The sequence below is a fragment of the Oreochromis aureus genome, linkage group 7 (assembly GCF_013358895.1).
Source record: "Oreochromis aureus strain Israel breed Guangdong linkage group 7, ZZ_aureus, whole genome shotgun sequence".
In the NCBI taxonomy this organism is placed as follows: domain Eukaryota; kingdom Metazoa; phylum Chordata; class Actinopteri; order Cichliformes; family Cichlidae; genus Oreochromis; species Oreochromis aureus.
This window is the reverse complement of record NC_052948.1, coordinates 50,012,454-50,116,102: the sequence shown is the minus strand read 5'-3', so window position 1 is coordinate 50,116,102 and position 103,649 is coordinate 50,012,454. Positions and strand designations below refer to the sequence as shown.

Genomic DNA, 103,649 nt, shown 5'->3' with positions numbered 1-103,649 from the left:
ACAAATAACCACTAATTATCTAAATGGTCTAAATGCAGATTGATTCTTTTCAGTTCAGCTGCTGATCATATGTTACAAGAACTGTTCTAACTGCTAATGGGGGATTTTTTTCTGATTATGGTGACATTTGTGTTATACCTTGAAATAAAATTAGCATACTAATATTACAACTTTTATGCAAATTTGTCAGCATTTGATAGACAGTAATTGCACCATAATCGCTCGCAATAATTAATTGTATCTAGTTGTCTAGTTTCAGTCATTGCAATGACAGGCAGCGGTCGGTTTTAAATAAATAGTACTGACAGGCCAACAGAAACAGAAATAGAGCACACGAGCATCGAAAATGTGCTGCAGAGCAAGTGATTTATATAGCTCTCCATATACTCTGTTATACTCTCTCTGCCATCAAGCATGCATCAGTGGCTTGATATCATAAATAATGTTCAGTGGGAATACATAAATGCATGAATAGCACCGAAACAAACAAATAATAACGCTATGTCATATATCTACAGTGTTTCTAGCAACCCAAAGCTGACCAAAAGAAAAAGGGGGAAAAAAAGAAAAACATAAAAAATAATGAACCTGTAACCTGAACTACCCTGAACTGAAGCTCAAGAGCACCTGAGTTATGTGATACAATACACAGCAGCAAGTCCACCTCTGAATGACTCAAAAATAATATTAAAATAAAATAAAATAAAAGTGTTGGAGTGGCTTAGTTAACATCTAGACTTCAATCAGGTTGAGATTCTTTGGCATGACCTTAAAATTCCTCCACACTGATGCTGTACATCATGTACTTTCATATATAACGTTAAGTTGTGTTTTGTATTATGTGTTAAATTTTAGCACATTTGGTGCCTGAATAACATGGTGTGTCAGATCTAACACAACACGTGTTGTTTTGAAAGAAATTTTTTGCTTTTTTGTTTTTTTACACGTGTTAAAATTCACACAAAATTCGTTACACGTGGAACAAAAACACAGCGTCGTTTTATAACACATCCTGCCTAAGAGTGTAAAGCCTCATCTGATGAAAGGACGGCGAGTCAGATTAAATCAGGGGAGTAAGTGAACATTTTACTGGATGTGCTAAAATCCAGTTTTGCGGAATAATATGTTAATGTAATTTTTTATTTACTATAGAGCGATTGTTTCAAAAAGATGTTTGTATAGATATCTTACCTCAAATGTATTTCTGCACACTTATTTCACCTTTTAATTCATCCCAGTCAGCTTGTTTGCTCAGGTATGGATATTTACCCTTCATTGCCCGTGTATTGTCTTGGTCACGGACTTATTGTGAGCAGATTCCTCAGAGGCCACGTGATGGCGAAGGCGTTCCAGTTTACTCAGCGCATCACTCACTGACGAGAGGAGCGTTTCTGCGTCGTGATACCGGAATGTGGATATTTCACCTTTCAAAATAAGAGCAGATTGTTAATAAAGCAGAAGAAATGTGGCTGTGCCATATAATGTGCGTGGTGTTTTAAATAGACTCGTAACATTGATGCAGATTGTGCCTATAATATCTCAGTGGGAAGCTTTTGCGTTTGGCAAAATAATACAAAGTAAGGTATTTCACGACCTCACATTGGGCTTTGGAAAACTGGAAGTCATTGATTGATATCTGTTTCATTATTTTAACAACCGATTAAGTAATCAAAATCCGAACATCAACATACCGCACGCTAGAACTCTGAAACAACACAGAAGAGCTAATTCCTTGGGCCAGGACTCTGCAGTCACACCTACAGGCCAGTGGCCACCCTTTCAGTGATGGAGATGTACACATCCTGGGCAGGGAGGAATGCTGGTTTGTGCAGGGAGTCAAGGAGGCCATTTAGGTGAAAAGGGAAAAGACCATCTCTGAATCGCTGAATCGCCATCTTACAATGCTGCGATTGCAGTCATGGCAATTTGATCATGAAACTGACCTCACGGCTCATTGTTAGTCACTGGTGCTAGTTTCAGTCATTATGCAAATGTGCTGTTTATAAAGTCAGCTGAGACTGAAGAAGTCACTCTCCAGTTCAGTGCGTGACGTTTCTCCCACTGAAAACACTACTTCCAGAAGAGCAGAATAAACTTTCTGGGATTTCAACGTCTTGTTTTGAAAGGACTGATCGGATGTTCCGTTGATAATAGTGTCTGTTTTGACACCGGTGCAGTGAGTGGCCTATTGAGCCCATTCTCTAAATAGGAGTATCTCCCAGGCGGACAGTTGCGGCAGCCTTCTGGCTCGGAATTTTTTTTTCATTTTCTGGATTTTTACATAACAGATAAATTCCGGGATGCCTTCAAGTAAAAATCTCCAAGGTAATAAATAAAATGGTTACGGACTGCCGTGCCCCCCTTTAGCGGGCATCTGCTTATGTCTGTGGCTAGCTACAGCTTAACGTCAGTCTTTACAATAGAGCATCTCAGGCCGACCGGCTACAGTCCAGGCTAAGCCTGTGTTAGTATTAACCAGCTATTTAATAAAAATAACCTCACTTTCTTTTGTTTTGCAGGTGGAAAAGCCTTCGGGCTGTTAAAGGACCAGCAAAGGCAAAAATTGGAAGAAATAAACCAGGTACGCGTGTTCTCTTCATTTGCCACGAGCTTCTCTAACGGCACTTCACGGTAATTTGAATTTTAATGAGCTCGCGCACACTTGACTTGGCCTTGGCCTCGTTTTTGAGGATTCGGTGCATTCCCGGTTAACTGTCTCAGGAGTGCGGTGAATAAGAAATCAAAACGCCACTGTCTCGTGTTTTGAAGCTGGCCGTGACCATGCTGTTGATGATGCATTTTTATTGATTCCCCCGCCACCAACTGCAGGGTCTGGGGGGCACTTGTTGAATGCTGTCACACAGCTCTGTGCTAAAGGACCGTGAACGTCTCCCTCTGACCTGATTATATCAATGGGGAAAACGTTTAAAACGCGTTTCGTGGCGATCTTATTGCCGCTCTGCTCCGTGTGCCGACGGGAAACAGGTGTTACAATGAGCTCTTTGTTTACCACGCTTCGTCAGCCGTAGTAGTCCGCACAGATTGACGAGATGTCTGTATAATCTCTGTTTTCCTCCTCTACTTTGGCAAAATGTACACACATGTATATACATTTATTTTTATTTTTTTTAAAAAGCAGGTCACTTGGGAAGAGGGAGCCTGTGACATTAATGTGCACAGCAGTCCCAGTTTCCACTACTGTGCTTGTATTTATTTGTTCATTAGAGAGATGACCCCTGGTTCCTAAGCGGCTCTGTCTAAAAATATCAGTTATTCTGTGATTAAATCCAGGATTTTCTTTTGTACAGTGACATCCATTTCATTCCGTTGTATTATCATGAGTGCATCTTGTAGTTCCTGATCTCAAATCTCAGCAGTGTTCTGTATTCTATTGATTTTTTTAAAGGATCGAAAAGTGAGGAACTAATAACATGTGCAAGACATGTAAAGTGACAAGTAAATTTTGTCACAATTCTTCTTGTTTTTCATGACTGAAAACAATATAAAATGAGTATAATTTACTCATAAATGTAAAGTGTAATCCACATATCTGTATTTCGGTTTAACTGTTCCTTGTAGATTTTCACGACTCATAAAACTGGCACTCCCTTTGTTCACATAACGAAGATGACTAGCAGGACACTTCTGTGTGGGAGATTGCAGTGTGATTCAGCACAGCTGAGTCAGGGATCCCTGATAAAGGTCCAGTCGTGGTGTTTATCCTCTTTACACTTAATTGCAAGCTCGATAGACACACAGAGGTCAGCGCGAAGAACAACGGCACGCTCTGTCATTCTGGCTCTCGCTCTGTTCTGCAAGGATTGTGGATGACTCCCACACGCCATGTTGCATCATTATAATTTCATTACATTAGCTCCCTTCGGGCAGCTTTATACCCTTGCGAGGTGTTCCACTTAATGAACGCAGTGGTAAGTAACAACAGTAAAGGGAGTCATTGCTCTCCAGTTCAAAATTTGGACAGGACGCAGTCAGATTTGGTGTGCTGAAAGTTTTCTGTTTGTGTGTGGGGAATGCGTTGGAATCTGACAAGGAAGATATAAAAGTAGTCTCAGTTTCATCCAAACTTGAGAAACCTGTATTTGATGACCAGCTTTACTTTTGTTTTACCCCCTTCCTTTTTCTCAGGAGTACCTGGAAGACCAGAAATACAGTGATGAAGAAGACCTGGCTGAAAAGTTGGAAGGTTTCAAAAGTAAGCAAATCCAGCCCTTCCTTCAGCTGATGGCTATCTGCAGTGGTGTGGCTGGGGCTTTTCCTGGCTTTTGTCTTAGCCTAAATATTTGTTTGTTTGGCAGGCTACACACACACACTTTCCTTTAGTCTTCAGCATTTTGTTTTTCTCTGTGGGAAAGACAGATTGCAGTGATTTCTAAAACATTTGTAAGGCCAAGTCCTCAGTGGCCTGGTAGGAATGTGCCGGGGCGTGACTCTGCTTGTTGTTGCAATATTCAGAGCTTTCCTGGGTAAACTCCTGGCTCCTGGGAACGGGAATAAAAACATTGATACTTGCTGAATACGGGAGTAAGGGTTGCACAATTTAGAAAAGGAATCCTTCCCCATTCCACAGATATTGCATTTACATTTAAGGCATGTAGATTTTTTTTTTTTTTCTTTTTTTACAGTTGGTTTGAGTTTTTTATCGGTTTCACCCCAGACCAAAACACCAGTTTATTGCAAAAAGCAGCATAAGTATTGAAATGAAGAAAAAAAAAATGCTCCAGTGTCCTACTTACATTGCATGCTTGCTGGAGGAAATGGAGCAGTAATATATAAACAGAAATGGGACCAAGCACCCGGGTCCTGGGAGGTTTGCTGGATTTTTTTTTCCTCCCCCCTCCTGTCTTTTCCACATTGTCCCAGAGGCTTAAAGGTCACACTGCTTTTAACTACCAGTCAGATCGACTCACTGCAGCCCAGCACATGGAACAAAAACAAGATAAAATGTCATATTTTATTTCAACATTTACATAAAACCAACAGAAAGTTGTTGGTTTTTTTTAATTAATTTTGGATATTCAGATGACTCTGATGTTTTCATTGATTTGTTTGGTTTTTGGACACTTGTTACTACTTTCATGTTTGAATGTAGTTATTCCTGTCAATTAGTCACTAGATTAATTTAATCAGCCACAGGGTACTCATGTTACTGGCCTTATTAGCATAAATTAAATATAAAAAAAACATGGAAATATAGTGTGTGAAACATATTAAATCACATTAACAAAGTTACTTTACAGAAATAAGTTTTGGAGCTGACCAATGTGTGCTTTCCTATATTAATATGATTTCTTAAAATAGAGCTGTTTCAACTGGTGATTTCAGCACTCTAACTAATTAGGAGTAACACTAATAAGCCTCATGCTCTGAGCAATTACCACTGTGAAAACTTTTTTTTTCTGTTTTAATGAAAAATTAAGTTTTAGACCCAGAGTTTGGATGGGGACAATTTTTAGACCAAATATATTAAAAAGTGTTGATTCTATTATGCTCACACTCTCAAGCATTGTACATACATACATTGTACTCATCGGTACAGGTCTTTTATCCTTCTAACAGCAGCGGTTATCCAACAAATGAGTATTTGGTCAAATAAGACCGTATCAACAAACCAGTCCACTAATCAACCTGGAGAATACAGCCCTAGCTACTTCAGCCCTAGGGATTCACCGATGCAACTCCTGCCATGTCCAATACATACCAGTATCAGTGGTGAATCATCAGTACACACATTCATACCTAAGAACCCTGTCTAACATTTGTGAACACACTGCTGTGGAGAAGTGTCCAGGGAAACTTGGAGTTTAGTATCTTGAAGACTGGAGTAGCTAGGGAATCAATCCATCAGTCAGACCCTCTCTACCTCCTGAACCACTGCTGCCCATAATGAAGCCCAAAGAGGACAGAACGCATCAACCTGTGTCTGAGTTTTTCACTCCCATTAACTCACTTGATTACATTTAAAGAGTTTAAATAAAACAAACTTTTGCAACCACAAATTCTGTTTGCTTGCCTGGTAATTGCGGCCACTTGGCAAAGTAAACACAGATTAATCTGGGACTAAAATGAAAAGATGGGCCTGATAATCAACTACAGATTGAGCTAAAGTATATAGCCTGTATTTGCTTAGAATTAGCCATTAGCAGTTCCCCTTTCTAAACTAATTGTGAAAATATAGAAAAACGAGCATTGTACCTCTGCTTAGAGTTCCACAGGTGATTGTTGTTTTGTTTTGTTTTTTTCAACACTCTCAGACAAATCAAAAAGAAAACTGAGGTCATGTTTTTTTTGTTTTCTAAACAGAAGCTAATTGACGGTGCCATCTGCCCTGGGGGTTAGGGTCTTTTAAAGTGATGGGAAATCTTTGTGTTTATATGTTGGCCAAAGTGGCAGAGGAAGTCAGTGAGGTCACTGTCCATTGCAGCTATTTTATCAGCAAGCCACCCTCCTTTTTTAAAAATGGAAAATCCCTTTGGATGAGCTGACTAAGTGGGTGGTAGACAAACAAACAACTTTGACTGAATCAAACTTACACTTCAGACCTCCTTATGAATGTCAGAGAAAAGTAGAAAATAAAGTATATTTAAGGCTTTGTTGAGAATTTGATGCCATTTATTTTCTAGAATCACTTTCTTAAAAGAATTTAGGTCAGGAGGAGCAACTGAAGACTTGAGTTTTGTGCAGTTGAGCCGTTTTCTGTGGCTGCAGATGATCAACAGGCTGCACTACGACAAGTGGTCCACTCAAAAACTGCTGTGTGTGTGTGCGCGCATGTGTGTGCGGAGGCCCACTCCTCAGAGTTTACGAACAGGGTCAGCATTGTCCCGTCCCACTCCCCACGGGTTCACACAGTTAACAGTACCCTCTCTCTGTCCCTCCCAATACACACACACAGACCTCCCATTGTGGTACAGAAATAGCAAGTGTAATCTGACTAAAGTGCTCTTCCAGCAAAAAGGGAACAGAAATTCAGGCATAAGCGGAAAAACGTCCGCTTCCGAAGAAGCAGTCACTTCATTGATGTTGTGCTTTTATCAGTGAATGCAAATCCAGTTGCTAATAATTACTGTTTATTCTTAAGCCTGTCTGTAGTTAAAACCACTTAGATTCAATGATATACCAAAAGTAATCTTTAGGCCAATTCATTCCATCCCAGTTTAGAAATGAAAGCTTGAAAACATGCAACAATCTTTTTCAGTTCCATGTTTTAAAATGTGTGAATTGTTTTCTTTTGGTATGACACAGCAAAGTGTTTTTTTTCCAATAGGAAAAAAAGAAGAAAAGAAGTGTCTGAATTATCAGTGATGAAAGTCATGACTTGTTTTAGTCCTAGATGAGATTTTCATGCCCCTGTAAGAGCTGCGGCTGGAGGTGTTATGTTTTCATGCTGTCCCTCCATCTGTCCCATTCTCACAATTGTGATATCTCCTGAGGGATTTCTCGCAGAATTGACCCAATAGTTCACTTAGACTCAAGAAAAACCAATTAAATTTCAATTCAGATTTCAATTTTATATTCAGAGGTCATAGGTCAGCTACCTCATGATGTCACAATGTTGCCAAAACTGTCAACTTTTCAGATCTTTATTCACCATCATAGCTGCAGAGATTGTGTCCCTAATTGATATTTTGAAGGATGCTAAATTGATGATACTAGATTATTCCCCCTAAAGTTTTCACTGCATATAAGATTTTGCCTCCAAGAATTGATGGTAAATGTTGCTCTATGCTCATTTTAAAAAACAAATTTGTAACATGTGGTCTCTCATAAATACCAAGTTGTTTTTTTTCTTTAGCTGAAACCACTAATTAATGAGGAGTTATTAAGGAGGTGTTTTCAATAATGACAAAGTGTTAGTGTCTTGAATGTTCAGTAATTACATCTTTTGTTTTGTTACAGTGAAATGAGTATAGAGTCTGTTTGTTTGCAGCCCATGAACTGTCTGCATGCTGCTATGCTTGGTGATTTAGGGTCCAAACATCTTTCTTTTCACTCTGTTTAAAACTTAAAGTACTATTTTAACTTCCTGACCTTCTGACTCTTAATCTGCCTGCCACGGCTCCCTGCAGCTGCCAGATTGCCTGCTTCCTGCTCAGAGATGTGGGAAAACACACATACAAAAACCCACCTGTCATCATCAGCTGTTTATGTCTTTGCTAGGTCAGCTGTCAGCACAGTGTAAGATGTTGAGATCACTGGGCAGAGTGTGTTAACTGTTTTGCTGACATGTAATATGCTCTCTGGAGGTTGGTGCTTGTTAGTGTGTTGTACTGTGAGGTGTGGATGTGTGGGGGGGATGGGGAATGAACTACCACTGTTGGTAATAATCTCCTGTGCTCGTTTTGCAGATAAATATGCTGAGTTTGACCTGAACGACCAAGGAGAGATTGGTGAGTAATAAAAAAACAACCCAGATAACAACTGTCGCTCAAACCCATGTTGACATTAGGGAACAGTAATTAATACTGTGTGTGTGTTGTCTGCCCCCAGTGAGCGCAGGATTTGAACAGGCTCATGTTTCTTTGTTGTGTGCAGCATGTAAAGTGAGACTGTACTGTCCATTGTTGTGGAAGTTTTTGAACAGGTGTGGGGCCAACTGTAGTATTTGGATTTGTTAGCGGCTCCTAAAACAAGCTCCTGTATGTCCTATAAAACTTGCCCAGTCAGCGTAATATCTCTGAATATTAGCCCCTATTCAGTTTTCTGGTCTCTGCACAATTAATATTAGATTTCCATAATAGTTTTTTCCTTCATATTATTGTGGAACAGAAAGACTTGCACTTAAATAAATAGGTAAGCGATTTACCTTTTCCTGCTAATCATGGATCCATTTGTCAACTCAGATCTGATGGGTCTCAAGCGGATGATGGAGAAGCTAGGAGTGCCCAAGACCCACTTGGAGTTGAAAAAAATGATTGTGGAGGTGACGGGTGGTAGTAGCAACACCATCAACTACAGGGACTTTGTCAAGATGATGCTCGGCAAGCGCTCAGCTGTGCTCAAATTGTAAGTAAACCCTTTTAGTGTGTGTGCATGTGTGTTTGTTTGTTTTTTTGTTTTGTTTTTTAACATTGATATTTTGTTTAATGTACGACTGTGTGCTGGTTAATTGCTTGTGTTCACATGTCTAATAGGGAGGATATGTGTTGTGTGCTGTGTCAGCCAGTCGCTTCCTTAAACAGCAGGGGGTTCAGGGATGACAAGGGATGATGTCACAGCCCACATGCTGCACTGGCTGTTAATCAGCTTGATAACAAAACCCATCTCTGTAGACTATCCATAGTCAGCTCCTCTGTAGTGGGGATCCTAATCTTAGGGTACTGAGCATAGGCTGATTAACCACTTATGGTTGCATAGGCCTGACAAAGCCACCAAAATTTATCATACTGTGTCAGTAAAATGTACCTTTTACAATAGAAATGGTGTCTATAGAATATGTAATTATAACTTTTTCATGTTTCCCAATGGATAAAATGATATTTGCACCTGTTTTTAAATGGGTTAATGTAGCCAGTGTAAGCCTTTTAAAGCAGCCTTGCACTAGGTCAACCTACAGGAGCCAGAGCCTGTAATGGCTGCTGCGTGTCAGCTCTGCTAGGCTAAGCTGGCTGGACCCTTTAGCAGACAAATCTTATAATCCTGAAAAACAGCAAGCAGAGAAAATGCATAGCATTTCCTCCTTGGCACTCAAATGTTGTTCAAAAGTGTATCCCATAATCCCACAGCTGCTATTTATAAAGGTTTAAATCCCTTCCTGTTTCTCTTGTCTGCTTGCTGATATTCTAGTAAGACTGTTGTTGCATCCAGAAATAAAGTTGATCATTATCAGTATTTGGCTACATTTTCTAATATATGTAATACATGCATATTTCTTGTTCTGCAGAAAAATGAAATTATCATCTGTATGGTTAACTACCTTTAGTTTGGTTCTTTGTAGTATGTGTGTTTGGTTTTGTTTGGTTTTCTTTTTTCCAACTTCAAATGGCAACCTACTGGACCTGCTGATAACAGCAAAGGTCTACAAGGCCTCTCATGTGTTTTTGGTCTCAAAGGATATAAGAGGGAGAAGCAGAGGCCACAGAACGGCTTTAGAATGGTGTTATTCAAAGCATTTGGCAGGACAATAATTGATTTTAGTTGTAATTAGAGGGCAATGAATGAGACCAAGCTCCGCGACTGGGCTCAGTTAGTGTTAGTGCAGTGCACAAGTACAAAAGAAAACAGTCATAATTTGTTAGACCAAGATTTTGATTGACAAATGAGCCGTGTGGTGATTTGTTAAAGGTCTTGCAGGAGAGCAGCAAAGGAGACATTGCTCTTTGAAGAGATAAGTGTAATGGTGTCTTTATCAGATAATAAAGTCACACTGATTAAACAACACACATAGATGCCATAACATTAAACAGAGTCTGTTCAATGTTATTGCAGCCGGTCTGGCTGCACAGGCATCAAAGTCCACGTGAGTCGCTCCCTTTGAAACTATTGACCATCTGCTATTAAGATTTCCCACCTCAACCCCTTTTAAAATATGCTTTATGCTTTCCTTACTTTTCCACATCTGTGCGCTAAAACAAAAATACAGATGTGTGCTCATCTCTGTAAAAATCACACATCCTTATGGTGACAGAACATGATGCCCACAATGGTCATAAAAACCCCTTAGTTCAATCTGTACTTTGATGAATATTAGTGGTGACGGGTAGAATAGCAGACAAGTCATAAGTGTGAAGAAAAATGAGTGAGAGTAGTGGTCAGAGGGATGTGCCAGAGTTTGAGTTGCTGAGTGCCTGTTTCATCACTGGGATCATTACTCCTTATGAGCTTACTGGAGCTTTGCAGAGTTTTCCAAAAAAGGAAGTTAAAGGCAGGCATTTGCTCTGAATAGCTCTTGTCAGATCACTCACTCTGCTGTGTCCAGTCTAAACCACTGTTGCCCTCTGTCCTTTTGTGGTTTCCTTTCATTCCATTCCTTTCACTTATTGCTCAGCTGCTTCTTGCCTGACTGCTACATCCTGTGTCTACTGTCAGTCTTTTTAATTTACGTCTAAATTAATATTTTACAGTCTTTATGCCTCTCTCCGTGGTGCTGAAGGAAACATGCCAAGGCACTATATTAGGGTCTTGCTAGTACTGTTTTGCCTTGAGAATTGTCCTAATTCTTCATTTCACAGATTCAGCAAGGTGCAGAATAATTCCTCAGATTTAGCTCCATATTGACATGATAGCATCACATAGTTGTGGTAGATTTGCCAGTTGCACATCTTTGGTGTGACTCTTTCATTTTACCACATCCCAGTGCTCTATTGGATTGAGATCTGGTGATTTTGGTGGTCACACTGAACTTGCTGTCATGTTCAAAAACCCAGTTTGATATGATTTGAGCTTTGACATGAAAGATTATCTTGTCTTCAGAAGATGTGTGGTTATAAAGGGATGGAGTTGGTCAGCAACAATACTGTGAGGTTTTAAAAGATGCTCAGGTGGTGCTAATGGGTCCAAAGGTTGTGATGAACATGTTTCCCACACCTTTGCATCACCACCAGCCTAAACTGTTGATACAGGGTGGAGTTATGCTTTTATGGGCAAATGTCGAAGAAACCAACAGACCGGGCAGCATTTATCCAAACATCTGTCTGGTTTTGGTTAGTCTGTGTCAATTGTTGCCTCAGTTTCCAGTTCTTAGCTGATAGGAGTGGTCTTCTAATGCTGTAGCACATATGGTTCAAGGTTTGCCTTGTTGTGCATTCAGGGATGTTCTTCTGTATTATTCTTTGTTTGTTAAAGTGGTTATTGGTGTTGCTGTGGGCTTCCTATCAGCTTAAAGCAATCTGGCTATATTCCTCTTATATTAACAACAGATTTTCATCAACATTTATTGGATATTTTCTTTCAGACCATTCTTTGTAAATCCTACAGATAGTTGTGTGGGAAAATCCCAGTAGATCAGCCTTTAAAAGTGAGCTACTCAGACCAGCCCACTGGGAGCAACAACCTGTCATGTTCACACTCTCTTAAATCACCTTTGTTTCCCATTCTGAGGCTGGGTTTGAACTTCAGATAGCCGTCTTGGTCATATTTACATGTGTAATTGCATTGAGTTGCAATTACGCATGGTGACAATGATGTAAATACTGCTCTGCTGGCCCTGTGATGGACATATAGAGGGTGCAACTTGCCTGCTGGAATACGCTCAAATTAACATTAAATGGAGATATTGTGTTAACCGCCCATGACTCATCTCTCTCCACAGAGTTTTGGTTTTTGAAGACAAAGCCAATGGCTCTCCCTGCAAGCCGGCCGGACCACCTCCAAAGCGGGACATCGCCAGCCTTCCTTAAGTGTTAGGCCTCCATGCTGCTAAAGGAGCAGAGGGACCATCAATAGCTATGTGGAATAATGTGGAGTGTCGTATTCATGTGGGACCAGTGATCAAGAACGTCATTTTGTGAATATATGTGTGTGAGGTTTCTGTTTGAAAGACTGAGCCCAAAACTCACTAAAATTGTTTGACTGTGAATATTTTTATTCCTCTTTTTTCCCTCCTATAATTAAAATGTAGCAGTGATATTGGTAACTTGTAATCAGCTTGATAAATTACATTTTGTAGTGTGTGTTTCATGGTTGCATTTTAAGGGAAGACTCAAAATTCTCCAGAGGTCCCTTTTGCTTCCACGGTTTTTCCTTTTTTTGTTTTTTTTGACACATTGATTTTAATTATTTAGAGCAGTATGCTTTTGGAAAATCACAAGGAAAATGAACAGTTTATTCCAACACATTTTTGCACTCTTCTTAGCCGTCTTTCATGCATTCCTGCCAGGCTTATCTTGGTCAACATCTTTGCTTCAGATCAGATGCCAGAGATTTCAAGCCCTGCCCACTTCCTCTGGGTCTAAAGCCCCTTTTGAGTCAAAGTACTGATCTGGAATGAGTAACCACGTTATCATTCCCACTTTATGATATCAAAGAAAACACTGGCGTACATGTGTGTACTTGCTGTACTTTGTGAGTCACAATGTTAGTAAAAGGATAAGGCATGTTGTTGACTTTCAGTGTCCTTATGTGGCTTGAAAAGCAGTAAATATGACTCGATTTAGAACCGCTAGTCCAAGTTTGATTTACAGGCACGCAAGCAGAACAGATGTACATATTATACTACACATAGTACAATCATATTATTTCCAAGTGCCTCAACATGCAGATACTGTAGAGCTTACACAGTTTGGAGGAGGGAGTGCACACTAGTGTTCAGTTCAAGCAGTCCTTTTAGCGTACGAATTCAAGAAAACCGTGAGATGCTATCATTTAGTGTTTGGTGAGAGTTTTAATGATGTTTGTTGAAGTGTCTGATGTATTTTTTGTTACTGGTTTCCACAATATTCCGAGTGAGTGAGGTTCACATATGGATTTTTTTTTTCTGTTCTTTTTTTTTTTCCTTTTCTAACCTTTATTTTGTATGCCACTGAAAAAATGTAACCTGATATTGGGTTATTTGTCTTTGTCGAGTTGTCTTGTTCCATAAGCCAGCCATTTATCTCTAACATGGTTTCTTCTCCTACATGTTAAGTAATTTATGACTGTGTTTGTCTCCCCAGTATAAATGTTCTTTTAACAAACACTATTTACTGTGGAATTGGTACTTTGACACATAACATGTTTTAACACCATTATTATACTGTCTTTCGTCTGGTGGTTATTTTACATATTTAGTGTTGTTAAGATACACATTGTTTTGCTGACACCAAAGCAATTAAAAGTCTTCTTACACTGGGTACAAGTGTTGAGTTGTTCACTGTGGCAAAACTTGTCTTTAAGTGGTAAGATTTTAGGGCTAGCAAGTTTCAGATGGTTAGTTTTGTAAGTATTTGAACAGTGATATAGTTTTTGTAACTTGGCCTTTGTACAGGAGCCCAGTGGATTTTTAAATCAAACATTGAAGTGATTTAAGTGCTGACTTCTAGCTTAAATTAAAATGGTTCAAAAGTATTGCATTAACCACTTTTACATCTGAATCATAGCACATCATTTGTCAAAAAGTGGAGACAATGACATGCATGTATGGCTGCCAGTGTAACTACAGTTTACTGATGATGTGAATGCTGATAAAACCACCAAGATGAAACCTGAAGTGTATCGGGCTATAACATCTGCTCAGATTCAGCTAAATGTTGCGAAGCAGATCAGAAAGCAATGCTTGTTTCTCATCACAAAGAAATGAGATATTCAGGGGTCAAGTCAGCCCAACATATGCTTGCTTTTCATTTACTGAAATAAAACCGAAGGCAGAGAGACCCCCAAAGGAGCAGAAACTGAAGGTGTAACATATGAAGAGAGGAAACCATTTAAGTATGTCAGTGGTTTCAAGGCTATAAGCAATAATTGACTGCAAAAGTGAGTCAGGCGGAGGCCCTGGTGGTACTTTCTCCAGCTATCAAGGTTTGGCTTTTGGGACATGTCTTCTGAATCTGAGCTAGTGGATGAGGTTGAGAGACACCGGCTAGTCGCCTCACCTCATTGCATGGCTTGGATTCTCATGGAGAGAGGCTGGACTCCAATCTGGATTTGCCCTCAGTGAGAGGTGGCGGGCAGGGGAAGGTGTCCTTGTATCCTTTCAGTTTGCTGCCTGTAAGTTGAAACCTGGCTGTGCGCTGGGAAGGCATAGCAAAGGCCCCCATCCCCATAACTCCCACCTCAACAGCATTCAGAGGGAGGTTGGGGACATTATTATAATATTAAACATTATTTTAGATTGTCCAACTACTTTTGAGTCTCTGGAAATTGAATGCTATGTAGAAACACGGCTGTAATTCCTAAACAATTTTGTGAAACTGCTTGAATTACAGATGAAAGTCTGCACTTTGGATTGGAGTCTAGCAACAGAGATTTCACTTGATAAATAGTAATTTATATTCAAAGGTGAGTGTCCTTGAATGGCACCACAGTCATAAAGATTGGCAGACCATTGAAGTGGGAATCCTTATGCTAGATTACAGCACATCCTTTGTCTTAGTGCTGACAAATGCAGAAAAAGGTGATATATTGTCTAATTTGGAGGTATCCATGTCCATATTGCATGGACACACACACACACACACACAAAGTTAAGTGTGTTACTGTGAGAGAATCTGGGCGTACACACTATGTTGGGTCATTGTCTCGGTGCATTAGGCTACTTGTTTTTCCTCACAAGCTTTTTGTGTTGCTTGTTTTCACGAACAGGTAAAATAATGTGAGCATTAACAGTCCCTTAAACTGGTCTGAATGTGTTGTGCTCTCTGTATGAAATGCGAGGCCCATTCACTTTCCTTGTTAGGTGGGAGAGCTTCCTGCGTGCGGAACAGAGTAGAGGATAATGAGCAATACTTTAACAAGCATGCAAACAGGCGGGCCCAGTAGGATTATAATAAGCCTGTCTGTAATTAAAATGATAACCACTGTTGCATGTAATAAACTGTCAGGAGCTTATGGTAGCATAGTGGAGGAAGATGAATTTGCTGGCACTGCTTGGTTTCTCTTTAAAGACACCGATCCGCAGGCCCATATTCGGTCTTCAACAACAAAACTATTTTTTGCCACTTTTTGTTGCACGCCATAATTCATTCTGCCTTAGCCGTGCGTTTATGAGATTTAGGGGACTGCAGGGCAGCATATAGCAGCGTATTCGTCATCTGTCTCCTTACCAGATCCTGCACAGACATCGCCATCTATTGGACAGTCGAAGTTACGGCATGGTTTCTCTCCTTTATTGGTAAAAACGAAATGTAAAAGTGAAACGTGAAAAATAAAAAGGGGATAACTGGTGGTATAAAAGCAAAGTCACATAAAGGCTGTAATGAACCAATAGACTGTCACTAATTAAACATTCATAGAAATACACTTATGAAAATAGAAACATTCAGCTTTTGGGAAACTTGGTTAGCTGCTCTGCTTTCTTAGTACTTTTCCCGCTGGAACCACATTATAAATCTGACATGTTGTTCAAGTATTGTTATTAATTCAATAACAACTTTTTTTTTTTTTTTTTTTTTTTTTGCATTTAGCATCTGCGGTTCCTTGCCGTCTCTGGTTGATCCCTTTAATTGTCACGTGGACACGTAAGCCATATGACATAACTAACTACACAACTAAATGTGTTTATTGTATATATGTCTTTTTCATTAAGCTGCCACAATCATCTGGATGACATTTAAGTTTGCTATGGTGTGAACTGTGACTAGAGCCCCAACGATTTATCATCAGACTGATATTTTCAGTCGATATTATCTATTATCATCTAGCATTTATAATGACTTATAATGAAATATTAAAAAGTGAAGAAGAAACAGTCTTCAACCATGTTATGGATGTTGGTGTTTTACACTTTATGTCCAGCAGAGGGCACTCTGCAACTTCTCTGTTGACAACTCACCTTTGGATCGTTACAAATACAACCAGCTGATCAGAACAGAGTGGGGCCTAGATTAAAGAAGTAAAGAAATCCCTAGACATAACAAATATTTGGGCTATTTATGTATGTGCCAGAAAGAAAAACAAATATGGACTGATATATCAGGATATTGGATTTTTTTTAATTCTCAAATAGTGATGTCTTAAAAATGTTATATGAGCCAGGCTCTAACTGTAACCCATGACTTGCTTAGTGGATGCAAACAAACAAAAATACTACAATAAGATATGAAGCAATACTTATACAATACTGACAACAATATTATAATACAATATTGTACTAACAATACAATACTGTTCCTGCAGTTGGTGTCTTCAGGAACATACTTTCATATGATGACACACACATGCAAAGATTTGTACGGTTAAAAAAAACAAAACAAACATGGCCAGTTTACCCTTCTTAGTGCCCCTCAGATACAGTGCTGTTTGTGTCCGACAACCAGTAGTATATAGCTGTCATGATTAAATACTTCTGTACTTTTGGTGAGCTTCAAGTAATAATATATCATATTTATCATATTATTACTTGTTTTCAGAACTGCAAACCCTTAGCCTTCTCTCAATGAGCTTCATGATGCAGTCACCTGAACTGGATTTCACTTCACAGGTGTGCCTTGTCAGGGTTCATTTGTGGGATTTCTTGCCTTCTTAATGGGGTTGGGACCATCAGTTGTGTTGTGTTGGTTCATAGCCCTATTTGACAACTGTTAAAATTCATATTATGGCAAGAACCAATCAAAAAGATATAATATAATCCTTTTAATATAATGTTTTACTTTGTAATTATGTAACAAAATTACATGAATTTTTTTTTTTTTACATGTAATCAAATTACTTTAAATCATCATTTTGGGTATAAATATTATCTTGAGTGCAGTACTTCTGGGATGTATACTGAGTTCTCTGTGTGCTAAGAAGCTCAATCAAATACCTGTTGTGTGTACTGTAGTGAACCAGATCCCTACGTAATGAGACTCAGACTGCATACAAAGTACAACATTCACACTTGCAAAAATACACTAAGTGTCACTGACAGGACTTTTGGTACTCACTGTTAATTCCTACCAGAATTCTCAAGGGAGTCATGGTAACTGTTCACCATGCCTTTCTTTTTTTGAAATAATCACTGACTGAACAAAACCTGTATTTTTCAGTCTGTACTTAAGAAAAATAATAATTAAAAAAAGGCAGTGAAAGATTTTTAAGATCTTTGAGGTTCATTGTTCCATGCTTTAAACATGAGCCTTGACACTCCTTAGAACCATAATCTGTGTGGTCATGCATTAGTGTCAGTGAGGAGTTTTTCTCCTCCTGACTAGTTCATTGATATTCCCTGCATGTCTGTAAGGATTTTTCATGCTTCAGGTCTTGACATACAGTAGGAGTGGTTCTTTACAAAGTTCACGGAGTTTTGTAGACAGACTACACAGCAAGGTCAAACTGTCTTTTTTTCTCTCTTGCTGGATACGTTTGCATATTAAATGTACCATATTTTAACAAGTATTTCAAAGACTTTTTACTCCATAAAATTAATAATTACAATTGCTGTGAAATCTGGTTCCCATGAATATTGTGCACATCTTTCTGTTTCTAGACAGTTGAGTGTCCTTTCTTCTTGTAACCTACCATATTTACCTTTGAAACTTTTCAATATTTTTAACAGTTAACAATAAGTGCAACAAATACAGAAGGGTGGGATGATGGAAAAATATATATCCACCTCATAAACAAGAGCCTAAAACCACAACTATGAACTGGATTTGCCATGTTGCAGAACTGAATAGTATAGGGGAAAGAATGGTGCATTATATACTTACTCCAACACAATCGAGCCATATTTACTGATCTTCAGGCTATGACTCATTTCAACGTGATTTTCAGCATAAATTATGGACCAGGAGTCATATTTCAGCAGAGTTTGCTGATTCATTCGCCACATTGAGCTTTCTGCTTCCAAACAGTGCTGTGCACTATCTACATTAAAATGCTCCTTCACTTGTACACTGTGCCTTAAGTATAAACCTACAAAACCTGATTTTGTCACCAGGCAACAGAAATCTGCGCATACAATAAGCCTGTCTAATTTGCCCTTGCTGAAGCGGCATTTAATGTAATTTGGATAGTTTGGACTGGAGTGCAGCTTTTGTTTATATACTTTTTATGAAGTTAACAATGCATTGGAAATATATTTGAGACGATTATGAGAATGGATTCTTATGAAACATAGTTCACTGTATTAATGTATTTCATGCTGTATGAACTATGTAACTCCCTTTATATAATCCTGATGGTATTTTGTCAGTTCTTAAAATCTTTTTATGTTGTATTTAGACAGATAAAAAATAGGGCCCCAATAAGGGAGCAGCCAAAAATCCTTTTTTATATTGGCAGAAAACTGCTGACTTTATCCAGAGTTTCCATAGTATTTGATTGGGCACATCATAATTTATCTATCTCATATATGTCTAACGCACATTTTCTCTCCTTTCACTTCCTGACCCTGATTTAGCCTATACGATAGATTTTCCGGCCAAAACAAGTTTACAACATGAACTTCACCCAGATTAACAATTTCGGAGTTTATTGAGAGCATTTAAATGCAACATGTTACGTCGTTGACGATTTTGACGAATCGCACAGGAGCCGGGACGCCTCCCACCCTCAGTGTTGAGCGGAGCCGCTAGAGTGGAGAAACACATAGCGGAGTCCGGTCCATCTCTACCGCAGCTAGCTAACCCCGCAGCAAGGCCATTGCGGGAAGATGGCGACGGAAAAAGCGAAGCATGAAGGAAGAGTGAAAATTGGACATTACATTCTTGGAGACACTCTCGGAGTGGGGACGTTTGGGAAGGTTAAAGGTATGTGTAACTGTCTCAGGCGTTTGTGCATCCTGCCAGCTGCGAGACGGTGGGAGAGGGAGCTTTTAGCTTAGCTGCTAAGCTAGCATAGTAGGAAAGCTAACTTGTCGCAGTGCTGGGGAGGCAACACACTTGTTGTCGCGCTATTATCAGAACTTTTTTTGTGTGTGACAAAACGCAGGTTTTAGAGCGTGTCGTTGTCGTTTCTAAGATAAACAAGACACTGGAAGTTTTATGAAATTGGCCTGTAGCTGGTCACATAGTTTGCCATTTAGCGTCGGTTGCGTTGCGTTGCGTGCTAGCGAGCGAAGCGCTTGTTGAGACATACACCGGGAAGTCAGCCCTCTTCATTGATGTTGCCGCTAGCAAGAGTACATTTTAATCGGTAAAGTACGGTTTCCTCTCTCTTGCCTTTAAACCCAACTCTGCACTACATTTATTCACAACTTCTTTTCCCATGAGTCGTATTTGTCGCCTGTTTCAAGCATTCAATGTTAATTCTGAAGTTTAGATGGAGAGAGTTGGACAAACTCTGCTGAATCTACGCCCACTTTGTCAGTGCAGAGGGCTGAACGCTTAGAAGCTTAAGTCAATATACAACTATCAACACGCAATAGACTAAAAAAACCTGTTTTTCTTCTGAAAAGTAATCGTGTCTGCGCGTTGCTTGTTTTGTTTACCTTACAGGCTGTTCTGTTCAGTAGAAACACTGAAACCACAATATATATCGAAATGGAGTGGAACCACCACAAGCTGTGTGATCGGTTAATTCCCAATGAGTCATCTCCCAGCTCTCAGCTATTTGTTGATGTTGAGGGAAAAGAGCTGGAGTTGGTGCTGTGTGATTATGGTCTTGATTACTACCGACACAGCTGGTAAATCAAAACCAGCTGTTTGCTAACTCCCATGGGCAAATGCGCTGTCTTCCCACCGTCCATTCAGATGTTATCTTTTTGTTTCTGGTGCGGCTTCTTACCGCTTTCAGTTATGAGGACTCTGTATTTGACCTATTTGCTCATGTATTGACTGTGTATCCCCACTCACCTTTACAGATCATTTAGCATGTGCTAGGATTTCTTTCTTTTTTTTTTGTGGGTGACTTAATGTATTTACATTAGGTCACCCACATTAAGTCACTTTCAGCTAGAGACTTTATAAAGTAGAGATGTGGCGTTCAAAGACTCTTGAATTTAAATATTTGAGAGAATGCTGAAATGCTGAAACAGCAGATGAAGTAAGGCTTTGGTTAGCTTTGACTGATGTTTCGTAAGTATGTGCCCAATAGGTGCTGGAAGGTGTTTCAACATTGTGCATGGCAAGATTTGCTTCAAGGACTTTCGTTTCAGCATTAGATTTATCACACTCAGTAGGCAGCCAGTTTCAGCAAAAAACAAAAACAAGAGAGCTGTTTTACAGTCTTTCCATAATACCAAATGACAAAGCTATGCTGTGATATGCCTGAGTGATTGAATATGGTTGACTGAATACAAAATACTTTTTTTTCCATCCTTCCATTTTTTTTCTTTAATTTGAATGCTTTTATTTTTTATATTGTTAAAATTGTGATAGGAAGTGGTGATTTAGATCTGCCATTCCTCACACTGACTTCACGATATTGGTCCTATTGCTGCTGTCCTTCATCCACCATGCTGCCTTCTGTTTCCAAAATAGGTTTCACCTCTAAGATTCGTAGCATGTCCGGTAACCTTTATCCTAATAGTGTAAACAACAAATTACACCTTTCCTTAAGTTGCGTGAAGATGACTTGTTTTGCATAATACGTCATCCTTCCCTATTTTATATGGCCTTGGTTGTAATAGAATTGCTCCATCCACTCTCTTTTTTTCCTTCAGTGGGCCAACATGAGCTGACCAAGCATCAAGTGGCAGTGAAGATCTTGAACAGACAGAAGATCCGCAGTTTGGACGTGGTGGGAAAGATTCGCCGGGAGATCCAGAACCTCAAGCTTTTCAGGCACCCTCACATAATTAAACTGTAAGTCCTAGATTACACTCTGCTCACTGCTCCATAATCCCCTTGCCACTACATTAATGCCACCCACTGAGCTATTTCAGGCTTTTATAGTGTTGTTTTAGAATACATCCATCTAGGACAGTATCTGTCTGACTCAGTCCACTCTCTCTTCTGACCTCTCCCTGTTGTGCAGTATTGACTGTTTAGTTATTCCCTCAGTTGGTCTTTCATTTTAATGTACAAAAGTGCACTGGCTTTGTCTTTGTTGTGGCTAGCTGTGTAGCTTGCTCTGCTGGTATTACAGTCAACATCTGTCAGGCTAGAGCAGATAAGTGTGTCATTTCAAATGAGTAATTTTTTAACATCATAGTCTGAGCTGACTGTCCCATAATGTTCTGGTGCTCTAAGCTAAACTTGCTATCTGACAGTTGTCAGGGGATTTCCTGTTTGGTAAGGGAATGTTCACAGACTCAAGGCCACAGTTACAGGGTCATTAAACTGACCGGGGGTGTGTATAATTGCCTGAAATACCCGTTCCATGTTAAGCATGCACAAAAATGTAAGCTATGTCTGTGTGTGTCTACGCATGAGAGAGTGATTCCATCTTTGCCAGGGTACACAGACCACTGGGGCAAAGTACATAACATTGTCTGTCTAGCGGGGATAATAACAACTCGAGTAATATAACATAATACTGCTTCATTTTTATTGATGGGATGTTTTCTGCAGTTGCAACACATCAGATTCACAGTTAGTGAACATCTCTAACATCTGCTGAGCTACAGACTGCATGGCAGACATTACTGCCTTTGTGTTTTATCCACCATGGTAGGGCACGCTTAGAAAAGCGCTGGATGTTTTCTTAAAATATCTTCACACTGTCACGTTGTCAATGCATTTTTTTTTGGTTGTCTGTATTTAAAACCTGTGAAATCTGAGCTGTAGAGGCTGCATACAATGTGGTTTCTGGGACTTGCTATCAATAATTTCTCCTGGTTTGATTCTACAGCTTGATAATGGTTATGTAAAACAGCAACAGATGTGGCTTATGTGCAAAGAGAGCTGCACAGCATTTTAGTGCAAATAGATGTAGGTATGATGAATGCCACTAATGGACTGCAAGTATGCAGTGGAGTCTAACTCATAGCTCAGTCCGTTGCCTGTCTGGCAGCAGAAACATAAAAATGCTCAATTGTTTTCGATTTGTTTTTGTATGACATTATAATATTCAACATTTGCACAAAGTGCTGCTGTCATACACTTTTTTCAACACTGAGGACACCAATCTTCTTCCATGGCAACTAAGTTTCTTTCTGTTTGTGAGGAATTGTTTTTCTTCGTTACAGGAAACCAAAAATTAGACGTGTTAACAATCTCCTGTGGGTTGAACTGAGCTGATGGTTGATTAAATTACTTTGTTAAAAATCATTGTAAATGGGCTAAAATAGACCACTGGCAAAGTAACATTAAAGCTACAAATAAGAGTCAGCTGTCTATTCGAGTCAACTGTCCAAAACTAAGCACATATTCCAATTATTCTTTGTAATAATTATTAAATGGCAACAGACATGTCTAAATGTTTTCTTGTATAATACCTTCCAACTCCTAATAACCCACATGATTTGTGTTTTGACTGTAGGTATCAGGTTATCAGCACCCCTACAGATATCTTCATGGTGATGGAGTATGTCTCAGGGGGAGAGCTCTTTGACTACATCTGCAAAAATGGAAAGGTACTTTAGGACTGGAAACTTGTATATTGATTTCCAAACTTCTTTAACCCTTTCCATCATTTCACATTGCACAGATGTTGTATAGTTTATCATTAGTGAGATAAAGATAACACAGATAAGTATCATATACTTGTCATCATCAGACTACAGTGGAGATAAAGTAATCTTTGAACTTTGTGAACTGTGAAGGCTGAAAAAGATATTCAAAACACAACATGAGGTGCTGCTTAGTCATCAGTGATGTTCTGACTGAGGAAGGGAAGATCACACCTAATGAATAATTTCTGCTTTGACAGTTGGATGAAAAGGAGAGTCGACGACTGTTCCAGCAGATCATTTCAGCAGTAGACTACTGCCACAGACACATGGTGGTACATCGAGACCTTAAGCCAGAAAATGTGCTGCTTGATGCGCAAATGAATGCTAAGATTGCAGACTTTGGTAAGTAGTTCTTGGAATCACTGTTTTTAATTTGTTAATTATACACACAGTAGTAATAGTAATAATAATATTTATTTGTAGAGCACTTTCATAGAAAGTCCTTTCCAAAGCAAAGAATAAACAAAGCTAAAAGTGAACATAGCAACAAACAATTAAAACGCCATAATCCATAACTGAAGCATAAATAAACAAAAAGACAATAATACCCCAAGAACTACATACAATAGAAAACAGGTGGGTAAAACCTCAGTTGAACTTGACAGTCTAATGTCAGACAGAAGGCTTTTCCATAATGTTAGGGCATGATATAAAAATATGTTGTTTTCTTAACCTTTGGGACCTTCAGAAGACCCTGAGAGTGTAGGGGCCCTATAGGTACCTATGGTCTCACAAAATCACTCGAGTAGCTTGGTGCTCTGCTAGTTAATGTTTTATAAGACAGCAGCAGTACTTTAAAATCTACTCTTGTCTGAACAGGAAGCCACTCAAGAGAGCTGAGCACTGGAGTAATATCATAATTAGATAAACTAGTGAAAATCCATGGTGCTGCAATATGAACCAACTGTAGACCTCTAAAGATTTTCTTGGGCATACCTGACAGTAAAGCAATGCTATGATGCAAGATGTCACAAAGACATGAACTAGAACCTTGGTGTCCCTGAGTGCCATCATATGTCTGATTTTAGCAATTTTTCTCACATTGTTAATGAGTGTCAAAGGGTCTGATCAAAAAACACCAAGATGCTTACCAAATCCTCTGAGTGGATCACACAGTCATCAAGACACAAAGAAAACTGGTCATACTTATGACTCATTCTTGCCATTCCAGTCACTGACATCTCAGTTTTAGCTGAGTTAACCCACTGGTGCTACATATTATTGAAAATAGAAGTGGGCCAGGGACTGACCCTTGTAGACTCCATACTTAATAGTGCATGGCTCAGAAAATAATTTAAAGCATGCATTGAGATCTTTCTGGAAAGTATGGTCTCAACCGTTGACACACCTGAGATGGCAAAGTGTTTCATAAGCCTGTTCTTAAGTATTTTGTGGTCCACTGTTTCAACCACAGCGCTAAGGTCTAATAGCAAGAGAACAGAGGTTGAGTCAGAGTCCAACACAAGTAACAGATCATTTACCACCGTTAAAAGTGCCGTTTCTGTAGAGTCGTTAACTTGGAAGGCAGACAAATCAATCATATATTAACAAGTATTTCACAACTTGATTATAAGTTACTTTCGCAAAAGATTTTTACAAGACCTCCAGATTTGAAACAGAATTTCAAAAAATTGCCCTCCAAGTTTGACTACTTTTGGTATTTTGATGGGCTTTTAGTGTGAGCTTTTACCACATAGTTTTATAATCCATGAGTAGATTTCAGGGTTGTTTAGTGTGAGCATGAAAACACTTGTAAACAAAAAAAAATTCTGATAACAGTTTATCATTTCAGTGATCAATCATTTCTGGCAGTAGTGTGCCAGAAACATAAAATATCTTTCAGAGAAACCTTAATACTTTCCTTAATTTGGCTAAGCACATATACAGAACTACATTCAAGACTTTCATAATAGTAGGCTATTCTAGTGTGCATTGGTTGTTATTTAACCAGCATTTATTCAAAATTATTTTGAATCTTTAGTAAATTATTTTTGTCACTCTCCTCTGTTAATTCATGACTCATGTTTACCATTGCTACCAGTGAAAAAAACATTGTCTCCTTGCTGAGAGGATGAACTGCAGTAAGTGGAGAATCTTAAATAAATAGTACAGCTAATTATAAATCAACTTTTTTGGGGGGGGCCGACAGAAAATGAAACAGTACTGCTTTAGTATTTTTCATGTTAGTTATATAGTTAATAAAGCACTTTAAGCTAAAACCAAACTAGAATGGTTTGAAACTGCATTAAAAACAGTTAAATGTTTATGTGAGGTAAATAATTGAAGTTGTTGCGTTTTGAAAAATGTGTATATTATATAATATTTAAAACGTTTTGCAGGTTTGTCAAACATGATGTCAGATGGAGAGTTCCTTAGAACAAGCTGTGGTTCTCCAAACTATGCTGCTCCTGAGGTCATCTCAGGAAGGTAATGGCTTATTTTAAATTCTGTTTTGCTTTTGTTTTTTCTTTTCTTCTAATGATACTTTACTTTTCAAAGTGAGACAGAAACACAACTCGAAAACACAGCCTAGTTAAAAATGGTTTTTGTGATTCTTTCTTTTTACGCCTCCTCAGGTTATATGCTGGACCAGAGGTGGATATTTGGAGTAGTGGGGTGATTCTCTACGCCTTGTTGTGTGGAACACTTCCCTTTGATGATGATCATGTGCCAACACTTTTTAAGAAGATCTGTGATGGGATCTTCTTCACCCCACAGTATCTGAACCCTGCAGTAATAAGCTTACTGAAACACATGTTGCAGGTGGACCCGATGAAAAGAGCCACAATCAAAGAGATCCGGTAAGCCTGGCGGAGTATTTACAAAGTCTAAAATCCTATAGTCTGGGAGGGGGCGGGGGTCTAGATTGTAGATCTAATTATTTCAGGATGACAAGGGGCTGTCTGCATAGAAAATTAGTTCTGTTGGTGCTGTTTGCATTCATGATCTTTTAACTACCAAAATGATTCTTCGCCACAGAGAGGACGAGTGGTTCAAAAAAGATCTGCCGAAGTACTTGTTCCCTGAGGACCCCTCCTACAGCAACAACATGATCGACGACGAGGCCCTGAAGGAGGTTTGTGAGAAGTTTGAGTGCACAGAGGAGGAGGTCCTTGCCTGTATATACAGTCGCAACCATCAGGATCCATTGGCTGTCGCCTACCATCTCATCATTGACAATCGTCGCATCATGAGCGAAGCCAAGGATTTCTACTTGGCATCTAGCCCTCCTGACTCTTTTCTAGATGACCAACACCTGACTTCATCAGGTGCAGCGATAGTCAAGCCTCACCCTGAGCGTGTACCTTTTCTCGTGGCGGAGACTCCTCCCAGGAGTATCCGTCACACACTGGATGAACTGAACCCTCAGAAGTCCAAGCACCAGGGTGTTAGGAGAGCCAAGTGGCACCTGGGTATACGCAGTCAAAGTAGACCAAATGATATCATGACGGAGGTGTGCCGTGCAATGAAACAGCTGGATTATGAGTGGAAGGTAAGGAAGAAGGGGGACACGATATAAGAGGAAATGCTTAATATATTATGATTAAAAAAAAAAAAAAATGAGTAAAAAAATAATCTCACAGGCTAGTTATTGAAGTTGGATTGCATTAAAAGTTTAATAAGCTCCAGGTGTACTTTTAAAGCATCACAGAGACACATGTTATTTCCTTTCAATAATTTTCTAGGTTGTGAATCCATATTATCTGCGTGTGAGAAGGAAGAATCCTGTTACTGGGATGCTTGCCAAGATGAGCCTTCAACTGTACACAGTGGACAGCAGAACCTACCTCCTTGACTTCCGTAGCATAGACGGTAAGTTTCATCTTCACTAGTCTGTAGCAGTAGGTGAGGAAACAGTCTGCATTTAGGTCACCACTCATTTGCATAAGCACCCGGCAGGATACACTGATAAGGTTACATAGCTAACCTGTGTATGGTTTAAATATTAGAGAATAAAACAACATGAAAGATCATACATGAGGCCGTTATTTGTTATGATTCAAAGTGCTCCATTAAATCTGTGTCATAGCCTGACCTGCACATTCCCAGAAATGTAACTACATATGATGCAGATGTCAATATCTGTTTATTGATTAGCACATGGATTATACCACAGGGAAACAAGATGTAATAGAATGTAATTACATGTTGTGCAGAAGCTAATATTCTGCCAGTGTAGATGCCTTTGCCTCTCATTTTATTAGCTCTGGTGATACGTGCATAAACTCAAGGTCAATTCTGAATTCCCCTTATCTTCCTGTGTTTCAATAAAAGTAACTGTTGTTTGAGATTTATTAGTTCCATGAACTGCTCGGTTTCAATTATGATGGCAGACACACCAGCATACAAAAACAAATGCAAACAAGGACAGGTGGGGATTCAACACAGTACTGTGCAAAATGAGGAAATTGTGTTAAAGGGCAGTCATAACGTGTCAGTGTTTGGAAATGATTTGACTCATGAAGCTCAATGGCAGCAGTACAGCATGTGTTGTAATTTACAGATGGATCAAGTTTTGATTGCCCTTTGCTTGCATTGCATTGTATTATATTTAATTTTTAAAACTAGTCTCAGACAACTTACACTCAGTTTTGTAACATTTGACCAGTTAACCTAGATCTTCAGGTAAGCCCTAAATTCAGTTCTCTGTATCTTCGGTGTTTATCTGGATTTTGTCCTCTAGTATGCTGCCTCAGTGTGGAATTTATAAATTATTAACTCATGGATGATTGTTTGGGAAGTCTGTGTAGGTGTTTAGCATTACCTCAAAGGAAAACATGAGATTCAAGTGCTGTTGTGGGCTTCTGATACATCACAGGCTTTCCATTTAAAGTATGTTAAGCTTTGGCTTTGGGCTACAGCAAAGTCAGTCATTAAGCTTATGTTTATCTGAACTTATACCTGATGACTCAGAAATATAGAAAATATTATGCTGATTGTTAATATATGTCTATAACTACACATAATTAATCGCATGAATTTATAGTTTAGGTTAATTTAGGTTTTAAGGTCTTTGCTTGATAGTGTAGCAGCATATCTTAAATTAATCATTTACCTGTTTGCAGTAATATTTGTTGCAGGTCTTAACAAAATTATCTGGGAGCTAAGTTTGAGAGACTGCAGTTATATTAAATCCATAATAAATGGTTAGATCGAGCAAGCTTGGGCATTGTTAAATATCCGTCTGGTGGACAACATGGAGGACTATGAGAGAAGTTGCAAAAAGTATAAGCCATCAGCAGCTGTATCAGTGCAACAGTCCTGCCTCCTGTAGGGAACCTGGGTGCTAATGCTGTTAGCCCAAGTTCATAATAGGACTGCTGACTGCTGTAGCAGCAGCAGTTCAGGCACTACCAAATTGGGCACAAATCGGGCACCAGATCAGGAAAGTTGGATGCATCCTCTGACACTGCATGGGAAGGAAAGGGATGTGTGAATGTGGATTACCATCATATAAAGTCCTGTGCTGCTATGTATACAGCACTTACCTCATTTCTTTATATTTTGCTTCCAAGCAGCAAGAGCATTTTTTGTAAGTGGTCTTGAGCAATAGTTCTCCAGGATTTCTCAGGGTTTTTCTTTGGACATTGGCTACTTTTTCACTAATTTGAAGTCCAATCCCTCTGTCTTAACATTTTGCTTGTTAAGCCATTTAACACTAACCTGTGACTCATTCAATCACAGAAAAGGGACTGAGCTCAAGAGATTAACAAATAGCTCCAGCTATTTTTCCTGGCAAATTATAAAGAAATGAGGGCCGGCTCAAGACCTTGACTGTTTGACACCTGTCGCTGCAAGTGTGTGTCTAAGGCCCCAGATTATAATAATTTGACCAAGCAAGGTGGAAATTGGGACTGCAGTAATCTCATAAAATTATCACGGTCAGCGGTATTTTGATCAAGAAAATTAAAATACAGTTGTATGCAGTCTGTGTCCAGCATTAAAACTGGTATTAACACAATGCATAACCACATTCATAGGAGGCAGGTCATGCACCGGCAAATATAGCTACATTTAGAAAATGTTCATTTTAGAAAGCCGAATAGCTTATATTAAAATTTGTTTACTGGTCAACCCCTCATGAACCAAAGGCTTTTTATCTCAGTAAATGGTGGCTAAGAAGAAGTTAGTGAACAGAGATATAAGTGAGTGTTAGAGCCATGGACTGTGTAGCCACAGCCGCTTTAAGAGGAAATGGTAAACACTGCTTTGGCTTGTGCATATTTCATGAACTGAACCCAAAATTGTTCAAACTCGGGGTGTCGGGATGATCTGGGTGTCCGCAGTGCAGTATCTATATTACAGTTTATTAGGTTAATGGGAAGAAAAGAATCTTTAATTTTGACTACAAAAATCTTACACTTTATACCTAGCCTAAACAATTGACTAAGTATAAACTAGTGATTAATTTCACTGTTTACAGCAGTGTTTCTGTGGCAGGAATTGGGTATTTTCCAAGACTTGTTGATACCCTGGCGATACCCATTGAACTTCTTGTGTTTGAAAATCAGTTTGTCTTATTGTTCAGATGATATGTTGGAGACAAAATCTGGAAGTGCTACCCCTCTGCGCTCTGGCTCTGTGGGCAACTACCGGACCGCTATTAAGAACGATGTAGATGGAGCAGAGCTTCCAAGTACACCTAGTACTGTGCACCCCACCAAGACTGGAGAAGGCTCTTTGACGTCATCGTTGACCTCATCCATCGATTCCACAGGAGGCGGGGACAATGCAACTGTCCCTCGACCAGGAAGCCACACCATCGAGTTCTTTGAGATGTGTGCAAATCTTATTAAACTACTTGCACGATAGCTCACAAAACAATCGCTAGCCTTTTTCTCCCTCTGAGTGTCTTTATAGCAATAAGCATGCAACCGAATCGTGGCTCAGTTCATCCCAGCTGAGGATGAAGTGATTGTTCCATGGCACTGATGCAGGTTGGTGTTCCCTAAGCTGAAGGGATGTATACTGAGCTGACTGGGGATGCAAAGGGTTACTGGGGGAAAGACAAATGACTAGCTGATTAATTAGCTAGGACAGAACATTTAGGAACGAGGGTTTTACAATTTCCTGAACAACTTAATAGCAAGCGTCTACATCCCAACTACACATATATGCGCAAGTGATTACACTGAATTTTCTGTACTGTAGTCAGGTGAGCACTGCTTTTCAGTACAGAGAGCAAAATCACATTCTTACCTGCACAATAGGAAGCCACACATGGAGGTTGGGGGTTTGGGTGGCAGTCACGTGATGCAGGAAGCACTTTTGCACAAGTTTCTTTTATTTCCTGCTGCTGTTGTTGTTTTTTTTTTTTTGTTTTTTTTTGGTTCTTTTCAGTAGGGATCTGAGAATTGGTGCACATGTTCTGAAGCGTTATATATAACTAGGGTGGGCATACCCATCACATTCATTGGAGTCTGAAGAAGTTCAGTGACTCCTGTATTTCTGTCTTGCGTCAGGGACTAAAGAATGAGTTCATCAAATTTATGTTGGGTTATTTTTTTTTTATTTTTTTATTTTTTTAAGAAATTGTCAGACTAAATTTCATGGTTTTGTCCTGTTGTAAAAATTTGTTTTTGAATTTGTCTGTCCCCCACATTTTTATATATAAAGACATAAACATATTTATCAGTGCATTAAGTAGGTGGAGTGTTGGTTGTAAAGGAAATTGATTTTTTTTTTTTTTCTTTCTTGCATTAAGATCTATTGCTGGATGGTATATATATATTTTTTTTACAGTCTGGCTTGTAATCATTATGAATTTTATTTCATTCAATCACAGTTATTCTGATACACGATTGTCTTTGTATTTAACTTTAGACAGCTTTTTGCCACGACAGTCAAAATCTAGAACTATAACTTTCCATGTCGCATTAGAATGACAAGTTGATTTTTACTTATTTTCTCTTATTTCTTTATTGTTTTTGGTTTTTGTTTTAGATTAATGAATAGGATTTCAGTATGATTACTAAGTGAAATGCCTTTTGCCTACATTTGTTTTGTAATCACACATGAATAGGCCTCGGGGCTCAGTGAGTAGTAGCAATTACATGCAGCGCGTGGACAATGTCTGTTGGCAAGCGAATACATCCACAATGTCATTTTTGGACATGTTTTAATTTCCCATACATTCCCTTGAAGTTTGACCTTGTTAAAGGTTTTATGTTTTTAAACCTGAAACAGACTTATGAGCTTTGAATGACATAGATCGGGGAGGTAAATCGCACTTCTGGTGACTTGCAAGCTCACAAAGTAGAGTTAGATATGTCTTTGATTATAAGTATGATGTATCTCATTATCCATTGCCTCTCCATGGTCTTAAAGTTTTAAGTTATGTCTGTTTGGCTGCCTTATCATTATCAGTACTGTTTATCAGTTTTATGTCAGTAAAAGTTGGAAATTGTGCCGGTCAGAATTCTTGGTGCTGTTTTTGCGGTTTTGAGGATTAAAGTAATCTAATTACACTATCTTTATGGTTGATTTATTCATTTTTCTAGGTGTTTTACATTACCAAAAAGGGAAAAAATTCTAACTGCAAAAATCTAAAAGATCTGATTGTCATCTGCTTTATAGACATCAGTAACTACTGCCATCTTTAAAACGATGTCAACAGGATCAAGTTAAAGGAAACTTTTAAGATAATTTGGGGGGTTTTCTTATTTAAATTAAAGTATTTGTATGCCCTTACTGTAAAGTCAGAATCTTATAATCTGACATGTTTATTAGCAAATGTCAGCAATCTGAAATATCTGTTGTATGAGCATTTTACTTTTCAGAGATAATTCAGGAGTGACGATAATTGTGACCAACTTGTATCTGTTGTTCATATTCACATTTGACCTTCATGTCTCAAAGACAAAATATATGGATCATGGTAAAGGCATACACACTATGGTTTTTTTTTTTTGGGAGAGTTGCAACTTCTGGTTATAAACTACTTTTCATGGCTTGCTTGATACGTTTTGAAAGAATGTGTGCAAAAAAAAACAAAAAAAAAAAAAAAAATTTTATTTTTATTTTTATTTTTGCCTCTGATGGAGTATTGTCCTAGTGGTCTGTTGAGTTCAGCATCTGTTTCATCCGCTTCAAAGAATAATTGTTCTGATTTTGTTTGGTGTGTAAGGGGACCCAACCAGACTGACCAGTGTAAATCTGAATGGACAGTATTGAATCATTTATATACACAACTGCATAATAAACTGCTAAAATGCACATTTATGTTTGACGTTGCTTTTTTTTTTGTTTTGTTTTCTTTTTACCTGAAACATACTGTGAAGAATATATATAGAATATTAAATCTACCACTACCATATTAAGCTTTTCTGTTTAAATCAACAGCATTGGACTTGTATTCTGGAATGTGATGGCAGGCATTGGTAATTTTATAAAAATTTATTATATTTGTCCTTTAAATTAAATTTACATCAACCAATTTTGATTTCACGTTGATTTTCGTGCCCTTTAATAGATTTAAAATACGGTTCGTGTTTCTTTAAAAGCCTGTAAACATTCTCACAGCTTCCGGGTCATGCTGCATTCACGCGCATTCCACAGAAGGGGGAGGGGGTGGTTCGAGGCAAGGTAAAAAAAGTGGCGTTCCCGTTTCATTCCGAAATAGTTCACCAGTGTTAACGCAAAGTTTACACTTTTGTTCCCTCACGTATGTAGTTTCAATTGGAGATATTTACTTACCAAAAGAAACTGCATGAATTGTGCAAAAATGGGCTGATTTTTTCCCCCCGCTGTCAAATTTTCCAGTATTTAAGATGTGATGTTGGCTTTAAACCGATAAGACATGAACGCAACGCGAAGGTCAACAAATGTGGCTAACGATTAGCTAACTGCAGCTTATCCACTGTTGCTCGTGGAAAGCCGTGGATGAATGTGCGTATGTCCCCACTTTGTTCTAAAATAACGAAATATAAAAACATACCTTCAAAATTAAAAGAAGTTAATTTTATGTATTTTTTATGTATTCAAGTTTTAATTGCAAGTCTTAGCTGAGTTGCCCGAATTGACATTAGCTAGCGCCAGTGTGACGAAGTTTAATTTTTTTTTCTAGCGAGTTTTGATGATGTTGTTGCCATAATACTACGTAAAATATCCAAAAATAAAATATAAATCTTTCTGCTACGGTATTTTGGAAACTCATTCAGCGGCCACGTATACGAATCTAGATAGCAAAAGCAGGCCGGTATTGTTGACTTGTGCTGATAATAATATTAATAACAATGTATAATTTTTTGAACTACTTTCAGTAGTGATTGAAGCTGAAATCGAGCATATGTATGATAAGTGACCACTGCCACCACGCATCGTATTCCGTTTTTTTCATATAGGATGGCGTCATTTGGCTGGAAGAGGAAAGTTGGGGAGAAGGTGTCCAAGTCAGCGGTGCAGCAGTTTGAGGCAGAAGCAGAGAAAGCTGTGGATGATGGGCCAAGTCAGGACCCCGAGGTGGATTGGCTGCACGCTATCAAACGACGGCGGGAGATCCTGCTGGAGGACTGTGCTGCCAAGAGCAAGAGACTGAAGGAGGAGGGTGCCCTGTTGGCTGAGCATGGCAGGTGAGAGTGCTTGGCGCAAACACATTCTGACAGGCACACAGAAACATTCATTACAGTACACATACAGTAGGGTGACCACCGTTTTTTGCACTTGTTGACATTTTTTATTCCACCATTCATTAACTGCACCGAGAAGGCGTCGTTTAAATATGTTAAAGTTTTCTTTAAGCAAACAGTATTATTAAAGTTCTTCATGACTGGGCCAAGTGTCCTCTTTTTTGGGAATCAAAATATGGTCACCCTAACATACAGTACTGTGCAAATGTTTTAAACCACCTCTAATTATTTGTCATTTATTATTTCTTTATGCTTTGCTTAGAAAATTAGAAATGGTTGTGGCGATTTATTGAAATGTGCTAACATAAATGGAAATGCATTATATAGGACAGAAACAGTTTGTATCGTTAGTGTAAATATATGGTATGATCTCCTTTATTTTTCAACACAGCCTGAACTCTTTTAGTCAAGGATTCTTGTCATTTCTTTAAGTGGCCTTCAGGAACAGTTCTCCAGGCTTCTTGCAGGACAAAGAAGGCTCTTCTTTGGATGTTAGCTGCCTTGTTCTGTTCTTTTTCAAGGTGACCCCACACTGCTTCAGTAATGTTAAGGTATATACTATGGCATGGGTGTCAAACATAAGGTCTGGGGGGGGGGGGGATTGGCCCAGCAAAGACTCCAGTCCAGCCCCCTTGATTGCTTTGGAAAATGTGTAGGAGGGCATAAATTTTTGGACTTAACTGTATTTTTATACCGTTTAGGTTTTATAAATATGGAACAGTCTGGGCAGTGAGTTACCAGAACCTTTTCTGCAATTCTACACATTTATCATGTAGAAAAACTTAATTGTGCTCCTGAAATTGCACTTCTTTTATATATTAAGATATCTCAGAGATTAAATGTGTAGTTAACCGTCTTTACACTGACAGAAAGTGGCGTTTCACTCGTCCGGCCCACTGAAGATCAAAGTGGACTGCATGTGGCCCCAATGTAAATTTAGTTTGACATCTCTGGGCTATGGTGAGGCCAGTCCCTAACTGATAGTGCCCATTGTCACTGACTATCAGTCCAGTTTTTGTGTAATCTGGGATACCTCAGTGTGTTGTCTTCATTTTCCTTCCTTAATAATGGCTACTTGAAAGACAGCCTTCTACTGAGACCATTTTTGATGAGACTTCAGTGAACAGTACATTGATAAACATAAGGGCCAGATGTCCTGTGTCTGGTTTCTGGTGGAATCTTTTCCAGTTTCTTAAGGAAATTACTTTCAGATACTATTCATCTGCTGTAAATATTTTTTAAGGCCTGTCTCTTCTTATTTGTCCTCCACTTTTCTCAAATTCTTTTAAGAACGCACTGCAGACCATACCAAGATATAGAAGGTTAATAGCTCTTTAGAAATCAACCTTGTTGGAACAAAAATATTATTTTATACGTGTCAGTCTGTGTTATCTTTGGCACTTTTCATAGATTCAGACAAAGAAACGGAAACAAATTGTGTTTTTTGTTACAAGCTGCCAGTAACAAAGTTTCTAAAAATACAATTTAAAATTGGTTCTTGGCTAAGTTGTCTGTTATATGTAGACAAAACACACTGGTTAATCCCTTTAGTTAGGTAACTTTTGAGTGTGTGAATGATTTGTAGTTCAGTGTTAAAAGGTTTAAGAAACAAAAAAATCATTCCTCTGAAAATAATCAGGTACAGGGACTGGACTGAAAATTAGTGAAAAAGCTGCCAATGTCCAGAGAAAAACTTTGAAAGACCCTCAGAAAGACAGGACAACTATTTTTACTATTTTAGACCACTTTAAAAAATTACAAGAAAGCCTGATTCGTTGGAAGCAAATAATAAAGAAATGAGGGGTGGCTCAAGTATTTTGCACAGCACTGCAATTCAATAAAGCTGTAGTTGTTAATAAAATCAGACAATAGAAATCCAATATTTGTGCAGCTGTTGCCTTGACACAAACAGCCAGTGGTGAAAAAAAAGGCTGTATACATAAGCCGCGTTCTTTCAAAGTAATTTTCCACACTGTGTGCCAAGTAGGATTACAGCATGAATCATATTTGTATTCTGTGGTAATAAGGGCATCCTGTCAGTGTGCTGCTAGATTCCCTTGTGAAAAGTTCCAGGAGAACTGTCAGTTTCAACATTTTTCCCTCCTCAGCTTTGCTGTTAGTAAGAGTCATGTTACTTCAGATCCTCTCCAGAGGAGGGCGGCATTGTACAGAGAATAAAGACATATCGAACACAGTTTATATATTTCTGTTGGCTTTCTAGTAAAGATTTACATTAAAACATATTAAATCCAAGGGCACGTGTAACTTAGAAAGGCATCTAAGTTTGAAGTTTTCTTTGTATTTAATTTAATGGCTTTTCTGTGAAAGGTCCAGCACATGTTTCAGAAGTCAAAGAGCATTTGTTCTTCTCAGATCATCTGGTCAGATTATCTCTATTTAATATTGGAGGGGAAAATAAAAACACAGCAGCATTATTTAAGCTTTTCAAACAGAGCAGGGATTTAAAGGTTTAAATCTTCTCAAAGCTCTACTGTCAGAGTTCCCGAAGTAAACTTTAGAACTAATGTTAGACTGAGTAATAGCAAGCAATGTGGTTAGTTTAAGAGAGCTTTTTATTTTATTTTAAATGCATACTAAGTATTTCGACTCATTATTTTTTTTCTTTTTAAATAGATACAGATATTACAAAAAAATAAGGCTCTTTCAGAAGCTGTTTTTATGTTTGTTTTGCGATAATTGACCTTTTTAACCAAATAACAGTCACATCGTGAAAGCTTCCTAGTCCAGAAGACGTAATGCTGTTGTCCACAGTGACTGCCTGTAATTATATTTGTGAGGAGAAAGTGGATTTTACTGAGGAAATTATGTCTTACTGCTCCATAATTGCAGTTCAGTGGTTTGAAATGGTGTCTGGTCGAGGATGTCAGCCACAAGTTTTGTTCTTTTCTTTTTTTCTTTTCCCTCTAATAACATTGACCTGTGATGTCAGCCTGATATTACAAAGGTTTAGATGTTTGTGATGTAATTGGACAGCTCCCATAGTACCCGCTTGTTCTGTGAGCAGAATAGTAGGGGGGTTATGTCTTGCCTGTTTTTCTACAGTTGTCTTTATGTTAACATCTATTTGCTACATAAAGGTTTTACCGTACACAGTTAATATTTATGTTTGCCATAAATGTATTTTGTATTGATATTTATCTAATTTTATTTCCTGTTGCCAAATATCCATATACAATGCAGGTGCTTTAAGTGGATTCCCTGCCATAGCTGCCTTAAAACACTCCTTTACCATCATCATTGCCATCACTACATCAGAGCTTATTAACTGAACTGATATAATATTAACAGCTTTGCAGTGTTTTAAATATCAAAATTGCTCTATTGTGATACTATTGTGCATAATGTGTTGCCATACTTCAGCGATGGCTCAGTCACACACACAGAGTAAAAATATGACAGCAGCCTACTTAGTAGTTGTTTTTTTCTTTAAATTTTATTATTAGTAGTTTTTATTAATTTGGCAACCAGTTGCAAGTAGATGTGGTGACCAACTGGTCACCCAGAGTCTCAGGGTTTAAAACTCTCAACTTGCGGGTGACCGCTTTCAGCCTAAAGGCGTCTGGTGGGAGGCAGTCTATCTCCAAACAGTTGGGGTCTGACTCAGACTGACTGTAGTTACTCTGAAACAAATAGAGTGGCAGACAAATAATTACCATCTGCTGTATAAATGCAGTCAGATTGCCATCATGTTGGAATTAATTAGAGTCCGTGTGCGCCGATGAGCGCAACACCATGTCTGGAGTACAACTCTTTGCAGTAGGGGAGTCGATTCAACTGGTTCCATTTTGGCTATATTCTTATATAAAAGCAAGGTTGCCATTCTGCAGCAACTATATTACTATTTGTGGAGCAATTTCTAAATATTTGTTAACTCCATAAATAGTTAATATGAATTTCTTTTTAATATGAATTGTAAAAATTGATGGTAACAGATTTGCAGTTTTTCCTGGTTTATATCAGTTAATTGCTGCTTTATGACAAACCGGTTGCATATTATTGCCAACTTGATCTCATTCTGTGACAAACTGACCGCAGTTTCCATCTTATTGCTTTTTTATCATCATGTTGATGCACCAAAGTTTCTTTGAAGGCAGCAAATGACTGCCAGTGATTGAAGACCTGATTCCTGCTTTTGAAAGAACCATTTCAAATCCAACTCAGCTGCAAGTTCTTTGCACACGCTCAGATTAATTTTGGGAAAAACTAGGGATTTCCCTAGTGTTACTGAAACATTAGTTAATTTAAGAGTAATATAAACTTCCCACTAACACAGTAAATGTCATGCTTACCAAAGAGTTTTCTGTAGTTTGGGCTGTTGTTGCCATCTTTAGAAGATTAGCTGCCTTGTCATTGTTGCACATGTATGACTGGGCTCACTGACACATTTATTCACACACTGCATATGTGTTTAAAAAAAACTAAATGTCTGCCTCATAGTGAAACAATCATCATTTCAAGGAGGTTGCATAACAAACAAAACATGACGTTTAAGATATATAAGGTAAAATATGTGGTGATAGCTCATCTTAGGTATGTCTATTATTTTTTTATTTTTAAATTTTGTCCAGCAAGTCGTGTTTTCTCAAAAGCAGACAATGCAAGATATGATATTTGAAATCTCTTTGAAATGGTCAACATGTTATTGTGTAGTAAGGATACGAGGGTTTCTTATGATAGGAGCATGCTGGGATTTTTTGCTTTCTTTGGACAGTAGCGTGTTAAATGATCTCAATGTTCCGTCCTCTACTGTATTTTATAATTTTCCACTCTTTCTTTAAACTAATAACGAGTAAGCACTTACATCATTCATATGGTATTAGGCTATGAGCAGAGGCATTATAAGAGAGACATATACCACTAAAGGAAACACTTGTTATAATCTGTGGAAGAAAAGATAGATTTCAATGATTCTGTGTATGCAGTTTTTATGTTAATTTATATTATGTTCCAAAATAGCTGCCCAAATAATTGACTTTCTTAAAATTAATACTAGTTACTGTGCCATCTCTCTGACCCGTCTTTGACTGATGAACAGTTATGATGCCACTAGAAGAGCCATTTTTAGCTTGCAGGCTTCACATGGTTTATAGCTCATTGCTTAATTTCCTCATATGATTTTGCAGTATTTTTTACTTCGTGTGATGGAAAGATTTTCACACTCCTTTAGTTCCGTTTCCTCACTGTTCTCTCTGCCTTTTGAATGGCAGCGGCATGTTTTCTGACTGCAGTCTGAACTTTGTAGGTGACCTCTACTTGTCTCATTGTGTGATTTTAATTGCTTTTGATTTTCTCAGGATATCCATCTCCATAAAGCTATAAAAGGTGTCAATTTGACACATATATTGTAAAACCCAGAACGTCACCTCTTGTCTTTATCTTGATCAGGAAACTAGTGTTGAGTCAATATTGACCAGAGGAAGAGAGTTCCTAGAATCGGCTGGAGCGTATGCATATGTGGTGAAATACCTGAAGACTGGTGAATCCTGGTATACAAATCTATGCAAAGCAGTAAACTATGGTGGTGACAGCTGCTTGGAGTGAGGTTCTAGAGAAGCTTAATGTGACTTCATGCAAATTCTGCTATTGTTCTGCTTTAATGTCTGGGAAGGAACTAGTAGACAACGTAATTAGCTCATGCTAAGAAACCACTAAGGGAGATTTTGGTTTACCGTTTGTCTGTTCACTTCAGCTGACCTTTTTCTGTTCATGTAACTTGCTGCAGCCTGTGTGCACTCTCTGCTGCTGGAAGTGGGCAGATGTTGTGGTGTACACATGCAGCTTTATAGTTTTAAGAAATTCTTTGTTCTAGAAACCCCCCCCCCCACTTTTTCTATTATAAAGATGATAAATGTATTTTAGGTTTCTTTGTTTTTTTAAAAGGCAAGACAAAAAAGCACAAAACCAACCATGTGGTTATGGTTGTAGTAAACAAGTGAAACATGATACAGCCATGTTAGTAATAGTCTGGTTTTCTAATCTTTTAGGGAGTTGCCTGAAAGAATAGAAAAGTAGGGCAGAGGCAGCTTTCAAATTAGGTGGCATTTCTACAGCACGCAACAATAGAAATAATTAGGGTAAAGTGCTTTATGATGTCCACAAGCATGTGGACCCATGTTAGTTTGCATAACATATCAAATCTCAGGGTGGAGATGGTGAAACTGGGTGTCTCATTTCACTGCTTTATGTTATTTACTGTTTGAATTGATTGCGCTTCAGTGCTGCATTACCTGCAGAATTTAACTTCAGCAAAGTTCAATATGAACCTGTGTTTAACTTGGTGCTGTGAGCCACGTCTGGATCTTTGGTTTTGTGTAGGTTGGCAATATTTAGATTGGCTTTGTGTAAATTCAAAGTGAACACAGCAAGCATTCATGGTTCATAAATGCATGACTATTAAGAAGTGCATGTGCTTTACCTATACGACTCTGATTATAGATACCTGAATCCCACTTTTCTCAGTTGGATTTGAACCACAGTGTGTGTTTTCTTCAGGCACTGGGAGGCCATCAAGAAGTGGGATGAGGCCATTCAGTTGACTCCCGACAACCCACTACTGTATGAAATGAAGTCCCAGGTATATCATTAATTATATTCTCTAACAGACATATTTTCTCCACAAACAGTGGTGGAAATAATTAGTTGATCCCCCACTGAAGTTTGTTCACATCTTTGTAAGTGAGCAATCTCAAATTTTATGATAGTTTTATGTTAATGGAGAGCGACACAATATCAACCACAAATCCAGAAAAAACCCATTACATAAAAGCTACACAATGATTTGCATGTCATTCAGTGAAATTTGTTCCCATACAACTCAGCCAGAATTCTGGATCCAACAGCAATCAATTATAGATCATGGGATATGATTATAGGCCTGCACGAGACTGGAATGGGCTACAAGACCATCGGCAAGAAGCTTGGTGAGAAGATGACAGCTGTTGGTCGTTCTTCTTGGTTTGGAGCTCAATGATATTTTCTTGCCTCATGAGCTGAGGATGATCATGAGAAAAGTTTTGGATCACCCTAAAACTCCATGAAAGGAGCTTGTTAATGATCTGAAGATAGTTGGGACCACAGTCTCCAAGAACGCCACTGGTAACATACTAGCAGACCAACAGACCCGCCATGTTTGGAGGAAGAAAAATGCTGATTATGACCCAAAGAGCAACATCCCAACAGGCAAGCACAGAGGTAGAAACATTATGCTTTGGGACTGTTTTTCTGCAAAGGGCAACTACAGGGCGACTTCATGTGAGGGGACAGGGCAATGCACCGTCAAATCTTGGATGAAAACCTCCTTCCCTCAGCCAGAACACTGAAGATAGGTCTCAGATGCATCTTCCAGCATGACGATAAGCTAAAACAAACCACCAAGGCAACAAAGGAGTGGCTAAAGAAGAAGCATATTAGGCCGTGGAGTGGCCTAGCCAGTCTCCAAACCTCAGTCTGATAGAAAATATGTGGAGGGAGCCAAAGCTTTAAGTTGCCAAACTGCAGACAAGAAACCTAAAGGATTTAGAGAGTTTCTGTAAAGAGCAGTGGGCCAGAACCCTTCCTGAGATGTGTGAAACTTGGTGACTAGCTAAAAGAAATGTCTTACTGCTGTGCTTGCCAACAAGGGTTTTTCCACCAAGTGCTTACTCAAGTTTTCCTTAGCGATCAAATAATAGATTTTTTTAAATTCATTCTTATCAGTAACAGCCCTAAAGAAATGTGATCTTAGTGCAATTTAAATATAATTTATTTTCACTTGCGTTGAAATTGCATTTGAAAGAGATCACGGTTCCAGTATGTATGGCTTGAATCTGACATGAGTGCAAAACCGTATTTCATTTGTGAGAAAATGTACTTTAAAAGGCATATGTGGTTAACATTGTCTTTAACCACATGGTTGAAACAGCTGCCGCATTTTGTTCTGCTGTTTCCTGATACACTGTAGAATTGTTGTGAGATGCGAAACCTCAAAACTTTAAAGATGCTGTTTTACACTTGGAGTTTTGTATTCAGTTATGCCAGTAAACCAGGTTGCAATGTCAGAGCTGAAAACAAAACTAGTGCAGAATTACCAAAAACGGCAGTGACTGTGTGAGGCTAGCTCCACAAGTGGGTCAGTTCTTGTAGAACTTTACATTATAATGCCCAGCTCAGCAGTAGAAGTAAATATGCACAGTTAACATTAGCTTTCATAATATAATCCATAGCCAATATTTTTCAAGCAACTGATTCAGTGAAATTGCATATCACGATGGGCATGCTAGGCATTACCTAGGTTAATCTGACTCATTAAACTAGCTCCTTCAGTGTTGCCAGTGTAGCATTTAAATTCTATTATTAACACCTAACTTAACACTGCACCTTCTGGTCCAGTTCTGCCTTTTAAAAAATGCACCAAATGCTAATCTTGAGACTTAAAGCAATAGTCCACAAACATCAGTCTTTTATATTCAGTCCATGGAACCCATAGTTAAAATTTTCTTGTTTAGTCGCATAAAATTTCAAAAATATATTTTTTGTGATATCATGGTGTTTATCAGCAATGATAAATTACTGAGAGCTGCCAGTGGCCATGGCTACATAGACCATTTTTTTACTTTTACTTTTCTCAACTTTCTTTTCCTCTTTGTTTTTATAATTACTCTTTCTTTAGGTATTTTGGCTGCGCCTCAGTTCTCCTTTTCTTGTTACACAAGAAAAGTAAAGAAGTTGTGGGTGTAGTCTCACAAACTCCATTATTTCCTCCATTATTTCCATAGTCATTCACATCTCACAGAGTACTCCATGCCTAATATAATATCATCCATTATAAGAAATTTGAGAAGGAAATCATTAGAGAAGCATTTATTAGGGTATTGGGAAAACACCGCAGCATGATTTTTTTTTTTCCCTCTTTCCAGGAATGACATGAGCTATGGCATAAATTCAAACTGTCCTCGTACCATTTCTACTTGGATTGGGCTTCAATGTGTTTGGACACATGTACACCCCACTTCACCTATTAGTATCCATTAGCACTGCTGATGTTGTTCACAGTCGTCAGACTGAAAATGCGCTGGTTCTCATCAAATGCCTATTACTGGCCCAGATGACGAGTTTGGTTACAGTGACTCTGGCCTTTTACTTCCTCTCATCACGTTCTTCCTGTTTAATTTAATCTGTGCCACTTGTGTCCTGCCACTTGTATATGTGTGTGGCTGAAATCAGTCCAGTTTGTAAACTTTTTACTGCGTCTTACTGGCTATAAATTAATGATTCCAACCTTGATTCCAATGTGATGGCTTTGAAGCCATTTTGGTTTGCGGCGTTCTGACAGAGACATTGTAGGTATTCCTGGCGTATCAGTGGGTATCAAGCTATGGTATTAAAGCAGTCTTTGTGTTGGTGCATCCTGCTGTACACTTGTGCTATTCTCACGTCTAAGTCTCATGTTGAAATGTGATTGAAAAAGGAGGAAGTAAAAGTAAACCTGTGTCTAGCAACAGCAAGAGCATAAATGTACTAACAACTACTCAGTTTAGTTTTATTTTTGTCAGCATAGCTTTGCTTTGCATATATACAAAAATCATAAAAAACAATAAGGCTATTTTTAACGAATGGGCATTACCAGCGAATGCAGAAACACCACCGCTAAAAGTCAGAGAACCTCTTCAAAAATAGTTTTCGTTTATTATGCAAATACATGCACAAAGTTGTCAGGTCTTGACTTCAGGCATGACAAAAGCAAAATCGAAAAGGGCCAGCGTCTGAATAATTGATGACTTTATAATACAATGTTAAAGACGTTAACAACTTCAGTTTGACACTGTTAAATGTGATCGCCGAAAATGTCAGTGAATTGGAGAGAGAAATCTTGTGACCATGAAGGTGCTCTGCACTGTACTGTACTGCAGGACTAGTGGTTCAGTGAGTCACCACAGAACAGTCTGCAGGGAAGGAGATATCAATTATTTACTTTTAATATGGTGACTGACCAGATCAAGCTGAAAATAAAATGGTGTGATATATGAAAAGATATAAAGCAACAAAAAATAAATAAATAAATGAATAAATAGACTACAAAACGTAAGCAAAGACAGTTTAAAGCCTGTGTACTTTCTGACCTTAATGATCTTTTTTTCTCTCTGTGATTTTGTTGCTGTTTTGTTTATGGCATACATGCACTGCGACATCATCTTTAACCTTCTTTGTTGTCAGGTGCTGACCATTCTGCAGGAAGTCTTTCCAGCTGTGAAGGCAGCAGAGATGGCAGTGAAGTTCCGGCCATTGTGGTGGGAGGGCTGGCGGACCTTGGGTCGGGCACAGCTCAACTTGGGAGAGGTGGACCTAGTGAGTGTATCTGGCAATGCGTTAAAAACGTCCTGTGAAGGCAGGGCTGCAAGAAAATGCAAATAATGAATGGTATTTTTAAGTCATAACTACTGCAGACTGACCTCCTTAACCACTAATCCAATTCAGGGTCACGGTGGGGCTGGAGTCTGTCCCAGCTTTGATTGGACGAGAGCCAGAGCACACCCTCAACAGTTCACTAGTCTATCACAGGGCTAACACAGAAAGACAGAAAATCATTCAGGCTGATATTTGCAGTTTTATTAGGTTAGTTTTACCTAACCGATTAACCTTATCTTCTCAGTGTGAGAGGAAGCCAGAGTACCTGGAAAGAACAGGTGCAAAGAGACGACTAGCATGCAAATTCGCATGGAAAGGCCTCAGGCTTTTGGCAGATCCTGCTGCCACTCTAGGCGTTCTACTCTGGTGTTTCTAGGGTATTTAAAAGTAGAATGAGAGTCCCAGCCTTCAGCTTTCAGGCCCCTGCTTCTGAGGAACCAGCTCCCAGTTTGGATTCAGGAGACAGACAAGACACCCTCTCTACTTCTAAGATTAGGATTAAAACTTTCCGTTTTGATTAAGTTTATAGTTAGGGCTGGATTAGGTGACCCTGAATCCACATTTAGTTATGCTGTAGTTATGCTGTATCAGTAGTGTTGCATAACAGTTGATGGCTTTTTTTTTCTTAGGCAGTCACTAATGGTCTTTACTGGAAGGATTAATTTTTGCATTTGATTTTGCAATAAACTACGCCTGTTTATGTAGGTGCTTGTAAGTCAGTTGTCTCGAATTTGGAGGGCTGTTAAGATGGATGACTTATTGTGTTTACGATTACTTTTTTGTGAACTTTGTGAGACAAAGCGACTCTATGAAAGCACACCCAGGTGCCTGGGGCTTGGACGATTGCTTAAATTGCCCCAGAACACGCCGGGACCTGTGGGTGTTCGAAACTTGCAGATCACAGTTCTGCTGCTCGGCCCTTTTCAAGCCAAACAAACAGGGGTGAACTCAGAACGCCTTCAGCTAATGTTGCTCCTACACGCCCCAGAGCGGGAGACCTGTCCTGTGGTACCAACAACAACAATAGGAAGTGTTGAAAGTTACAGCTAAAACTAAACCAAATATAGACACACCTCCCTCTGTAATGAAGCTTTTGGGAAGGAAAAGAAAAATACGGCACATCTATTTTTAGCTTGACTTGTTCAGTCGAGTTTCAAAGCTTTGTATGCACCGACATGTTGGAGTAGCACATGTTTGTGCAAATGCGAACACAGTGATTTCCATGTTTCCTCTCCATGGCTCTGCTCTAGCCCTTCCCTTCTTTAATTATTATCCCCTGCAATGCAATTCAAGAAAAATGCATAGTCTCCATGCTTGATTTGCGTTTTAGCATAAAGTTTGTTTGGCCACGAGTTTTATAGAGAAGACTGATGATTTTTTTTTCCTGCAGTAGCATTTCTTCAGTTGAAGGATTACTTTCATTTTAAAAGGTCGATTTGGCTCTAGTTGATTCAAGATTATACTTGATGTGTTGTTTTAGGCACAGACAGTTGCACTTTTTTCAGAAATCTTATTATGATTAACCTGTCATCATCCTTGACAGCACATGTTATTTATGTTACAGGTGGGGAATGTTAACATCAAGTAGTTATGATAGATTCCCATCAGGAGATTAATGCAGGCTAGCACTTCAAGCATGAAAAGCAATCTTCAGACCATTTATCTTATCCTGTAAAGAATGGTGTTTTAATGAACAAGTAGCAATTTTCTTTTTTCTAATTTTTACTTTTATGGGAAAATGGGAGGTCAGACAGGAGTCTCTGTGGACTATCACATTCCCAGGCAATAATGTGAGAGTAGTGAGCAGGTGGTAGAGAGCCTGGAGAGGTGGAGTTATGCACTGGTGAGAAGAGGAATGCAAGGTGAGATAGATGTGGCAGTTAAGCTTCAAGGAGCAGAGATAATAAAGGTAAAAACATTTAAGTACCTGGGGTCAACCGTCCAAAGCAACTGACAGTGCACAAGAGAGGTGAAGAAGAGTAGAGGCAAGGTGGTGTGGGTGGAGACGCGTGTCAGGGGTGATTTGTGACAGAAGCTAGAGTTAAAGGAAAAGTTTACAAGATGATTGTAAACCTTCCCATACATCACAGCAATCTCTTAAAAGAGATTGCTGTGATGTATGGTGTGGGGGCAGTGGCACTGACAGAGGTCAGGATTGGTACAGATCAGGATGGACAAGATTAGAAATGAGTATAGGGACTGCTCATATAGAGCTGTTTGGAGACAAAGTTAGAGAGCCAAGGGTGAGATGGTTTGGACATGTGCAGAGAACAGATATTGGGTATATAGGACAAAGGATGTTGAAAAGAGGAAGACCACGGAGAAGAATCATAGAATTAGTGAAGGAGGACATGCAGAAGGTTGGTGTGACAGAAGAAGATGCTAGAGATTGATTGGAGGCAGATTATCTGCTGTGGCAAGCAACAAGAAGAAGAGGAAACCAGGCAGCACATTTCAGGAGTGATGTGTGGTCACATAGATAATTATAGACCATGAATCTTTCTGTTCAGTATAACTATTAACGTTCAAACTAATGTGCGAACCCATCCCACAGTCATATAAAAGTTATTGAGCTCCTTTTAATGGAACGATCAATCTGTCCACAATGAAGCTTGTGGTTGTGCTCATTACAACGCTGATGCTGCAATCACCTGCGGCACTTAGGACAGTAGTCCTGTTTTCTGAAATCTTGTATATGTGCCCTAAACTCATGTCATTACTGTCCCTGCAGGCTGTGAGGTCATTCCAGATTGCCATCCACCAGTGCCCATCAGAGCGCACCCTGTGGCAGGAAGACCTTACCTGGGCTTGGAGGTTACAGAAGCAGCAAACGGCAACCAAGGAGAAGATTCGGCAAGAGGAGGAGACTCAAAAAGAGATCCTTAATGCCCCTGAGCTCAATCAGGACTATGATTTTGAGTCTGACGAAGTGCTAGCTGCTTGTGTGGCCGTCGCTGAGCGACAGACACGGTATGAGGAGCTAAAGAGGACCGCTGTAATCATAGATGCTGAGGGGAATGTAAAAAATGTACTCACAGGGGAGGAGGGATCAGCGGACTCAGCCACACCATCAAAGGAAGAGTTTGTCAAAGCAAGAGGACTTTGAAGTAGAATATAAATGACTTTCAAGGTTCCGCTTTTGTTTTTTTGTTTGTTTGTTTGTTTTTAGGAATAAATGGCTTTAAATATAAGCATTTAAAGCTGTGGCAAAATATTCCTGTTATCAGAGGTAAAGATGAAAACTAATTCTTGTGAATGTTAATATGTAAAAATTAAGAGAGTTGAGTTTTATTCATGTATGTCTGAATCCCATTCATGTAAATAGTAGTGAATGTGCATGTGATAATTACGCTGTACCTTAATGTGGTTTCAGACGGCAGTAAAAACAGCCTGAGGGTCAGATTTCAATCTGTGCAGGTCCGTTCATTAATTACTGAGGATTCATCCTGATATTTGTGGAGATATAAACTTTTTTGCTTCTAGTTGTGTTTCAAAATAATGTGGATACTTGAATTGAGAGATTTTAAAGTAAAGTACAGAGAAAATTCCCAAGACTTGTGGTTACCTTTTACTCTTGAGGTGTCTGTGAATATGATTGTTTGTGAAATAGGATGTGTGTTAAAACATGATTTATGCTCAGCAAATTGTCAGTGAGTAAATAAACAATGAAAAATTTGTTATAGTTGTGTTTCCTGCAGTTTACTTTAACTGGAGAAGACATTTATTATGTACACTACCAGTGAAAAGTTTGGACACACCTTCTCATTTAATGGTTCTTCTTTAATTTTTACTGCTTTCTACATTGTAGATGCATACTGAAGACCTCAAATATATGAAGCAAGATATATGGAATTATGTAACAAAGAAAATTGATAAATAACTGAATAAAAACTGTTTCATATTTTACATTCCTCAAAGTAGCCACCCTTTGCTTTGTTGACAGCGCTGCAAACCCTTGGCTTTCTCTTAATGAGCTTCGTGATGTAGTCCCCTGAAATAGTTTTCCCCAAGTGCAGTCACATAAACCATCAAGCGCTATGACGACACTGGCTCACATGAGAAGGCGAGGACCGAGAGTCACCTCTGCACCTGAGGATAAATTTATCCAGGTCACCAGCCTCAGAAATCGCAAGTTAACAGCACCTCAGATTAGAGCCCAGATAAATGCCACACAGAGTTCCAGTAGCAGACACATCTCTAAATCAACTGTTCACAGGAGAATCAAGCCTTTATAGTCAAATAGCTGCTAAGAAGGGAAAGGGCTGTCCAGCCAGGTACCAACAAGGTGTACCTGATAAAGTGCATGGTCAGTGTATTTTATGATCAAGGCACAGCTCTAAAACTCCAAAAAAGAGCAGATTTTGTCAGTACAGAATTTGTATGCCTCCAAGGGAGGGGCACATCTGTGAAGTCTCACCTGATTAGCTGGAATATCTGATTCCAAGAAACTGTTGGAGAAGTTATTTGCAAAGAACAGTCACTTCCCTTTTCTTGTCTGGATTGTAGAAAGGGAAGGGAAAAATATTCATTAGGAAAGTGAACATACTTGTAGCGTTGTATTTGAAGGTAAACTGCATGTTATTACCTGATCAGACAGCACCACAGATGGGTAACGTAAACACGAGGTGGTATATATAAATTGATTCTCAGTGGTGATAAATGTCAGCGCTTCAGATGGCTGACAGGAACACTGTGTAATAATAATAACAGGAAAGATAAAGTGCTAACACTTTTTGAAATAAAGAAATATGGCAAAGAGAAAAAGAAGACATTTCTACAAACTTCTGAAATATGTACATATACTGTATAAAAAAAGATTACATAAGTTGTGACACGCTTGTCTGAGACACACCCAAAAACATTGCTGGTGCAGCTGTTGTTTTTAGAAGTTGCATAATAAGATGAATGGAGGTCACCCGTGTATAATCAGGGTGCGCCAAGTGATTTTAAACACACATGTATTTGGATGGTTCAAATGCTGGTCAAGCCGCGTGTTCAAATTCAATGTAAATCCAAACTTTCCAAAAGAAATAAAAGAGAATGAAAAAAAAGTAACTGTACCTCCTACTTCACAGATGCCTCAGCATTTCTGGGACAAGTCAAAACTTTTGTTTTTCTAAGAGTACGGCTGCTTTGAAGTTGTTCTGACGCCGTCAGGTATGTACTGGCTACTGGCTTTTTCCTACTCTTCAGCAGAGTTTTGGGAACTTTCCCCCCCCATTCTTACAGTGTAGCTCAAGGGATAAAGTCAATCTCCCACTTCATGTTGCGATCAACAGTCTCAACAGTTATTGCGTGGTTTTATGTGAAGCTGTCTGCAAGGCAAGTCATCCCTGGAGGAAAACCTGTAATGATTTTGTTCATCTTCTGACTTTTCCTGAGGACCAAATGCCATGCACATTGGCACATAAAGCATGATGAATTTTATTTATTTGCTGAATACACTTGGGTACCAGACAAAAAGTCCTACAGATTAAGATAACTCTTTTTACTTTTTCTCTAGAACAAGTTATGTGGGTTCAAACAAAGGAGGCTACAATGGTTATAAAGAAGTGATTGTTGCTGCCAGGGCCGTTGCTAGCCATTTGGGTGCCCTAAGCACAAATGCTTTATGGTGCCCCATACCAAAAAAAAAAAAAAACATTAATACTAATTTCTCAGTGGAATTTGTTTAATTAAATAACAACAAACATGACAGTTAAACAAATAAATAAGGTTAAAGGAGGTTAAAAATACTGTTACAAATAAATACTCAGGCCCCTTTGGAAAATTAAAATCAGAGCTGACATTAAAAGGACCTCTCCGCACAATTTCAACACGATCAGCATCTACAATGTGAGCTGGCCAAAGAGCAGGATCGGTTGAAGGGGCACACATGTCTCCACAGTGTCACTTTCTGATAGTCTCTCAGTGACAGGACTCTCAGTGGTACTTGTGTATGGAACTGTACCTGAACTGGTGGTTGATGGTTCTTGTTCTTCTTGGCTAGGGATTGTTGCAGGGTCTACAATGGCTGGTGGTTGATGTCCAGGGATGGCACTACTACTGGATGGTTCATCCTGTCCTTGAGATCCTCCTTGAACATATTTAAGCATTGACCCTGCATACAAGAGAAAATATTCAGGGATTTTACAGAAATACAATTTTGAATTTGAATCTACAGTGAGGCCTACGAAAAATTGCATTATAAGACTAATAAATTAAGTAAGTCACTGGTACATTTAAAAATTACTAACTATATTTTACATGTATAGATTTTCATAATGGCAAATGGCAATATAAACATGCTGTACATAATTTGATATAAATGCGCAAGTAGGAAATCTATATTACTGGAAGATATAGGTTTCATATTACACTGTAATATGAAACCTATATCTTATTTATGCCGCATAAATAAGATATGCGTCTTTATAGATATCCTGAAATGCAGCAACATACAAAGTAATCTTGTCTAATCTGATAATAATACTTGACTGCATCACTGACCTATCCCAAAGTTAAGGTTAATCAGTAGCATGCATGACGTTAGCCAGCTAGCAACCTGAGGAGGGAAATGCTAGTCTCACGATTGCTAACGTTATCTGAAAACCGTCAATTGAGTGACCATGATGAGTTGCTTTTAGTAGTCCATTCTATATTCATATCCACAACGTAAACAAACTACCCAACATCAATCATTTGCAACATTTGTTAACACAGTATGAACACTGCTAACAGGAGCTATCACAGAGTTGACGGACATGAGCGTGCAAGCAAGGGCTACAATAATGAACTTTTTATTGTTATTATTTAAACATTGCCTTACCGGCAAGCGACGCCTGAGTTTCATCACGCTTCCTCTTCTTCTTTCTTTTCTCCGCTCCCGACTCCTGTTGCCGTTTCGAGGCCATGTTCAAACAGGTGTTTACCAATACCGAATTGAGGCATTATAGAACAGACCACTGGGAGTGGGGTGGGGGGCACCAGGAGGAGACTGGAGACAGGGCACAAAGCAGATTCACCCCTTTTCTCGGGAAAATTGTTTTATGTTGCTTTTAGTATTGTTTAACCATATTAATGCATATGATATTTATAGTATTAATATGGTTTACTTTTTTTACGACCCTGATTTTTTTGGTGCCCTACCGGCCATTTGGTGCCCTACGCAGTGTGCGTTATGTGCGTTTGCGGAGCTACGGCGCTGGTTGCTGCCATGGGAAGGCTTAAAAGGACATTTTAAATCAAAGTGAAGTCCATCATTCCACAGTGAGAATTATTCACAGTTACCCATCTTCTCAGGAGCAGATATCCCCAGGGGTGCCAGAAGAAACTCTCTTATATCTAAAAAGAACATGCCAGCACAGCTTAAATTTGTAAAGTTGCATCTGAACAAACCAAAATGGAGATATTTGGCCATAACACACATATCAGCACAAACACCTCAGACCAATTGTCAAGCACGGTGGCGGAGACATAATAATTTAGACTGATTTTACAGTCACTGAGTCGACCATGAACTCCTCTGTATACCAAAGTATTCTAGAGTCAAACGTGGGGCTATTTGTCCAGCAACTAAAGCTTCGCCCAAACTGGGTCATGTAACAGGACAATGATGTCAAACACAGCACCAAATTGACAACAGAATGTCTAAAAACGAAAAGAATCAAGGTGTCGCAATGGCCCAGTCAAGCCTTGACCTCTACCTTACGGAAATGGACCTTAAAAGAGCTGTGCATAACTGCAAACGTCATTGAATTGAGGTGACACTGTAGAGACGAATGGGACAAAATTCCTCTTCAAAAATGTGGGAGACTAAATCAGATCAAATGGGAAAATGTTTACTTCCAGTTATTACTAAAAGTACTTCTACATGCTATTGAATCATGGGGTGTGCTTAGTTTTTTTTTACACAATACTTCTTCATTTTGGTTTCTGTGAAATAAATATTGAGATGGCGTAATGTGTCATGTGTTGCTCTTTATCTCCAGTTGTATAAATAAAGTTAGAAACTGCCAAGAAGCAGCCAGCACCACTATTCAGTGGCTGATCGATACTGTAATATGTCCTGAAGGCACGGCAACAGAATACACATGACAGCATGCTGTCATGGGATGGGATTACACAAGCTGTCACTTGGTTGTCACTCTTTTCTGCATTACTGCACGAGCACTAAGTGGCCATGTTTCGGACCACACCTTTCTTGGCTTTTATTTCAATATAAGCTACACGCCTTAAAGTTTCATGATTGCAGCCTCCACAGTTTTGCAGAGAGGCTATTGTTTTGACAAAATCTGCCTTCAGATACATCTGCCAAAATACTCAGAATGACCTTTGTGATAGTTCCTGCTATGGTTGTGTTGCCATAAAGATACACACTCACAAGATAAAAACAAGATCAGCCATTCTATTCCAGCTCATGAAAACGATTAGTGCACAGTATAGTTTAGTAAGCCATCAGCTAGAATGTAATTACAACCTTTTTAAATTGTTTGCAGTGCTAATAAGTGCCATTATTCATCAGCTACTCTCCGATAAACATCATCTAAATCAATTTGATTCTGTTTTTTTATCCTCAAATATCCTGATTGGGTAAAAACAGCTCAAGTTAAAATAGTGCAATAGTTATTCTAAAAGCCCAAAATGTCACAACTGGCCTCTTTTTCAATGGCATCTTCAAATAACCCTTTGCTTTCACAGGCTCATCATGGCAAGAGTTTAAATGTCTAAAACAGGCTGTCATATATGTCACGTGTTAGCGGCGCGAGCTGATGAGATGGGGGAGAGAAGGGACAAGTTTCCAAGGAGAATCGTTTTTCCTTCCGAGTCTCTGCTAAAATCCTGTCACAATTGTTTGTCAGTCAATATTTCCTGTCTTCCGAGAGGCTCTACAGCTTTAACAGATTTCAAAGTCTGAGGTCAGAGCTGTCTTTAAAGGGTTATTGTTCTCAGAGGGGCATTTCATTGCTCTCGGAAGGCTCTGGACGGAGGCCACAGTGGAACTGGAAATCATCAGGGGTAAAAAACCAGCTGTCTGCAAGTGAACGATGTCCTGCCATCTGAACCGGCTATTGATTTTAAAATTGATCAAAGCAATCGGTGCTGACCAAGAAGATGGCAGGTGCTACATCTTTTATAAACATCCATAGCATAGAAATTTTTAAATTTCACTTGGGCTGTGTTTAAGTCGTCTACTCTCCCTTTTGTTTTGCTTTTTGCTTTTTTCTTGTTGCAAAGAATCACTTCCAAACTGGGGCCAGGCATTTGTTACCTGTAGGCTGGACTGTTGTAATTCCTTAATCTCCGGATATCCTAAAAACTCCCTTTTACTTCCTCTGCATTTACACGCCACTATTTAATTTTGGTCTTCTCTCTCTCTGTAGTTTATGCTTTGTTCTGTAACTTGTCTTTTTCTATCCTTTTCTTTTCGCTTTTTGTTTATTTCCTAAACACACGCAGTCATGTTATTTGTCCCCGTTGTCCTTACGTACTTGCTCATTGACACCCAACAATCCATGATCCCGTATCTATAATACTGTAGGATCCTTACCTTAGAATAGAAAGTGCTAAATGAGTATTGTAAATTGGTGCTGCATAAACTGAACAGAATTGAACCAGTTTCATTGTTTTAACTGACAAAGTGGTGAACGCCATTAACCCTGAAGTGATAACTAATGATTTTAACTCAGTCTTTGCTGGACTGATCAGTATTGTTTTCAGTAGACTCGGAGAAGCACTTGCTTGTAATGTTAGTGGGTTCATAAGTATTTGGACATTAACACATATTTTTGTGTTTTGCCTCTGTATACCACTGCAGTAGCTTTTAAATCACACAGTCAAGATGTGACTGAAGTGCAGACACAGTCCCACATTTTCAGATGCTCAGAAGTAATCGGACAATTGACTGACAAGCTGTCTCATGACCAGGCGATGTCCGTCCCCTCATATTCCATCCCAAATTCAGCAGACAAAACATCTGGGTTCATTTCAAGTGCTGATCTTGTATTTGGTAACCGTTCACTGGAACTCTCATTCAGAGGTCCAAAGAGATGTCAACAAGAGCTCTAAAGTCTATAATTAGGAGAAACCTTTGTGGATGGAAATCAAGAGGGTTTACAACAAGGTGCAAAGCACTGGTCAGACTAAAAAACAGGAAAAGCAGCGAAAGAGTTACCAGAAAACATATAAAAGAGCATGTAGAGTTTTGAAAAAATGCAAAAAAGAAAAAAATCTTTGGACAGAAGAAACCAAGATTATTTTGCACCAGAATGAAGGGAAACATGTGGAGAAGGAAAGGAACAGCAAGTCATCTGTCAAACATGGTGTTGTTATGTTATGGCATATGCGTCTATGCCTGCCAGTGGAACCGGGTCACTGCTGGTTATTGATGATGTGACTGCTGCTAGAAGCAGAGGATGAATACTCTCTGCTGAGGTTCAGCAAATGCTGCAAAACTGATCAGACACTGCTTCACAGTGAAAATGTACCCAAAGCGTACTAAAAAGATAACCTGAGAGTTTCTCAAGGTAAAGAAATGGGAAACGGTTCCGTGGCCAAGTCGCCAAGACACCTGATCGCAACTCAATACTTTTTTAGTTAGCAAAGGCAAAGTTGAAGGCAGAGAGACCCACAAATAGAGACGCAATTAAAGGCAACTGAAGCAAAGACCTGGTAGATCATCTCAAGGGGCGAAACACAACATTGGGTTCGAGACTTCAAGCAGTCACTGACTTCATTAACGCATTAAAACAATCCTTTGTTAATGTGGATCTGTGTATAAAAATAGCTGTAATTTCTAAACACTTAATGAAACAAATTAAAGCTGAACACCTGCGTTTCAGTCTCATTTTGACTGTTTAAAATCCTCTGTGGTGCTGCACAGAAGTCAAGCTTCAAAAAAATGTGTCCTTCTTCCAAAACTTACTGACGTACAGTAACTGTACATCATCAAGCATTTATTTGCTGTTAATACTTGTTTGCAAGTTTTAAGCACATCATTGAAGGTCATATTCACTCTTCCTGTTGATGCCAAAAGAAAACAACACGCTGACGTTTATTAGCTTATATGAATATTTAGACACTTTTATTTTGTTTATAAATTTGGTACATAAGTTGTTGCTGTTTTTTTCATTAGACACATTTACACAACATTTTGTGATAAATCTGACACTGAACATGAACGTGTGTTTATATTTATATAAGTCTTTATAGCAGCAGTATATCGAGGTCATGGCTTCAGCTTTCATTTCCTGCCTTATCTTCCTTATAAACTCTGATTAGCTGGGATTATTACGCATTGCATTACAAATTAAGTCAATAAAATGATGGGATTAGAAGGATTTTTAGGAGTCACTTTGAAGTCTAACGTCCTCCAGTGTCTGCACTGTGGAACTCTAGTGTATAGCTGCCTTTGTTATGGGATTCAGGGGATGCATGATCATAGTTTTGATGAAAGAGCTGCTCTGACAACCAATAAAAGTTTAATGTTTGAAACAAACAAACAAAATAAAACACGAACACATATTCACCCTGCACCTATCTTCAAACTAACTGAACCTTCTCACAGAGAAGACAGAAACGTACACTTTAACACTAGAAATAAATTAACATCCTGGCACACTGTTCACATTTTAACACAACAAATTCTTTACAGACATTGTGCAGGTTGTTGAATCACAGCGAAACAAAGACAACCTGGCAATGAGCTGAAATTCAAAAAGTGCAACAGGAGAGCTTTATGACACTCCCCCGGTGGGGTTTTACTAATAAAAGTTATGTGATTGTATTCATGTGTTTAGCAATATGGCAAAGAATGAATGGGGAGTGACACACTGATAACGGGTACTTACAGAAGGTCTGTAATTCATCTGTCAAATGTTTGTAGCAGTCCACAAGATATCTACAGACTGACAGATTTTTCAGTCTCCAAATTTTGTTTGCAGTCCTTTCACTGGTTCCCATCTTTGAGGGGAAAGTCTTATTTTAGTGATTATGCTTATGGTTATATACATTTTTCTTGTATATCTGCTGTCTCATCTGTAAAGGTGACATGTAGAGGCGGGTCTTTGGGACACACTGGAGGCTCTTTCAGTGGTGTTTCCGACACTTTGTCCTCTAATACGCCGTGTCCCCTCTTAGACCCGTGGACCTCCTGGGGTACCTGCAATGTCTGTACAGCAGGGATGCTAGAGTCACCCTGCACCCCCGCCTGAACTGACCCATGTGGGTGCGTGTTTCTCTCTGATGGGTACAGCATGGTGTGCGATGTGTTCACCATTTCCCGCAATTCACGGGCCATCAGTGAGGGTGAGTCCCGAGAGACGATGGATGAGGAGAGATAACCGTCAGCACAGAGGAAGTGCCTGCCGCTGCTTCGTCCCCGTCCACCCATTTTACAGAACAGACACTTGATTTTCTCCAATAGCTTGAGAACAACTGTCTTTCTGAGCAAGATGTAGATCCAGGGGTCTAGGATGGGGTTGACGGAAGCCATGCGGATGGCCTGCAGGTCGTTAAGTATCGAGTTCTTGTCTCCATCGTTTCTGAACAGCTGATTTATTAAGATCCTCAGCTGAGAGGGAAGCAGAGAAAACAGAAAGGTAGAAAAGTTTAATAAGCATCAACATTTTTATTTATTTATTGCTGAGCTGTAAAAGAACACAGAATAACATTTTACAAAAGTAAACAATTATTTGTTTTTGTTTTTGTCGACGCTTGATTGGCTACACTTGATTCCATCAATTTATTTAATATTCCTACACAGTTGAAATAGAATGGTCAAGCATAAACAGACACTATCTGACTTCTGCTAACTGAGGTAAAGTACAAAGGGCAAGAAGTCAATAAAAGAAATTCCCACATTTCTTGCTCTCATATACCAAATGAGATTTTGGCACTTGGGCTTCCCTCGAGTCTAATCATCAGTTGTCTTTTCAAGACGCCACAGGCCCGGAAGTTTAAATCTTAAGATTTAAAACAGCAGTCAGTTATCACTACTAACATTACAATGAATTGCTTCTTATCATTTCTAATCATTACATCATAATTTTGACCGATATTAAAAAAAAAAAAAATCTCATCCTAAAACGTTTCTAACAGGCACAGTGAGAATATAAAGCTTTTGCAAATGTATTGTTGAGTTGATCTAAAAAATAAACGTGGCACTTGTCTGGGTTGTACAAATTGAAGCTACAGTTCTCTTAGTGCACAGTTCACTTCTGCAAAAGTAACACAAAGAGGAGGATGTTTTAACAAAAACACTCAAAACTTTGCTCCTTGACATTATCTCAGGTTGGACAATGACGTCTGCTGATAAAGCTGAGAATAAACTGAGAATGGAGACTTTTGAAGTTAGCAAATTTAACGACACTTGTTACTGTAAATACTCTCATTAGTCCCCCACACAAACACACGTATTCCCTTGTGTACGTGTGTATGTGTGTATGCTGAAGTGAAAGCACAAAGGGTGTTAAACGCGAAACGTGTGACGGCTCACAAAGTGTGTCAGCAGACCACAAAGCTCTAAACCAAGGACAACATTCAGAAAACACATGCGTAAAACCCATGTTGGTATTTGTGTTTGCGTGCGCACGGTCTATTTTGTCATTACTCTGATCAAGTTTACCACAATTTCTTTGCTGTTTTTTCTTTCTCGAAAAAAATAGCTTGTTAAAACTCTGTGATCGTCTAGTGCGCGCATATACTAGTGGCATGCTTGTTCGTTACCATTTCGCCATACTCACCACTAAAGGTATGGAGCAGATGAGGACGACAGCGGATGTAGCTATAAGCACGATCACCATCTGGATCTCTGCTCCAGCTAATCGTCCAAAATTCCGTCTGCGCCGGAGCTCTGCGACCCGCCGCGGATCTGTTCCCAGAGACGTGCGGCGGATAAACCGCTTGTGCATCAGGATTAGAGCTCCACACACGACCACGTTGCATATGACAGTGGCCAGCACGATGCACGAGTTCACCCCAGCGTACATCAAATTAAAAGTCTTGACAGTTGTGTCGTTGCTTTTCCAGTCGATGAAACACCAGGTCTTAGAGTTCTGGAGCGTCACACTACCGAACCCCAAGCTGGGCAGTGCGCAAAACACAACGTTGGAAATGTATATGGCTAAAAGAGCCAGCGCTGCGAGTCTCTGGTTGACATACTCGTTGTAGAAATATGCGTGGTTTATTGCCAGGTATCTTTCCACTGACATTGCAAATACAATGCCTAGCTGCACCACGAAGAAGAAGAGCAGGATGAAGCCGGAGTACTGGCACAGTGGATCAGCTCCAGGCCAGGTGCCTTTGATGTAGGTGGCGATGGTGACGGGGCTGGCCAGCAAGGTGCCCAGCAGGTCTGTCACCGCCAGGCCACACACAAGTGTGTAAAAAGTCGTCTCTTTTCGTTCCTTTCGTGATATTCGCAGAACAACTATGGCGATGACATTCCCCACCACCCCGAAGATGAACATAATCACCGGGATGGTGATCGATCGAAATCCGGATTGTTCTTTCGTGGAGTTCATAACTGCAATGAATTCTTTCACTTGTTCACGCTGAGCAAAGCAGTGACACTTCCCATTAATGCTCGTTCCTCCAGTTCTCCGGTAACCAAACCCATATCTCCAAAACGTCTCTTTTTACGCACAGAATTTATACTCCATATCTTTGGGTAAAGTACGAATCCGCAGGAGACAAACGTTCACTCAGGTGGTTTTGCTTTGCAAGAGATGTTCCGACCGAGGTTGCGAGCTGCGCTTCACGCTGTAATTACACCATCATCTGACAGAGTAGTTTCCTCTTGGCTCACTGACGGCAGCTCCTCCTCTGTATTTCCTTTAACCAGAGAACTTTTCGCGCAGCACCACAACCAAACACCATCTGCAGCAGAGAAGGCGCCAGAAAGAAGGCGCAGGTTAGAAATGAGTGTCTGAGCTCTTCTTTATGATTGGATTTCCACGTGTGCACCTCCGAGGACGTGAGTTTATCAACGTCTTCATCACCGCAAAAGTCATACCAGTCAGCTGGTTTGAACCAGAATAGTTAATTAAACTGGGAATAACCATGCATAAAAATATCTAATGAAATAGAGTATATAAGTGTGGTTTATAAAAAAAAAAAGCGACTTTATTTATCAAGCAAATTAAAAGATAGCAGGAGATGACTCAGTGGTTTTCCAGAATCAGAGGAAACTCAAGTGATGTGAAGCAGTCTAAAGTCTAGAAGCCTGCTTCATCTTTGTCTTTACGCAGAGGGAAAAGTCGCACTTTTTATTGCGCCACAGTTGCAAAACAGCTCTGCACACCAGTTTCTCGACTTATTTTCACACAACACAAATACAGTGTTGATGCACTGTTATCTTGATCATGATGCACGGTACTCTTCAGGTTATGCAGTCACAGGCTCACATTATAACAACACGTTTTTCACTTGCTTCAAGAAAGCCAAGTGGTTTCGAAATTTTACAAGATTTATGTCCCTCTGAATAAAGCCGGTCATATTGATGCATTAGTGATATAAACTATAGGTACCACACTACAACATAAACCACTTTGCTGGAAAAATTAAGCTGAAAAACGAACTTAATGTACTTAACCTTTTTTTTTTTTTTTTACATGGTTCTATTGCTACTTGTGCGTATACCTCCATCAAAGTAAAATGATCAAAGTCGAAGCATGACACACGCTGTGATTGGCACTTTAAGTATAAGTTTGAGAAAGAATTGACTTACCATCTGTCTGAATGAGGAAACAGAAGGCTGCAGATTGTTGGATCCCTTTTCAAAAATGTCACCAGTCAGCACAAACTCAGAGGCTATGAGTCACTGTGAACTGGGAATAATCTTTGAGTTCCTAATGAATGGAAAAAAACAAAAACAAAGCACCAAAAAAAAAAAAAAAAAAAAATCTTTTTATCCCATTACAGGGACCTGTCTATCGGGACCTGTGGGTTTAATTTGCATACCTTTGCAATATTTAATAGTGTGTTGAAAATTAACATAGGGAATTTATCCAGGTTTTTAAGTACTTTAACATAATTTAGACTGGTATAATTTTGAAAAACTAATTTTAGTTACTTCCAGAGTTTTAATGTATGCAAATGATAAAGCAGATTAGTCACAGGGGAGAAGGTAAGTCCACCTCCACATTTAACATTGTTAAAAAATCAGATAAATCAGATAATAAGATAAAATTCAGGGATTGTGGAATACGTGGACGCAAAACTCCAAAGAAAGTGGGAGACCAAAGATAGACATTGTCTTTTTTAGACCTTGGAAAACTATGTCGTGCTCTTGTCCTCATGCCATGGCCTAAAGTCCTCATCAGCTGCTTACTTTTTTCCATCATGTACAATCGGCATTTAAAATCACCAGACCTGATGTCCCCAAGTGAAGCCCAAGAGAAGACTCATCTGTCTACATTGGCAGGTTTAAATTATTTTCATTTTCATTTTCACATGCTGTCAAACTCAGTTCAGCCATCATCATTCTTACCCACCTTCTTCAGCCTCTGTTTCATATGTTTTAAATGTCAGTGCTCTCATTCTGCCTTTGATGCTCTCATTTGTGCAAACCACCTCCTCGCCATTTCCACTTCACCCTGGTCGATCAGAGACCGTTTCCAAGCTTCAGTCTGCTTCATCTAAACTAGCACCAGCACCTAGACTTTGACGGGCCCTGACCTACTTCGTGTCATTCTTGACACTCTGTTCTGTTGCTTCATCAGACTCCAATCACCAAATAGCTTTTTACTTTTTAACTATTTAAATTCTGTAACTCAATGAATTCATCTTTAGCGATGTCTGGGTTTACTCTTCTATAGGGAGCATTTGATTTAGGCCAGGTTAAGATTGTTGTCTCTTTTAAATGAGACAATTTGAAAGATCAAACCAAATTCTTTATCTCAGTTGATCACGTTCACTTCTTTCAAATTATCTCTCAGTCATAAAAGTCACAATGTCTGCAAGTAACTCTGCTGGTGAACAAAATGTATGAATCTGTACTCTGAAACCCATGCAGGTACACGGAGAACATGCAAGCTTGACACAGGAAGGCTTTAGCCAACAAGGAACCAGGAACAATTCTCACTTGTCCAAACAGAACATTTGACAAAACTACAGTTACGGTAAACATTTAGCCAAAGATCAGGGTTTCTGGAATAACAGGTAAATCAGAAACCGTTGTTTGGCCGTCACACTGGTAAACATGTTTGCTTCAAAATACATTCAAAACCAGTGATAATACTGCGGATGACTGCGTTTACACCTCTATAGGCAGTATTTCGTTTAGCTTAGATTAAGATCTTTTAAAACAGATGAATTCCCCAGTGACATGCAGACACATCTGCTTCATCAAGATTAAACCAAAACCACAATCTTTAAGACAACTTAACCAAAGCAGTTTTTAAATGAAAAAATAAAACACAGATGGAAGTATTCTAATTTCTGACCTTTGCTATCATGAGTCAGCTGTATACTGTAGCTGTATACTAATTCTACTATGCTCTATGCTAAGAGTGATTAGAAAAGTGCTAATGAGCATGGCGAAAAAAAGCCGTGCTCCCTCTCTGACATGGAAATGAAAATAATCCAATGACTTATTTTTAAGAAAAAGCAAGTTTGTTTTGTACGGTATTTAACACCAACACCATTTAAAATGATTCCTATGACATAAAAGGTTATCACAAAAAGAAAAAAATAACCCACAAGGCCATATGGCAAGACATCTATAAATAGCGTTTTGTCTTTCTTATCAGATTTCCACGCAAAGACTGTGACACATGCTATTTTACAGGAATCCACTCTACAGCTGCAAATGTGCACAAGCCTCCAAGCTGCTGTCAATGAATGCAAACATCGCTGTATAAAGTTCTTAATTTTACTTTTCACACTTCGCTCGAAGATCAAAACGTGTCGAACACACATTTGCGTCAGCCAGTGGTATGTTTTAACCTTGTGGTAAAGACAAACCACCATTTCCCATCTTGTAAACATTCTACTGTGTCACCTCAGAACTTTTCAAGACTATCTCAATTATATAAATTGACATGAATATTTAAGAAAGTAGCCATTAATCCAAATAATATAAAGTGCTATAAAAATGCAACTTCAAACACAATGTTATGTTTGTTAAATGTGTGACATTTTAATATGGACATTTGCACTGTGCAATGCAATGACAGCTGCAGCAGGTAAATAACTCAATGTTTGTTAGGGCACGTGTCGGGAAGTTGATAGTTGTTGTGATAGTTGTGATTCAAACAAGTGATGACTAACAAATCAATTCTGTTTTTTGTGACTTGTAAACAAGATGATTTAGAGCAGGATGTTAGTGTTTGTGTGCTAGTGTGGTCTGCAAATATGTCACATACGCCACCACAACACTTGTGAAACTTTCAAAGAGGTAACACTTCTTCTGACCACAGGGTGAGGCTTTCTTTCCAACAAAGAAAAAGGTCACTCATATCAGAAAAAAAAAACATTTTAATGGGTAACTTTGCTCTAGTAACAACTAGGTACAAGGTGAAAGGTTTAATTAATGCTATGGCAAGTCTCATATTCTGAGAGGTTTCATGGCGTTGCTGTGTCTCTAAGCTGGTAGTTTGTCAGAAAGCAAACAAATTCATATTGTAGGCAAATGTCAGAGAAAAGTTCATGTTTAGTGCCGTGAAGTTGTGGAACACTTTCTAAAGCGGCCAGCAAGTCTAATTCTTAAAAGGCACACTCTGTTGCAGATGAATCCAATTATGGGAGTGGCTTACGGTCTGACAGCCTTTCTTTGCTGGTGTCTTTTCTGATGGGATGTTGCAGCTATCCTCTCTTTATTTTGTTTAAGAGGTCACTCAACTACTGCCTTCCTATGGTCCAAGGCAGTTTCCTCCCAAAGGCCAGTGGCCATGCCACTCCTCTTCATGTCTATTTTTCACACATCCAATTTGGTGCTTGCCTTCTTTCAAGGTCTTTTGGGATGCGTTCATTGTTCATTTTTCTGACATGTTCAAGTCCAAATGTCGTGTTTGTTTGAGGATAGTGTACATAGTTGGTAGTTGGTAGCCCTGTTCCGGCAAGCATGAGAATGTTAGTGACCTTGTCTGTCCATGTAATGCCCAAAATGGAGTTGGAAATTCCTCATGTAGAAAGTGTTCAGCCTGTGTTCTTGCCTAGCGTAGGTTATTCAGGAATCACTTCCTTGGAGAAACATGCTGAACGTGTTGGTGGCAGCCAGGCCAGTCCTTTTGCAAATTCCTATTTTCATGGACTTGTTTGGGGTAATTGTGCAGCAAAGGGAAGCAAAATGTGGAACAGCATCCAGTGCATAGCTGTTGATTAGAAGCTTTGAGACAGCAGATGTTCTTTGGCACATGATTTGGGTTTTCTTTAATCGGATGGTCAGCTTGAAGTCATCACAAGCAGCTGCGAACTTGTCAAGACGGCTGTGTAGTGCTTTCTCCGGGCGGGAAATGAGTGTTGTTGTCATCAGCAAATACTAGATCTTGGATCAGGACTTCTCATGCTTTGGTCTTTTTCTTCAAATGTTCAGGGTTGAAAAGTTTCCCATTGTTTTTTGTGTGATGCTCTCTTTGAATGTGTCATGTAGAAGTAGGCAAAAGAATATAAGCTGAAAAGTGTTGTAGCCAGCAAACATCCTTGTTTGACCCCACTTTATATGGCAAAAGGTTTGGACAAGGATCTGTCAAATTTCACTGCTCTTGTCCTAATTGCAAGAGAGAAGTTTCTCTTTATTGAGATTATTTTATGTTTTATTTCAACACTCATGTTATTGTAGAAAGGTTTACATGGCTCTACATTGCCAGCAAACCAAGTATACATAACTCCTAAATACAGTTAGGTCCATAACTATTTGGACAAGGACAAAGTTTTTATAATTTTGCCTCTGTACACAGACGCAGGGAGTTCCAAGTGTAGATTAATTTACCACTTGAAAGTGTTGTATTAACTGTTCAAGAATTACAGACATTTTTATATATAGTAGCATATTTTTCAGATCTCATTTTAAACTATATGCAGATAAATCTAAATCAGTTAAAGACCATATATAGATTTAAGGTTTTTTCTTCTGTTTTACACTTGTAGTATGTTGGCTTGCACTTGTTTTTCCCTTAAGGGCAGCAGCTACTAGTCTCTCTAAACAAAATGGGCAACTGGGTACCGCTTTCTGGCTTACACTTCATGTGGCTTTGGCTCAGTAATAAAGAGGCAAACAAGCATTTACTGTAACTGTTGAGGCATGACTGCTGGCAGCAGAGATAAAATTGCAAATACCCAAGGGTGCAAAGCACAAGTACAAAACAAAAACAATGATGTAAGCGCAAGGACGTGTATGCTGTGGCTCTTCAGCAAATTAGTCAGATATTTGAAGTCTGATCAAATCTTTATGGATCTTTATGGTTTCACATTGCTAACCATTTTTGATGATAGTCTTTGCAAATATGACTCAGAACCGAGAGTTAATATGATATGCCATTAATACTCTTCCAGGATGGGCATTTGCAATGTTTATACAGCAACTGTGGTAAACATGTTAGATTCATCACCAGGCTAAATAATAAAACAGTTTGGGGTTATTTGTCTTGATCGAAAATCAGGTCAACTAACCACTGGCTTTCCAAAAACGTCATGTCATTCACAACATTACTGTGTACAGTCTAGTGAAAAAGAAAGTTTTCACAGGACTCTATGCAGTTCTGTGAAAAATTAAGTAGACCCTTAGTGCTTCCATGGGAATTAGGAGGGTAAGCAGCAGCCAAGTGTGGCTAATCAAAAGCAGTTGATTTACTGATCATCGGCAAGTGTGAGCATCTCCGTGAAACCACAGGTATTGAAAATCTGCTAGTCTGAAGCATTGGGTATGTGTTAATGCAATGCTGCAATTTTCCAAGGAGTGGATGTTCAAGCAAATTCACCCCAAGGTCAGACTAAGAGAAACTGCAAAAAACTACATCTAAGACTCTACAGGTTTCAATTAGCCTGTTTATTGGTAAAGTAAATAACAGGAAAATTTGGAAAACACTGTATAAGTATGGTTTGTCTGGAAAGGTTGCCACAGGAAAGCTTCTTTTCCTTTCTAAAGAAAACATAGAAACACAGCTTAGATTTGCAAAGTTTCTTCTGAATAGGCTACAAGGCTTATGGAACAACCAACCAAAGAGGTGCAAACAAGGCATATTTGCACATGCACCTCATATCTGTCAAGCACGGTGTTGGAGGGGGTGATGATTTTGGTTTGTTTTGCAGCCCCAGAATCTGGACACTTTGATATCATTGAGTCGACCATGAACCACATACCAAAGTATTCTAGGGTCAAATGTGAGGCAATCTGTCCAATGGCTAAAGCTTGGCTGAAATTTGGTCATGTTATAGAACAATAATCCAAAACACAACAGCGAATCTCCAATAGAATGGCTGAAAAAGTAAACGGCAACAGCCCAGAGCAGAGTCCAAAGTAAAATGCAAAAATTACAAATGATTAACTATTTGAGAGAAGGAATTTGGGACAACTGCAACTAGCCACTAAACTCGGCAGTTATTCATTGTTTTAGTAAATGTAAAAGTATTTAAAAAGTTAGCTTAGTTTAGCAAATACATTTTCCTTCCTTTTCATTGGAGTGTTATTATTTAATAGGATTTTGTAAATCGTTACTTTACGTTTAGGCATTTTCTTTGGGATCTTTGACATGTCAGCTCTCACCTGCAGCTGAACTGGAGCAAAACTGAATTTATAAGACTGATGTGGACAGAGTGACAACGAGCTCATAGGCTGAAATCTCTCAACTTGAATAAACTACCCTGGGTGTGTGTAGATGTAGCACAGGAATGCTGATCCTAGAAAAAGAAAATACTGAAAAGGAGCTTTGTCCCTGCCTGGGAAAAACATACAGATTTTTGAGTTCCTCAGGGAGGCATAAGCACCGAGATCACCACCCGCCACAGCCCCCATGCTCCCATCCTTTTTTCTCTTCCTCATCATGAACTCAGGTCCACTTTGGGGAGTTGAGCCAAGTGTAAGTGAGGTCATGTGACAAAACCTCAGATTCCTTTTTAGTGTGGACTTCCCCGGAGGCCTAATGAACACAGAATTTATCATAAGAACAGATTGGCTGCAGAAATGCATTTGCACCATAACCCTCTGAGAGCATAGGATAGATTTTCATGAGTACAGCAGAGAAAATTAATTATCATTTTATGTGTCAGTGAGGATCGCGTACTCTGTTTCTCTTTTACAAGTGCAGATCTGTCTTATGTTGTTTATTTTACTGTTGCGGTGTATGACTATGCATGCTATGCTCTAACATTTCGGAGTTTGCCAAGAGTTGGAGATGCCCAATACAGCTTGAAGATCCCCTCAGTTCTAAATAAGGGGATGAATGTCTGAGTGGCAAGTCCTGATTTGTCTTTACTCCATGCCAGTTCTTATTTAAATGAATAAAAAAAAATAAGACAGTGGAATCATGAGACTGCCAATAAATAGAGGAAAGCCAAGCACCAAAAATGGCTTTAACTTCTTGGGTGTTTGCTCCAGAGAAAGTCCAGCTATTATCACGCCACCCCACATAACCTTCCCACGTCATTAGAAAGGAGTAAACCCCCTGGAGACTCAGGTTACTGCCCCTAGTCCTGTGAAGCAGCTCGGGTTAAAGGTGGATCTCTGAGGATGTGGATGTATTCTGAGTTTACCCCAATAAACAATCCAGAAATTGTATTAGCAGTGGGATATTTAGAAAAGATTAAAAGATAAACACTGAGGGAGACGTGACAGCAAAAAGCTGCAGCTTGGGCTTTTGACAGAGTGCTGACAAGAGGTTAATTTCAAGTCAAAAAATCTGTGATGGCTTTATAGCAGTGACATCTTTTACCTTTTAACTGAATACCCAAATAAATATTTACATGTGATAAATGCTTGTTCTTTTACAGTTTTTCTCAGTCGCTTTGGTGCGTTTCTCAGAACACCATCAACATTTGCACAGCAGTTAGTGCATTTCCCAAAACAATTAGTGCAAACTGCAAAACCTAGTGGATAGCCTGCAAAAGCACGTCACATGCACAGAATTGATTATCCATACCGCAAAAGCAAGTATCCATGTCAATGAAACTGCCAGTGCCATCAAAATGAAAAGTCTTGACACCATCTGTATGAACAAGATAGTCAAATGGCATTGTCATGTTTCCACTATGACAGTTTATAATTTCAGTGTTTCCCATTGCAAAAACAATTGGTGACACCTGAAAATGCTGACGACAGCACTATGGCCTACCTGTACAGCCATCTGAAATGTGCAGTGAAGTCACTGTAGATGTTATGGGAGTCTTGGGAGTAACTGAGACACTGAATAAGTACGTTTCACATTTCCATTGTGTAGAAGTGTTTGTAATCCTACAGAATTGTGCAAAAGAAAAATATGCTACAGTCACTTGTTCACTGTAGAATACATGTAAACATAAAATCACCCATTTGGTAGAGCTGTGCACTAATGTGAACAATAAACAGCACATGTAACAGTACAGTAAATCATTCTGGCACATCCAGACGTTCCTGTCTGTCTGGCCACATATTTTCATCTACATCACAACAGATGTTATCCCTCGCAATGCAGCGAGGAAAGTATCTCCTGGAGTGGCGAATCCATCCTCTGCAGGACCCTGCTGTGATGTCGTCACATGCTGCATCCATGGCTGCTAGCAGGGCCATTTGCTCATGTGGATGCCGGTCATAAACTTTCCACCTCCAGGCAGAGAAAAACTCCTCTATTGGATTAAGGAATGGGGAATATGGAGGGAGATATTCAACCAGAATTCTGTCATGTGCTGCAAACCACTCTCTGACCTGATGGGAGTGGTGAAAACGGACATTATCCCAGACAACAACATACTTGCTGAGTTGGCCTCCACCTCTCTCATTCTCAGGGACTAGGTCCCTGTAAAGCACAGGTGTCAAACTCCAGGCCTCGAGGGCCGGTGTCCTGCAGGTTTTGGATGTGACCTTGATCCAACACAGCTGATTTAAATGGCTAAATTACCTCCTCAACATGTCTTGTAGTTCTCCAGAGGCCTGGTAATGAACTACTCATTTGATTCAGGTGTGTTCACCCAGGGTGTTATCTAAAACCTGCAGGACACCGGCCCTCGAGGCCTGGACTTCGACACCCCTGCTGTAAAGAGTGTCTAAAAATGTCAGGAGATGTTGGGTATTGTATGGACCAAGAAGGGGGATATGGGTGAGGACGCCGTTGTCTGATCATATTGAACACATGTAGAGTTCATGTTCCTGACTTCTCACTGAAACATTCAACAAAGTTTCAAATCCGACACTGATGTAAAGATGGCTGCACACATGGTAATATTCCTCCGCGCTGACCAGGGACTTCAGTGGTTGCCCTCTGTCCAATGTAATTTCTTCCACGCCTTCTGCCTTTGGCCAGATTGAAACCTGCCTCATCAACATATATGAATGTGTGCAGTGTTTCCCTGGCTTCCAGCTCCAGTACACGCTTTAGAGAGAGACAGAAATGCAATGTTACAATATGCCTGTGTACAGTAACAAACAGTAATGCATGCATTTGGTAAAACACATTGTAGAGTATGTGCTGTGGAATTGCAAGTGTACTGCATGAAACTACTGATACTGTAAAACAGTTTGCAGTGCAGAACATAGAAGACCAGCTTTACCTGCACATACTGGTGACGGATCTCCTTCACCCTGTCACTGTTTCGTTCAAATGGCACTTTATACAATTGCTTCATGTGGATTTCATTCTTCTTGAGTACTCTGTCAATTGTTGAAATTGAAACAGATTCAATATTGCCAAATACCGTGTCGTTCTCTATGACAGCGCTTTGTATTTCTCTCAGCTTTATTGCATTGTTTGCAATGACCATTGCACAAATGGCTTCTTCTTGCTGTGGGGTAAAAGGGGCCCTCTTCGCCTCTCCGAGGTTGTCTGACAATCCTATGTGGTGCAGAGTGGACTTTTGTGAATTTGCAAATACAGCACAGTAACATGTGATGTGTCTGAGATGGCACAGTACAGTACAGTGAAGTACTGTTTGCATACCTGTTTTCCCTACGGAATGTTTGAATGATTGAACTGACAGTAGTTCTTCCAATATTGGGTTGCACCCTTCGACCAGCCTCCTCCATGGTGAGGCCGTGATTGACAACATGGTCCACAATTGTAGCCCTTATTTCATTAGGAATCCGCCTATATCTGCCTCTTCTCCTCTTCCTCTTCCCTTCCTCCCCGCATCCTCACCCCTCTTCCACGGTGCTGACCTTCCATTTTGTGTCACAGAAGTGTAGAAATGGTACACAGTAGCTCCTGCGCAGTTTATATATGCTTGCCAATTGGGGATTCACAGGATTCATCCATAATTGACAGTGAACAAGTTGTTTGTCATTGGTTACAACTGAACTTTCACACGCCTCCTCATGAGTGACAGCTGTAATTCACCTGAGATCAATTGTTCAATTTCGGAGCCATTTCAGGAAAATGATACAGAAAGGTATAGGATTTGCTTGACAGATGGCCAATATTTGGCATGTGATAACTAGTTCAACAATTTTGTGTGTGATGACTCAAGCAATGGATGTATGACTATTAGTTTTATTGGGAATGACTATTCAGCATCCATAGGTATGATTACTTTTGACTGACATGACATAAGCAAATGGAAATGTCAGGAAGCAGCAGGAAATGTATGGAAGCAACTGATTCATGTCCAAGATCATTTGCAGTTTGTTCAGAGAGGGAGAAATTGCTACTATGATGTGCACAAATGACTGAGTGTTGTGGAGGTTGAACTAATAGTTATGAGAATTTCAATTCTGATCTGAGAAACGCACCAAAGCGACTGAGAAAAACTGTAAGTTATCATCTATCTATCTATCTATCTATCTATCTATCTATCTATCTATCTATCTATCTATCTATCTATCTATCTATCTATCTATCTATCTATCTATCTATCTATCTATCTATCTATCTATCTATCTATCTATCTATCTATCTATCTATCTATCTATCTTATATATATATGGGAGACAGAGAGAGAGAGTGAGTTGGTAAGTTATTAGTAAATTAACAGGTTTTAGAAGAACAAACTTCTGTTCCACAAAGGTTAAACATTAAACATCACAGCGATTACGCTCAGACCACAGGCACTCAGCCAGTGTATAAATTACATATTATGTCTCATGTATTACTGCACAGGTAGAAAGATGTGAAGAAAGTTGTTTTTTACAGTAAACTACCTTTATTTTTTTCCTTTGCACTTTATTTACAAACAAAACACGACAGCAACTTAGAAGAGACACATCCAGGACAAGGACATCCATGATACAATAATTGAAAACTCAAGTAAACCAAACACAAATTATGCATTTGCACTAAATGTCATAATTACTCACTAGGTGACAAGGTATGACAGTTTGTGTGGGAGGTGATGAAGAGAGACTACGCTGTGTTGTGTGTCTCAAAATATTTGATCTAGACTTTATGAAAGCAAACATACTCTTTGTTATTGTGTCACACACTTAAGTCATGTATGTGTGTATTGATTATAGTCAGTGTTTGAAAGCAGGGCTTTTGAATCGAATGGTGAGGTGGTAGAGGAAGAATGCTTGAAAATACTAGCTACAAAAGGAGGGCAGTTTGGGAGATAAACCTTGGGAATGCAGCATACAGTACGCACTCACTTGCACAAGTCATATATGTAGCGTTACTCCCACGCCTGAGCAGATGTAACATTTCTGTGCCATGAATCACCGCACAGTAACACTGACTGTCTAGATAGAACATACAGCCTGTTCTCTACTTACTTGATAGCTCATGCTTAAAAGGAAAAAAAAAAACAGTGTTTTATCTTTGCTGGCACCAGTATAGAGAGTTGGAGTCCGTGTGACCGTGTGTTGAAAGATGAGGCCCAGCAGTTGTGTCACATATCTGACCCATCACTTCTCTTCTTGGACGTCCTGCACATGTGGGTGGAGAGGACATGTGACAAGTGCCATCTGTATACGCGTGTGTCTATTTTTTGACTTCTTCTTGCTTTTAGATCTTGTTTTTAACCTGCCCCCGTTTTTCCCTCTAAATCAGTGCATTCATAAAGAACCTCAGACACTTATACGGCTATAATTATGCTCATCAGTTCGCACTGGTGCGGTTTTAACATAAGCTTTAGAAGAACAAGTCTTGACAGTTGCAAACTATTTCCCTGCAGCGGCTTGGAAAGCAAACATCAGGTACTTCACGTCCCAGAGTTTTTGTGTACGTGTGAGACTGAGTGACAGACATAGATGGGGAGATGCATTAGACAATTACCAAATTAAAACAATTGTCAAAACCTCTCATGCACATTTCATCCAGTGTACACAAAAAAAAGGTACATTTTTACTTCCAGTTTGACCTGACGTGAAACAAGCCTCAGCAGACCCCAGCTGTGTGAAAAGATGACCTTGTCTGACCTGTTTACCGAAACATACGCATCATTTCATTTTGCACAGTGCACTGCATGTTTTGTGAGCAATGAAGCGTATCGCTTCGGGCAAATATTTAAGGGGAAATCCACCCTGTTATTTTGTTTTATACTATGGTCTCTTACTTCAGCTTAAAAAAACAAGACAAGCTGTGGTGAAGATCATCGCTGGTAGGCGTAAAAGTGATCCAAATGATCTTAGATGATTTGTCAAAAAATCTAAAACATAATTTCACCACTTCTCCGAAAGTTGAATCTGTTCATCTGGACGTAGCGTTTTGTGGGAGAAACGTTTCTCCCACAAAACGCTACGTCCAGATGAACAGATTCAACTTTTGGAGATTTACTTTCCTGGATGATTGAGAATGCATCAAGACGATAATTTCACCACCATCCGTCCGTCCTTTGTCCTTGTCATCACTATCGTACATGTAGGTAGATGTCAATAAAGTTGGCGTTGTGATACTTCAGCATTTAGGTAGCACTACAGGAGAGGAACAAGCATTAACTAAGCTACTTTTTAAAGTGGAAGATATTTTCATGATTTCAGATCATCAGAAATACACACACACACACACACACACACACACACACACACACACACACACACACACACACACACACACACACACACACACACACACACACACACACACACACACACACACACACACACACACACACACACACACACACACACACACACACACACACACACACACACACACACACACACACACACACACACACACACACACACACACACACACACACACACACACACACACACACACACACACACACACACACACACACACACACACACACACACACACACACACACACACACACACACACACCTACACACACATACACACAGTCATAAGTAAAACCTGCTATGACTCTTGTTGATGAGTGAATAGGTTTTCTATGGTATTTTTCTTTGAGAGCCTACATTTCTGTAGAAATGTTTCTATCTATATGCACCTGTGCTGGTTAAGTGTGCTGTGATTGTCTGTCTAGCTCTTTCTCCAACTGACATATGGATACATCATTGCTAGTCTAGTAGGTTGGAACACTCATTATTTCTTTTCATATACCTACTTGCGTCTTTTCTGACCAGCTACACTCTCAGAGAAGCAGCTGTCCTTTATAATATACTTGTATAATTTTATGAGAGGGTTGGGTTGAATAAGGAGCCAGCAACATGGAAATAACTTGTCGATGCGTGCTCAATCATCCAGGTAAGGAAAACCCAAAATGTTGATTCCATTCATCACTCACCCCAGTGACTTCTCCAGTCTCAACTGACAGCAGGTTTCTTTAAACACCACATCTCTGTGGCTTTCAAACCCCAAAACACGCTGATCTACCCCAAGGATCCAGTCCCCTGGCACAAACAGAGTAATGTAGTGTATGCTGTAGAGTGCCAGGAGGATTGCCATGATTTATACATCGGGGGAAACCAAACAACCTCTGGCTAAATGGACGGCCCAACACAGAGGAGCTAACTCGTCAGGCCAGAACTCTGCAGTCTATTCACACCTACAGGCCAGTGGACACTCTTTAAATGATGAGGATGTACACATCCTGGACAGGGAGGAACGCTGGTTTGAGCGCTGAGTCAAGGAGGCCAAGGAGGCCGTGAAAAGGGAAAGACCATCTTTCATCTTTCACCATCTTACAGTGCTGTGATTGCAGCCATTCCCCAACTCTCTGTGAATGGACCACTGATCTAAGAGTACTGATCGATCAATGATCTTTGATCAGTGGTTGTTGATCAATGGTCATGACAATTTCCATATTAATGATCAAGAAACTGACCTCACAGCCCATTGTTCGCCAGTTGTACTTAAACTACAGTGCAGAGGTATTGTTTATAAGTTTGGGGAAACCTGCAGTCACCTGAGACTGAAGAAGTCACTTAAATGAGTGACAAAACGTTTCTCTCACCGAAAATGCTACATCCAGATGAACAGAATCAACTTTTCGGGATAAGGAAAAACATATGCATATGCATATCAGCAACAAGGTCACTCGAGTCTGTTCTGAAGCTGAATGAGTTGAAGGACCTCACAGAAGCCACACATCAGGAGTGACTCTGTCATCCTCTCATAAAGGATGTAGCACAACACTCTGGGTCATATACATAAGCCGTCTCTGTGGCTCCCCTTCCTTCTCTCACATATCTTTTAAAATAAAATAATTTTTAACAAATAATTATGCCAATAACTGTATATAACAATCTGTAGTGGCTGCTGCGGTAGCCAGTAATGAGCTGTTCGTATGCAACATTTAATAAAAATACATAAGTCTGCACAGCTGGAAATCTCACATTTCATCCTTCCTACTAGAGATACTAGTGTACAATTAATTTATAGTTAAATTAGTTTTACTTGGAGCATCAAAATTAAGAGTGAATTATTTTCTTCATTTTTTCTTCAGTACTTACTATTCTCAGGACACAAAAAGCTTAAAAAATGCAGTCTTAGTTTTGTATTCTAACATCAGTTATCCTCTATCACATCTTCTTATTCACAGCCTGCTACACAGACACACCCTCTACAAAGATGAAGCATGCAGGACGGATCTTCTTCTTTCAGCTGTTCCCTTGCCACCACATCATAGCAACTCTCAGTACCGTCTCGCAAATTTCACTTTCACACTTGCTGTTATCCTTGGTTCACAAATCAACCCTAAGTCGTGACACTTACTCCACCCTGCCTGCACTCTGTTCTTCACCTCTCTTGACCTCGGGTATTAAACTCATCTCGACTCATCTAAACATCCAGGTTCTCGTCTACCAGCTCCCTACTCTCACTACAGATCACAATGTCATTTCTGAACACCATTGTTCACAGAGACTCTTGCCTGACCTCTGTCAAGTAGTCAATCACCACTGCAAATAAGGAAAGGCTCAGAGCAGAGCTTCCATGTTTCACTCTGACCACACAATTCAACCCTATTTCCCTTCCTTTGCTTCTCTCTCACTGCCTCCTAACTACCTTCCCCCTTTCTTCATTCTTTGTCTTTAGTCAACAATTGCTCAGTTTCCACTAGCACCCTGTTGGCCAGTGGTGGTCGTTGTTAACCTGGCCTCAGACCACATTTTTCCATATGTTTGATTTGGCTAGATACCCTTCCTGATGCCACCCTCTTCATTTATCCAGGCTTGGGACTGACACTACGAGTGCACTGACTTGTGGCCCCCTGTGACTGAGCTGAAGCACAGGACTGTTAAACCTGTTCACAACCTCATAGTCTTTTCAGTCTGTTTTGTGATAATTCACATCAAACCAGATCACGAGTGCACATCATAGCATTCTAATTAATGTAATTATCTCCATAACTGTGCAAGTTTTATGAAGCACAACAATTACAGCACCTTGGATGAGTAGGAATAATGGTAGTGCGTTAAAATGCATTTGCTTAAATTAGGGTATTTGTACACGCTATGATATGATATATTACTGTTCCTCTGATTTTATTCAACTCAAAGTTGTTAAATAAGGGTGTATAATAGTCTTGCAGATATAGTGGATGATTTAGTAACACACAAAACATTTGTGAGAGTGTACACAGGTATGTTGTTGTGCTGCTCATGTTTCATTAGAACTAGCAAAATCTAAAATAAATGCATGTATAGAAGTAACCACCTATAAACAGTTCTTTCTTTGTTTTTAAATTAAAAAGCAGGAATTTTAAAATGCCTGAAGACAAAATGCCGTGCTCATCATCCTCGTGGCACACCAGTTAAGAAACAATGATGCTGCTGCACTCATTCTGTCCAGGGTGTTACGCTTTGCTAGTACATTTTGATAGATATAGCTTCACATCTGACATTGGCTCAACATCTTTAACAGCTGCTCAAAGCTAAACCGGCTGCTTTTTCTGTTGATAGAAGGTAACAGCTGACCTCCTTCACTTTGCTTTCTCTCCCTCTCCTTTTTCTGTCTTTTGCTTTCTGGGAAAAATACATGACTCACACTGTGCATTAGCAGTCACGCAGATAGAATAAATTAGCTGTGCTATAAAGGTGAGCCTGAGTGCAGGGTGGACTAGGTTACTTTGTATGATTTGTAAAGCGTGAAAATGGCATCGGAGAGCCTCCACTACTTATTGGTGATTGAACATTTCGAAAAATTCCACCAGCCCACTGAGTAGTTCAGGCAATTTAATTATTGGGACATTGAGGCCCTAGATTGTTTGTCCCACTTTTTACCCCACTATGTGGCCTCTAGCTCACTATAATAGCCATATTAATATTTGGCTTTTCTTATAGAGAGTAAATGTTCAGACGTTGATTCTTTATTGTGGATATATCTGTTAGAGCTCATCTCCATAAACAGCCCTCTCAGAGATGTCTGCAGGGGCTGCTCTAACTGCCAATCTTTGTTTAACCCAAGTGTCCCACCCATAATTTTTAGCTAGATTGGACCCTGAGTTTGGCACACGATCAGTAACATTAACCTGTCACTATCAGAGAAATGGAGAGAAGTAAAAATGACAAGCAAGGACCGCTCAGCAGGCCTGTGGTGTCCGTGGTCACGGTTAGGTTACTAGGACATGTACTGAAACAACAGTCAAATGAGATAAAGCCACTTTGGCAACTTTGCCTTGATTTTTTTTTCTTGCAGGTTAAAAATCTTCAACTTTCTCATCTTTCAGTCTCGAGTGCAGACACGATTAACTTGTGTAGCTCATCCCACCAGAGTACTGAACAAAGACCATGCTAATTCATGCTATGAATTAACATCATTGGTGGACATTTCAGATTTTTTTTTTCAAAATGAATTTTGAAGAAAAGATCGACGTGAATAAAATTTATCTGTAATATGACAGTCATGGTTCACTTCCTGTCTCTCAGATGACTTTCATGGCGTTACTCCAGTTTTTCACTTATCGATCATTCAAAGAGTAGACGTCGTTGTTCCCAATCCTTGCATTTAAATTTAAATTCCGTAGAAATTACAAGGATATTCCCCGAGTGCCTTCAGGTTTTAATTTAGTGCAAAATAACCACCCTAAAAATTGTCACTTGATGCCCAACACCTTAATTCTCAGCTTAGGATTGTCCATATGGAAAAATTACTTGACACAATAAACTGCAAAATATTACGTTAACAAAATATGTTTCTTGTAGAAGATGTGGCAGATTTCCATATTTGTTTTGTGTAAATATTTTAATGAGACAGTATCTCAAGAGCTGTGCTGGCAGCTCTTGAGATACCACAACAGCCACACCTGTCCTCTTCTGCATTCCTTCACAATAAGCATGTTCCAGGGATGACAGTTTAACTACAACAGTCTGTGCTGAACATGCCAGGTCTACTATTGTGAGGTGTGCGTTTCTGAGTGCATGTAAGCACTTTTTTTTTGTTTAATACTCTTTGGCAATTTAGCTCCCTTTGAAAAGATAAACAGTAAGACCGAGTACAGTAAGTTCTACCAGTGAACGCACTGCCTCTCTCTGTTTTACTCATAAAAACGTTTGTAATTTTTTTCTTAGTGGTGTTTGCCACCACTTTAGCTCGAGGGCATCCTATGGGTTTCAAAACAACATAAGTGCTACTGCTCACAGGAACACAAGGGAATCATTGTCTAAATAATCTGAATGGCATCTATGCTTTAAAAAAATTAATGCCTTTAATTTCACATTGCTTGGGTTACTTCAGGAGAACAATCTTTTCGTACTTTTGAGAACCGTCAGAGAAAAATAAAGACTAAACATGGCCACCTTGACTAGTTTGCTGATATTTTGGTTTCTCTAAAACTAATGCGAACTTTATAAATATTCAGTCAAATTTAAAGAGAGACTAGTTAAACCAGAACACCAGCTAGATTTCCTTGCTTGTACACAACAGGGGGCATGTTTAACATGCACCGATACTTGATGGTTTCATATTTAAGGAGAAATAGGTACGTTTTTGGACAATCAGCCTTTTTTTTTTTTTTTTTTTTGCTTTGTTTTGTTTTTTCAACATTTTATCCTTAAATCTGATGGCTGTGACTCAAAGTGACCCAAAAAACACTAAAATCAAAATATTTTCTAAAAATTATGGTGTTGTACTGGTGTTATCATTTTTAGGCTGTTACAGGCCAAATGTAACTTTTGAGAATGATTTTAGATCCACAGTGTCGCCTAAATAAAGGTGTATGGTGCAAAGGTATAAGGAACAGAGGTCATACAGAGGTGAGAGTTCGCTTTGAGAGCTGATGCCATCAGACAAGATATCTGAAATAGAGTGGTTAGTGGTGGTTAGTGTTGTTGCCTCACAGCATGAAGGTTGCTGGTTTAATTCTGGCTGGGGCCTTTTTTGTCTAATGTTTGCATGTTTGACCTACTCTGGATTACTTGGTGCAGCTTTCCACTGCTTCCTCCCAATCATTTCAGAATGTTCTTGCCATTTTCAGTGCAAATGAATAAAGACCCAAAGCATACTCCAAAGTCAACCAAAGAGTTTCTGAAGGCATAGGCATGGGATATTGTTAAATCAGTCACTATCTCCATCTGATATGACGTGCTTTTCAGTTAATGAAGACAAAACTGGAGGCAGAGAAAGCTACAAACACACCAACTGAAGCATCTGAAGTGCTACTAAGAGGCCTGGAAGAGCATCTCAAGGGAGAAGCATAAAGGGCAGCACGGCAACACCGTGGTTAGCACTGTTGCCTTACAGTAAGATGGTATTCTGGCTTCCTTCCACAGGCCAGAGACATGCAATTAGTGGGGTTGGGTTAACCAGTGATTCTAAATTGCCCATAGGCATGAATGTGAGTGTGAATGGTTTTTTGTGTCTGTGGTGGCCCCTTTGGTGGTGACCTGTCCAAGGTGTACCCTCTCACGCTATGGCATCTGGGATAAGCTCCAGTCCCTCCTTCAACCCTGATAAGGAAGAAGATGGATGGATGACAAGCATAAATAGGAAAAAGTTCCATGTCTTATACCCATAAAATGCTCACTCTTACCTGATTTAAGTTTGGCCGCTTTCCCCATCAAGGTCATCTCCTTCTGCGACTCTGTACCACTTCAAGTGTTTCTGCTGTTTTTAGATCATGCCTTGCAAGTCTGGCCACTTCCACAGGGGATCGTCTCCAATGTGTCAAAATGACAACCCTTCAAAATAAATTTCAATATTGTCCATGTAGCCAAGTGTATGTCTGCGTAGTCCACTTATGCAGTATTGCTAACCAAACTAGCTAGTGTTGACTTAGAACTTTGCAGTTTACATACTCATCCAAATTAATTCACTTCTCTAATAAAGAAGATGCTAAATGTGAGACTTCAATATGGGTCCATGACCCATCCATAGCAGCTGTCTTTTACATTCAGTCTCTGCTATATATACAACACTTACATATCCTGTATGTAATGCTGGCGGTTTCTTACCAAATACTTGATTTCCTTTTAGTAGGATGTGGCCACTATTAATTACTTTATTGAAAAAAGGAGATGGATTGAGAAGTTGGAATGAAAATGCAGGCAAAAGAAAAAAGAAATTGATTAGTTATATTCCTTTGAATTTAACTGAGCTTTTCAAGAAAAGACAGCCTCTACTAACTACTGGAGAAACACCTGGGTCTTTAGCTGTGTTTACCAGCTAATCACTAACTTTGTCTTGGCAGTGAAGCTGAACCAAGATATCAGTTGAAAAGTTCAGTTGAAAATAAATTATATATTTTTTAGACTTCTCGTTTTTTAAAATTAAAGACACTGATGTCCTTTCTGAGGCCAACACCAAAGGAATTTGCTAATTAATTCAAAATTCAATCTATAAATTTAGCCAAATCTCTCTTTTAGCAACATATCTAAAGTGTGTGTGTGTGTGTGTGTGTGTGTGTGTGTGTGTGTGTGTGTGTGTGTGTGTGTGTGTGTGTGTGTGTGTGTGTGTGTGTGTGTGTGAGAACAGGATGTGTCTGTAGAGTGATTTTTGGCCTGGCTGGTCATAAAAGGCTTATTGGAACAAGGAGCAGGGTTTCTACCTGACCTCCCATCCTGACACAAAGTTATGATTCTTGGCCATCTGTCTAAAAAGCTTGTCCTCTGGACAGACATTTCCCCTTGACGCCCCATCGAACAAAAGGAAAAGGATATGGGCAATAAAATCAATAAAAGTCAATAAAAATTATTTAGATCAGGTGAGTATTTTCTGTGATTTTTATGACCAGTGCATCATTTATGATTAGGTGCTTTGAAGACCGACCTGGTATTTTATGTATACTGCCTTTTGCAGCACAATCACGCTTTCTTTCTTTCACAAATTAAGCAAGCGATTTCAGTTAAACTAAATTCTTAGTAATCTGCTCATTCATAACTGTTAAAAATACCCATGATATGTTAGCAATGATATGTGCCAGTATTACACAGCTTACACAATCATCACTTACTACTAAATCACTTGAAGTTCCTTATCTCAACTCTGTAAAAAAAGATATTTCTCACTACAGAGCTGCTGACAGGACTAAAGATTTCAACTGTAGGATTTGAAAATGTAGAAATGGGTGAAAAAACAACGAGCAAAAAAATGGATATTTGATTTATGGGAGATTTTTATCATACGTAAACTGGTGGTTGAGGGTGAGAAGAAGAAGATAATATAAGAAGAAGACAGGACAAAAGACAGTGTAGAAGAGAGCCACAGTTTAATAATAACTAATGATTAAATGTAAAGTGATTTATAAACACAAGGAAAGTGAAAAGAGGTGCGTGAAAAAGAAATGTGCAGTGCATTATGGGAAGCCCCGTGCAGCCTAGGCCAATTACAACATAGACTTTGCAAGCTTTATTAAAAAGGAAAGTTTTAAGTATAATCTTAAAAGGAAAGAGGTTATCTGTCTTCCAAATCCAAACTGGGAGCTGGTTCCACAGAATAGGGATCTGAAAGCTGAAGGCTCTGCCTCCTATTTTAAATACCTTAGGAACTACAAGTAAACCTGCAGTCTGAGAGTCGAGTCCACTATTGGGGTCTTTACAATCAGGCCAAGACCTTGTCTTCCTGGTCAAACACCAGAATTCCTCACAGTGTTACTGGAGGCTATTGTAATAGCAATCAGAATAAATATCTCATTAGATACCAGATGTCTAAGATTTCTAGGGCTGTGTTCAATGATCTCTGTTTTATCTGAATTCAGAAGCAGAGGCCATCCAGGTCTTAATGTTTATAATGTTTATAAGATTTTCCAAAACTAATTGTTTCATGGATAGATAAAACTGAGTAGCAATGAAAATGTATGCTATACTTTCTAATAATACTGCCTAAGAGAAGCATGTATTTAAACAGTATTAGTCCTAGCACAGAACCCTGTGGAACTCCATAATTAACCTTATTGTATGAAGAGGACTCCCCATTTGCATGAACAAATTGGAGTCATAGTGAACGCTCCAGTGAGGAAGAAGACCATTTGTAACCTTCCCTAAATGCTGTTTCAGTACTGTAATTACTTCTGAATCCTGACTGAACTCTTCAAATTCATCATTCCTCTGCAGATGATCAGTTAGCCGTGTTAGAACTACTATTTCAAAATGTTTGTAATACTGGCAAGGGATTGGGCTATAATTAACAAAGACAGCTGGATCAAGTGATTGCCTTTTAAGCTTAAGTATCACCACCTTTAAGGCCTGTGATACGTAACCTCTTAATAGACATAGCTTGATCATATTTAAGATCAAAGTGTTAAATAATACTTGGATTTCTCTGAGCAGCTTTGTAGCAATGGGGTTTAATCAATATGTTGATGAAGGAAGTAATTACAGTACTCTGAAACATCATGATGAATCACTGTTTACAGCTAAAAAGATCTTTGTTTGATGACCTGAAAGGCTTGATTGGGTAATAAGCAGTGAGTAAATCAGAGATGTACCAAGGTGCCAAACTCCAAAGTAATTTATAAAACAACCAACATGTTCATATCTTATTTTGATTGGGGTAGAATAGAGTTGTGAGTGAAGATGGATTACTGAACCCACAATATGTGAAAGATATACATCATGTAAAGCAGGTGGGTGTGTATATTTTTCAACAGGCCAAAGGGCCCGTTGGGGCCCTCGGGCAGTGTGATGAAATATTTCCAGAGAAATATTTCATCACACTTCCTGTTTCACTTGGGCTGCTCTGCACAGACTGCTTCCTGAGTGCTTGCAAGGTTGAAAACTGACAGGAAAATAAGAAAAACAGTAAGTTCTAGTAGAATGTCATCCATCTTTATCACAGCATTGTTGCTAGGAAAGCACGCACTGGATTCACAAAAACAAACGGAGCATCTGGCTTTGCCAGTCTGGCATCCATATGTGTCCAGACTGCGGGCTGAGCCATGCGCCTTCATGGTCCATCAAGCGCTGATGTTCTTTAAAGATGCATTTTCACCTTCTCCTGGTTGTTTTTGCAAAATGATGATGAAGCTTATTTTTTGGATCTTTAAACATAGAGTATGCAAATCTACCAACTGAGCTCTGACACTTGGCTGAACTGCGCAACTCTCATGTTAGAGTGAACATCAACACGGCCACCTGCTCATTCTCACACCCTATCAAGTGCTCAGTTAAATTCAACAGACTGAAACTGTGAGACAACTTTGTTTGAAGTTACAACACAGCTGGCGATTTTACACGGAAGTAATATTCTGTCTGAGGGAAGGGAGAAAAAAGTTTACTTAACCCCATTTTTTTCTCATAAGGCTGCAATATTTATACCATCACATTAAATTTTGTCAATCCCAGATACCCAGAACTAATCAGACTGAGCCAGGGGAAAATCTTCCTCAAGATTGATTTGTCCTTTAAACTTTATCATTTTATTTTACAGTTTATTGAAAGAGTGATCAATAACCATTTGGATTCCTGGCATGTGATAAACTTAAATTTAATTATTTATATTAATTCAAGAGCGTGAGTTATCAGATGTTCCTTTGAAATTGAAATTGTCACCTAGCTCTCCTTTTAAGGGTGGAATTATACAATACAGCACAGTTTTTTTTTGTTTTTTACTCTGTCTTGCAGGCTGGTAAATTTCCTGCATTTAGAAATACAGGTGCGGGTTCAGGCAGATTATATAGTGTAAGTTTGTCTAAGTCACGGATCAGTATCAAGCTCTTGTTAAAATCTAAAGAGGAGCAATAACAAGAAATTGCATACCAGCATGAGACGTGTTAAATCCAACACTGAAAGGCTCTGCAGCAGTTTATTAGTGCTGCAGAATACCATCATGTAATCATAATGGTGCAGTAGGTGTCTGTTTACCCACGCCTACTTTCAACTAATACAGAGGCCGCTGCTGCCACCAGACCAGACCACCGGGTTTCAGTTCAGGTTCTTTCCTCAGGCTGTGAGGTTACCGAATTCATCAGCTGCCCTTTAACACGAAACCTTTGTGCAACCTCATGTTGCGTAATGATAACAAATGATGTTGGCTCGAAACAGTGTGATCTGAGCTTATTCTGTTTAATGTTACTTTACAATGGCATACATTATAAAATACCACAAGGATTAAAGGCATACAAGGCTGCAACTAAGAAAAGGTCAGAAATAATTAAGGTTTTCATGAAGTTCATGTCGTGTTTCTACAGGTAGAATTCAAAGGCTTCAAGAAAATGTGTATTTGTAAGATCTTAAAATAATCCAGTGCGAGTGAAGTTTGGTGCGGAGATATTTAAAAAAGGCATGACACCCTAGTTTGTTGTATGATTATAGAAATTATATCTATTCAATCCCCGAAACTTAGCAAGGCTATGGCCACAGTCAGAAACAGTGAAGAAAATTTCCTCCTTTTTCTTTTTCCCATTATTTTTTCTTGACTTTGATGGAAAACCTCGTGCAGGATGTGCAGGAAAAGACTGACCGTTTGACGTCAACCTCGATCATTTTTGGCGTATTGAGCACTCAAAAGGTTTATCTAAGGCATTTTTAAACACTCACAGAAGGATAACTGACATTAAAAGTACTACGGACATGATTAACGCTGTTTTATTAAGTGCAGGAATACAAAGTTTGAAATTTGTCTTGGGGCTGTGATAAGGCTGGTAAAAGATTGACTGAATAACACAAGTGGAAGAAATTACAGGAACGTCAAGGCTTGACTGGAATGTTTGGTTCCACTAATGACACCATATCAGCTGTTGTCCATCAGTCCTGTCAGATGTTTTTAATCTTTAGGATTTACCATCCAAGTCAGTAAGGACATTATTATTTGATCCAAAAGGCCAGCAGACCTCAAATGAGATTGCCAGTCCACCGTGTGTTTAGACTAACCCTACATCTTTTGCTTTTTTTAATATGAAGTGTGGTTCTGGTGTGTTTGGATTTTGATGACTAACTGCCTCCTGGCCCTTTGTCTATTGTCTTATTTTTTAAATTTCATGTTGTTCTAATGTGTGGGAATGAACTGCATGTTTGTAAATTTGCTTGCCTCAAATTGCCCCCGAAGAGACAAAGTATTTCGACTTGATATGAGCAGCTTCTTGTGTGATGATTTTACGTTCAGTTGTAGGTAATCCAACAGGTCGTGTGAATACGACTGAAGAGTGATGACTGCTTACGGGAATTATCAGTTGTCAAGGTTGCTTTGGTTCATTTACTTGGTTGCAATTTTTCATCCTGTTTGCTGGCGGGATCCATGCAGCTTTGTTTGCACAAAGACTGACTTGTCTGTTTGCACAATCTTCGAGGTCATAACTTACCATCGTCTTTCCTCTTGGCTGCTCTTATACTTCTATCACAGGGTAAGTCAACATTGAACATACTGCTAAATAGTTCAGTATACGTCATTTAACCTTTGAGATCTGAAGTTATTGTGCCAAGGGAAATCATTATTATTATTATCATATTTTGCATGAGTTTTCATTGACTTTACATGGAAAAGAAATGGATCATCCTTGGTTTTATTTTATCTCTCCCACCCTCCATATTGATCCCCCAAGGAAAGCAACAGAAAATAAGAATCACAGCTGGCTTGAAAAGTCTTTCTAAAGTTGACAGCTGACACTGCAGTAACCTTAAACTCCCTCATTCCGTGTTAACTTACGCCACTTTCTCTCATTACTGGATTTGTGAATTGAGTAACCAAAGTTCAAGTGAAAAGCTCCTTACAGTAAAGATCAGTATCCACAACTAATTTCCCCTTTATTATGCTCAAGCATAACTGTGCATAGTCCTAGAATTTAGGTCATATTGCCCAGATGCATCTGATTGCCAAAGCTTAAATATCACTTTGCAGTTTTCCCAAGCTCTGCTTCTGCAAGAATATCAAGTAGGCCCTACTGCATTTTGTTGTTTCCTGGCAGTTTGGAGATGTGGTACATTCCAGGATGGAGAGACATATTTGTGTGGCCTGGGAATTGTTTTTGACTTGACTTTTTCAGACTGATTCATATTGATTCGACAGAACGGTGACATCATTTATACAAAGGCTTACCAAATAGCCATTTCTCGAAATTTATGCAGTTTATTCTTTTTTTTTTTAATTCCCAGAAACAGTATGCAAGCACAAATTCCTTTCAAAATTGTTTAAATAGTTGACCTTAAATCCCAAACCTAAAACCACTGCTGCATTATCCACTACAAAGTCTAAACTTAGCAAAAACAGAGGAACAAAAGAAGAATCCTTGCTAAAGGAGCCTGAGCCATAAATCTGTAATTTAACCTTTGTAAATTGGCTCTCTGTAAATTGGAATTTTTATAGTTTTGTAAACAGGAAGTCAATATTCAAGCTAGAAGAGTGTCAATTTAACAGTTTACTTAAGCAAAGCATTGGCAAATTCCACTCACTGACTTCATTAGGTATATCACCCTAGCCCTTTAAAGCCAAGTCTATAGTTTTTGTTATATGAGTTTCCTGAGTTTGTGAGATGCAACATCATCAGTGTGATTTTTTTCCCCTGAAAACCTAAAATAAATTCCACAATGCATTTGTAAGTAATAATTTGCAAAGCAAAAAGCCTGATATAGATAATATGATAAAAAATGTAAATTCATATATCCACATTTGTTTGTTTGTTTTTTTTGTCAGAAGGTTCAATAAACACAAGAATTTTCAGGTGATTATTTCATGCTTCAGGCTTGAAAGGGCTATTATTGGGTTGTACTCCTTTTGCCTTCAGAACAAGGTGCTGGAAACATGACAGCATCACACACTTGTTGCAGATATTTCAGCTGCACATCCATGATCTACTGACTTGAGATTATAAAGGAGTGAACATGGTGAGCAGCAATACTCAGGTAGACTCTAGTGCATAGGTGTCAAACTCTGGCCCGCGGGCCAAATTTGGCCCGCAGCCTAATTACATTTGGCCCGCGAAGCCATACCAAATTACTATTAATGCTGGCCTACTGGTATTATACAGCTAATATATATATTGTTTAGTATTAAGCTTTGCTTGTTCCATATTCAGTTTTTCAGCAAAACTTGTTTGAGTCCATAAGAAAAGATTCATTCTTATATCTGGAGGAAGATTTTTTTTCAATAAATATTAATGTTGGCCCGCGACTTTGTTCCAGTTTTGAATTTTGGCCCACTGTGTATTTGAGTTTGACACCCCTGCTCTAGTGTTTAAACTACAAGGAGTGCAGAATTATTAGGCAAATGAGTATTTTGTCCACATCATCCGCTTCATGCATGTTGTCTTACTCCAAGCTGTATAGGCTCGAAAGCCTACTACCAATTAAGCATATTAGGTGATGTGCATCTCTGTAATGAGAAGGGGTATGGTCTAATGACATCAACACCCTATATCAGGTGTGCATAATTATTAGGCAACTTCCTTTCCTTTGGCAAAATGGGTCAAAAGAAGGACTTGACAGGCTCAGAAAAGTCAAAAATAGTGAGATATCTTGCAGAGGGATGCAGCAGTCTTAAAATTGCAAAGCTTCTGAAGCGTGATCATCGAACAATCAAGCGTTTCATTCAAAATAGTCAACAGGGTCGCAAGAAGCGTGTGGTGGAAAAACCAAGGCGCAAAATAACTGCCCATGAACTGAGAAAAGTCAAGCGTGCAGCTGCCAAGATGCCACTTGCCACCAGTTTGGCCATATTTCAGAGCTGCAACATCACTGGAGTGCCCAAAAGCACCAGGTGTGCAATACTGGAGACATGGCCAAGGTAAGAAAGGCTGAAAGACGACCACCACTGAACAAGACACACAAGCTGAAATGTCAAGACTGGGCCAAGAAATATCTCAAGACTGATTTTTCTAAGGTTTTATGGACTGATGAAATGAGAGTGAGTCTTGATGGGCCAGATGGATGGGCCCGTGGCTGGATTGGTAAAGGGCAGAGAGCTCCAGTCCGACTCAGACGCCAGCAAGGGTGGAGGTGGAGTACTGGTTTGGGCTGGTATCATCAAAGATGAGCTTGTGGGGCCTTTTTCGGGTTGAGGATGGAGTCAAGCTCAACTCCCAGTCCTACTGCCAGTTTCTGGAAGACACCTTCAAGCAGTGGTACAGGAAGAAGTCTGCATCCTTCAAGAAAACATGATTTTCATGCAGGACAATGCTCCATCACACGCAGCGTCCAAGTACTCCACAGCGTGGCTGGCAAGAAAGGGTATAAAAGAAGAAAAACTAATGACATGGCCTCCTTGTTCACCTGATCTGAACCCCATTGAGAACCTGTGGTCCATCATCAAATGTGAGATTTACAAGGAGGGAAAACGGTACACCTCTCTGAACAGTGTCTGGGAGGCTGTGGTTGCTGCTGCACGCAATGTTGATGGTGAACAGATCAAAACACTGACAGAATCCATGGATGGCAGGCTTTTGAGTGTCCTTGCAAAGAAAGGTGGCTATATTGGTCGCTGATTTGTTTTTGTTTTGTTTTGAATGTCAGAAATGTATATTTGTGAATGTGGAGATGTTATATTGGTTTCACTGGTAAAATAAATAATTGAAATGGGTATATATTTGTTTTTGTTAAGTTGCCTAATAATTATGCACAGTAATAGTCACCTGCACACACAGATATCCCCCTAAAATAGCTAAAACTAAAACAAACTAAAACTACTTCCAAAAACATTCAGCTTTGATATTAATGAGTTTTTGGGTTCATTGAGAACATGGTTGTTGTTCAATAATAAAATTATTCCTCAAAAATACAACTTGCCTAATAATTCTGCACTCCCTGTATGCTCCATTAGTACACCATTATACTAACACAAGCCTGAATCGTTGGTACAAGACAGTATCCTACCCTAACAATTGAATGTCACATCAGAAACTGAGACCAATCAATGTTTTTGCAATCTTCTGTTGTTGAGTTTTTGAGAAACTGTAAGAACTGCAGCCTCAGTTCCCTGTTCTTGACAGGAGTGGCTGCAGCTGTGGTCTTCTGCTGCCCATCTGCTTCAAGGTTTGATTTGTTGTGCATTCAGAGATGCTCTTCTGCAAACTTTGGTCGTAAATGCATGGGTATTTGCTTTCTTATGAGCTCAGAGCAATGTGACATTTGTCTATGACAACAACAAGGTGTTTTCATCCAGAAGACTCTGACTCACTTTCCTCTGTAAATCCTAGTCATGGTTGCGTGGGAAAATCCCAGCAGATCAGCAGATAAAGATCTAAATGTTCAAAGTCACGTAAATTGCATTTCTTCTTCATTCCAGTGCTTGGTTTAAATTCCAGCAGGTTGTGTTGAGGAAGTATACATGCCTAAATATATTGCATTGCTTGCGTGTGATGTGATGAATGAGTTAACAACCGGTTAAACACCCGTATCTAATAAAGTGACCTATGAGTGTATTTTGTAGGCTGATTTACCTTGTGAATTTTTCAAAAATATGTTTTCAAGATTTAGATAATTATTAAATCCCAATATCAAGATTTAATAAGGTTTATCAGCTAAGATGTGAACAAGTCCATGTTACCTGTTTAACCTTTTTATTATAACCAGGCCATAAACACAAGCAAGCAAACAGCTGTTTCATGTAGCTTTTCAACAGTTCACCTTGATCATTTTTGTAGTGCGTCACTTCTTCCCATGGCTAACCACCTGCTGGCCCTATAAAGTTTGTCCTTCTTCTGAAAAAACAATCTTATGATATGTTTGTGTAAGCTTTTATAAAACAGTTACATTTAAGTTATGTCACCTGCAGTGGTCGCATGAATGCAATAAAGCAAAAGTAAATTGTCTGCTTATGTGATGTGGAACTCGGCATCCTGTTAACCAACAAGATGGAGTGTTCTGACATCTGTTTAATGTTGTGAAAGAGCCTTTTTCTAAACCAACTCGCCATCTTTTCCCAACCCTGACCAAGAAGTTGCAGCGCCCGAAGTTAAGACAAAAAGTAAACAGTGAATAAAGACAAAAGTTAAAAGCGTTTCCAGACACAATCTTCAGTCTCACAGTCAGAACTAAAGTTTGTTTGCGCCACCGCTGCTCTTTTACACCTACTTGCTAATGCAGACTTACTGTCAGAAGGGAAACACTTCAATATGTTGTTACAGAAATGCTTAGAAATGCCGAATTGTTTCAGGAACTAGAAACAAACATCCAAAATGACTGTTTAGTTGAGTTTAGTTATGTTGCAAACAGACAGAAGTGTGCTTTCAATCTTACCATCCCCACTCTCGCCACATGTTGCTACGGAGACAGATAACCACAGGTTTTGTCCTTGGACTGAATCATTTGAAGGAATGTGCTTGTTTATTAGCAAGACTAGAATGGAAAGAATTTCTCCCCAGCAGGGAATTATTCAGATTAATTGATAAGCCAGTCTTCATAAAAAGCTACAAACATGTTAACTTAATTGTTTATTTGCATATTATTTCTCTACAAATAATTATGAGATCAATGTCCTGGGTGATAATAAATACTGCAGTGAATATTTTTGATTAAAAAGTGCGTTAAAATCATAGCAGAAACATGGCAGTGTTAGGTTCCCCTAAGAAGGTCCAGGGGATGAGGGAAAGTAACAAAAAGTGTCCGGGCCAAAAAAAGGAGACAGGGAGACAAAATGGTTAAATTAAAGAGTTTTATTAATGCTTCTATTAGTAACTGGAATAAAAGAGACAGTCAAACCGCTATCACCATTTAAAGAAACAAACCAAAACTCAGGCATCAGTCAGTAAACTGAAAAGTAAGTACAAAGGGATTAATCACCCAACACACTCCTCTCCACTGAGCAGGAGCCAAGAATCAAGCAAACACAGCTCACTAGCTGCAACCACCAACATGGATCTCTGCACCCTAGAGCTCACCTTTCTCTGGCCTTAAATACTTCTAATTGCTGATGGGAGTTAGCTGTACAAACAAAGGTGGCACCTAAGGCAGGAGAGATGGGACACATCCATATGGGCAAGTTCAGGAGGAGATCCTGCTAGGGCTGTAACAGGCAGAAATATATATAAAAATACAAGTTTTTCCACTTTTCCATTCTCTGTCCAGTATGTGATGTAAAGGATGGTCAGGGTTATCTATAATGGTGACTTCCTCTTCAGCACAGCTCCAAAAGTGTTGAGTTTGTAGCCAATTACAGAACTGGCCTTCCTGATTAGTTTATCAAGTCTGTCAATGTCACCAGCTCCAGTGATGGTGACATGCTGATGGAAAATCCATCATTTTCCTGCACGCACTGAAGGATCTCAGCTTCCTAAGGAAATGGATCCCCATTCCTCATCTCCTTTTTTGTATACAAAAGGCGGGGATGAGGGGAAGATCATCTTCTGAGTTGATCTTCCAGTTCAGCCAGTTCAAGTCCTCCAACACATCACCTTCCAGTCCCAGGTTAGACAAGCCCAACATTTTCTTTCTCAGTCAAACAATCATCATGCCTGTAGTCTTTTTCACATTCAGGTTATTCATTGCATGTTTTTTTTATTTATTTCAAGTATATTGGCAGTCATATTCCTATGAAATCATTCTTTGTTTCTTTTCTTTTCTAACTGGTAAAATGCACCATATTATCCACATAACTGCCTTTCTATGACGTTATTACGTCTGCTGATTGTTAGGGGGATAACACTTTGACTGTCTGGAAGGCTGGCAATGGGGCAAACAAATCTGCTGCTCCTATGAAATACGGCCCAAAAAAATACGACACTGTGGCCTGTTCAGACGGGAAATGTACACTCAGGTCCCGAAATATTTGCATAGCGGCACATGTTCATAAATCTGGTTCTGAATAGCACCACAATTGATGTGAATTTTATCAATCAATTAATCAAGGCTCATGGGTATAATTCAAGGCTTTCTTTCAAAATATCATATAAAACACTGAAAAATTGCTGTAATTTTTTTACTACACAGTCTGCTATTTTCAGAGGCTCAAGATTTTAACTCTAAATTCATTAAATATGAGGGAAAAGTACAAAAAGCTTTGGTTATAAGCAACAGACCTAACGAAAAAATCTTTATCTTGTAACAGCAAGATATGCAAATGGATAAATCAATGTTGCTATTTCTAAACTGATGGTAGAAACAAAAGACAAACGTAAAGAAAATGTTGAATGAAGCAAAGAGTGTCATCTCCGATAAAATCACAATTTGATGTAGTTACACAAAGGAATTTTTGTTCTAGCTCGTTTTAAAATGCTACTCAGGAAATGTGAGTTATGATATGGTATATGAGCCGAGTCCTCATTCTATCTTAAGGTCAGTGTTTGAAAATCATGCGGCAGATTGCATCTGCTGCCTTCTGAGCTACTGTTCCTTGTTTCTGTGGGAAAACAGACAGAGCTGTGCGGCACTTTGAATGACCTCAGCTGGACTACGTCTGTGATCAGGAGGCTTGTTCTGGTGTCCCCTTGTGAACAAGAACTCCAAGCCAAATAACTGCGTGTGATCTGTGGAAGATAAATCCTTTCCCAGACAACACAGGGACATTTAATGCTTCACTAATGCCACTGTGTGTTTGTGCTTAATTCGCACCATAAATCTGACCGTGTGTCAAGGGAGTGAAAGGTCTGTGTGCATGCTGAGTGACAGTTTTGCTCCATTTCCGCTTGTCAAACTGTTAAAGATTTTTTCCTCATGTCTTATGCCACGGGGATGATGGAGATAACTGTATTTTTTCACCAGAATGTAATTTAAAAAATAATTAAATTGTGAAATCTTGACATATTACTAGTAATTCTCACTGTGGCTTCTTTCAGTTTCATTTAAAATTGAGTAGATGAGAAGTGAGGCAGAGCAATTTAATAGCTCTTTTTGAGTATCAGTGTGTGGGTGCTTTTTGTTTTGTTTTGTTTTTTGAGGGTTGGGTGGGTGGGGTGGCGTTGTACTGGCTATGAAATTTTTTTTTAAAAATATTCCCAAGCATGCCGGCTTCCTGGCCTTTTAAAAGATGGCCTTTGTTGGTTTTGTAAACACTGAGTACAGTAATTAGCTGGTGATCCCTGCTGGCAAAGGACACTGGCCAGGCCTGACCGCTGATGCCAAACAGATCAAGATATGCTAAACAGACACAGCAAGTCTGCTTCAGCTAGGAAAAAAAAAAAGTGTGGCAGAACACAAAGAAGCAAATTGCAAATATCAGCAAGGCCAAGCTGTGGCACTGTTTAAAGTAATGCTAAATATACTTATTGTAATAACCCAGATCAGGGCTGCAAATATGAACACGTAAGAAAGACAGAAAACCCCCACAAAAACCCCATCTGTTTACTTACTTAGACCTGCATTTAAAAATTAAATACACTGCCAACTGTGAGTGACAGCAAATGTAAAAAGTTCATTTGTCGTAGTTCTTTTTCCAGCATTTAAGCAAGTATAGGTTAAAAACCTTTTAAAAAACCTCCTGTTGATAAAAAAAAAATTACTTGTATAGATCGTTACCTGGCCTGCAATAAATAGCAGATCCAGATTGGCTGTACACGTCTTGCATTTGTTCTAATGAGCCTCCTTGGAGCTGCTCATTTGGTTGTAAAAACAAGAACAATAGTAAAAATAAAAAACAGCTCTACTACTCCACAGTGGAGTGTGTGGAAATGAGTGTCTGGGGTGATTTGTGACACAGTGAAAGCTGCAAGGGTGAAAGGGAAGATTTACAAGACCTGCTATGATGGTGGCAGTGACAAAATGAGTATATCAGAGAGACAGCTCAGGATGAGCAGTTTGGAGACGTAGGTGTAGAGGGCCTGCATGGCGATAGAGTGACAAGGAGGCAGATTTTCCACTTTTCTCCAGATGGAGAGAAAGAAGAAAAAGGAAGGAAGGAAAAGATGAAAGGAAGAAGAAAAGAAAAAGGAAAAAGAAGTAAGAGAGAAGTGTAAAGGTCATACGCAGCAACCGTGCTTCCATTTCTTTCAGAGTTTTGAAAAAATGTTTTATTAAATGTATTTTTAATGTTTGCTAATAAACATGAACATGATCAGACTGTACACATTTTTAAAAAATGAATGTCAGTGCCAAGGACCCTACTGGCTCCATGTTCCTGGGCACGTAGCCACTCTTAAGCAGTCCCTGTAAATGCCTTTTGGATTGTCTAAATAAGGAAATATGGAGTCCATACTGTCTTTGGTTAAAAAATAGATACTGCGAGCCCTCTGTTAATTCTCACCTCACGTTTTAACTCCCAGCTGCTTCAAGCATTGTGAAATCTCTTAAATGTTTCAACATGAAAGCAGTCAGTCTCTCTGCAGTTCATTTTTTTCCTTTCAAATTAGCCATTTCAAATGTTTCTTGATGAAAGAAAGGTATTTTAAAGCAAATGCTGAAGCCGATGAAAAAGATACAAGCGAACAGCCACACGGGGACCGGAAACAGAGTTCAGCAGTTCAAATCCTGACTGTATTTTCTCTCCATCTCTGCACTGCGTGCCAATCAAGATATGAAGCAGGTGTGATGGTGGAAAAAAAGCTCCCACATAATTAACTCAAGAAAAGTGCAGGAGCTTTGTGAACACCCAGTAACATCTAAACACAGTGATGTTATTGTTTCAGTTTGTTTGTTTGTCTGTCTGTCAGCTGTCTAGTATCCACAGTTTTCAACATATCAAGATCAAATTATGTGTGGTGCCAGATACCAACAACAGCTGGAGCTGATTTAATTTTGGGGAAAATCGAGTCAAGGTCACACCAAATGTGAAAACAACTTTATTTACCCATATTTTTTATGGATCGTCATCAAACTTGTGGCTACGTTGGCTAAGCATTTGATCTTGACCTTCATTGTTAGTGTCCAAGCTTAAAATCGACCTTGGAAAAAATATTGTGAGTGATATGAAAATGCATTGGTGACAGCTGCACAACACACTTTTTAGTTTTTCACTGTGACGCCGTATGATGTCACAATAATGTTTAAAGTTTCGCAAAATCACACACTGCATAAATATCTCTTGAAATCTCACGTTTTTACAGTTTACAGGAGCCAGACTTCTGCACCAATCAGATGTGTAAAGATAATAAAATATGGCATTTTAGTATGTAATGCTTCAAGGTCATAGGTCAAAGATCAGGGTCACACGAATTATGAAAAATCTTTCTGTTTCCTTTGGATCGTCTCCAAACTTTAAAGCAAAATATTAGCGATTGGGGGACAAAAGTGCTTTCTTTGTTTGAGATCTTTAAAGCATTATTCTTTCAATTTGACATTATATGACAGAATGACACAAAAAGATTAATATACTACATTAGATGTAAACAATGCTGACATCAGCAAAAATGATCTATTAAAAACTGCTGATATCATCATGTTTTAATAAAAACAGTAAAAAGCATTAAAGTTTTAGTATAGCCCTTGCCCTTCGGGGGGAGTTGCATTCTCTGAGTGCTCCTGTTTTATGCGAGTTGGGAACCAAAAAGAAACACAGACTCACAGACATTAATCTTAATGCTATTCCCCCAGATTGAGCCATTTAATTCCACTGACAAGCACTTGATCAAATCTGATAGCTGGTTTTCTGATGTAGTTGTTTTATAAAAGTGCTTTGAGACAACTTTGAGGTGATGTAGTATTATAGGAATATAGACGACTATACTTTTTTAAAAAAATATTTGGCCTTTGTAAACTACCACAGTGGATTTTAAATCAAACAATATTTAAAATAAATATGATTTTAATTACACGGAATCCTTTTAATACTTTGTTGAAGTCTAAGACCTATGGACAACTCCAAATGCTGTGTTTCCTCCTTTTTTAGGTGCCAAGCCTCTACTGCAGCTACATTCAGTTGCTGCTTGTTTCATTCAGTTTTGCATTTAGTAACCAAAAAGCATGCTCAGATGATTGATTTAGCCATTGAAGAATTTGCTGCCTTGAGGCACTCTGGGTCAATATCCATTTACATTGTGACGTTCTCCCTGTTCAGTTTTGCAGCATGTGGCTGAATTCTAAATGTGAACAGGCTGTTCCATTTACAGAGCATCAAAAGTAATTGGACAGTTGACTGGCTTTCATTGCCAGGTGAGACCAGCTGCCTTGTTGTTTCATGACAAATTAAGCAGATAAGAGACCTGGGCCCGTATCCCTAAAGATTCTGAGAATCCTCTCAGAGAGCTCCTAACTTAACCTAAAAATTCCTTGCCAGGAGTTTTAGCTTAGAAGTGATTCCAGAACATTTTCAGTGAACTCTGAGCAAGGAATGGATGGAAAATCCTATCTTAGTGAGGAGGTGTGGTTGACCCCGTTGCTAGGTATGAGTCATCATTTCAAAAGCCGTGATTGGTTGATCCTACAAGTTTGATGGAAATGAGCTTTTGGTGAGAATGAGCAAAGGATCTACCCTCAAATCAATAAACATAATTATACACTCTAATCTTATGCTGACTGTAATTGTAAATATTTCACATTCAAGAAAATATCTGGAAAATGAATAGTAAGCTGTAGGGGTTATAGCCTAACATTAGAATCTAAAATATGTGAAAACTTAAACTCATTACACCCTGTTCAAATAATGATTCGTGTCTTATTTGCTCATATCAATATCCTAGCTGGCATATTTTGTACTTTCACTCCCATATGGACCCCATTGAAAACAACATGGCCTATCTCAAGGGCTGTCCCTAATGAAGTAGAAATCACAACGTTACAAGTCCAGTGTGGTCTTAACGAGGTAACAACACGGCTCAGCTTTTATCAATGTCTGTGATTGCTGGCTGGTCTATTTGTAAAGGCTTGTTAACAAATATCCTACAAACACAGAAAATGGAGAAAAAAGGACTATAAAGCCGAACTGCACTGAGGAGCAAGGTTTGTTGCTGGCCCAGTTGGTGAACGAACATAAAGATATCTCTCCTGCCTCTTCTGTTGGCCATTTTGTGCAGCAGCTTAGGGGAACTCCTAAGCCACTAAAAGTCCTCTTCCCTGCTCTTAGCAGATCTCGCCTTAGGAGCCCTTTTAAGCGCTAGGAATCTTGAGGAATAGCTTTTATATTAACTGGGATTATCGTGTCACTTTTAGGGGAAATTCTAAGAAAACGTCATGACTCTGAGAATTTTCTTAGAATTTGGCCACTAGGAGCCACTTTTTGCACAAAGATTCTTTAGGGATACGGGCCCTGGAGTTGAATCAAAGAGTAGAAGTTGTGGGTAGCTTTACAGTGGAAGTCCATATATGAGGTCCAAAGAGTGAAGGAGATTTTCATCAATTCATTTTAATAAATTTAGTTATACTTGCATAACATGAAATCACAACAGCAGACACCTTTATGAAACATAGCATCTACTTAAACTGCAGGAACCATATTATCTTATGCCAGTGGCCTTATTCATTGTGCCACAATGCAAACATTTCTCATAAATAGTTTCAGAGTTTCAGTTGTTGACTTGGCCCCCAAATTTCCCAGATCTCAGACCAACCAAGGATCTGTGTGGTGTCCTGTGAGCTACTGTCTGATACTTTGAGACGGGGGTGGGGAACTCCAGGTTTCAAGGCCTGGTGTCTTACAGGTTTTAGATATCACCCTGGGTCAATACAACTGAATCCAATGATTAGTTCGTTACCAGGCTTCTGGAAAACTTGTTGAGGAGGTAATTTAGCCATTGAAATCAGCTGTGTTGGATCAAGGACACATCTAAAGGAGCGGGGTATTAGGGAATTTAATCTGAAGAATGTGTTGGAGGGTAGCAGGGCACAGGTGAGGGAACTGGTGGGGTTTCTGAAGGTTATAGGTGTTTATGAAAGAGTGTAAGGTTTTTTTGAATACAGATTGTAAGCTCACTGTCTGACCCATACTCCGGAACAGTAGGAGGCGGTAATGCTCCTTTATGTTGGTTGCCAACTGCCGTTAAACACGAAGAAGAAGAAGAAGGACACATCTAAGCAACAGCCAAAGGGCCTTAAACACACACACAGAAGACCTAATCACCAAATCAAGTCAAGAACAACCATTAGCGGTTAGGCATATTATTGTCAGAGTGTACTGTCAAGAGATGCTTTGATAAATAGAAAATACAAAGGGTTTAGAGCAATATGTCACGTCTTAAGCAAGTGAGCAGGAATCAGAAACAGAAGTCACATCTACAGATCCGAAAGGTTTATTCACAGGCAACGTTAATCACACAAGATTCATCAGGGCAATCCGGAAGGAGGGAAGGCGAGGTAGTGAGGAGGTGAACACTCTCACCACCCACCAGGGACTGAACACCAGGGAAGACCTGTACAGAGGGAAACGGACAATTATCAGCTAGAAGTCGCAGGGAACGTGATCAGATAATGCTGTGGGAGGCCAACAATCCAGCAAAGAATGACTGTCAGCCACCGCATTAAGAAGGAGATGGTGACTGATCATCAGGCACAGGTGGGTAATGATATACAGGTGAGCAGGGTGGGGACCCGTAATGAGTCCTGCCCATGACCGCAGACAGCGTGCGGGTAGGGCTGGGACCAGGACAAACAAGGTACAAACCACTGATTATACTTATGAACAGTCAGGTCAGATTATCTGACAGATACCTAAAAAAAAAACAGATCTTTGAAACTAAGATTAACTTGCACCAGAACCATAGAAAGTGAAAAAACACGGAAAATGAAAGAAATAACTCATGATCTAACATGATGGAGGCAATGTTATAGCATGGGCATGTATGGCTGCCAGTGGAACTGAGTCACTGGTGTTTAATGATCATGTGACTGTTGTTAGAACCAGCAGGATGAACTGTGAAGTGTACAGGGCTGTTCAGATTCAGCCAAACAGCACTCCAGAAATGACCCCAGAGTTTCTCAAGGCAAAGAATTCTTCATTGGGTAAATCGGGCATCTGATCTCAGCCCAACACAAGATGATTTTTAGTTATTAAATACAAAAATGAATGAACAAAGACTCCAAAACAAGCAGCAACTCAAGGAGCTTCAGTAAAGCCCCAGAGCATCTCAAGAGAGGATGATGGATGTTCACGGGTTCTAGACTTAAGGCAGTCATCACCAACAAAGGATTTTCAACCAACTATGAAAAACAATCCTTTTGTTTAAAATAATATTAATTTGTAGGATAAATGTTAAGCCCTTAAAAATGATGGACTATGTATCAAAACCCCTTAAATCAAAGCTTAAAGTTTGCATTCAATCACATGTTGATTGGTTAAATTAAAAATTGATTGTCCTGTACAAGGTAAAACAAGCAAAAAAGAAAAAAATGCATCATTATCCAAATACATATGGACCTAACTGTGGTTATATAATAGTAATCCATCCATCCATATCCCAGCTATCATAGGGCGAGATGCGGAGTACACCCTGGACAGGTCACCAGTCTGACACAGTATAACAATAATGTAACACTGAATTAATGTTAAATTAATGCTAAAAGAAAGATTAGTATTTCTACACAAGATTGGGAAGGATTTCTATTTTTCAACCAAGAAATATAGAAAGTCTTAGTAAGTAGGCTTGTATATAAATGGGTGGAAACAGCATTTTTTTTTTTTTTAAATCACTCAATATAACAAAGCACCACAAAAGTAGCCCATAAAATAACCACGAAATTAAACCAACAACAATTTAAAAACAGTATTCAACAGCATTAACAAAGCTTACTTAATAAATGCTCCATTTACAGCTTCCTCACAACACTACAGCATATCAGGCAGAGTCGGATAAGCAGAGAGTAAAATAAAAAGGTGTGTTTTGATGGCCTTTAGCATTTGATGGCCTTCCAAAAGCTGTGCAGTGTGGAAAGAAAACAACCAACAGGTCCATTAAAACGAGCACTTTATTACAGGCAGTTCGAAAGGCGAAAGGAATGGAGTGTGAGTGTGCAGGGTAAGTGCCAAAGCTTTGGATCAACATCAGTCAGTCCCCTGGTGGATAACATACAGCTGAGGAGTCAGATAAGATTTGGCCGGGCTTTCAAACTGACAAGAAGCAGGGAAAAGACCATCGGAGCACAGAACAGCACAGTATGGACATGCAGCAGTTTCCTGCTGTCCTGATCAGCACAGAACGACATGTTACAACATTAAAGAAGTGAGGCTCAGAATGCACAAAGCTGTTGAAATGAAGGACTGTGCTGTGAGAAGAAAAGCCTTGTGTACGTTTTTATTCCTACATTTTGAAAAATTTCATTTATCAGTTCCCTTTATCTACACTAAAACAGGAAGTGGCTATTTTTCTGCATGTATGGGCTTCAAAGTTCTGCATATTTTCTATAATTTGATGTATTGTTTCTTCAGAAAACTGTGACATTGATTACAGTCATCGCTAAGTCGAGTTTCGGGAAGGGTGATCCCATGTGCAATATTGTGCAGCGGGTGCCAAGTATTTCCACTAAATGGTGTTGGCGGATTTGATGTTACCCAGTGTTGCCTTTAATGGGTTTTGTTCAAATGGAAACACTCAGAATTCAAAGCAAAACATACAATTGTATTTAATCGTACAACATGGCTTAATCAGCCACAGAATTAGCTTAAAGGAGAAACGTCACATTTTTCCTTATTTTCCGCTTACATATTAAATATCATATTAAATGTAATGCAATAATATGTGGATGAGTTTGAGAAGCTGTAATTTCCAATAGTGAACATCAGCCTTCCCAAAGCTTACAAATCAGAAATGCCCTAAAACCTAAAACTTTTTAATTTACTTTAGATTATTCGAACATAATAGTGCAGTCTTACAGTATAAAACTGAAAACAGGCATAATGTTTCCTTTGGATAGACGGTGTGAACTTAGTTATATGCATAGCATTTGGTGTAGGGTGTAATGCGTACTTTTATATGGTTTCTTTAATAAAAAAAAAAAAATTAAATTCATCCATCCACTTCCATTTATCCTTGTCAGGGTCGCGATAGCTGTCCCAGCTATCTTACGGCTAGAGGCAGGGTACACTGTGGACAGGTCACCAGTTTGCCGCAGGGGTAACACACAGACAACCATTCACGCCTATGGGCAATTTAGAATCACCAATCAACCTAACCCCACTAACTGCATGTCTTTGTACTGTGGGAGGAAGCTGGAGTGCCTGAAGAGAACCCACACAAACATGGGGAGAACATGCAAACTCCACACAGAAAGACCCCGGCCTGATGGTGGAATTAAACTGAGGACTTTCTTGCTGTGAGGAAACAGTGCTAACTACCATGCCACCATGCTGCCCTAAATTATTATATATAATTTTAAAAAAACATTTTAAAAAATATATTTATGTAAGTGTATATATATTCATTTTTATTATATTAAATTATATTAAAATTATTAAATATAATTAAAAATTATATTCAGTAATAAACATCTGCTGTAGATAGTTTTTCAACCTTTACTTCTTCTTTTGTTCCCCACTTGTTCAGTTTCCTGAGATATTTTTAAGGACACCCTGACATATCCGGCAACTGAAAAATATGCCTAATTTTTCTTGGTAATCACCTTCTTGGTGCAAAATTACTCCTGCATAGTAATTACATGTTTGTCAAACATGGGGGAAGTTGTCCGTTTTGTGTAGCCACAATGCTGATTCGTCTCATGAGTTAGGTGCCCCTTTATGCTCGAATGATTCACAGGTCAGTGTTAAGTGGCTAAACAAACAAAAACAAGAAGATTCCTCTGAAAATGGTCAGGTGCAAAGACTGGACTGAAAATGAGCGAAAAAGCAGCCAATGTCGAAACAAATACTTGAGACATTTCCAGGAACTATTGCTCAAGTCTGGCTCCTTGGAAGACAAATATAAAGAAATGAGGGGTGGCTTCAGACTTTGGTTTCCCCGGGACAAAAGAGAGCATAAATAACAAAAGATTTTGGTGCATCCAAAATCTGCAAAGCACCAAAGGAATTTGAGTGATTTCTTGTAATAATCCCCCGTTGACTAATTGGTCAGCCCTTGCATCAGTCTGCAACCTTTTGAAATTTCCTTCCTGTCATGCTCAGACCTCATTGGAGAAACTTATATTTGTCTAAGCTTGTGGAGATTGGATTCTCCAATGCAAAGGGGGAACCCGAGTTTGAACTTAAAGCATTATTGGATGCTTGGAACTCTATTGCACTTGATCCAAGTTGATCATTAAAACCTGCTGCATACCACTAATTTTTTGAGGCGTAACAAAAGGATTCAATTGTTATCTACAAAAGTCATGAGGGAATCTCCAGAGACGCTTATCATGCAGTCCTATAATCCATTTTTCTCAGCTGATGAGATGAATATGGACAAAAGCACTTAATGGCGTTTGTTTGGTGAATGTTTCTGAATGTGCTTACATTTGATTGTATAACACTGCATAATCCTTAGTGTTTCCTCCATGAAATGACACAATGTCCTTATTAATAAAACATGTCTTCCACGCACTTGTAGTTGCGGTAAGCACTTGGGCACTGTAAGCATTTAACAGGAAAAACAGGATTTCTTACAGATACCGGAAGTGTGTGGTTTGGAAATGACACACACATGCACAAACACATGCACATAAACATAAACATCCCCATGCAGTACACAGTAGTTTCCTTTGCTTCTGCAGGTGTTTATGTGTTGTGACTCCACAGCTCCACTCTCTGGTTGTACTTTAATGACACAGCGCAGAACGCCAGAGAAGTTCAGACTCGTTTTGCACTTTAGCCTCCCCTGAGTTGTCCCTGCAGGAAAAGAGCTGACACACATTTGGCTCGTGATAAAAGTCTGCAAAGACCTCACAGACTGTGCTCCAGTGCCTTCTGTAACTCACGGTCACTGCCAAAACCTCCACTTTGTTTGTTGATATCAGGTAATGACAAGTTTGCATGGTTTAAGAAGGAATCAGAGAGGAAGCGCGTTTCATAATGACTGAGGTTTTGCAAGGTCAACTCAGTAACGGAATGTTGACTCACAGAGATAAAGCTTCGAGATAGCAAGCTGTGCTTTCGTAAGCCACCGTGAAATGTTTTCCTGTGACAGGACACCAGGAAGCTCTTTTACCTGTGAAGGGTTAGTCATACCGTGTTCACAGAAGTTTAATAATGGCTTGTGAGGTTGGAGGGGTAATAATATATCCTTAGTGTGCAGTTCATTCACGGGTCAGCTCATGGTCCAGGTGTTTGTAGTGAGATGGTGTTTGTGTCAGCTGATGCCTTTTAGTAACTATGAAATTATGGTTAGTGGTGTCAAACAGGCTGGTCAGACAGGCTGGTCTGAGTATTTCAGAAAGTGCTGATTTTCTGGGATTTTCCCACGCAACCAACTCTGGGTTTTACAGAGATTTGTCTGAAAAAGAGAAAATATGGGGAAAAATGTTTTGTTGATGCCAGAGGTCAGAGGAGGATGACCAGACTGCTTGAGGCTGATAGGAAAGCAACAGCAACTCAAACAACCACACATTTCAACCAAGTATGCAGAAACACACTAAATTTAGTTTAACTTGACCAACAACCCACTCATAAATAGGCCCTCTCCCTTGGGTCTTGGCCTAGTCCAGTCAGGTCCGGAGGCGACTCAGAGTCCTACAACACCGGTAATAACTCCCAAACGATGCGTAACATCCTCATTTTAGGTTTGACAGCGTTTTAGCAGGTAAAGGTGAATGGCTTGGACATGAATTGAGCTGCGGTTTGGGGAAGGCCTCAAAGGGGACTGGCGGCGGCTCCCGGGCCTGGCAGATCCCCATGTACTAAATAGAAGTGAAGAGGTTAAAGAACTGAAAAGGGGAGGGAGGTTGGGGCATGTAAAAGAGAATGAAGAGCTTGTAGAACTGGGGGAACCTATATAGATGAGAACCGGAAGGAGTGTGTTTGGAGGCGTGGTCCCACTCCTGAAATACTTAATCTCCAAAAATAGACATTACGGTTGACCTGGGAGAGCAACCCTCTAGGTAAAGTCGATGGCTCAAATGGCTCTCTATCATATCAGCGCTGCTGGCTTGGGGTATATTGGTTATTCCATATAAGTTTGGGGTTAATAATAAAATAATTATAATTATTATTATTATCAGTATTATTAGTAGTAGTAGTTTTTCCCTCCTGATTCTATTGATCCTGGACAAATCTCTCTAAGTATTCTAATTTATATGATGTCTTGCTCTATGTTGCTTTTCAAAAGGAGGAAAACAAAAAACAACCAAGGTATGCAGAAAAGCCTCCGTTAATGCACAACATGTCAATTCATAAGGATTCAGCAAAACTGTGAAATTAGACAACTGGAAAAATGCTGATGCCTTGATGTGTCTCGATTTCTGCTGTGACATTTAAGTGGTAGTATTTAATGTGAAAAACACAAAAGCTTGGCTCCATCCTACCTTAAATCAGTGGTTCAGACTGCTGCTGCTGCAGATGATGGTGTAATGATGTCGGGAATATTTTCTTAGCACAGTTTATGGATATCAACTAAGCAAATGTATACCATACATGGGTACTGTTGCTGACCATATCCATCCCTGTATGACCATAGTATACAGATCCCCTAATGGCTGTTTTCAGCTGTGCTGCTCTGTGTTCTTTAAACCTGTCTTTAAATGATCAGCTTTCTATATGATGGGCTATGATTTAATTAAAAAAACAATAAACAAAAATTGGGACAGGGCTACTTTGATCACTGCTTTGAACCAGAAATATAATGTAATTAACATACTCAAGTACCTAAATCTGGCTCTACCTCAACCTTTCATGACACTAATGTGCAACTTTTATAAACATGCTTTTATATTTTGGAAACTTTAGTGTTTATTTTTTAGTTATCAAGTAAAGTTTCTTGTCTTCTCCCACCACAAGGATGCACACACA

At 39.2% G+C, this 103,649-nt stretch overlaps 4 protein-coding genes and 1 long non-coding RNA gene across 7 annotated transcripts; 3 read left to right on the top strand and 2 right to left on the bottom strand.

Annotated features, from left to right (window-relative positions):
• Positions 1–2,148: 2,148 nt before the first annotated feature.
• On the top strand, positions 2,149–13,787 carry aif1l (allograft inflammatory factor 1-like). Its single transcript, XM_031754609.2, has 6 exons — positions 2,149–2,325; positions 2,520–2,581; positions 4,147–4,213; positions 8,367–8,408; positions 8,862–9,024; positions 12,269–13,787. Exons 1-6 carry the CDS (start codon positions 2,301–2,303, stop codon positions 12,354–12,356), a joined length of 447 nt encoding a protein of 148 aa, XP_031610469.1. The 5' UTR covers positions 2,149–2,300; the 3' UTR covers positions 12,357–13,787.
• Positions 13,788–19,078: 5,291 nt separating this feature from the next.
• Positions 19,079–32,346, top strand: prkaa1 (protein kinase, AMP-activated, alpha 1 catalytic subunit). The gene is made up of 9 exons (XM_031754495.2): positions 19,079–19,322; positions 21,176–21,317; positions 22,936–23,029; positions 23,326–23,470; positions 25,468–25,555; positions 25,705–25,929; positions 26,108–26,621; positions 26,815–26,941; positions 29,658–32,346. The coding sequence occupies exons 1-9, from the start codon at positions 19,226–19,228 to the stop codon at positions 29,939–29,941; spliced, it is 1,716 nt and encodes a 571-aa protein (XP_031610355.1). The 5' UTR covers positions 19,079–19,225; the 3' UTR covers positions 29,942–32,346.
• A 298-nt stretch (positions 32,347–32,644) lies between these two features.
• On the top strand, positions 32,645–48,066 carry ttc33 (tetratricopeptide repeat domain 33). 3 transcript variants are annotated; one of them, XM_039614461.1, is made up of 6 exons: positions 32,724–32,792; positions 32,891–33,016; positions 33,472–33,699; positions 40,270–40,351; positions 43,969–44,100; positions 46,892–48,066. In XM_039614461.1, coding segments are annotated over exons 2-6 (819 nt in total). In that variant the 5' UTR covers positions 32,724–32,792; positions 32,891–33,014; the 3' UTR covers positions 47,267–48,066. The 3 variants fall into 3 exon arrangements, with proteins under 3 accessions (XP_039470394.1, XP_039470395.1, XP_031610495.1); XM_039614460.1 differs by lacking the exons at positions 32,724–32,792; positions 32,891–33,016 and adding an exon at positions 32,645–32,713; XM_031754635.2 differs by having other exon boundaries at positions 32,744–33,016.
• On the bottom strand, positions 44,016–50,166 carry LOC120440934. Its single transcript, XR_005613640.1, has 4 exons — positions 50,111–50,166; positions 48,746–48,850; positions 48,578–48,655; positions 44,016–44,146 (listed from the first exon to the last, which is right to left on the bottom strand). It is a non-coding gene; the product is annotated as an uncharacterized LOC120440934 (long non-coding RNA).
• A 5,025-nt stretch (positions 50,167–55,191) lies between these two features.
• Positions 55,192–58,996, bottom strand: ptger4b (prostaglandin E receptor 4 (subtype EP4) b). The gene is made up of 2 exons (XM_031754618.2): positions 57,882–58,996; positions 55,192–56,710 (listed from the first exon to the last, which is right to left on the bottom strand). Exons 1-2 carry the CDS (start codon positions 58,659–58,661, stop codon positions 56,141–56,143), a joined length of 1,350 nt encoding a protein of 449 aa, XP_031610478.1. The 5' UTR covers positions 58,662–58,996; the 3' UTR covers positions 55,192–56,140.
• Positions 58,997–103,649: the final 44,653 nt, after the last annotated feature.

Excerpts from the sequence above, each read along its gene's own strand:
- aif1l (XM_031754609.2), top strand. The coding sequence starts at position 2,301 with ATGCCTTCAAGTAAAAATCTCCAAG. Across the intron at positions 2,326-2,519 it reads TTCAAGTAAAAATCTCCAAG|GTGGAAAAGCCTTCGGGCTG; the intron begins GTAATAAATAAA and ends TTTGTTTTGCAG. Across the intron at positions 8,409-8,861 it reads GAACGACCAAGGAGAGATTG|ATCTGATGGGTCTCAAGCGG; the intron begins GTGAGTAATAAA and ends TTGTCAACTCAG.
- prkaa1 (XM_031754495.2), top strand. The coding sequence starts at position 19,226 with ATGGCGACGGAAAAAGCGAAGCATGAAGGAAGAGTGAAAATTGGACAT. Across the intron at positions 23,471-25,467 it reads TGCTAAGATTGCAGACTTTG|GTTTGTCAAACATGATGTCA; the intron begins GTAAGTAGTTCT and ends AACGTTTTGCAG. Across the intron at positions 25,930-26,107 it reads GCCACAATCAAAGAGATCCG|AGAGGACGAGTGGTTCAAAA; the intron begins GTAAGCCTGGCG and ends TCTTCGCCACAG.
- ttc33 (XM_039614460.1), top strand. The coding sequence starts at position 32,661 with ATGCTGCATTCACGCGCATTCCACAGAAGGGGGAGGGGGTGGTTCGAG. Across the intron at positions 33,700-40,269 it reads CTGTTGGCTGAGCATGGCAG|GCACTGGGAGGCCATCAAGA; the intron begins GTGAGAGTGCTT and ends TGTTTTCTTCAG. Across the intron at positions 40,352-43,968 it reads TGTATGAAATGAAGTCCCAG|GTGCTGACCATTCTGCAGGA; the intron begins GTATATCATTAA and ends CTTTGTTGTCAG.
- ptger4b (XM_031754618.2), bottom strand. The coding sequence starts at position 58,661 with ATGAACTCCACGAAAGAACAATCCGGATTTCGATCGATCACCATCCCG. Across the intron at positions 56,711-57,881 it reads TCTGCTCCATACCTTTAGTG|CTGAGGATCTTAATAAATCA; the intron begins GTGAGTATGGCG and ends CTTCCCTCTCAG.